At 42.7% G+C, this 122,009-nt stretch overlaps 4 protein-coding genes and 1 long non-coding RNA gene across 7 annotated transcripts; 3 read left to right on the plus strand and 2 right to left on the minus strand.

Moving 5' to 3' along the window:
- The first annotated feature begins 4,980 nt into the window (after window positions 1–4,980).
- LOC116782525 lies at window positions 4,981–12,851 on the plus strand. Its single transcript, XM_032679277.1, has 5 exons — window positions 4,981–5,263; window positions 6,184–6,613; window positions 7,897–8,134; window positions 11,242–11,343; window positions 12,723–12,851. The coding sequence occupies exons 1-5, from the start codon at window positions 4,981–4,983 to the stop codon at window positions 12,849–12,851; spliced, it is 1,182 nt and encodes a 393-aa protein (XP_032535168.1).
- Window positions 12,852–20,178: 7,327 nt separating this feature from the next.
- LOC116782629 lies at window positions 20,179–21,819 on the plus strand. Its single transcript, XR_004355278.1, has 2 exons — window positions 20,179–20,219; window positions 21,597–21,819. It is a non-coding gene; the product is annotated as an uncharacterized LOC116782629 (long non-coding RNA).
- Window positions 21,820–26,710: 4,891 nt separating this feature from the next.
- On the plus strand, window positions 26,711–31,178 carry LOC116783007 (cystatin-A-like). Its single transcript, XM_032680199.1, has 3 exons — window positions 26,711–26,871; window positions 28,609–28,710; window positions 30,977–31,178. The coding sequence occupies exons 1-3, from the start codon at window positions 26,806–26,808 to the stop codon at window positions 31,103–31,105; spliced, it is 297 nt and encodes a 98-aa protein (XP_032536090.1). The 5' UTR covers window positions 26,711–26,805; the 3' UTR covers window positions 31,106–31,178.
- A 225-nt stretch (window positions 31,179–31,403) lies between these two features.
- Window positions 31,404–48,782, minus strand: LOC116783006 (cystatin-B-like). 3 transcript variants are annotated; one of them, XM_032680198.1, is made up of 5 exons: window positions 48,771–48,782; window positions 46,931–46,935; window positions 36,525–36,622; window positions 32,613–32,714; window positions 31,404–32,204 (listed from the first exon to the last, which is right to left on the minus strand). In XM_032680198.1, the coding sequence occupies exons 3-5, from the start codon at window positions 36,588–36,590 to the stop codon at window positions 32,076–32,078; spliced, it is 297 nt and encodes a 98-aa protein (XP_032536089.1). In that variant the 5' UTR covers window positions 36,591–36,622; window positions 46,931–46,935; window positions 48,771–48,782; the 3' UTR covers window positions 31,404–32,075. The 3 variants fall into 3 exon arrangements, with proteins under 3 accessions (XP_032536089.1, XP_032536087.1, XP_032536088.1); XM_032680196.1 differs by lacking the exon at window positions 46,931–46,935 and having other exon boundaries at window positions 36,525–36,634; window positions 48,771–48,776; XM_032680197.1 differs by lacking the exons at window positions 46,931–46,935; window positions 48,771–48,782 and having other exon boundaries at window positions 36,525–36,645.
- CASR (calcium sensing receptor) lies at window positions 38,876–113,527 on the minus strand. Its single transcript, XM_032680195.1, has 7 exons — window positions 113,455–113,527; window positions 80,513–80,958; window positions 71,900–72,206; window positions 68,137–69,018; window positions 48,490–48,720; window positions 44,822–44,945; window positions 38,876–42,137 (listed from the first exon to the last, which is right to left on the minus strand). The coding sequence occupies exons 2-7, from the start codon at window positions 80,695–80,697 to the stop codon at window positions 40,687–40,689; spliced, it is 3,180 nt and encodes a 1,059-aa protein (XP_032536086.1). The 5' UTR covers window positions 80,698–80,958; window positions 113,455–113,527; the 3' UTR covers window positions 38,876–40,686.
- Between the last annotated feature and the right edge of the window lie 8,482 nt (window positions 113,528–122,009).

Below are 122,009 nucleotides of genomic sequence, written 5' to 3' on the forward strand. Positions count from 1 at the left end.
AATAGTCTAGGCTCTATTTTGCAGAAATTCCACAGATTCATTCTGTAATCCGAACCCGTGAGATGAAACACTCCTGTTCGTCTATTCCAACTTGGAGTTTACGTCTGCATTCAACAGCAGGATGCTGACCCCCTGTATGCTGACTGCAAAGAGATTATGATTACCTGCAACCACGGCACAGCATGCAAGTGACCCTGGCTGACCCAGTGAAGCAGGAACAGCTAGAGCCTATTCCGATCTCTTCACTAAAGATGGATATGGTTACGAAGATATTATTGTCTACCCTTTTCCTATTAGTCCTTTGTTGTAGATATTCGATGTTGTTTTCCTTGTTTTTCATCAATATGCTGCTTAACTTGTTCAACAATGGCGTGGTCCAACCACAGACCATGCGGTGGGAATGTATTTGTGCTTAATTGGCTGATGCAAGTGCTGATAGATGGGAACTTTGTCCCTGAAACAACCATCTTGTATGACTTGAGATTAATTGGTATTTTGCTATTAGTTGACAACTCTCCAAAAACATTTGAGAGAAACAGTGAAAAAGAAGATGATGTTAAGACAGACCCCCGAGATACAGCACGCCACGGGCAAATCATATAAAGACCCATCCTTACACGGGACACTAAGCTCAAAGTCAACAAAGCTAAGCTTTTTATTCATGCAACAACTAGCCTAACAGTTTAATTTCAGTACAAAAAAAAAAAAAAAAAAAGGGGGGGGGAGTGAGGAAAGATAAGTTCATGAGGTGGTCTTGCTGACTGTTTCTTGAGGTTGCTTGCCTAAATAGCCAGAATTGTTTTAAAGGTGGTGGAGAAGCGGAGCTTTTGAAGTTTTTGTAGTGACTACTGACAAGTTCTCTTTGAAGTCCAAAAGCCCATTTGCATAGAGAAGTGTGTGTTTTGCTGTAAAAATAGGAGTATATATTTATCTTTCAATTATAAGAATGTTTGTATGTATTTGGGGTTTGAATTGAATGTGAGGCAGAAATATGTTCATGTTTTCCTCTTTTCCAAGTTATACTCTGATAAAAACAAGAAATGCATAATTAGATCTTGCTCATCTGAGGGCAAAACACAAGAATGATAATTTCTCAGTCCACAACCAGAAAACACAGTAAAATACAACTCAAAAGTATGTTTGTGTGAGAGCATGAAGTGATGGCCATCCCACATGAAAGTTGTGTGAATGTATGCATGTGAAGGTATGACTATATGATTATTAATATATTCTGGTTTTGCTCACAAATGCATAAACCATATTACCTCACATATGCATAAGCAGCTTTGGATAAAGAGTGGGAGACACATAACCCTGAGTTAAATAAAGTTTCATTTGCAAAATAAAAGTTTTCAAGAACCACATGGAACAAAGAGTTGAACCAAGCGAAAGACCATCAGACAGGCCTGGATTGTGCAAAAGAAAACGGGGGAATTGTTGAAAGAATCTTAGATGATGCAGGACATACACTGCTTCAGGCCTGCTTGCACAATCCGACCTGCGTGCCGGACGGCAGGGACCTGTGTTGTCCAGCAGCAGATGTGTGTCCTTGAGCAGCAGATATCAGAAAGCTGCATAGAGGAAAACAAGGAAGGAGGTTGTTATCCAGAGTGTGAGAAACCAGAAGATGGGGGGGGCCTGGAAATGTGCCTTGGCTAGTAGAGCCAAGAAAGTTATAGATATAGCGTGTGAAATTAAATGTAACCAATAGAAAGTTAGAATAGAGCGTGTGAACCCTGTAGGACCCTTGATAATGTGTGTATTTTTGGAATAAAGTCAGAGCATTGACTGTACCTCTCTGAGGATGTGTCTCGGACTCTCGAGCTCGTTTTTGCATCTTCTCGTTTTAGATTGCAGCAGAAATGCCCTTTGCCCGTGTGCAGCCCGTAGTCTCATTTCACCTACTCCCACGTACCCACCCCTGGAGACTACAAATTGACTGGTCTCTTGCTGCTTCTCTGCTCCTTGCTCTGGAACAATATTCCTCCTGTTTTCTGGAGAGAGGGATGGCAGGAATATCAAAGGGGAGTAATTTTTTTTGTAGTCTGGAAGTGTTAGTCCTCCCTTACCTAGGAGGGCTGGTAACACTTCTTAGTCGTCCCTCAGTAGGTTTTGAGCTTTTTCCATTCAGATATGGTCATGAATGTGACTGTGCCATGTCTGTAACTGGGAATTAATCCTTCTGACTATCCATTCTGCATGTTGCCTGTTTCAGCAGTGTACCTTGGCATTAGGACAGCAATTGTGCACACACTGCTGCTCCAGCAAGAGGGATGGTACTTTGTCTTCCCAGCAATTGGCACTAGGGTTTGAGTTGAAATGTAAATGTTCCTGGATAGTCAGTTGTTATTATGTATTGCCTGAATGCAGCTCTAGAGCTTGTGATGGGAAAGAAGCAGAAATACCATTCTTGCAGTACTTACGCGAAGCTGGAATTTAATTTTTTCTAGTTCTGGTGCTGGTGTTTACCTTGGCACCTTTCTGGTTAGGCAGAGGGAAGTCAAGTCACTGAAGACAAGATGCAATCTGCTCCTCTTTCGCATTGGGAAGGATACTGAGGTAATAAAATGCGAAGTTAAACAGGACCTGCAGTAGGGAAACTACTGCATGCTTTCTTCTGATCTTGAAAGGTATTGGGACTTATGGGATGTGACTTTGATCCATTTCCTAAGTGCACAGAGCAGTTGTCTGCACGTGGGTGGAGAGGCAAGAGATTCCATTTGCAGCCCAAACCAATTGTCTTGAGATGTAGTTGGCTGGGGTCCAGTGTTTGCTTTTCTTATTAACCCGAAGACTGAACTCAACTTAAAAATCTTAAAGTGCTTTTTACATTTATTTTTAATATTATCAGCATTTTACACTGCTTCCCCCCCCATTTTCTCAGTTAGTTGGTTTCTCCAGTTCAGTAATGGTAGGCTCCATGTGTTGTAGGTCCCATGATTCCATGACACTGTGGGATGATGACCCAGGAGCCAGGCAATGGTTAAGGCTGCCTATTTATGGTCTACAGTGGGTACCCTCTGCGTTATCTTTGCGGATGGAGATGGGCATGGTTGACGTCAAGAAAGGATGTGTTGGCCGAAGGAGGAGGTGCTGTGTGATTCAAAGAAACCTTTGAACAATCTGAAAAGCACTTTTATTACAGCTGGGGAATGCAAAAGGGGCAGGTGTTTTCCCCCGTGCACTCCACTGAGGAAAGGAATACCCTAACTTTTTCTACAGTTTGAAAGTAGCAAGTTTAAAATTATCTATACACACGCTTGTGGTGGTTTCTTGCAGTCTGCCTTATCTAAATAGACACTTAGTTTTACCTCCTATTCTTACCATTATAGAGTAGTTACATAAAGTTTTATCATTTCAAACAGTTTCAGGTTCCTCACCCCTCTCTACGTGCTAAAAAGCATTCCCTGATCCCTAAACTATTTTTATCTTAATTGCCCACAGTTTGGGCAGAAACTTTTAAACAGTTTTACATTTTGCAAAGTCACACTTACAGAGCTAAATTAACATAGCTAAATTTTATTTCACTTTCATTTCTATTTCAGTGGAGCCAGGATGATCATCTTTTGGCTCTGACAAACAGAACAGACCAGAACAAAATCATAAGACCGGAACCTAGAAGCATACCAGGCCCAAAAATTAAGAGTCATTGAACAGGAAACGCAATCCCCCTGCAAGGTTAATGAAGTATGTGCTACCACACATGACTACGTTACTCAGCTCTCCACTTCGATCACGCCATACGTAACAGGAGGAGGAGGAGACCATTGGGCTGTATATAAGGAGGGTAGAAACTTCATCGAAGTACGGGGAAGACCCAAAAAGACCTCAGGGACAGTCAACGGACTACTCTCCTCTCTCTCATCCCAAGCAGGAACGTCTTCGTGGTAAGCCTTTGTGTCTGATTGTTACTATTCCCCGGGTTAGTAAAACATTATTATTGTTGTTAGAGCTTTGTTGCAGCAGGTGCATTTACCAATGGCAATTTCACATCTGAATTTCTGTTGCTTCAATAAACCGAACTGTTTGTGAATCTGTGAGCGCAGAAGTTCTCCTTGATTGCAATCAAAGTGTAAAACACACTATTTGTGAATCTGTGCTGGTGGAAGTTCCTATTGAACATGACTAGAGTTATAGTGATGAATTGCTTCTAATCCTAAATTAAGTGTAGCCATACCCAGCCCCTCTTGCCCCAAGGCCCAGCTGGAATGCAGGGGGGTTTATTTTCCGACAGATTTCTTACTTTTAATTCAACACACTCGTGTCTCTGTGTATCTGTGTGTGTGTGTGTATGTATATATATATATGCGAGATGCCTGGTGACTCTGCTCAGACTGTGCTAAACTTCCCTCTTCAGAACCACCTGTCATGTCAACTGTCGTTGGGGGCTTATCTCCCCCCGAGCCTGCTACTCAAGAAGTGCAGGATATCACCAACGAGGTGAGTTGTGCCTAGTCTCTAGATGAAGTCTCTGTGTGCAAAGAGCTGAGTGCTGAAGGTTGCGTAAAGGCTGAGAGACCAGATGGTGATACTGAAGCAGGGTTTAAACTGGCTAGCTTCAGTGAATGTTCACATGTAGTTCAAAGCCCAGCTCTGCTATGCCAGCACTGAAGTGGCTTGTTTGAAACGAGAGGAGGCGTATTTGAAGGGAGAAGTTTGTACGTGGTAGAACTAATTCCTCCCTGAAGGCCGTGGATGGGACCAACTACATGCCAGTCTGCCCTAAAAAGTGATTTAAACAGGACAAGGCAATGGATAAATGGTATGTTCTCTGCTGGCATTGTTTTCTGGAGTCACAACTATGATGCAAGGGCAAATAGTGAGCCCGTGGGGCAAGGTGAGCTTGGCACAAGGCAGGCAGGTGGTTGGTCACAGGCAGTGGTCCTGTCCTGGAAGCAGCTGCGATAGCAGCAGCCCTGCAGTACAGCAGCTTGTGGCAATGTGATTAATCCAGAGGATCAAATAGCACAGGTCATACCTATGGAGGAAGAAACCCAGAATGAACAGGGAATTTGCATTAATTGGGCTCAAAAGGTTACTCTTGACAGACCTATAATAGAATGTACTCTTCTCTCTCCTAATTCAGGCCAACAGAAAACTGTGTCTGGTTTACTGGACACAGGCGCGGATATTTCCATAATCTCTGCCAAAGATTGGCCCAGCACCTGGGGTACAACAAGGCCAGCTGTCGACATCCAGGGAGTAGGAGGATCCAAAATTCCTCTCCAGAGCATTTTACCACTTCTGGTCCAAGGCCCACAGGGTAAGGTAGCTTCATCTAAGCCTTTTATATTGGACATTCCACTAACCTTGTGGGGCAGAGATGTAATAACACAGTGGGGAGTTATCTTATCCATTCCAAATTTGTAATGAGGGCCACTGGAGAGCCGCAAGCTCCACCTCTCACATGGAAATCAAACACACCAGTGTGGATAAACCAGTGGCCCCTCAGAGGAGAGAAATTGCGGCAAATTCATAATTTGGTAGAAGAACAATTAGACAAAAACAGATTAGTCCCCACAAACACTCCATGGAATTTTCCTGTTTTCACAATCAAAAAATCATCTGGGAGATGGAGGTTGTTACATGATTTACGAGAAGCCAATAATATCATAGAACCGATGGGAGCCCTCCAAACTGGGCTACCCTCCCCTGCCATGCTCCCAGCAGAATGGCCACTTGTTATTTTAGACATTAAGGACTGTTTTTTTAATATCTACCTCCATCCTAATGATACACACAAATTTGCATTTTCTGTTCCAGCTGTTAATGCAGCTGAACCCTCCAAACGTCTAAGTTGGCTCACATTGCCACAAGGGATGAAAAACAGTCCCACTATATGTCAATCTGTGGTGTCCAATATAATTGAACCAGTTCGATCTCAGTTTCCTGAAGCTATCATTTTCCACTACATGGATGACTTATTAATTAGTGCCTCTAATACTGAAAAATTGACATTGGTACATAAATCTGTGAAAAAACCCCTGAGTAATCATGGGTTAGAAATAGCCCCAGAAAAAGAACAAAAAACTTCCCCGTGGAAATATCTTGGTCTGATAATAGAAGAGAGAACATTTAGGCCTCAAGCAGTAACCTTGCTCACCAAAATAAAAACACTAAACGATCTGCAGTCTCTTTTGGGAAATCTCAATTGGATACGATCCTTTTTTGGTTTCTCAACAGATTTCTTAGCTCCTTTGTTTCAGCTCCTTAAGGGAGAAGCAGAACTAACTTCTCCTCGTCAGTTGACACCAGAAGCAGAAAGTATTATTGAAGTGATCAATCAGAAAATTTCAGAACAACAGGTAAACAGGAGAGTAGAAGGATTACCTACTGCATTGCTAATCTTTCGTGGACCAAAACAGCCTTTTGCTGTAATAGGACAATTAGACTCAAAAAACAAAAAATTTCTTTTGTGGGAATGGGTATTTCTCAGTCACCAGTTTTCAAAGACAATTGTTACTTTGCCTGAAATGCTTGCAAAAGTCTGTCACAAAGGCAAGCTTCGAATGTTAGAACTGTCAGGGAAAGACCCAGATTTTCTTTATGTTCCACTGTCCAAATCTCAATTGCGTTATTATGATTTGCATCTGTTTGATTTTCAACAGGTTATGTCAGATTTTACAGGCAAACTGATAACCCATTTACCAGCAATTCCTTTTCTGCAGTTTCTTTCCATCTCTCAACCCAGACTGAGAAATAACTTTTCTACTAGCCCTTTGAAGAAAGCTGTGACAGCCTTCACAGACGGCTCAGGGAAGTCTAGTAATGCAGTAGTCGCTTGGTTTGAAAAAGGTGTATGGAAAACAGATGTTCATCAAGTTGAAGGTTCATCTCAGATTGCTGAACTCTCAGCTGTGGTAAGAGCGTTCCAACTTTTTCCACAGCCTCTGAATTTGGTATCAGATTCTGCCTATGTTGTAGGAGTTGTGAGTCGCATAGAAAGTAGTTACTTAAAAGATTTGAACAATCAAAAGTTGTTTACCCTGTTTAAAACATTGTTACTATTAATCCAACAGAGGAAACATCCTTTTTATATCACTCACATTAGATCACATACATGCCTCCCAGGCCCACTTACAGAAGGGAACGCTGTGGCAGATAAAGCAGCAAATTCAGCTTTCCCAGTTAACACAGTACCTACACCTAACAATTTTGAAAAAGCAAAAATTTCTCATAACTTTTTCCACCAAAATTCTATATCACTGAAAAAGATGTTTCAGTTATCTACCTCTCAAGCCAAAGCCATTGTGTCTGCATGTCCAGACTGTCAGTTGGTAACTCCAGTGAGATCTGAAGGAGTTAATCCAAGAGGCCTTAGCCCCTTAGATCTCTGGCAATCAGATGTTACACATGTACCACGATTTGGCAGGTTGAAATATGTACATGTATCAGTAGACACTTGCTCAGGACTCATTGTTGCCACTGCACACACAGGAGAAAAAGCTAAAGATGTTAAGAGACACTTTTCCTCAGCTTTTGCAATAATGGGCATTCCAAAACAAATAAAGACAGATAATGCCCCGTCATACATTTCTGCTTCCCTTAAAGAATTTTTCAATATGTGGGGAATAGTTCACACCACTGGCATTCCTCACTCTCCACAGGGCCAAGCAATAGTAGAGAGAACTCATAAATCCTTAAAAGATATGCTGAAAAAACAAGAAAAAACAACTGTAGGTCTCTCTCCATCAGAGTGTTTAAACAAGGCATTGTATGTCCTCAATTTTTTAAATAGGCTGCATGAGGATGTTTCACCTGTTGGACATCATTTTGGAGCTGGAAAATTAAAAACGGGGGAAGCTAAGGTAAAATACAAGGATATCCTGACAGGAGAATGGCTCGGTCCTGTCCCCCTAATTGTTTGGGGAAGAGGGCATGCTTGTGTCTCCACAGGAGCAGGTCCGAGATGGATACCGTCCAGGCTAGTAAGGATCCACCAAGAAGTTTCCCTCCCAGCTCAACCAGCAGCAGATCCAGCACCAACGGATTCAGCACCAACTACAGGAAGCGATCCTCCATCAGCATCACCTTCGGGATAATCCTGTTTTTTACGTGCAGCATAACACCAGCAAATCAGAAAGACTTAACATCAGGAGCCCTTGCCACACCTCCTCCAACAATTCCAAATTGGGTAATGCTCTCTGGCCAAAATGTTTGGCTAAACCTGGCACAATCACTAAATACTGACTCTATCTGTCTATCTACTTTAGACCCCTCTCACCCTTTCAAGACCTGTCTGGTAGGAATCCCCTGGACCCCAAGAGAATGGGGTGATTTTAGAAATCAATATATCCCCTGGTGTGATGACCATGATCAGTTTAGAAATCCATTCTTGGATTGTCTCACAAGACCAGCAAAAACTTCACATGACAAACAGACATTTAGCTATCAGTGGCAGAGACCTGAGGAATTAGAAATCTTGGGGAGTATCATATCTCCTCTCTGTTTTTACTTCATTCACAACAAACATGTTGCCCCTCCTGAATTAATTAATGTCACCTCTTATGGACCTTATTCCAACTTCAGTTTCTGGTGCAAGGAAGAAGTTCCTTACCAGATACATGCTACCCCTGATTCGGTTATTCTTCCAAAAGGAGTCTTTTTAATTTGTGGACTTAGAGTCTGGAATATGATTCCTAGATTAGCTGCTGGAGGCCCTTGTACATTTGGAAAATTAGCACTGTACAATCCAGCTACCCTTATGAAATCTTTACCTGTAAGGCCTCCCAAAAATCGTGCAAAAAGAAACAGTAACCTCCAAATAACCTCACCCTTCTCACATCATAGAGTGCGCAGGCAATTCCAAGGTTTACACCCATCTCTTAATTTCTATCCATCACAACCAAAACCACTTTCTCCACCTGAAGCAGCACAGGTCCCTGTGGCTGTAGCACCCCCACCTTCAGCTGAAGAACATCCTTTAGCAAAACTGCAGTCCTTGAGTGAATTCACAGCAGAATGCAATTCCAACATGTATTTTTGGTCAGACACCGCAAACATTGTAAGTGGTATACTTCCAATTGTCAGCTCCACAAAAGCCTTAACTCTCCTTACCAGAATGGGATGTTGGCTAGCAAAAGAAGCTAATGCCACCAGTGCTGCCCTTGATGACCTATTACAAGATACCCAAACCAATAAGAAAGCCTTGTTACAAAATCGTGCTGCAATAGATTTTCTCCTTCTGGTAAATGGCCATGGGTGTCAGGAGTTTGAAGGCCTCTGCTGCCTCAACTTCTCTGATCACTCCCAATCTATCCACTCCCAGATTAATCAGCTTAAGTCCTTAGTTCATGAAATCAAGCAGGTTGATCATCTGACTTTTGATGATTTTTTCGACTGGCTGCCCTTCAAAGGCCTCTCTTCCACTATTAAGAAAATTATTGTAGTTAGCATAGTAGGACTTTTCGTAGTGTTTCTCTTTATGTGTGTCTTTCCATGTTTCCTCAGTTGTGTCAGAACCTGTCAATCATTTAAAGCATATCCAGCTTTGCAAAACTGAAAAGGAGGAGCTGTGGCAATGGATTTGTCATATACAGGATGGAAGAAGTCCTGTCAGAGATGGACTAGTGAAGAAAATGAAAACAGCTCAAATGTTATAGAAACCGAAGTTTTTAAGGTGGTTTAAACAGGTTTCAAAATGGCTTTTACCTTTTTGCAGAGTCACTGTCTCCCTCTTCCCGACACCCCCTGTGAAGCTACTGTCTCCCATACAGAGTGTCCTGGGAAGGTGTCCTGAGATGTTTCTCATTGGTCCCTTGTTAACCCCTTTCTATTGGCTGTTGACCCTTTACCTGATGGTTTTTTCTATGTGACCCTGAACTTGTGATTGGTCCCCTTTTGACCCTCCTGAAAGCCTTATAAACCCCTACCCCACAATAAACTTCCTCTTTCGTCCGTCCCTCCCTGGTGGTCTGTGTGCTCCTTGCGGGGTCGCAGGGCCACGTGCTGGGGGGCAGGGGGAAGAACATTCACCTCGCAGGTAATGGGCTAGCAGCCTAAGGCCTGGAGGTCTCCCCCATCCCACTAATCCGTCGTAGCAGCTCTTTTTCAAATAAGTATAAATTGCATCCTTAGGAGCTGGAGGGGAGCAACGTGGCATGGGAAGACTCCGTCTGTGTGTCCCGTCTTGTCTTCCCACTCACCTGAGCCCCGTATTCTGTGGTTTAGGCCTTGATATGCTGTTCTGTCAACCATCTAGGCCTTGCCTTGACAAAAGACTAAACATTTCTATTAGCTTCAGAAGTAGGATTGATATGGGGAGCATAGAATGGGGTAAGAGGGTTAAGGAATGTATAAACAAGGGTACTGGAGAAAGGGAAAGGAACAAGGGACAAAAAAGGGAGGGGGGAGGTTGCTGCTTTTAAAATGTACTTCCACTACTTATAAAACTTACAGGTCTTACAAATCTTAGAAAAATAAAAAAACCATTAGGGGCTTAAGGCATCACTGTGCTAATGCTCCCAAAGTACAGGGCAAATATGGCATTTGAAATGTGGATGTAGAGATTTTCTGTTTGATTCCAGAAGAGGAATGATCTTAATTTTGGTGTTCTTTCATTCTCAGTAACTTCAGGAGAATGAAAACAGATGATTCTTTGCTCTTTATTTTCTGCCTTGTACTGAGAGCAGGAGAGAGAACTCTTCCTGGTCCCTCCCCATCACAGAGGCTTGGGTATAGTTCTCTAAGGAAAATACCCTTATGTTGGGCAGTCCCTCTGTGCTTCCAGACTGTGCATATTTTAGAAGAAAAGCATCAGAGGACCTGAGTGCAGCTCTGAGGCTGTGAAACAGAGCAGGGATTTTCAGCCTCCCAGGTTGACTGGCGTGGGAACTGGTGTTCCAGGTGAGGGGAGCTGGCTTGCACTTCTGTGTAACAGTGTGGTTGACACAGGGTGTACCCTGATAGGGGGCATGGCTTGGTGCCTCCGTCCTTTGATCCAGAATCAAAAGGGGCAGCAAGTAGCAGTTTGCTGTCTGTAGTGAGCAGGAGACTGTTCATCTGGACAGTTTTGGAGCAGGGGAAATCAATTAGGAAATCTCCTTCTCACAGGATTTTAAATAGTGCTGGAGGCAGTGCTAGGAGGGAGGGCTGGAGGTCCTGGTGTAAATCGATTTAGAGTGGGGGTTCTGGATTTATTTTATCAAGGATGTATGTTTGAAAGGATGGGATTTGAAGTGGTAGATGTGAAAGAAAAGCCCGAGTATGAACGTGCCAACCATTTTTCCTTTTCTTTTACAGGTGAAACAACAGTTTGAAGAGCAGGTAAACAGGAAATATAGCATCTTTAGAGCCATACTCTACAGGACTCAAAAAGTTTCTGGGACGATGTACTTCATTAAGGTTTGTATATGATATAGGAGGGAGTGCTTTGCAGTTAAACAATATAGGTGACGTGCAGAGTAGCTTAGAGCTGGAAAGAGAAGCAGATGTGGTAGAAAAGCATCTGATGTGAGTAATAGAGTTGAGGAGTATCTCAGGATGTTTATAAAATTCCTCTCTTCGGCACTACTGTAGAAGAGGAATAGTTCTTTCTGTATTTTCAAACCCCTCTCTCTGCTGCAGAGGTTAACCCGGTCCTGCTTAGTTTAGATCCCTCTGAGAGCACCATTCATCCTCTACTAGAAAACTTTACCCACGTCTGTGAGCAGCTTCCTGTGAAGTAGCAGGGAAGAACTTGCTGGCTGTGGTTTGCATCTGAAGGCCAGCAAGCACTGCTGAGCAGCAGGCTGGCCTTCTGGAGCAGAGCACACCTGGCATGGGACTGCTGTCTCTCAAACCCCACGTGTGTGGGGACATGTGCCTGGTGGGACACGCTCCCCTGACAAGAGTCAGAATCGTTTTAGGAAAGAAATTGTCTGGTAGCATTTGTGGGAGAGTAATTCTGCAGAGAGATGTGGTGAGCATTTGCTCCACGCTTCTCATATTTAGTTGATGACAGGAAGGACAGACAGTGCCAAACATCTCTCCCAGGTGCTTTTTTAACATAACACCAGTTGTTTGTGCTCTGTGGGCACCAGGGGACTGTACTGACAGACTACCTCTTCTGTGGCTAGTCAGTGTCTTAGCTACATGATTGATATTTATCCTTTCCTTGCTCCTGTGAGATGGGCTTTCACGTTGTGGACAAAGCACTGAGTAATGAAGAGTAACAATTTACTAGAGGGCTGAAGTCCAGCCAGAAGTCATGCCCAGTTGCATCCCAGATTTGTCTCTTCTTTCCCAATCTGCAGACAAGGCTTTCAGGTTGTCATTGCTTCTCAGGACCACATGCTGGTTTTGGAAGGATCTTTCTGTACTTTCAAAGAGCAGATGTTGTCTCTGCATCTTGTCCCAGCCCGGAGTCATTAAGACTCACTGCGTCTTGTCTTCCACCCTGAGTGTGCCAAGAGGCTGAGAGCTGATGTGCTGCCATCTTGGTGACCAAAACAGGACACCATCAAAACCTTCCTCCTCTTCCGCCTTCTGGTGCTTCCACCCTCAAGCAGTCCTGCTCATTTTCCCTTCATCTGAGACTGAAGGTTTTTAATAGAGTTTTCTCCAGGTGTAGACAGCAAGTACTCCCCAGACTTGGGTGAAGAGCTGTGGAAGTAAAAAGTGGAGATAGAACCTCAAATTAAGCTCCACGGCAAAGACAGTCTTTCAAGTATGTAAAGAGCATCCTTTTGTTTGAACCTGCTTCAAGCCCATGCTCCTCACTTTCCCCCTGTTTTGTTTTCTAGGTCCAAGTTAGTGGTACTGACTATGTCCACTTAAAGGTGTTCGTGGGCCCTCCTGCAGAGAACGTATATCCTGCCCTTATCAGTTTTCAGACTGGCAAGACCAGAAATGATCCTCTGGACTACTTCTGAGACATGATGAGGGCAGTACTTCACTTCTACAAGTCACGTGGGGTTCTGACCATGACAGTAAATGCATGAAAATAAAATAAGGCTTGAAAGCTATTTGTTCCTTTGCTGTGTGTCATGCCTTGGGCCGCTGCCCGGCTAAAGCTCAAGTAGGCTCCAAAATACTGTTTCAAGCTGTTTCTGCCACCTGGGGTACTACAGCTGTAAGACAGGGCCCACCCACTTCAGCTCCTCTTTCCAAAACTCTGTTGGGTATCTTGGGCTTTTTGGGTTTGTTTCAGTGCATTAAATGCAAGCTATTGGCGACTTGTCAGAAAGAGTGGGAGATAGACAATTTCTGGCACGGGGGAACTGAGAACCCAAACTATCCTCCCTTAAGTGCAGCTTCACTCACAGGGAGGAGAGGGGTGGTGGGGCGGGGAGCAGGAATGTGTGCCTTGAAGGAATGGGAAGACAGTCTGCTTCCACCGTTGGTCAACAGAACCCTAAATTTAACAGCAGCAGGTATTAGAAACTAAACGGAGCTGGTGGACTAACAGGGAGGACATGGTGAGAAGCATGAACCAGACTGGGCAAGAAGGCATTGTTTCCCCTGCCATCACCTATAAATAAATGCTCTGCTGGGGCTTTGAGCAGGCAGAGCTCTGCCAAGTTTGTGAGGAGACTGGGGATGCAGGATCAGGCTCTTTGTTGAGATGGTTCCCTGCCTTTCAGCCAAATTTGCTGATGGAAATCTCCCTGCAGAGCTGATCCACTCTGTTGTTGCTTCACTAATAAATGGTTCAGGAAACACCACACTGGGGCATACTTTCCAGTGGGATTTTGAGCCATGGTGAGTGGGATGGGGCAGCCATCCATGTCAGCATCTTCTGGAAGGACATGCCAATGGAGGTTCTCAGGCTCCAGCTTTCAACAGAATGATGTTCCTCAACTTGTCTTCATCAGTGCTGTGTTGTGTGACACACAACAGGCTTTAGGGCACCTGCCTGACCAGACCTCCTCTTCCCTTGGACTCAGCTGGACGAGAATATATCCCCTTGTCTGTGCACGGGAAAAGGGTTTGGTTGTAAATCACCTTCCCAAAGAGGGTCCTTGCTCCTGAACTTCCCTTGAGCCCAGAGTGTGTGTCACTGCCATTGGCTGCAGGAGTGGCTCTCAGGCAGCCTGTGGAGCTGGAGGCCTAGAGCTACAATGTGTGTGTACCTAATAACTATAAAGTCTGCATCATAAAGTCCGTTCAATCACTGTACATCCTTTTCCACTTCTGAGATTTTCCCCATTCTGATTCCTAGTCCTTCACGGGGGAGGGGGGGGAGGGGGGGTTTTTCCAGCAAATATATCATGATTTTTCTGTTGCTATAAATCATAGAATTATCGAATTATGAAGGCTGGAAGAATTTGGTTGTCATGAAGCAGACTGAGGGGAGGAGGCTCTTTACTGGTAGCACAGGCTCAGCATAGGCTGGGCTGAGATCTTTGTGCTGCTGAAAGTCAGGTTTCTACTGATCTTTCTTGATGTATGATGTCAGAAATCTTTTGAAATCAGGATGAGGAGCAGAAGGGGAAACCTTTTTTTTCAGACCAGCGTGGTGAAAGTCAAGGCTGATGTTCCTGTGATCATGAAAACAGATCTTCAACTGGTACGTGGAGGGCTGCTTTCCTCTAGTTCTTGAAAACATTCAGACCATGTGTCATACAGTCCAGTCACAATGAGGTGTCTTTACGCTGTGAAACCAGAAGGCTGAACTACTGAGTCGGGCATTCACAGTCGTTCCTCCAGAGCTGCCTTTGTTTCTGGCTTAAAGATGACTTGTAAATACATAAATCTGGGGTTTGGATTTTGGTCAGAGGATTTTTATATTTTTGTTTGCTTTGTTTTGTTACTGTACCAGTGTTTTTATTTACTGTAGCTTGTAGTTCTTCAACTTGCATATACAGGACCAGGGCATAGTGGCCTGCAAGCTGTAAACTTTGTTTCTTCCTTATTGGGGTAGTACATGGTGCAAGATGTTACTCAGCTTCACGACTATAAAGAATGCCAGAGATGTTCTGCCAGCAGAGATTCTCCAATATAACAGCAGTAAATTGAAGGGAAATTCTCATCTGTGTACGTATATGGTACGTAATATCAGATGTCACAAATCCTAAAAGAAGGGACATGCGTTAGCTTGTTGATGTTGTGCAAGAGATGGAATGGGAACCGCCGTTCTTTTCATGCTTTTGTTCCAAATCCTGTTTTGTTACATCTGAAGCTGACTAGAGAGGGGTGTAGGCGAAGGTTGCCTTTGATGACAGGTCTGTGAAACGTCAGCACTTCAAAATGACTTCCTGAAGTGTATGTGCAGGATGAGTATTGCATCCCAGTCGTAAAACTATCCCTGGATTTTGGGGCAGCCATTAGCAGTTTTAGCAGCTCCCATTCCTTTTCTTCCTGAGACCTGGAAGCATTTTTCTCCTGGTTCAGAAAGATGTTGTCTCAAGGCAACTGTTTCTCCTCAAATGTTTTTCATGCCCTCCCATAGCACTGCTGCTCAAGTTTGGGAAATTCTGCAACACCTTTATCAGTAACAGCTCTCATGTATCATCCTGGCTGGGCTTCGTGAAGGAAGATTTGGGGAGGGCTCTACCCACGTTTGTTACAAGTGCGCTGGTGGCTAAAAAGGCCAATACGAGACAGGTACGTCCGGTTGCAAAAGGCACAACAGAAAGACTCCTTAGATGATATATTCTGCAAGACACGATTCTTTCTGCATTGCCTTTTCTCCTCAAGGGTGATCCTGTGTGCATTCTCAAAAGCAGCAGCAGCGTTATAGATGGTGTGTCTCCAGGTCTCCCGATTGGAGGCCAGAGTAGAGCAGTTATGTTGATCAATATGGCCAAGGCTGAGATGTTGTTTCAGGGAGTCCTCGTATCTTTTCTTCGGGGCTCCTCTCTTGCGGCAGCCGGTGGCAAGTTCACCATAAAGCAGGATCTTAGGGAGGCGGTGGTCCTTCATCCTGGAGAAGTGCCCTGCCCAACGCAGCTGTGTTCTCAGCAACATGACCTCAATACTTGTGACTGCTGCTTGTTCTAGAACAGATGTATTGGTCACGTAATCTGACCGGTGGATGTTTAGGATTGAACGGAGACAGCGTTGATGGAAGCGTTCTAGGAGACGCAGGTGGTGGCGGCAACACTGCTCTATATACTGTTGAGTTTAGGGCCCCTAGAGCCCCAGATTCTGAATCTCAGGTCCTTTGTACCAAGAACAGGCCTAGAAGTCAGGTGTGAAGTTTAGAGCCTGTTGCATCACTTGTCACCTGTGAGGAGGAGGGTCAGTAGCCTGGGTAGCACACTGGGAAGTCTGTGCTACACAGCCCCCATTGCTGTGGCCATAAACATGCTTGTTTTGGGCAAACTCCCTCGTGCTGATTGCAGCAGAAATGCCCTTTGCCTGTGTGCAGCATGTAGTCTCATTTCACCTACTCCCACGTACCCACCCCTGGAGACTACAAATTGGCTGGTCTCTTGCTGCTTCTCTGGTCCTTGCTCTGGAACAATATTCCTCCTGTTTTCTGGAGAGAGGGATGGCAGGAATACCAAAGGGGAGTAATTTTTTTTATGGTCTGGAAGTGTTAGTCCTCCCTTACCTAGGAGGGCTGGTAACACTTCTTAGTCGTCCCTAATAGGGGACTAGTAGGTTTTGAGCTTTTTCCATTCAGATACGGTCATGAATGTGACTGTGCCATGTGTCTGTAACTGGGAATTAATCCTTCTGACTCTATATTCTGCATGTTGCCTGTTTCAGCAATGTACCTTGGCATTAGGACAGCAATTGTGCACACACTGCTCCTCTAGCAAGAGGGATCGTACTTTGTCTTCCCAGAACTTGGCACTAGGGTTTGAGTTGAAATGTAAATGTTCCTGTATATTCAGTTGTTATTATGTATTGCCTGAATGCAGCTCTAGAGCTTCTGCTTCTGATGGGAAAGAAGCAGAAATACCATTCTTGCAGTACTTAGCCGAAGCTGGAATTTAATTTTTTCTAGTTCTGGTGCTGGTGTTTACCTTGGCACCTTTCTGGTTAGGCAGAGGGAAGTCAAGTCACTGAAGATATGATGCAGTCTGCTCCTCTTTTGCATTGGGAAGGATACTGAGGTAATAAAATTTCAAGTTGAACGGGACCTGCAGTAGGGAAACTTCTGCATACTTTCTTCTGATCTTGAAAGGTATTGGGACTTGTGGGATGTGACTTTGATCCATTTCCTAAGTGCACAGAGCAGTTGTCTGCACATGGGTGGAGAGGCAAGAGATTCCATTTGCAGCCCAAACCAATTGTCTTGAGATGTAGGTGGCTGGGGTCCAGTGTTTGCTTTTCTTATAACCTGAAGACTGAACTCTCTTAAGAATCTTAAAGTGCTTTTTACATTTATTTTTAATATTATCAACATTTTACATTGCTTCCCCCCCCCTGTTTTCCCAGTTAGTTGGCTTCTCCAGTTCAGTAATGGTAGGCTCCATGTGTTGTAGGTCCCATGATTCCATGACACTGTGGGATGATGACCCAGGAGCCAGGCAATGGTTAAGGCTGCCTATTTATGGCCTACAGTGGGTACCCTCTACGTTATCTTTGCGGATGGAGATAGGCATGGTTGATGTCAAGAAAGGATGTGTTGGTGGAAGGAGGAGGTGCTGTGGAGCCAGGATGATCATCTTTTGGCTCTGACAAACAGAACAGACCAAAACAAAATCGTAAGACCGGAACCTAGAAGCATGCCAGGCCCAAAAATTAAGAGTCATTTGAACAGGAAACGCAACCCCCCCGCATATGTCAATGAGGTTAATGAAGTACTTGCTACCACACATGACTATGTTACTCAGCTCTCCAGTTTGATCACGCCATATGTAACAGGAGGAGGAGGAGACCATTGGGCTGTATATAAGGAGGGTAGAAACTTCATCGAAGTACGGGGAAGACCCAAAAAGACCTCAGGGACAGTCAACGGACTACTCTCCTCTCTCTCATCCCAAGCAGGAACGTCTTCGTGGTAAGCCTTTGTGTCTGATTGTTACTATTCCCCGGGTTAGTAAAACATTATTATTGTTGTTAGAGCTTTGTTGCAGCAGGTGCATTTACCAATGGCAATTTCACATCTGAATTTCTGTTGCTTCAATAAACCGAACTGTTTGTGAATCTGTGAGCGCAGAAGTTCTCCTTGATTGCAATCAAAGTGTAAAACACACTATTTTTGAATCTGTGCTGGTGGAAGTTCCTATTGAACATGACTAGAGTTACAGTGATGAATTGCTTCTAATCCTAAATTAAGTGTAGCCATACCCAGCCCCTCTTGCCCCAAGGCCCAGCTGGAATGCAGGGGGGTTTATTTTCCGACAGATTTCTTACTTTTAATTCAACACACTCGTGTCTCTGTGTGTGTGTGTGTGTGTGTGTGTATGTATATATATATATGCAAGATGCCTGGTGACTCTGCTCAGACTGTGCTAAACTTCCCTCTTCAGAACCACCTGTCATGTCAACTGTCGTTGAGGGCTTATCTCCCCCCGAGCCTGCTACTCAAGAAGTGCAGGATATCACCAACCAGGTGAGTTGTGCCTAGTCTCTAGATGAAGTCTCTGTGTGCAAAGAGCTGAGTGCTGAAGGTTGCGTAAAGGCTGAGAGACCAGATGGTGATACTGAAGCAGGGTTTAAACTGGCTAGCTTCAGTGAATGTTCACATGTAGTTCAAAGCCCAGCTCTGCTATGCCAGCACTGAAGTGGCTTGTTGGAAACGAGAGGAGGCGTATTTGAAGGGAGAAGTTTGTACGTGGTAGAACTAATTCCTCCCTGAAGGCCATGGATGGGACCAACTACATGCCAGTCTGCCCTAAAAAATGATTTAAACAGGACAAGGCAATGGATAAATGGTATGTTCTCTGCTGGCATTGTTTTCTGGAGTCACAAGTATGATGCAAGGGCAAATAGTGAGCCCGTGGGGCAAGGTGAGCTTGGCACAAGGCAGGCAGGTGGTTGGTCACAGGCAGTGGTCCTGTCCTGGAAGCAGCTGCGATAGCAGCAGCCCTGCAGTACAGCAGCTCTTTTTCAAATAAGTATAAATTGCATCCTTAGGAGCTGGAGGGGAGCAACGTGACATGGGAAGACTCCGTCTGTGTGTCCCGTCTTGTCTTCCCACTCACCTGAGCCCCGTATTCTGTGGTTTAGGCCTTGATATGCTCTTCTGTCAACCATCTAGGCCTTGCCTTGACAAAAGACTAAACATTTCTATTAGCTTCAGAAGTAGGATTGATATGGGGAGCATAGAATGGGGTAAGAGGGTTAAGGAATGTATAAACAAGGGTACTGGAGAAAGGGAAAGGAACAAGGGACAAAAAAGGGAGGGGGGAGGTTGCTGCTTTTAAAATGTACTTCCACTACTTATAAAACTTACAGGTCTTACAAATCTTAGAAAAATAAAAAAACCATTAGGGGCTTAAGGCATCACTGTGCTAATGCTCCCAAAGTACAGGGCAAATATGGCATTTGAAATGTGGATGTAGAGATTTTCTGTTTGATTCCAGAAGAGGAATGATCTTAATTTTGGTGTTCTTTCATTCTCAGTAACTTCAGGAGAATGAAAACAGATGATTCTTTGCTCTTTATTTTCTGCCTTGTACTGAGAGCAGGAGAGAGAACTCTTCCTGGTCCCTCCCCATCACAGAGGCCTGGGTATAGTTCTCTAAGGAAAATACCCTTATGTTGGGCAGTCCCTCTGTGCTTCCAGACTGTGCATATTTTAGAAGAAAAGCATCAGAGGACCTGAGTGCAGCTCTGAGGCTGTGAAACAGAGCAGGGATTTTCAGCCTCCCAGGCTGACTGGCGTGGGAACTGGTGTTCCAGGTGAGGGGAGCTGGCTTGCACTTCTGTGTAACAGTGTGGTTGACACAGGGTGTACCCTGATAGGGGGCATGGCTTGGTGCCTCCGTCCTTTGATCCAGAATCAAAAGGGCAGCAAGTAGCAGTTTACTGTCTGTAGTGAGCAGGAGACTGTTCATCTGGACAGTTTTGGAGCAGGGGAAATCAATTAGGAAATCTCCTTCTCACAGGATTTTAAATAGTGCTGGAGGCAGTGCTAGGAGGGAGGGCTGGAGGTCCTGGTGTAAATCGATTTAGAGTGGGGGTTCTGGATTTATTTTATCGAGGATGTATGTTTGAAAGGATAGGATTTGAAGTGGTAGATGTGAAAGAAAAGCCCGAGTATGAACGTGCCAACCATTGTTCCTTTTCTTTTACAGGTGAAACAACAGTTTGAAGAGCAGGTAAACAGGAAATATAGCATCTTTAGAGCCATACTCTACAGGACTCAAAAAGTTTCTGGGATGATGTACTTCATTAAGGTTTGTATATGATATAGGAGGGAGTGCTTTGCAGTTAAACAATATAGGTGACGTGCAGAGTAGCTTAGAGCTGGAAAGAGAAGCAGATGTGGTAGAAAAGCATCTGATGTGAGTAATAGAGATGGGGACTATCTCAGGATGTTTATAAAATTCCTCTCTTCGGCATTACTGTAGAAGAGGATTAGTTCTTTCTGTATTTTCAAACCCCTCTCTCTGCTGCAGAGGTTAACCCGGTCCTGCTTAGTTTAGATCCCTCTGAGAGCACCATTCATCCTCTACTAGAAAACTTTACCCACGTCTGTGAGCAGCTTCCTGTGAAGTAGCAGGGAAGAACTTGCTGGCTGTGGTTTGCATCTGAAGGCCAGCAAGCACTGCTGAGCAGCAGGCTGGCCTTCTGGAGCAGAGCACACCTGGCATGGGACTGCTGTCTCTCAAACCCCATGTGTGTGGGGACATGTGCCTGGTGGGACACGCTCCCCTGACAAGAGTCAGAATCTTTAGGAAAGAAATTGTCTGGTAGCATTTGTGGGAGAGTAATTCTGCAGAGAGATGTGGTGAGCATTTGCTCCACGCTTCTCATATTTAGTTGATGACAGGAAGGACAGACAGTGCCAAACATCTCTCCCAGGTGCTTTTTTAACATAACACCAGTTGTTTGTGCTCTGTGGGCACCAGGGGACTGTACTGACAGACTACCTCTTCTGTGGCTAGTCAGTGTCTTAGCTACATGATTGATATTTATCCTTTCCTTGCTCCTGTGAGATGGGCTTTCACGTTGTGGACAAAGCACTGAGTAATGAAGAGTAACAATTTACTAGAGGGCTGAAGTCCAGCCAGAAGTCATGCCCAGTTGCATCCCAGATTTGTCTCTTCTTTCCCAATCTGCAGACAAGGCTTTCAGGTTGTCATTGCTTCTCAGGACCACATGCTGGTTTTGGAAGGATCTTTCTGTACTTTCAAAGAGCAGATGTTGTCTCTGCATCTTGTCCCAGCCCGGAGTCATTAAGACTCACTGCGTCTTGTCTTCCACCCTGAGTGTGCCAAGAGGCTGAGAGCTGATGTGCTGCCATCTTGGTGACCAAAACAGGACACCATCAAAACCTTCCTCCTCTTCCGCCTTCTGGTGCTTCCACCCTCAAGCAGTCCTGCTCATTTTCCCTTCATCTGAGACTGAAGGTTTTTAATAGAGTTTTCTCCAGGTGTAGACAGCAAGTACTCCCCAGACTTGGGTGAAGAGCTGTGGAAGTAAAAAGTGGAGATAGAACCTCAAATTAAGCTCCACGGCAAAGACAGTCTTTCAAGTATGTAAAGAGCATCGTTTTGTTTGAACCTGCTTCAAGCCCATGCTCCTCACTTTCCCCCTGTTTTGTTTTCTAGGTCCAAGTTAGTGGTACTGACTATGTCCACTTAAAGGTGCTTGTGGGCCCTCGTCCAGAGGATGTATATCCTGCCCTTGTCAGTTTTCAGACTGGCAAGACCAAAGATGATCCTCTGGACTATTTCTGAGACACAATGAGGGCAGTGCCTCACTTCTACAAGTCATGTGGGGGTTCTGACCATGACAGTAAATGCATGAAAATAAAATAAGGCTTGAAAGCTATTTGTTCCTTTGCTGTGTGTCATGCCTTGGGCCGCTGCCCGGCTAAAGCTCAAGTAGGCTCCAAAATACTGTTTCAAGCTGTTTCTGCCACCTGGGGTACTACAGCTGTAAGACAGGGCCCACCCACTTCAGCTCCTCTTTCCAAAACTCTGTTGGGTATCTTGGGCTTTTTGGGTTTGTTTCAGTGCATTAAATGCAAGCTATTGGCGACTTGTCAGAAAGAGTGGGAGATAGACAATTTCTGGCACGGGGGAACTGAGAACCCAAACTATCCTCCCTTAAGTGCAGCTTCACTCACAGGGAGGAGAGGGGTGGTGGGGCGGGGAGCAGGAACGTGTGCCTTGAAGGAATGGGAAGACAGTCTGCTTCCACCGTTGGTCAACAGAACCCTAAATTTAACAGCAGCAGGTATTAGAAACTAAACGGAGCTGGTGGACTAACAGGGAGGACATGGTGAGAAGCATGAACCAGACTGGGCAAGAAGGCATTGTTTCCCCTGCCATCACCTATAAATAAATGCTCTGCTGGGGCTTTGAGCAGGCAGAGCTCTGCCAAGTTTGTGAGGAGACTGGGGATGCAGGATCAAACTCTTTGTTGAGATGGTTCCCAGTCATCAGGCAAATTTGCTGATGGAAATCTCCCTGCAGAGCTGATCCACTCTGTTGTTGCTTCACTAACAAATGGTTCAGGAAACACCACACTGGGGCATGCTTTCCAGTGGGATTTTGAGCCATGGTGGGTGGGATGGGGCAGCCATCCATGTCAGTATCTTCTGGAAGGATATGCCAGTGGAGGTTCTCAGGCTCCAGCTTTCAACAGAATGAGGTTCCTCAACTTGTCTTCATCAGTGCTGTGTTGTGTGACACACAACAGGCTTTAGGGCACCTGCCTGACCAGACCTCCTCTTCCCTTGGACTCAGCCGGACGAGAATATATCCCCTTGTCTGCGCACGGGAAAAGGGTTTGGTTGTAAATCACCTTCCCAAAGAGGGTCCTTGCTCCTGAACTTCCCTTGTGTCCAGAGTGTGTGTCACTGCCATTGGCTGCAGGAGTGGCTCTCAGGCAGCCTGTGGAACTGGAGGCCTAGAGCTCCAGGTAAGAGTACAGTAAGATGGGGGGGGGGTGCCGCGTTGCAAAAAAGGGGGGAGGACCGTGGCACTACACGAGTCCGGGCCAGGAGAGTGGGATGCAGGTAGAATGCTTTATTCCCGTGTGCACCCAGTCTTTATCAGCTCGGGAGGGGAAAGGGCCAGAAGACAGGGCAGAGCATGAGACAGACAAGCGGGGGACAAACCAAGGTAGGGACAGGGGCAAAAAGGGGAGGAGCACAGGAGGAACCAGGGGAGGAAAGGGCGAACGGGGGCTGTCTCCTGTCTGCAGCTTTTCCAGCCAATCGGCAGAGAAACAGAGGAGCAGGGAGGTGAACAGGCCGGGATGTGGCCGAAAGGCACAGATTCTGGGGGAACGTACAATGTGTGTGTACCTAATAACTATAAAGTCTGCATCATAAAGTCGGTTCAATCACTGTACATCCTTTTCCACTTCTGAGATTTTCCCCATTCTGATTCCTAGTCCTTCAAGGGGGGGGGTGGGGGCTTTTCCAGCAAGTATATCATGATTTTTCTGTTGCTACGAAATCATAGAATTATCGAATTATGAAGGTTGGAAGAATTTGGTCGTCATGAAGCAGACTGAGGGGAGGAGGCTCTTTACTGGTAGCACAGGCTCAGCATAGGCTGGGCTGAGATCTTTGTGCTGCTGAAAGTCAGGTTTCTACTGATCTTTCTTGATGTATGATGTCAGAAATCTTTTGAAATCAGGATGAGGAGCAGAAGGGGAAACCTTTTTTTTCAGACCAGCGTGGTGAAAGTCAAGGCTGATGTTCCTGTGATCATGAAAACAGATCTTCAGCTGGTGCGTGGAGGGCTGCTTTCCTCTAGTTCTTGAAAACATTCAGACCATGTGTCATACAACCCAGTCACAATGAGGTGTCTTTACGCTGTGAAACCAGAAGGCTGAACTACTGAGTCGGGCGTTCACAATCGTTCCTCCAGAGCTGCCTTTGTTTCTGGCTTAAAGATGACTTGTAAATACATAAATCTGGGGTTTGGATTTTGGTCAGAGGATTTTTATATTTTTGTTTGCTTTGTTTTGTTACTGTACCAGTGTTTTTATTTACTGTAGCTTGTAGTTCTTCAACTTGCATATACAGGACCAGGGCATAGTGGCCTGCAAGCTGTCAACTTTGTTTCTTCCTTATTGGGGTAGGACATGGTGCAAGATGTTACTCAGCTTCACGACTATAAAGAATGCCAGAGATGTTCTGCCAGCAGAGATTCTCCAATATTACAACAGTAAATTGAAGGGAAATTCTCATCTGTGCAAATGCAGAGTGCAGGCTGGAATGGTACGTAATATCAGATGACACAAATCCTAAAAGAGGACAGGCGTTAGCTTGTTGATGTTGTGCAAGAGATGGAATGGGAACTGCTGTTCTATTCATGCTTTTGTTCCAAAGCCTGTTTTGTTACATCTGAAGCTGACTAGAGAGGGGTGTAGGCGAAGGTTGCCTAGGGTGAGGTTAATCTATTGCCACTGATCATCTTTGATGACAGGTCTGTGAAAGGTCAGCACTTCAAAATGATTACCTGAAGTATGTGTGCAGGATGAGTACTGCATCCCAGTCTTAAAACTATCACTGGATTTTGAGACAGCCATTAGCACTGCCATGGAAAGAAAACAGATTGATCTGCCTGTGTAAACTTCAGCATCATCTTGCTGACAATTAGTGTTCATTTTCCTTCCCTTGTCCACAACTCTGTGCAATCTGGGAGAAAAAAAATTCTTATGGTTTGAAGTAAAAAACCAGCAAATTCAGAAATATGCAGTCCAGTGAATGGTTTGGCACAGTATTAACATCTTTAGTTTCACACCTAGAGTTTTTCCGAGGTTATAAATTAACCTTCCTAGACTTTGTGCTCAGTGTATTTCTTGTTAATTAAAGTAAAGTGTTTTCTGGGGGCTTACTGCTGTCCTGGGGACCATAACATCCCTTCCCAATGAAGTTACTGAGGTTTGTATCCTGGTGAGCAGACAGGTTTATAAAATACTCTGTTTTAGCACTGGTGCTTGTGTGGTTGTTGGACACATTCTGTGACTTCTGGCCTCAGTAAGGTGAGCTGGCTCTTCCAGTCACTTATCTGTCCTGCTGTGTGAATAAGACGCATGGTAGCAACTGTGGTGGAACATGATCAGCATTTGGGTGAATCAGCAGGGTCTTGTGCAAAGGAAGGATTTTGAGCTCATCAGCTTGAATTGTCATTAGCTCCACAAATGAGGCTATGAGCAACTCCGCATCTGGAGAGATGAAGTTGGTGAAATTGGCAGAAATCCAGTTTTAACAGCTCCCATTCTCATTATTCCTGAGACCTGGAAGCATTTTTCTCTTGGTTCAGAAAGATGTTGTCTCAAGACAACGGTTTCTCCTCAGATGATTTTCATGCCCTCCCATAGCACTGCTGCTCAAGTTTGGGAAATTCTGCAACACCTTTATCAGTAACAGCTCTAACACTGCTCTATATACTGTTGAGTTTAGGGCCCCTAGAACCCCAGATTCTGAATCTCAGGTCCTTTGTACCAAGAACAGGCCTAGAAGTCAGGTGTGAAGTCCTTGTTTAGAGCCTGTTGCATCACTTGTCACCTGTGAGGAGGAGGGTCAGTAGCCTGGGTAGCACACTGGGAAGTCTGTGCTACACAGCCCCCATTGCTGTGGCCATAAACACGCTTGTTTTGGGCAAACTCCCTCGTGCTGATTGCAGCAGAAATGCCCTTTGCCCGTGTGCAGCACGTAGTCTCATTTCACCTACTCCCACATACCCACCCCTGGAGACTACAAATTGGCTGGTCTCTTGCTGCTTCTCTGGTCCTTGCTCTGGAACAATATTCCTCCTGTTTTCTGGAGAGAGGGATGGCAGGAATACCAAAGGGGAGTAATTTTTTTTGTGGTCTGGAAGTGTTAGTCCTCCCTTACCTAGGAGGGCTGGTAACACTTCTTAGTCGTCCCTAATAGGGGACTAGTAGGTTTTGAGCTTTTTCCATTCAGATATGAATGTGATTGTGCCATGTGTCTGTAACTGGGAATTAATCCTTCTGACTCTATATTCTGCATGTTGCCTGTTTCAGCAGTGTACCTTGGCATTAGGACAGCAATTGTGCACACACTGCTCCTCTAGCAAGAGGGATGGTACTTTGTCTTCCCAGCAATTGGCACTAGGGTTTGAGTTGAAATGTAAATGTTCCTGGATAGTCAGTTGTTATTACGTATTGCCTGAATGCAGCTCTAGAGCTTCTGATGGGAAAGAAGCAGAAATAACTTACTTGCTGTACTTACCTGAAGTTGAGACCTTTCTGGTTAGGCAGAGGGAAGTCAAGTCACTGAAGATAAGATGCAATCTGCTCCTCTTTCGCATTGGGAAGGATACTGAGGTAATAAAATGCGAAGTTAAACAGGACCTGCAGTAGGGAAGCTGCTGCATGCTTTCTTCTGGTCTTGAATGGTATTGGGAAATACTGGGTGTGACTTTGATCCATTTCCTAAGTGCACAGACCAGTCATCTGCATGTGGGTGGGGAGGTAAGAGGTTCCAGTTGCAGTCCAAACCAACTGTCTTGAGATGTAGGTGGTTGGAGGCTAATGTTTGCTTTTCTCATTGACCTGAAGACTATACACTCTTAAGATTCCTGAAGTGCTTTTTTACATTTACTATTATCAGGGTATTACATTGCTTTTTCTCCATTTTCCCCATTTGTCTCCTTCACCAGTTTAGTAATGGTAGGCTCCGTGTGTTGCAGGTCACATGATCCCATGACACATGTTTATGTATATATATGAGATGCCTGGTGACTCTGCTCAGACTATGCTAAACTTCCCTTTTCAGAATCATCCATTTCAGAACCACCAGTCATTTCAGAGAAGGCATCTGCCACTATGATGACCGGGGGGTTATCTGACACCAAGGCTGCTACTCCAGAAATCCAGCATATTGTTAACCAGGTGAGTTGCACCCTGTCTAAAAATGAAATCTCTATGTGCAAAGAGCTGAGTGCAGAAGGTTGTGTGAAGGCTGGGAGACCAGGTGTTGATATTGAAGCAGGGTTTAAACTGAAAAACCTCGTACAGAAAATGGGAATCCCCTTGATTGCCAGTTTTTTTCCTGTATCTCTTCATTGTCCATAGCCAGGCATAGTACTGGCTACCTTCAGTGAATGCTCACATGTAGTTCAAAGCCCAGCTCTGCTATGCCAGCATTGAAGGGGCTTGTTTGAAAAGAGAGGAGAGGTGGCTATTTGAAGGGAGAAGGTTGTACCTGGTAGAAACAATTCCTCAGTAAAGGATGTGGATAGGACAAACCACATACTAGTATGGACTAAAAAATTATATATTCAGGAGAAAGCTATTTTTAAACAGTGTGTTCTCTGCTGGCATTGTTTTCTAGGCTGACAGCTGTGATGCAGGGCCTGCTGGTGAGCCTGTGGGGCAAGGTGAGCTTGGCAAAAGGCAGGCCAGTGAGCCCAGTTGCCAGGTAGTTGGTTACAGGCAGTGGTCCTGTCCTGGAAGCAGCTATGAGAAGCAGCTCTGCAGAACTTCTAACGTCCTGCAGTGCACCAGCTCTTTTTAAAACAAGTACAAAGTGCATCCTGAGGAATGCAAAGGGAACAACATAGCATGGGAAAACTCCTTTTGCGTCTCCCATCTCATGTTTCCACCCACCTACCTTCACCCTCAAGGCTCTGAAAGCTGAGCTCTTCTCCCTTTGGCAACTGCACAAAGCATAACGTAGGCCCTCCTTGAGGAAACTAGGAAGTGGTGTGGCTGAAGGCATTGGTCGATACTGCTGCACACTCCCTGTGCCTGGTGTGCAAGGCTCACAGCATGTACAGGACAACCAGGGGATCAGGCCCAGCCAGTAAGGGTTTAGGTAAGGCAGGTCCTGCTTGCCCAACCTGATCTCTTACTACCTCAGGGTGACCTGCCTAGTGGATGAGGGAAAGGCTGTGGATGTTGTCTACCTGGAGCCTTTGACACCATTTCCCACAGTATTATCCTGGAGGAGCTGGTAGCCCATGGCTTGGACAGGTGCACTGTTCATTGGGTGAAAATCTTTCAGCATGGCTGGGTCCAGAGAGTGGTGGTGCATGGAGTTACATCCAGTTAGTGGCTGGTCACTAGGGGTGTTCCCCAGGGCTCAGTGTTGGGGCCAGTCCTGTTTAATATCTTTATTGATGATCCGGACAAAGGGATCGAGGGCACCCTCAGTCAGTTTGCAGATGACACCAAGCTGAGTGGGAGTGTTGATCTGCTGGAGGTCAGGAAGGCTCTGCAGAGGGATCTGGACAGGTGGATTGATTGGCTGGGGTCAACTATGTGAGGTTTAACAAGGCAAAGTGCTGGGTCTTGCACTTGGGTCGCAACAACCCCGTGCACCACTACAGGCTATCTCCTTTGACATGGAATTCAAAGGGCAGCAAGTAGCAGTTTCTGCTATACTGAGCAGGGGACAGGCAGTTCAGCTGGACACCTTTGAGTTAGGGGAAATCAGCTAGGAAGTCTAATTCTAACAGGATTTTAAAGAATGCTGGAGGCACTGCTAGGAAAGAGGCTGGAGGTCTTGGTGTAAATTAATTTAGAGTGGGGTTTCTGGATTTATTTCACTAAGGGGGTATGTGTGATATATGTGAATGAAAAGCTGAAATATGAACCTGCCAGTCACTTTCCCCTTTCTTTCTACAGGTGAAGCCACAATTTGAAAGCAAGGAAAACAGGAACTGTGCCATGTTTACAGCCATAGCATATAGGACTCAAGTGGTTGCTGGGACAATCTACTTTATTAAGGTTTGTATATATTATAGGAGGGAGTGCTTTGCTGTTAAACAATATAGGTGACTTGCAGAGTTGCTTAGAGCTGGAAAGAGAAGCAAATGTAGTAGAAAAACATCTATGTGAATATGATATGATTAATAGAGTTGGGGACTATCTCCAGGTGCTGTTTGGCACTACTGTAGAAGAGGAGTAGAAAAACCTCAAAAACATGCACTAGGCTTCTTCAGATGGGACTGGTAAGTTTCTCAGGATAATCTCATTCAAAGACTTACCAACTTAATGATTTAAACAAGTTGTAATTCTGCTCTCCTCTTTCCCTTCAAAGCAAAGTAGCTTTCCTCTTGTGTCTGTGACCTCCTGTTGTGTTTACTATGCTGAATTTGAAGTCAGACTGAAGATCAGATGAAGAGTTAGAGTCTATTTTGTAATGCAGGGCAAGCATCTCATAGTCTGCTGACTAGTTTTGCAAGCAAGCAGGTGCGTTGATGTTTTGGTTCTGCATCACGTGCTGCAGAGGTACTGCCTGCCTGCTGGTTCATTCTGTATTTTCAAACCCTCTCTCTGCTGTGGAGAAAAAACTGGTCCTGCTTAGTTTAGATCCCTCTGAGAGCACCATTCATCCTCTACTAGAAAACTTTACCCACGTCTGTGAGCAGCTTCCTGTGAAGTAGCAGGGAAGAACTTGCTGGCTGTGGTTTGCATCTGAAGGCCAGCAAGCACTGCTGAGCAGCAGGCTGGCCTTCTGGAGCAGAGCACACCTGGCATGGGACTGCTGTCTCTCAAACCCCACGTGTGTGGGGACATGTGCCTGGTGGGACACGCTCCCCTGACAAGGGTCAGAATCGTTTTAGGAAAGAAATTGTCTGGTAGCATTTGTGGGAGAGTAATTCTGCAGAGAGATGTGGTGAGCATTTGCTCCACGCTTCTCATATTTAGTTGATGACAGGAAGGACAGACACTGCCAAACATCGTCTTTCCCAGGTGCTTCTTTAAAATAACTCTTATCAGTTATTTGTGCTCAGGGGACTGTACTGACAGACTATCTCTTCTGTGGCTAGTCTTATCTACATGAACGATGTTTACCATTCCCTTGCTCCTGTGAAATTTGCTTTCATGTTGTGGACAAAACACTGAAGAATACAGATTACAGGTACAGCTAGAAGTCATGCCCAGTTGCATTTCTTCCCTTAGGGCCATCTTATTGCTTACCTGGGCAATGTAAAATACTTGTCTGCTGTCCCTGCTAAGTCTCATGACCAAACTACTCAGAAATGAAGACTGACAAGTAACTGAACTTGGAAGAAATCCACCTGTAACACTGAAAACATGATTTGTCTTTTCTTTCCAACTTTGCCTGTGATGGGAAACAGTTACTCATTTTAGCAGTAACTGGAACAAGCTCTGTCACAAGATTCATTCTTTTGTATTTCTGAATCTTCCACATCACTAATGTGTTACCAGCAGACATGTAGCTGATATGTAATCCAGACCAAGACAAACATAGTGCTACATTACAGCCACCAGAAAGCATGTAAAAACACTGCCTAAGGCATTAAACTTTCCATTGATACTATGTACCTCACAGAGGGAGAGTTTAGTGCCTGGTGTGCTTGGCTCTGTATGAATGAAATGGTACAGCTTCCTATCAAGTGAGGACTTTCTGGAGGGGAAGGTGAATTTCTTTGAAAAAGTATTTATTTCAGGCACGCACATGCACACCCACAAGCACCAAGATGTGTCAGGTTGCCCATTCAGGCACTGAACAGTTTAGAGTAACTCTGCAGACAAAGGCTCCTGGCTTTCAGGTTGTCATTGTTTCTCAGGACCATGTGCTAGTTTTGGATAGATCTTTCTGTACCCTCTAATAGGTGACACTGTCTCTGCATCTTGTCCCACCCCTGATTCATTAAGATTTCTTCATTGTCTCTTGTCTCCCACCCTCTATGTGCCAAGAAGCTGTGTGCTGGTGTGCTGGCATCTTGATGACTGAAACAGGACACAACCAAAACCTTTCTCTTGTTGTGCCTTCTGATGCTTCCACCCCCAAGCAGTCCTGCTCACTTTCCCTTCACCTGAACCTCAAGGTTTAGAGAGGTGTAGATAGTTTCTGACACTGGTTACTATCCAGACTTGGTTAAGAGCTGTTGAAGTAAAAATGAAGATGTATCTAAAATTAAGCTTCCAGGCAAAGATATTCTTTCAAGAACATTAAAGAGCATCCTTTTGTTTGAACCTGCTTTGAACCCATGCTCCTCACTTTCCTGCTCTTGGTTTTTAGGTCCAAGTTTCTGATGCCACATATGCCCACTTAAAGGTGTTTCAGAGTCTTCCTCATGAGAACCAAGGTCCCAGCCTTGTCAGTTTTCAGACTGGTAAAACCAGAGATGATCCCCTGACCTACTTCTGAGAGATGATGAGAAACTGTGCCTCACTTCTGCAAGTTGTGTGGGGGTTCTGCCCGTGACAGTAAATAAAATAAGTTTTGCAAACTATTGTCCTTATTTTCCTTTTCTGCTGATATACCTGCAGAAGTCTTTCTTGTTATCTGGTCTCTCATCAGATTAAAATAAAGTATTTCTAATTAAGGCATAGAATAAGCATAAGGTTATCTGGAATATAAAAAACACGTGGAAAAAAAAACTTGGAGCAAGATAATAACTAATACTGAAAAGCAGTAAAGAGAGCACTGAAGCACCAGTCAAATATGCCATGTCAAATCAAAAGAAATATTTATTGTTATTAATACAGAAATGCTTGTCCAGCATAAGTTCCTTTTCAGGACTTTTCCATAGGACTGAGAACATAAGCAAGCTGGTTTTGTTTTTTATACTTACACACCCTCTATAGGACATTACACGCTACTGCTGCAAGAGGATGAACATGATTACCAAGGGAATGTTTGTTTCTAAGTACTGTGACCCTCTATCCCTTCCCTGCAAAATTGTTTCAGCTCAAGTCTCTCTTCATGTCTTTGCCAATAAAATACATAGTACAGTTTAAAGCTACACATGTATTCGCAATTGCAAAACAGCACAGAAAAGACAGGCTTTCCTCTTGCTTCTTGCTAAAAATACACAAGTACTAGTGTCACTCCCCTTCTGATTTCCAGACCAAGGAAGTCCACAAACAGGACTGAAGTCCAAGTTAAGTTGCAACTAAAGTTGTGTTTGCATCAGTGCAGGTAATAGGACAGCTGTATGACTCTCAAATTCAGAGACTGCACAAGAAAGGAATGACATAAAAGAAATAATTTTTTCCCACCATTACGTTAAAAAAAGACACCTTTTTCCCTCCTTTGTTGGCAGAGGAATCAAGTTTTCTCAGCCTATAGAAAATGCACGTAAGAAACCATTAGGAAAATGGACAAGATAAGCTTGCTAGAAATAAGCCAGTTCATCGTGCTTCGTCTTGCTGCCCTGGTAACTGTGGAGGCTCAGCGGCTTGTTCTCCTGGGGAAGGCTCTTGAACACCCGCAGGTGCATGAACTCATCATTGCCAACATGGACCTGCAAAGCACGAAACCCAGTGAGATCCGTGGACTGAGAACAGCCTTCAGCAGGAGGGATGGTGTAGACTGGTGTGTTTGGAGGATTGGGAAGCAGATAGGCAGTAAGGAAAACCATCGCCTCAGAAGATGTGGTCTTGTTTTAAACCAGACTGGGAGCCATGATTTTTGTGGAAATATCACCTAATCCTCCCATGAAAATGAAAGTAAGAATATTTCTCTATTTCACACAGTCAGGGAAAGGGGCTGAGAGGTGGATTTATTTATTTATTTATTTTTTTAATGCACACTTTCTTTTTCTTATCAAGGCCAAATCGTAAGCATTCTTCTCTAGTCAAGTAATAGGAAAATCCCACCATTCCAAAGATTAAACACATTGATTAAAAAAAAAAGTCCCAGTGCCCTCTACCTTGATGAAGTAGTTTGTTCCAGCAACCATCTGAGTTTTAAACTCCACTGCAGTGAAGACATCAAAGGTTTTCCCTTCTTTTTCTTCTAGCTGAGATTTCACCTTAAGAAAACAATAGGTTATTTAAGACTGATGAAAGGTTCAAGTATTTAGGACTTAAGGCCTACAGGTCACTGCTGCTGAATTCCCAGGAGTTCCTGCTTTCCCACATTACTAAAATATCAAAATGCATCATGTTAAGTTTTGGGTTAGAGCAGGACCAGTAGTCTAGGGAGGTGGCAAAGCTGAGTGTGGTGTGAGTCAGTTGCCACAGACTGACACCAAGTCTGCACAACACTTATTTGACAATTCTTCCAATGTCTGCTGGAGTCTATAACGTTTTCAAAATGCAAATAAGTGCTCAAGAAGTCAGAATGACTTGTTGAATACCCTAGAGGGAGGCATGAACTCCTGTGAGTTGCAGCTCTTCTCTCCCATGCTTAGCTGTCTAGAATATCGTGGCTATATGGTAAATTCTTGGCCAGGAAAGAAATTTCAGCCTTTGCTTACCAGGGCAAGATGAGTTGTCCTGGAGTGCTTGCTGCAAGTGCAGTTCTACCCAAGCCATACCTCCTGCATGGCCTCATTGTGTAGTTTTCCCTCCACTCCCAGCGCAACAGTACCAGCAGCAAGCAGATTTTCTAGCTGTATCCTGTACCTCCCCTTCCTAAATTCAAGGGGAATAAATGCATCTGCTTTCCTGCATGAATCCCACCCACCTGCTTCTCTGGAGAAAAACAAGTGCCAACTTGCCACTGCTCCAATGCTCTAGGTGAAGTAGAAACAGAAACAATTCCTGCAACATGGTATGTTCTCCCACCTCTCCAGCACCCTGAAGGCACAGGACCAAACTCTGGTGCCATTCCAGTGACCATCCTGTCCCTGGGAGCTGTGAACATAATTTTCATCTTATCTCAGAGGCCATATCTCTAAGCTTCTTCCAGGCTATGAACAGGAAGATAGCAAGATGATGATGTTTGGACACTTTTCTAGTTGTTTTTTTGCCATATGGAATTCAAAGCTAAGATGCAATGAGGAGCACAGCCCCAGAAAGTATGGGGCAGTCCTACTTCCTCCCCTTCCCCTGAGTCACAGGGTGGAGCAAGTGGTTTCAGTTTTCATCACTAGAGCTACTTTTATAAATTTTAAGCAGCACGGTGGACATAAGTATCCCACTAACCTTATCCTGTCTCGTGCTCCTTTAACAACCCTAGGTATTGTGCAAGGTCTCAAAATTGCCCCAGCTCAGCACATTTTGTACTTCCACCAGCAAGCTGAACACTGGGCTCCATGAATGCAGGCAGCTCAGAGTCACATGCAGCTGCCAGCTTGTCAGGGTGTTATAGTGGCAGTGACTCACCACAGCATGTGACAAATGAGCACTCTGATTCAGTATGGAGAGGGAGATCCCAGATGCAAATACTCTCCAAAAGGGCTGGTATCAGCTCACCTTGGCAGTTCATGATCTCAGTGTGGATGTGGGGGTCCTGGGGGACACAAGCCAGCACTGTGTCGTGGTGGTAACAAAGGTAAGAGCATACTACTAAGCATCAGCCAGGAGCCCAACCAGAAAAGTGCCCTTTCCTTGGCACTTTTAGAGAACATTTGGAATAATGTGTCCAGTTTTGGGTCTCCAACACAAGAAAGATGTCAATAAACTGTAGTGAGCTCAGCGGAGCATTCCATGAGCTCAGATGGCTGGAGTACTCATGCTGTGAGGAGAGGAAGAAAATGAGCTTGCTCAGCCTGGGGAAGAGAAGGCTTTAAGGTAAACTTTCCAGTACCTGTAAGAAGTCAGGCTCTTTACTGAGGAGAGATGGCAGAAGAATGAGACACAATGGTCATAAAATTGAAACTGGAGGTTCAGACTGGATATAAGGAAAAACTTCTCCCCTGAGGAGAAGCTGTACTGCAGGAGTGACCAGAGAAGCTGTGGCATTTTCATCTTTGGAGGTTTTCAAGACCTGACTGGACAAAGCTCAGAGCAGCCTGGGGCTGCTCACCCTGTGCTCAGGCAGCAGATGCAGTGCCTTCCCACCCAAATAATCTGTGATTCAATCACAGGACTGAAAATTATCAGGCCATGAAGGCTCTTCACTGCTCTGCACAGGCGGTTTGCTTAGCACAGCTACTAAAAAGCAGATGGTTCTAAATCACCCTGAAGAACCTCTGCCACAGTTACCAGTGAGAAGCCAAAGGCTGAACAAGCCTGGGTGGAAATCCTTGATGTGGAGAGGCAGTTCCTATGAGACTCCTAAGCCAGACACTGCTGAAGGAAGCTGTCCTGTTCTGTGCCACACTATACCTGCTCTGGGCGAGCAGCAGTACTTGCCAGGGTCACAAAACTGAACGACATTCAGTCATCACAAGGATTCTTACGAAACAGTGCAATGAAGGCAAGAACTGGAAAAGCAGGAAGAGGAAATATTTTTATGGCAAGCAAACTGGCAGGCTCTAATAAATCTCCACAAAGATTTGACTTTAAACAAACAAAATGATTTAAGAAGTCTACCTAGATTAAACAAAACTAATGTTTTCTCCACAGTCTGTCCAGATGAGGATACGACTGTGTTAGCAAGTTTCAGTTTTCGGTCTTTCCACTTGTATTTCATTAAATAACTTAAACTGGCAGTCAAAACAAGCTGGACAAACTCTGAAGTATTTATATGATTTAAATGAAAATGCCAGATTTTTCGTTAATTCTGTCCACTTCTGAATCCAAGAGGGGTTTATTTTCACACTCTTTATTTCTGGATTATCAAACCACTGCAGTCTGCCAGACAGTCAGGATTTCAAAACTAGTTTTAAGACCACGTGCAACATTAATTGCATATTTGCATAAACTTTAACATGATATGTAGGCCTTTTCAAGTCAAAGCATTAAGTGTGACTCTCTCATCAATTCTCAATAATGTGCTTACTACTGCAAACTGTCTCTTTTTTTATAACACATAATCATTAGATTGTACAAGTTAAATGATAGTTTCAATGACTGCTGTTCCTTTGGATGCTCTGTAGGTGTTTAGGAACTGCTACAGCCTGGGGAACAAACCCGGGACATTGACAAGGAGCATAAGAAGAGGGAGCCTGCCCTTCATCTTTCCTTACTAGATTGCCACATGCCATCCATTACAGAAACTAGACCATGAAACTTAGCTGTACACTGGTATTTTTAAAGTATGTCCTCCATTAACACATGAGCAGTAAATCAAGTTACTGTAAGTAATATAGTATCAGGATTTGGAGCTGGCAGTGCTTGGAGCCGAATTCTGTGTTGGGGAATAGCAGAGGCAGCGAGTAAGTTTTCTTGCTTATTTCCTGATTCTCCCCACGCCCCCCAAAAACCCCCAAACAAACCCAAAACAAAAAACCCCCAACCAAGCAACTCCCTCCCCCCCAAAAAAACCCCGAAACTAAACTAAAAAAAACCCCAAACAAAACACCAAACACAAAACAAAACCCGAACGTAAGCACAAGGTTTAGACTTGGTAAGAACCATGTCAGCTCCTTCCTCGAGCTCAGGACAGGGCACATTTTGGGTTTCCCGGTGGCCGCAGCCCATCTCCCGCACCTCCAGGGCCGGAGCCGGCAGCATCCCGGCCCTCCCTGCGCACTCCGCGCTGCCCACAGTTCCTCTGGAGTCAACCGAGCCACGCCAGGCCAGGAGGGAGCAGGGAGGGTTCCGGGAGCCGGAGATTGCTCCGTGCACTCCCAATTCCCTACGGCTTTTACACTGGGGGGGATTGCCGGCGGTGTCCCCGCGCAGAGCGATGTCCGAGCACACCCCCGGCCCCCCGACAGACCCTGCACCGGGACGGGACTCTCCTCTCCCGGGCCCGCGGGTCCCTCCCGGGGCTCGCCCCGGCCGCTCACCTCCTGCACGATCTGCTGCGTCTCGTCGGTGGCGGGACGGACCGCCGAGACACCCCCGCACAACATGGTGGCACCGCTCCGCTGCTGCCGCCCCGATCCTCCACCGCGGGCTGGGCCGCAGCTGCCGGGGGGGCGGTGCCGGGGGCGGGCCCGGGGGCGGTGCCGGGGCTCGAACCCGCGGCCGGGGCTCCGCGGGGCGAGGCGGTGGCGGGTGGGGGGCCCGGTCCCGGCAGCGCCCAGGCCGGGCCGGTTCAGCGCAGCCCGGCGGGACCGGCGCTCCCCGGGCTCGGCGCGGGGATTGCGGCCCGCCAGCCCATTAAAGAGAAAAACAGCTAAAAGCAGCAACTGCAATAAAAGCTGCCGGCAGAATTTATTCTGCTCCCTTGACGGAAGGGAGGCAGCCTGTCCTCACCGGGCGGCGCCCCTGTGACAGTCCTGCGTGAGGACAGGGCTGCCGTCAGCTGATGCGTTTTCCCTTTCCTGTGTGTCACCTTTTCCAGCAGCGGCATATTCTCGGTAGCCGCGTGAAAAGTTCCATCTTCAGGACTCCCTCGTTCACCATGCTCATTGTTCCCTCTCCCAGGCTGATTTTGCCGTTCCTCAGCCAGCAAACCGAGGCGGTGGTGAACTATCCAGTTCTGAGAAATCCCCTGGGGAGATTTCAGGCTGAATGTTCAGGTCTTAACAGTCTTTACAGTCCCTACAGTTTAAACATCCAGACTCCTTGGGAAAACAACAATAAGCACCTACCTTCCTTCTCCCACTTTGCAGAATCCCTTTGTAAATTTGGTCAATATAACCCTAAATTTAATGGCAACAGATATTAGAAACGGAATGGAGCTCCTGGACTCACAGGGAGTACATGGTGAGAAGCATGAACCAGAATGGGCAAGAAGGTTTCTTTCCCCTGGTATCACCTATAAAAAAGGGCTCTGCTGAGGCTTTAGGCAGGCAGAGCTCTGCCAAGTTTGTGAGGAGACTGGGGATGCAGGATCAGGCTCTTTGCTGGGATGATTCCCCGCCCATCAGCCAAATTTGCTGATGGAAATCCCTCCACAGAGATGATCCACTCTATTGTTGCTTTACTAAAAAATGGTTCAGGAAACACCACACTGGGGCATGCTTTCCAGCAGGTTTTTGAGCCATGGTAGGTGGGATGGGGCAGCCATCCATGTAGCATCTTCTGGCAGGACATGCCAATGGAGATTCTCAGGATTGACCTTTCAACAGAAGGATGTTCCCCACCTTGTCTTCATCAGTGTGTGACACACCAACAGGCTTTTGGGCATCTGTCTGACCAGACCTCCTCCTGAACTTGGCAAGATAAGAACATATCCCCTTCTCCATGCATGGGGAAAGGGTCTGGTTGCAAATTGCCTTCCTGAAGGGGTCCTTTTTTACTGAACTTCCCTGGTGCCCAGAGTGTGTGTCACTGCCATTGGCTGCAGGAGCAGCTCTCAGGCAGCGTGTGGAGATGGAGGCCTAGAGCTCTAGGTAGGACTGCAGTGAGGGTGGATGGGGCTTTCCCAGCAAATATAGCCTGGCTGGTCAGTGCTAAAAAATTATGGCAGCTGTTGGAAACTCATTGTGTGCCAGTGTATAAATTCCTTTTAAGTTAATGTAAAGAATGAAAAACACACAAAGAATGAAAAGTACCCAAATGTCAATATTATCTACTGTGTGTATAGCTAGTGAATAGTGCTCTCCAAACAGGGCAGCCCATGGTGACTTTCTGTTTCTCACATGTGTGTATTCATGCATAATCTTTGGTTTGTATCCTGTGTCATTTTCATTACATTCATTAAGCTCTTATATGTTTCAATGCTGTCAGCTTCACTTGAAGGGCTACTGTGCTGGGTTTGGTCCACTAGCACTAAAACTACTTGGCTACTAGAATTTTTGGAAGTGTGAGCCATAATCAAAGCACTTTTTTTAGCCCTTTCTGCCATCTAGTGCCCATCCACTTTCATGCATTTAGGCTCAGGACATCATGGGTCTCAATTCTGTACCCTAAACTGAGGCTAGAGGCCACAGTCACAAGCCTGGAGAAGGATCCTGGGTTTTAGAAGCAGCTCTCAGCTCTCACTGGGTACAGGGATAGAATGTGGTTTCCAAAACTTTTGGCTACAAGAATTTGTGTTTTCAAACTCACTCTTTTTTTTTTTTTTAACCAGCTCTGCCATAGATTTAATCAAATATTGCAATTTGCAAGCCTTACAATTAAAGTTGGATTGGTTCTTACGTGATGTAATTAAAATGTGAGCCCATTCCAAGGGGGATGTAACAGATCAACAAAAGGGTTAAAATAACTTGTCTGAACAGTGTGCTACTTGGGCTTTCTGGATTTGCACTTTGGTCTTCCTAAGTCAGGAACTCCCCTTCCTTTATCAACAACAAGTGGAGGTGGCAAAACAAAGGTTTTATGCAGTAATGTCACCTGTAAGTTTTATTTGCCTGCCCTGGCAAAAGAACAACCAAGCAAAAACAGTAACAAGAGAATTGTGATGTTTTCCCCAACACATTCACACACAGTCCTTTTGTTTCTGCTCACACTGAGCTGCAGGCCCATCTACCTTTCCATAGTGGTCTAGATTATCTTGATGTTTGATGAGGGAGGGTACTGACAACTTCCAGAAGCTTGTTCTTGCACATGGAATATGGGAAGAGGGAAATAAATTCTGCAGTGTAACCCTAGCCCCTCCTGCCAGGCTGTCCAGGGGTGCTTTTTCTCTCATCAGGCTGCAACAAATGTCTCTTCTAATGACTCTCTTACTTCAGTATGGATCAAGAAAAACCAGGCATGCCTTGCAAAAGCAGAAGCATTTATGTTTGCTTTAAGGGGAGTGGGACAAGAGTAATGAAGTTTTGCTATGCTCTCTGCTGAAGTTCTTACTGTTTTTCTTTAGGTACAGTCCACCCTTCTTGTTCTAGATGCCCTCTCTTCAAGATGGGAAATAACCTAGCAGATGGCCTATAGGTGCCAAAACATATGCAATTTGTCCATTTGTCTTGGTGTATGTCCCAGAGCCCAGGCTTGTACGTCTTCCTCATCCAGTCATCTACCAGCACACACACTTCAGATGTTCACCCATTCTGGCGATCATACTACCCCTTCTGGGGGCTACTTCTCCATCCCTCACTCCTCCATTTCTCCTTGTTTCATTTGCTTTGTATCAGGCCCAGCAGTACTGCCAGGACTAGTGCAATGCTCTGTGTAGGTGTGAGGCAGATTAATACAGCAAAGTACAACACTGACTAAGGTGTGAAAGGGTTAGCCATGTATGCCATGTGGGGTAGTACAGAAGCAACTCTTTGTTAAGCATACAACTACTAGCAACATAATCAATCATGGATACATCTCATTGTGCTCTCACAACGTTGCTGGGGGGGATTTACAAGCTGTTCTCCCCCTCCACCAAAACAGGCAGGCTGGAGGTAAAGGTACCCCAGCTGGAGGAAACCAGTAGGAACCTAAGTAGCTTGGTCTAGTGCAATGGAGTCTATGGAGAGTATTGTCCAATATTTCCTGTTGGGCAGAAAGGAGAGACTGGGACATTACTAAATATAAATAGCATGGCGCTCTGTCACATTAAATACTTTACATGTTCACACCCTTGGCTGTACACAGCATGTAGGATGTTGGGGGCTTTTTTATTCTCCCCATGACTGTGCTTTCCTGAAGTGAAACCGTGTACCTTGCTTTTGTAGAGCTGGGAGTCCTGATGCACATGGTTACAGATCACATATACTGGATAAAGAGGAAATATTATACATAGTGGGAAAGAGGAATATTATACATAAATGTAAAAGCAGGGTATAGTGGAATTGCCTAATGCCTCCCATAGTCAGCTGAGTTGCAGTCTGGCAGGAAAAGCTTATGGAGGCAAGGCAGCATGCAGATTTCTGCTTAAGCCCCACCAGAGGCGATCTTCACTTGTCCTTCTGAGATGTCCTGGTTTCAATAGAGCAAATGCAAATTCAGTCCAAGGCACCCCAGACACAGTCCTTCCTCTGGAGGCATATATGTTACCCTGCTGGTGAAAACAGTAAGGTGTGGTGGGGCTGTGTCACAGGGGTGTGTCTTTGTTGTGTTTCCCATTCAGAAGCAAGAGGTGAGCAAGTTCCTCTTGGGGGCTCGTGTGCTTTTCACAATCTTCTTTTGTTAGGAATGTATCGTGTTCTCTGTCACAGAGCCACCTCCAGTGCCTATAAAATTTCGGGAGTTAGCCGATTGCAGGGAAGGCTCTGCCTCAGGGCTTGGAACCTCTTCTTTGTTGTCTCCCGCCACTGACTCCTGTGAGCTGGTCTCTGGGCTGGAAGCTGCCTGGAAGCTGGACTCAGCGCCGAGGGGCTCATTGATCTGCAGGGGAAGCAGGGCCCGGTGCCGCATCAGGCTGTCGTCGCTGTTCTGAGCCTCCAGCGAGTTCCTGCGCTTGGCATTCCTGTTGGCCATGGCGTTCTTCTGCGGCTCCTCGAAGCTCAGTGACAGGGTGACTGTACCACTCCCGAAGCTGACTTTTTGCTTGCACCCACGCTGCTGCTGGCGCTGCCGCTCGGCAGAGGCTGGTAGAGGAAAAGGATCCTCATGGTTGCTCTTGCTGCTGATGGAGGAGGAAGGGGTGGAGCCGGTGGAGCCCCCCAGGCTGTTGGAGCGCTTGCGGGACACGTTGCTCCGTCTCAGTGTGGCCCTGGCAGCCACTTTGAAAGCGTGGGCAGCTGTGCTGCAGCGCACCTCCTCGATTGTGTTGCGGGAGGGCTTGAAGAGGATGATGTAGACTTTGTTGAAGAAGATGCAGGCCAGGAGCCCAAAGCTGGCAGCCAGTATCGCAATCACCTCCACAGCAGAGACAAACTTGCCGTATGTGCTGGCGTAAGCAGGGATGAAGGAAATCCACACAATGAAGAATATCAGCATGCTGAAGGTGATGAACTTGGCCTCGTTAAAATTCTCAGGTAGCTTTCGAGACTTGAAGGCGAAGAAGAAACAGATGGCTGCCAGTAGGCAGGTGTAGCCAATGAGGAAGCCGAGGGCCATCAGGGAGCCTTCATGGCAGGTGATGAAGATAATCTCATCCTCCAATTCATGGTTTCGGTAACTGGATGGTGGGGCTGTGTAAAGCCAAATCACACAGATGACAATCTGCACAAATGTGCATAAGAAGACCAGGAGGAACTGGAGGTTGAGGCCCCACCACTTTCGGTGGAGGCTCGTGGGAATCTTTGCTTCAAAGACGAGCAGGACACGGTTGGTTTTCACCAGGATGCAAGAGATGCAGAGGACAAAGCTGATGCCAAAAGCTGGCTGTCGCAAACGGCAAGTCCAGTTCTGGGGCTCACCAATGAAGAACAATGAGCTGGAGAAGCAGCAGAGCAAGGAAAAGAGGAGGAGGTAGGACAGCTCCCGGTTTGTCGCTTTGACAATGGGTGTGTTGCGAAATTTGGTGAAGACTCCCAGGACAAAAGAAGTCAGGAAAATTCCCAGGACAGCGAAGAGAGTCAGAGCAATCCCAAAGGGCTCAGTCCAGGCCAGAAACTCTATCTGCTTAGGGATGCAGGACGTATGGTTCTCATTGGACCAGTAATCCTCAGGGCACTTGTCACAGGCACTTGCATCTGGAAAAGAACAAATAAGAAGAGGAAAGATTTGTCAGAATGAGAGGTTGAAATGTGGGATGACATATATGGCAGCTACACACCGGCCTTCATCCTGAATACATGAGGTCTTCCACTCATGGCTGCAGATCCCCAGGATCCTATGTTGGTGTCTAGAGTGTTTAACAGTGAAACAACCAACCTCCCATGGGCTATAGAAGCATGCTTAGTTCCAGCTTAAAAAAAGTCCTGCCCCTGCACTCATGCTTTTGTAATCTATTTCCTGGCAAAACTTTGCAAACTTCGATTGCTATCAGCTGTTACACAGGCTCTGTTCCTCCCTCTTCCTTGTTCCTTCATTTTTATCATCTACTTCTGTCCGTCTTCATACCTCTCACAGTTTTATCATCATTCAAACATCCTGCCTTTCTCTATTACAGAGAAAATTAAAAACGTGCTTGCCTCCTTAAATGCTTTGAGAACCTATTTCATATTTCACAGAGGCAAGTCTTAGCGTTTAAACTGCTCTTCTCTGAAGGCAGGCAATGCCCTTGATTCCCAGCACACTCTCATTTCACGTTGGAATATCAGGGGAAGATGTGTCTTAATCATATCGCTCTCCCCACACCTAGAAAGTGTCCTAGAAAGTGCCAATGGTTGGCATGATCAAAAGGCAAGGACCTGCTGCTTCTGCTCTTCTTTTTTGACCTAAATTGTTCCTGTGCTGCAGCAGGGAGGGTCATGACTACTTTGATGGCGTGGAAGGCGGTTGAAGCAGAGAGCTGGAGGTCTCAACTTACCGCCTCCCTTGCACGATAGCAAGGGGCTGCATTGAGTTCTGGGAACAAACATTCAGAAACTCCTTTTAGCAGCAACCTCTCTCTGAGCTTTCCACCTGAACAGACACAGACTCTGACCACAGCTTCCAGAGCAGAGATTAATGCTAATGAGAAAGTCAAAAATGCCCAGCTAATGAGGGCAGAGGTTTTCAAGCACTCTTATTCTTAAGGCATGGTTGGAGGGAGCATCCATGACCTGATATGATACTGCTTTCCTAAGGACTCTTTGCCTCACCTACGCTGTTCATGTGAAAAGCTGGCACTAGATGCAAAAGCTCAGTCAGAAGCTCTCATCAGCACGTCATTTCATTTACATCCATTCAGCCTGTGCCTTTTATGCTGGAAGCCTATTGCAAACTGCACAAGGCAGAGTGAACTTCACATAATGGGGAATTCAGCTGCCTCTACCCCTCTAATAGGGGCAGCTATCAGCAACACATCCCAAAGATGTGCTTTCACTGCTGTCTTGTGGTCGCTTAGCGACCATGCTGCCACTGAAGGGAGTAAACCAGATCTCTCTCCTCCCCTAAGGCTGCTCATTCCTGCCACCTCCTTTGTGTGAGCTCTAGAGGGCATACAGCTTCTCGTTCTAGCTGGAAACAGCCTGCCAAGAGTTTGTTTTCAGAAAGACCAGAGACCTGATCTAACTCGCTCTATGGTTGCAGGAGTACCAGCACTGCTCCCAGAGAAACGGTGGGACCAAACAGCTGGGAGAGGGCAGATTGCTTCATCCGGTAGCATCGCTGTCTCAGCTGGATGAGACTGGTTGTAAAACTGTTCTCTATGCCTATAAAACTTGCAAGCACAGGAAAGAAAGACCATTACTGTCAGCTGAAATTGCAGCAGGAAACTGTGGAGTCAGAAGGCAGTCACCCTCTCAAGCCTCATAAATTTCACCAGAGCTAGCTCCCAAAATCATGTGGAAAAACACAAAAATATCCCTATTACACATGACCAGTGTGATACTTCCATGAATCCTGTAATACTATATGTTCATGCTAAAAAGTTTTCATTCCTGTCTGATAGGACACAAATTATATTCTCTCAATAAACACTTGTTCAGTTTTCCAGTGTTTGCTGGGACCAGTGTACAGCAGAACATGTGAGGAAATCCTGAGTGCTCTGCAGTGTGGAGGGAGCTGTTCTGAAAGAATTTGTCTTCATTACCCTGGTGATGTCCAACACTGAGGGAGCACTAATGGTGTTGGAAATTCAAAATTTTTTAACCATTTATAAAACTGAGGTTATCTCTTCCCTCCACTTCAGAACCTGAGTGGCTTGATCCAAGCTCCCAGTGAAACCAGCAACAGAGATGTCCACAGGTGTGATCAACAGAAGCTGTGGCTGGTGACTCCATAAAGGGAAATACTCCTCTCTGCTTGTGAAGTCAGAGATGTAATAGATTTTATTTCTTTGTAAAGCATGAAATAAAACCCTGACAACATGAGAAAAAGATGGAGGCAGACAGACAACTACAGAATTTAGGTTTAGGTTTGGGAATGTCTCCTTCCCATAGGTTTTTGGAAGAACAAAAGCTACTGCTACAGTGTAATGGAGTTTACTTGTGGCTGAAGGCTTGTGCCTGAGATGCTTCCTATTTGCAAGTTGTTTTTCAAGTTCTCTGCCTTAATTTTCCCAGTGCAGAGCATTAGGTACAAGCAGGCTTAGCAGAAGACAGCACCTGAGGACCATTGGACTCAACTCCTCTAAGCTGGCCAGAAGTCCCTCCAGACTTTCTGCGAAGCCTTCTGGCAAGGCAACCGCCAGCTCAGCCCTGCAGGGAAGCGATTTCAGCACAACTGTGGGTGATGCCCAGAGGGCTCACACTGTCCTCTGCAACCCCCAAAGCAGCTCTGTGGGTATTACCTGTTTCATCGCTGTACTCCCCGTCTGGGCAGTCCACGCACTCGAAGCAGCAGGTGGGCTCTCCCTCAATAATTCCCTTCCTCGTGCCTGGCAGGCAGTCCCTGCTGCAGTTAGAGAAAGGCACCTGAAAGGAAAAAGAGCCCAAAGAGGGTTAATGGGGGCAATGCCCCACAGGCAGCCTTTCTACTCAAGACCTTAGGCTTCCTCCAAGGATGTTATTGCTTGACTGGTGTGCTGGATGGAGAGCCTCAAATGCTCACCTCTCCCCCTGCCAAACAGACACGTTTCGCACAATAGTCCTTCCCTGACCCACTGCAGTGAGGTTTCTCTGAGAGAACACACCAAGGGATGATAGGGAAGATCAGCAGATCTTTGTAATCTCTATGGTGTTGTGGGCATTGCAAACTGGTATGTGACCATGATAGACACACCAGAAAACAGTCATTAGATTGTTAAAAGAAAAGACAGTCAGACGGAAATTTGAGTTAGATGGAAATGAGGAACTCTGACTACTGATCCCCAATTCCATATATTACATTTTATCTGCTAATAATTTATGGGAATTAAAACAGTTTTTTGAAATCCAGTTCCTCCTGTTCTCCTGGAGACCCCCCCGAACCCAGAAACAAACAAAAATACCTCAGTAAATTAACTAAACAAGAGGAGTTTTCATATGAAAGAAAAGTAAAAAAAAAAGGCCCTGTTTCAAGAACTGAGCATTTAAAGATGCAAATCAGCAGCTATATACAGATCCAAAGACTTCTGCTGCTGCAAATGATGAGCTTGTCACCTACTGGCTGTGCATTTATGCTGTATGTGAACCCCTCTGAGCATGGCCATGTCCTGGCAGCAAGTGGTTGCATGGGCACACCCGCTGCATGCCTAAAGTACATTCACACAAGGAGTTCAGCATAATAAATGGAAACTTGGGCATTTTTCACACAGAAGCATGACCTGAGGTTGAGTTCACCTTTTCCCAACTAAATTAAGGAAAGAGACTTGACATAGGACATGGCTTTCTCAGCTCAGGGGACTAAAAACCCACAATTTCCACTGGTAGCAAAATAACATGATCTGTACATGCCTAAGGGCTGTTCTGTGTGGAAGCCTCCATTCACCTCTTTGGAAGTTTACTGCTGGTTTACCCAAATGCTGTCAACCTGCTGATCTCTAGGAACCTCCTGTGTGGATGCACTTAGGCAGTTTGGAAATTGCTTGTGTACAGGCACTGACCTCAGCCACAGGGTAAGCAAGCCCTCGGTAACAGCCACTCCTAGGTGGAGATGACCATTTCGTGGCTCAGGTGAGAGCAGTCACTGTTGCCTATCTCTCTGAAGTGTAGCTGCAGCACAGTTTGGGAATGCTATTTCTAAGCTGTTGATCAGGATTGCATCATTAATTGGACAGACACAAATCCAGGGCAAATCCCTGCAGCTCCCCCTGTGAAGCACTCTTTGTTGTTAATGCCTATTGCTATTAATACAGTATACACATTCCTTGAGACAGTACTTCAGCAGGTAGTGCATCCATCAAGAGGACTTCATCAGTCTAGACTGTCTTTCTTTAGGCTGCCAGTGGTGATTTTGAACAGACCTGAACCAAAGGCCTGACTGAAGTCATGCACTGCTTCCCCATTATCTACTAAGTTGATTGAGCTTGCAAGGAGGAAAATTAAATTGGTTTGACATGATTTTATCTTGACAAATACATGTTGGCTTGTTCTTATCAGTTTATTATCTTCTAAGTGTTTATAAACTGTTTAATTTTTTTTTTATCAAGTCTTTTAGGTTACTGAAGCTCAGCTCAATTGTGTAATTCCCTCAGCTCTCCTATATCTGCTTTAAAAACAGGTTATTACGATTACTCTCTTCTAATCCTTTGAGACATCACCCATCCTCCACGTTTCTCAAAGATGAATTGCTAGTACTTTTGTGATTGCTTTGGCTGCATTCTTAAGTATTCTGTGGGGAATTTTATCAAGTTCTGCCAAAATGAATCTATCTATCTTACCTACTCTTCAACCTGTTCTTTTGCAAGTCTGCCCAATGGTGAAGTTCCTCTGTTAAAATTACCCACATTTAATCTTTTTTTGAGAATGACAAGAGGCACAGAAGCTTCAGTGAGTAAAGTATTGGCTACTGCCTCTGAGCAGAGCCTTTCATCTGGAAGAAATTAAAACTCTATAAACTGCAAAAAAGGTTGCAGCAAACATAGAAATCACAAACCCCTCTGATGCACAAAATTTACCTGCCCTGGCTTACACTCAGCACCATCCTGTCAAATTTTTAACAGTTCACAACAGATAATGAATATAAATATTACACTTTTGGAGAAATTTAAACCAACAGAACACAATTACTCTAAGTAAAAAACAATAAAATCCTAACTGCTGGGAAAAGTGTAAGTTCCATTTGCAACAATCAGAAGGAGGGGTTAGAATATCAGAGGTTTTAAAATTCCACTTATAGTTTGTGCTCAGAGACTCCAGCTGGACTTAGAAAAGCCTGATCTCAGTATTCTGTGATATTACACTCTGCTCAATCCATGCCTCCTTGAGAATTCATGGATTTGATCCAGGAGTGAAGCTGGGGTACCTGGAGTAAATGTAAGGCTTAACTGGTGGTGTTAAGGGTATTAGGCAAGTGTAGCTAAAATGCAGAAACATTTACCTGATCCGGCAGCCAATGTGAATAATCAACTGGAAGTGAATTGCCTTGATCATTGATCAGGTGCTGATTTAACACATCTAAACATTGCAGCAGGGCCTGTCAGTGACATTTCTGAGCTAATGCTCCACTCTCTGTGTCCCCTCCAACACCACAAACCTGCTCAGTATCCTCTCTGGAAGCCAGGGTTTCTGCCTAGGCTGGAGTGTGCTGCTGCCAGCTGTGACACCAGCTCACCTGGCTCTTGTCTGGAGATCTCTGTACCATGTTTCCATCATGTGGGTAAGACACAGCCTGGCTGCTAATAACAATAGTTATGCTGAAAAGATCTAACATATGCAAGAAAGTGGAGAAGGGTTAAGCCCTGACTAAAATCAATCACCGCATCTTGAGATCTCTACTTCTGAGACTGCAGAAGCACCTTCAGGTAGATTATAAAAAAAGGCAGCAGGTGCTGGTGTCTCCCACTATTTGAGCACCAAGTTAACCCAAGCAGATTGACAGGGCTTGCTCTGTTTGGTTTGCAAGGCAAGGGTGTGAGGAAGGCTCTGTGATTTGGTGGGTGAAGCCAGCAGAAAGAGTTATGAATGTATGAAGGAACAAGAAGAGATACTGGGAGTGAAAGAGATGGCTGTTTTCAGCAATAAAACTACTAAGCTCAGGAAAACTTGGCTTAGTCAACAACTAGACTGGGGTAATAATTTCTGTTGAAACGGTGCTGCAAAATTCCATTCTATCTATTTGGGCCAGGGAAAAAAAGACATTATTTAAATCATTAATACTCAGGCTCTAAAATGTACAGGAGGGGAGGAACAGCTGCCCATTATTTCCAGAAGTATATTAACAAGGATGTAAAAGACTACAGCAGAGCCCATGTATACAATAAGATGAACGTATCTTTTAATGAGACATGGAGCCATAATATGAGGAGTGTGGAGGGTTAGTTCAAATTTCAGCTTGTGGAAACTTAGGAAGCATTGCTGGGAGGATTTAAGCACTTACCTCCTTAGAGAATCCACCCCACAGGATCTTGTTTTCATTGATAAAGAGCCTCTCCCCTTTCTTGGCATAAACGTTGTAGTGCCCAACCTCTTCAAAGACGACTGAGCCATCCTCCGGAGAGAGATGCCAATTGATTATTGAGTAATTTCCTACCAGGTCCCCAAACTCATCAAAATCCACTTGCTCCCCCATGTTATTGGTGAAATTTAAGTGTCGCAGATGCTTGAGAACCTAGAGAGAAACAGAGAGACACTGAACGCCTGTGTGTTTCAACCTACCACAGCACACATCTGCTGGGGGGACAGAAATGGGAAGAATTGCTTTACTACAGTCCTTAATCTCTTAGGAATCATTTAATCACAGCAGTAGGAGGCTTTCCCTCATGGATATCACCTGCACACAGAGAGCCTGTACAAACCTTGTAGACAACACAAGGTATCATGACCCTCAGGGAGGTCATCAACTCATCTGTAACACTTCCTGATGCTACCTCAACATCCATTTATCATTCTTCTTCAGTCCCTTTGAGCCACCTCTGCAAGCCCATAGCTTTTTGTGAGGGTCAGAGAAGCGGCAGCAGCCTCTGATGTGTTTCAGTCACCCATGCATCCCTCTCACTCTGCTCTTGCAAACACTCTGCATAAATACTCCCACTTGACATCTCTCGTCTCTGAATGATCAATCACTCAGAAACGGGAATGCTTGAGAAACAACTCAAACTTGACTTTTGATTGAAAAACCTCAAGCCAAATGCACTTCAGTAAAAAAACAACAAATCAAGCTCATTCTCCACATGACAGGCCTGGAGAATTCGTACCACTTTTTTTTTTTGGCTCCTGTCTCTTGGTTGTGTAATTTCAAGTAATCACACTCTGCCTGTCCCCAGGAGTACACTCCTGTAATTTTAACCTCGTGCCTTAAACTGTCATATAGAATCACAGGATTGTTACGGTTGGAAAATACCACTAAAATCATCAAGTTCAACTGCTAACACAGAACTACTCTGTTCACCACTAAACCATATACGCAAGTGCCACATCCACACAGTTTTGGAACTCTTCCAAGGGATGGCGATTTCCTGTCCACTTCCCTGAACACCTTATTCCAATGCCTGACCACCCTTTCAGTGAAGAAACTTTTCCTAATATTCAGGCTAAACCTCCCCGGCACAGCTTGAGGCCATTTACTCTCATCCTGTTACTTGTTACCTGGGAGAAAAGCCCAACCCCCTTCTCACCACAACATCCTTTCATTCAGTTGTAGAGAGCGTTAAGGTCTCCCTGAGCCTCCTTTTCTTCAGGCTAAACACCCCCAGCTCCCTCAGCTGTGCCTCATAAGACTTGTGTTCCAGACTCTTCCCCAGCTACATTGCCCTTCTCTGGACTTGCTCCAACACCTCAATGTCCTTCTTTTAGTGAGGGGTCCAAAACTGAACACAGGATTCAAGGTGTAGCTTCATTGGGGCTGAGTACAATCATGCCCTGGTCCTGCCAGCCACACTATTGCTGATACAGACTAGGATGCCATTGGCCTTCTTGGCCACATGGGCACACTGCTGGATCACGTTCAGCAGGCTGTCAACCAATATGCTGTGGACAAAATCAGTTAATCCCAGGGACAACTGCAGTTGCAAAATTCAGGATCTAGATAACCTGACAGGTAAACCTAAGAAATTGTAGTGTGAAAGAAAGCCTGTGCTGGCAACTGTTATACACTTCATCCACATCATATTTTTCTTCAAAGTTAGTTGCTGCTTTATGCACTTATCAGATTTCTACCCACAGCCCCCCTCATTTTGTGGATGTTCTCTGCTATTTTCTCTGTAGAGCTGATCTATAGAAAGATGAGGTGATTCTGAGGGCACTTGGCTCTCAGCTGCTTCTAAACCACTGCGGTGTAGTTGCTGCTGTGGTTCTACTGACTGCAACAGCTTATAAGCCCACTCCACTCTCTTTCACCTGCGAATGCCCAAACTTACAATTCTGGAAGGCAACATATAAGAAAAAGCCAAAATTAAATCAATTTGTCTGGGCATGCAGAGCCCTCTTCACTGCACAGACATAGAACAGATAATACCATTTGATGAATCCTTTTCACCTGAAAACACAGGGATGGGGGAACTGAATCACTTCATTAATTCCTGTCAGTTTTGCTAAATTGTCTCATTTTTCTCTGTTTCCTTTTGGGATCCTCCTATCTCAAGCTAAAATCCCCAGAGCTACAGAAATACCCTCCTCTAATTGCCTATATCAATGCCAGCCTGAGAGAGTCTGGAAATATCATGGTAGTATTATACAGGATGTGGCTGGCAATACCTTTTCAGCTTGTGTGATGTTGATGGAGGGATATCAAAATATTGCCACAGCATTCAGTCTTTGAATAACGGGAGACAGCGAAGGTAGTATTTTTTCTGTCTTCTTATTCCCAGTGGCCCTTCTCTGCAGACCAGCTCACCTGTAAGGAGTGCAGCTGGAATGTTCTCACTGAAGAGCCAGGACCTGTCCCTCTGATGGACAACGCAAAAGAATGTGCTCTGCACTGGCACCTTGCTTTGAAGAGCAGGGGCACTGCCTGCTCTGGGGAAGGAAACAGGACACTGCTCCCTTCTCATCCCCCTCATTCCGGAGGGGTACCCAGGAAGATGCTACTTGCCCAGCTCCATCAGGGAACAGTGAGAACAGAGCAGAGGCAGCTCTGAGGTCAGAGTGGGTGACACAGTTTGCAGATCCACAGTGCTGTTTTGTACTGCATCATCTCACTTTGGCCTCACCTGCACTGGGGCTGCAATCTTGGACATGTTATCAGGAACCTTGTCCGTCAGCAGTGTAGATACCAAGCAGGGAAGCTGCATTCCTAGCACCTTCCACAAGGTGACAGCTGTAGCTGTCAGTTGGGTCATTACATTGAGCGGAATGCCGCTCCAAATCCTCACTCCAACTCAGCATTGCACTCTCACGCAGCACTGTAGCACCCTGCTGGGTGCCACCAGGATATCTGGACTGGATATCACTGCTGGGTTGACTGCTACCTGTATAGATAGGAAGGATGTGCAGATCTTTCCCTTCTTTTGTTGCTACATATGAGGAGACCATCTTGCAAAAACCTTACTGAAGATTCTTCTGTTCAAGTCCTGCCTCTCTTGGCCAGCTGCAGCAGCAGGACGCTCGCTGGTCTTAGGGTCAGTAGGATGAATGGTGGAGAAACTTCTGGATTCCCTGGATGCATTTGTTTGTTTATTTAATTGTATAATATTAATCTCAATTAGTCTGTTCCCTTGCCTTACCTCCTGTCATTAGGATTCGTTTATCAGGATGTTTCCCTTGGTCACACACACACACCACACCCCACACCCACACACACACACACACACCCACACCACCATCTGAGGATTCAGGTTATAAACCGTCTCATGGATGACCTGATACATGTATCTGACAGTTAATATTCATTTAAAAGCACTGATCTACAATTAACAATGTTGTCTTTCCCCAGGCACAGTATAGCAGCTTCAGCTCTGCAGCTGTAGCTGGGGAGCAGGAGAGCCCAGGTGTATCAGTTCATGCAGAAAAGACACATGCTCTGATTAAAATCCCAAATGGAGGAGCAACAGGAACAACAGAAGTAACAAAGCCTGCAAATACCAAAGTTTGCTTTCAAGTCAAAATTTCTGAAGGTCAGCTCATGAAATGGTAACAGAACAACTACCAGAATATGTTCCTCTTTTAGACAGCAAGAAAATCTCAGGATAATATCTGTATATTGCACAAGTTCTGCTCTCTACAGGGTGAGAATACGGTTTAAACAGACAAGGAATATATAAGCACTAAACTTTGAAAGAGGAAGCTGTAGACTCTGAATAACTACAGCACTATTTTGTAGTCACCAGTCTATCAAAGATTAGCTGAAGGCTTTACAGTCAAAAATATATCACTGTGTTTTGTAACTAAAGACAGAAACATAAATAACCAGAACTCAATCCACAAAGACTTTAAAGACCCTGCTTCAGCCAGGGCAAGTGAATGTGTCACGGGTACGTGTATCACATCCTGGAACCAAGAGTTTATGAAAGAAGTGTTGACCTTGGTGGCTTGGATGCACTGTCAGCAGCTGGTGGAAGCCTGTGGGGAATGCAAGCTGCTGTCTTCAGATGTCTCCTTCTGTAATTTTTCATTCTTTTTTTCCCCTTTGTCACAGGCTTCATGTTGAATTGCAATGCCTTCTAATTAAAACACCTATTATCAGAAAGGACTTACAAGCTGCCCTCTATCTCACTCTCCCATTATTTCTGCTTAGGCCATTCCCAGCCTTGTAGCATCCCATGCTTTATCCAGGCTACATATTCTGCGTCACATAGTTTCCACTCTTTTAGGATGATCATAAAACCAGAACATAAATATAGTTGTATTAGTCAGGCTGGCAGCATATCTACCTGTTTCTGACTGTAGCCAACAGCAAATGCCTACACAGGAGCAGAAGGGAACTTAATACTGCCCCTGAACACTCTCACACATTTTGCAGCTCAGTGACTTTCTTGGCCAGAGGTCTTTGTACTCAATAACCTTTGGGTGAATTTTTCTTCTACGATGTTGCACATTTTGTGTTCTGTGCGAACTTTTCACATCTACAACCTTCCATAGCATGGAGATCTACATTCTATGAGAAAAGCACCAAAGCACCTCTTCATCCCTGTTGGAACAGAGCAGCTACTAATCTCTTTTGATGACCTTTATGCTTATGTGGGCAAAGACAAAGAACTATCAATTTGCTAGTTGTCTTTTTTATACCTCTGGATTTTACAAACTTTTGTCAGATCTCTCTTCAGCCACTTCTTTCTCAGGCTGATGAGCCCTATCTGATATTGCCGCATCTTGTACAGAAACTGTTCCATTGACCCTTCTCCAAACTTTCCTAGGCTCCTTCATCAATTTTGAGATTTGCACATGATACTGAAGTGAGATGCACAAAAGGGATAATAAAGTGATCCCCAGGACACTCTGTTTACCTCTCTGTCCCTTTTCTAGTGTGACCATTCTTAATAGTACACTTGCTTTTTTTAACTATTATTCAGACAGACTTAAGGAGTCCCCCCAAGGATCTCTTTAACTCCTTTTGTGATAAGTCAGATGTCACCATTTATTTTTATCCTCTGCTGACTATCTTTCAACCAACTGTTCATCCACATAAGGACTGAATTTGGTGACACACTACCAGAAGATGCCTTTAAGAAGTCTGAGCATACTCTGTAAGTTCCTTTATCCCAGTGCTTTCAAAGTGCTTCATGAGGTTTGTGAGGTAGGGCTTCTCTTTACAAAAGTCATGGTGACTCCTCCTCACTATATTCTATTTTTCTTTCCTGATTTTTTTTTTTTTTTAACCACAACTTCTAATAATGGGCTCAATTGGGCTATGCTAGTTCCTTAGATCTCCTCCAGAACCTGTTTAGAAATTTGATGTCACATCTGTCAGCTTTCTAGGCCTCAGTGCCTAAGACTGTTTTAAGTGAGGGATTGGTCACCATAGCCAGTTCTTCAGCTACTTCATCTGTGAGCTCTGGCAGAGCACTTGGTGAACATCATTCACTTGCCCCGAAGTATCAAGGTTCATTTTGCTCTTGTATTCCTTAGTTTCTTTTGTAGTCACTTCAATCAGATCCTCTGCAAGTCTCCCATAAATAAATAAACCTTCTTAAGTTTGTCCATGAGGAGCACACTTTTCTTCTGTCATGGCCTTACTTTGTCTTTTGCGGTGATAATCTATGACTCAACTGACAGTCCTACTGCTGAAGTGTTTAAAAAAGGATTTATGAGCTTGTGCCCCATTTACAGCCTGTTCCTCAATATTTATTTTTTGGTCTGCCTTATTTATTTTTACATTTAACCTGCCAGAGTTTATGAACCTTCCAATTTCACTTACCGGACGTAACTCAGCTATTTGAAGGATGCTGTCTCGCTTTTAACAAACACTACCTAATACCTTTGTTTTGCCTTGCCAGCTTCCTTTCTTCACCTTTTCTTGATCTACAGTAGACACTTTGTGTCACTGAGGTTAAGGCCAGTGGCAGGCAAAAGAACCCATTTAAATTTTGAATGCTGTCAGACAGTAGATAATTGTGCATGTGCACTGCATGTCCAGAGCTGAACTTTTGTCCTCTGGAGCACAACCTAGCTGCCAGCAGTATGGGCTAGTTGTACATTTTGACAGCAGCTGGACTAAACAAAAGTGGCATGTCCTGAATCCTCCAGTTAGTAACAAGACAGAAGACAGATCCACCAGTTAGGAGGCTGATGCAACCAAATCCTAGGGCTCAGGGCTAGAAAGAAGAAGGTGAAGATCATGTATAGATGAAAAACACTGGAAGTAGGAAAAGGTCCTGGAGATGAAGGAGATGTGTGGAGACAAATGCTGGGGGATGCCCAATGATCTTGGCCAGTAATGCTTAAGAATGGTAACTGAGAGGAGCATGAACCGATGACTTTCACCTTGACAGACCTCTATTGCTGTGGAGAAAGCAAGCGAGTGTGTGATACCAAGCAGTTAAAAGTTCTAGTGTTATTGATTCTTAAAGAAATGCAAATAAACGTCAGATCTGCTAAGAGCTGTCATTTACTGTGTCTCAGCTGTGACAGGTCCTTAACTAGTCTCTCTATGTCCAGTTGTCAAGGGCTTAATATCTTTGGCTTCCTTCTGCAGTTTCTTTCTGACGTGTTTCCTCACTAGGTCAAATGGTCTTATAAGGGACGTGAACCTGGACACACAGGTGTCTGTCCCCATAAAAGATGAACTGTTCCCTCTCCAAACACTGTGTCAAGGAATCCTGTCTTGACAGTTAACTTACTTTTTCCCATACTGAGTTTTAGTTTCTGTCTACCTAGCTCTATCCAGGCCTGTAAAACAGTTCTGGACTGATGAGTACCAAATGTTTTTCTCATTGCTTTGCTAGAGAGCCCACACTGAGAGCAGTGAACAATTCCACTTCATGGCTCAATGTGAAGATAAAAAACTGGCAACTGTACTGAAGATGGCAACTCCTCCTTTGAATTGCTGAGGGCTTATTCTCCTCTCTTTTTTTGGATTCCTAATAAAGTACATGAAGAAGATACCTTCATAATGCCCTAATAGGTGTAAGGACTTGAGAGCTTAGCAATCGCATTAGCCCAGTGGTCACAATGCGCAGGATCTGGTGGTCACACTCAGTGGTCAACTATCACACGGAAATACGTCCAGGTCAGTTCTGAAAGAGCCACTTGTAAAATACTTTTAAAAAAAGCATTCCCTGAAGCAATAGCTTTTTGCTGTTTTTTCTATCTTCCTTTCACTTCCGACTACCCATGTGCCAATCTTCATTTACAGCCTAGCAAAACTCTAATTTTTTACTTTCTGTATCAAATCTTTAATTCCTGATGCATTGTCTACTTTGGAATATCTTGTTCTGCCTTGTTTTTATGTAGGGCCAACTCTTAGGCTCTCCCAAAGGCAGTGCTGTCATCACAGCATCAACCAGTTCTGACACAAAGGACCTGAGCAGGCAGGAAGGTGTTGGCCCTAGTCCCTTGGATCAGTAATACCTGTTTCCAGAAGCCTGAGGCAGAGGAAGAGGAATTGCACCCTTCTGCCCAGAGCACTCTTCTTGCCAGCAGGAACTGAAGTTTCCTTCCCCTCTATAATCTCTTCTCCTTCCCTGCTGCCCTTTGTACACCAACAGGTGACAACATGTAGTGCTCATGTTGTTTTTAAAACCAAGAAGCCAAGATATGCCAACACCATTAATCCCACCTTTATCCAAAAGTGGTTCAGAAGATAACAGAGTTCTTCAGTGAGTGAAGAATGCGATTCATTACCTCATACCACCTGTGACATTTAAAGAATCACAGAATATCCTGAGTTGGAAGGGACCCACAAGCATCATCGAAACCCAACTCCTGGCCCTTCGCAGGACATCCCCAGGAATCACACCATGTGCCTGGGAGCATCATCCAAGCGCTTCTTGAACTCTGCCAGGCTTGGTGCTGTGACCACTGCCCTGGGGAGCCTGTTCCAGTGCCCAACCACCCTCTGAGTGAAGGACCTTTTTTCATCTAATATCTAACCTAAACCCCCCTGACACAGCTTCATGCCATTCCCTCGGGTCATATCACTGGTCACCAGATTCCACCTAAGCTGCTTGCTTTCTATTGGTTTTCTGCTCTGAAGTGACCGTTTATCACTATATGGGTAACTCAGGGGAGAAGTTGAAAGGAACCCAGGAACAGAGCTGTGATTTCCACTGTAAACACCCCACAAAAAATTTGGATGTCTTTCTGTTACACATATCCAGCTTCATGCATAAGGAGTGCTTGGTCTGTAGTCGGGATACTGAACAACTCAAGCCAAAACAATGAAGACTAGTCAAGACCCGCTGTACAAGGCCTGATCTGTACTCTGGGATTGAAACTATCAGGTTGGCAATAGTGCAGATGAACAAAGGGAGATAAACTCTGGAAGAAGGCCTGGTGTCAAAGAGTTGAAGAGAGAGAACACTGATAGTCAGCCATAGATACACTGACAATACTGCAAAGAAAATCTGGCAAGATGGGTGAAATGTCTCAGCTCTGAAGGATCTGCCAGTGACTTTAAAAATGGGGTGAAAGCAAGAGTTCAGTTCAAGACTCAAGAATAGCTGTATAAAAGCTGAGAATAATTTAAGAACATTAGAAGTTGTTATGCTTTGATAAGAACTGAAGGACTTCCTTGTGAATCTAGGTAGGTCACTGGATAACATGACTGAAGGCTAAATGTGTTTGACAAAAACAATGTGCCGTATGTTAGAATTTAAGCTATTCATAATCTTTATTGAAGAAAATTAACTAACCACTCAAGACAAAAACCTGCTCACTATTGTAGGCAGCTCAGTGAAAATACTCCGTGCACTATGCAGCTGAAAGAGCAAACAAAATATTAGGATATTAAAGTAAGAAAGAAAATTACGCTGAAAATATGGTGCCAATATGTACATTAATAGTACAGTCTCCCTTGGAAAATGCAGTTAGTTCTGGTCACTTGATCAGAGAAGAAGAATAAAACTAAAGAAAGATTAGAGAGGTCCAGAGGTGATGATGGTAGCTCTTCGACCATCAGTCTGACTTCTATTTCTGACTTCAAGAGAAATGGAAGTGTGGAATTGTTTAATTGTTTATGACACATTCAGTGATTTGTGGGAAAGAGATGATATATTCTCAAAGAAGCAGAGACCCCTGTCCCTGCAAAGGCAAGACTATTCAGGTCTCCAGAGAAGTACAGGACATCAAGCTGACATGACAAGATGTGCTAATTGTCATGTAACTGATAATTGGTTCTGTTCTGCTTCTGCCAAGGATATGAGATCTCTAGGCAGATGAGAGCTGGATCTTCCTCCACCTTTTCCCTTGGCCATTGCCCTCTCCTTGAGGAGTGGCAGCAAAGGTGCTGATGTGTGGAGCCGTGCATACATCTTGTCCTTTGTGAGAAAGAAGCAGATCCTCCAACAGAAACTTGCAGAAATTGGGAGAGGGAGGAACTCAGGTGAACTGTGTTGGAAACACATTACTTGCTACTCAGAGGAGGGTGCTTGGAGCTTCCCTTATCTCATGCTATGCTATGAGTGCTCTGTCTGCTTGGAAAACTGAGGAAGCCTAGTTTCCTATGACAAGGACCAATTTTACTGCCTGTAACTGGGATTAATTTCATGGGATAGCTTATATGGTCTTCTCGCCAGCAGCCAAGGAACACTGCTCTGCTGATTCAAAACTGCAGCAGCTTTGACACTTTCTTGACAGTGAGAGGTGACAGAAGTAAATTAATAGCTGCTACAGCAGTAGGAGCAAGCAACTTAATGTCAAAGGCAAGCATTTGAAAATTACACTTGATATAAAATGGGACTAATCTGATTTAGGGTCAGATTTACTCCAGCACTGTATTTACAAAGATGTTCAGAAAGAAACCAAAAGCAAAAGCCTAGTAGATTTCACAACAGAGGCTGCATAAGTCAGGTCTGACTGAGATACTTCAGAAAAACCCAATAGGTATTTACCGGTGTTTGTAGATGTCTCAGTTACACTACAGATCTGGGTCTAAAATACTTCTTAAAGACCTGTTTGATGAGTCACAGAGGTACCCACAGGAATCAAGAAATGATCTTAAAGTATTCTGGCATTGCATGGCTGCTTTTCCAGACTGATTTAACCATCAGTTAGGAGGTCACAGGACACAGGATGGGACCAGGATATTTTGTTTTCTGAAGGTCCTCCACAACTCATGCTGGCCCTGTGCACAGCTGCAATTTCAAAAGCAATCACCTACAGAACATAAGTCCTGAGCTTGTACTGAATTTTGTCTGTGTTCATTAAAATAAAAGCTCATTAATTAAGGAGCTGCTATCCTCATCATACAAATAAAGCTCAAAGTAGTTATTATGGTGTGCTCTAAAAGCACTAATCCATCACAGATCCTCCAGCCAAGGCTGTGCAACACAAGGGTTATACTAACAGAAAGTAGAACATAAAAATCCTGGAGAACAAAGAACAAAAAATGACCAGGCAACATATTAATAAGTTCCTTGAACATATTGAACATACTGAAAGGTGTCAGGTATGCCTGATCCTCATGACATAAGGCTTTAAGAGACAGATAAAGAGGACAGAAAGCTAAAGAGAGAGCTAAGGAGGAGCAGGGAAGCCAAATGAACTACCCTTGCTATCAGAAAAAAACCATGGACACTCTTATCCCAAGGGCACTTGTTTTGGAGCCATAATGTGACATTAACTCAGGTAGAAGGTCCTTAAAAAGAGATTAGAGAGTAGCTTGAGCAATTGAAATTGGATCTAAAAGGCTGACAGAACCAGACAGTTCATCACAGCACTCCATAACTAATAAAAAGACCACTAATACAGTAGGTTTCTGATATACACATAAAAATGTCACTGGCTTTGAAGGACAAAGTCAGTATGCTATCTACTATTATTCAATATTCCCAAATCTTCGTTCGCGAAGCCTAGCCATGATGATTATTCAATACAGCGATTCCAATCCACCTTTCTGCTACACATGCACATGTAATGCACTCCCAACAGTGTGCCCGAAGTTCCCCTCCATGACAGTCTGTGAAGAGCATGAATCACAGCTAACTCCTCTCATAGAGGCTTGGATTTCTGCCCAGTGGGCTGCTCCAGAGTCAATCTCTGGTGGGCTGCAACAGCTGCCAAGCAAAGACAATACTGTAAAAGGCAGAGGGATGTCCTCTGTTACCGAAGGCTGGTTAGTCTGACATCAATCACAGGAAAACCAGTGGGAAAACAGGAGTTGAGGGTTGAGGATCAATTAATACAATACTATAGGAGAGAAACGTAACTGCTGCAGCCAATTAGCTTTGAGGAAAATAGATCTTCTTAAATCCAAATTTGGTTGGCAAACACACCCCTTCAGAAGTGAAATATCTGAGCTTTACATTTAATGTAAAGCATCCGTTCATGGATCAAGAATTGCCCAACAGATATGAACAGAGACAGATCATTAGTTTGTGGGGAATTCCTCCAGCCTCAGTAAACAGCTCACTGCTTCCCAATGTGTTCATCAATACTCTGGCAGCAGATACAAAACACTGTTGGGAAAAATTTGCAGAAAATTCATGGATTAAGGTAATGGTAAATAATATTCAAGACAAAGCATTTCCCCCATATGACCTTCAAACATCTGTGTTTAATACAGTGAAATTCAGACTTATGCACAAAGTCATAAGAAATTCAAGCCACAGGCACAGAAGGGGTACCACATGCTGCAAAGTATTACTGGCAACTTAATGCAACCTTTCCATTGCATGCTGTGGCAAGGAAAGCTTACGTACTTTGTGCTCCTACAAATGAGGAAGTAATAAGAGTATGCAAATGTGGGATTTTTTTTCACTGGCTGTGTTGACTCTGTTGAAGGAATACTAAATATATGCCAAAAAGAAGGATGAGTAAATGGACAAGATACAGAAGTAAAGCAGAAAATATATCCTAGTTATAAGATAAGCCCACTCTGTTTAAATTATCAAGGTAAGACTGAGGAATAATTTGATCAATGTGCATAAATACTGTATGGAGAAAAATGATGCATACTTCATCTGGACTTTTAAATCTAATAGAGCTAGGCCAAGTAAGGACCAATGAAACGAAAGGTCAGTTAAATCCCATCTGGAAATCAGACATGATCTGTGACAAGAGATGTGACCTGCCACAGATCATTCTAATTAAAAAAAAGGTCTACTAGTCAGCATGTCTTTGGGGAAAATAAATCATGCTAAATACAAGTTTGGCTGTCAAACACAGCCCTTCAGAAGTGAAATACCTAGGTTTTACATGTGAAGTGAGGCACCCCTTAGCTGGATCAAGATTACTTACTTTCCTGAATGTGGCATAAATTTACATACTTTGTTATACAAAGGGTTTCATGATCATTTGGAAAGTGACATTTTTTGGGTGTCTGTTAAGATTTTGTGGAGAGATATGGTCTCTGGACAGACAAAGGTACAATGACAGCTAATTATCAGCACTGTTAGATGATACTTTGTACTGTACTCTGCATGCTGCTGTCTGTACCTGCAGCCACAATATGAAAAAAAATCACAGCCACTTACTCTAATTGCTTTGGTTTCACTTGTAGCAAATATAATATGGAGAAGTCGACTGGGTACAATGGCCCAGGGTGCTGTGTACAAATGGTGAAGGATCTACTGGCAGAAGTCCTGACTGAGTAAATAATGTTTTAATGCTCCTGGGAGGTCATCATACTGCACAATAACCGTTATGGTGAAGTATATAACAGCTTAAGATAGGGCTCTTTTTATTAAGTCTAAATTTAATACTAAATAATACAAAAATACTAGTCCAATTATTAAAGCTATAAATAACAGAGCCAAAGGTCATCCTACGAGCTCAGTGTTTTCAAGTAGCATAATTCACATATATTGTCTCGTGTAATCGAAGTCTGATTGAAATGTCTTTTCTGGGAGGTGTTTACTGTTGTCTCTACCCAGCTGTGCAGAGAAAGAAGCTATATATGTGTCCCTTTGCACCCATTTGCTATTGCTCTCTTCTAACAGCCCTTTATGGATCAGTCTCTTCAAAGTCCCAATGAGGTCTGAAGCTGCATCCTGCACAGAATACTGCTGATACTGCTTTGAAGAACTGTGCTTTTCTCTAGGCCAGGAGGAAGTCATAGCTTTTGACTGTAAATTCTTTCCTATTTGGAACAATACGAGTTACTTCAATGATTGGGTTAGCTGCCTCTGTTAGAATGAGAACCAACTGGTTCTGCACACTGTATCATTTCTTTTAACAAAACCATAGCAATTCATGAAACCTGAGTTTAATGGTTATTTATAATCTAGACAAGAACTACTATCCATGAAAAAAACAAAGAGTGCTGAAGTTTCCTATAGTCACACTGAGTTGACTGAACTCATGTAACTGTTTTGGACATTCACAATGGGCATCTGTTGCAAACGCAGCCATCGTCCCATCAGTGGTCAACTAACATCCCAGCGGATTCACTTTTATTGTGTTTGGGCACAAGTTCCACTTGGCTACTAGCTTAAATCTGTTTTTTCCATTTCCTTTATCAATTTAAGTCTTGGACAACAAATAAAACAAATAAATCAAGACTTTGATTTCATGTAATTCCTTCATGTAATTCCTCCTACAGACACAGGTAGAAGTCCTTTCTGAGGCAAAATATTGCTTCTAGTCCAGTGGGAAGATCACTCATAATTCTACAAGGCAAAAGAGTCACTGTAAAACGTAATTTGTTCTCCTTCCTCCAAAATTCACCCACTGTGTGGAGTAACACCAGTCCTTCATAGTGCATGAAAGTCCAGTTCGGCGATAAAACTCTGTGGCTGGTTAGTAAAGCATCTGTGAAGATGGCTGATTACCCAGAAAGAAAAGAAATAATAAACTATGCTATGATTACCATGCCTTTGAAGTTAGCTTCAACCCTACCTTGGGATAAATGGAAATCAGCCAAGTCAGAGGAATGGTTATAAAATGAAACTAGATGTTTTTATAAGCCGGCTTGTTTGCTCATCTTGCTTTGTGAGTGCCTTTAGGAAGCTCTCAAGGTGCCCTTTGTCACCAGCTCCAGTTGTGAGTAGCATCAGGAAACGTCAGTCCTAGAAGAAACTTTACATCCTTTGGGGTAACAGAGACATGCTGTGTATTTGTAGAAGATACTGGTGTCTGATGTGTTGGTAATTCCCATTATAGGCTGCAAAACTGACTTCTTTTTCCCAAGTGACAGAGGTACTGCATAAATGAGCTTCATAAATACAAGAAAACACTTCTTTTCAAATACAGCTTTTGTTACAATGCAGCATATAAAAGACTATATAAAAATAACTGTTATGAAAAATTCAGCATCCTTGGGAGCAGGCAAAAATACTGTGGGTTTTGCCAGCAGGCAGTGTGTAGTACCCCAATCCAAAAGAATCTCAGCCATTTTCTATCAAGTAATTAATAACCACAACTCCTTTCTTCACAACAGAGAGACTGTGCTGCATGCAATTCATTCATCCTTCTTCTAGCAACCTTGTCAGGGTGATGGCTTCCCAGCACATTTTCTATTAGTTACATTCTGACCCTCTGCTCTAGTAAGGTCCAGTTAAGTCTTTCTCCTTTTAGTCGCAGAGGCATCTAAATCATACTCCATTTATTGTCTGCTTAGATGAAGATCTCACAAGTGATGCTCTCTGCTGCTGGCAAGCTGTTATCTCCAAACTGATGAATAAGCAATCATCTGTTATTGCCCTTGTGGGGAAATAGCTGTGTTTGCTCTATTGACTCACGTTTCTGTGTGTGGCTCAAGTTGTCTGCCCCTCAACTTGGTCTCCTGCAACAAAGGCACACTGCTTGCTTTCTGTTCGTAACAAATATTATCTCCAGTGCATTTGTAATGAAAACTAGATGAAGTTTTGCAATTGCCTGATATTCAGCAGCTTCCTCTGTCTTCCTTGCAATTCTTCCCAAATGACTAATTTTCACACTGGCCACAGTCAATAGCTGTTCTGATACTGTTTAATTCCTAATATCACAAAGCACCTGTTTTTGAACTGTTCAGACAGGCCTCTATAGCTTAACAGAGACAAAAAATTGATTAGATAAGCCATTAGGCTCAAAGGTCTGGAGAGACGTATGTCATCCAAGGTATCATTTACTTCTTTAAAACCTTGCAGAATCAATTTCTAGCCAGGCAGACATACCTAAATGTTAAGCTAGAGAAGGTACCAATCCATTTTTACCTCTTCATAATGCTTATCACCAGCACCAAGGAAGGAACTGTTGGCTGGGAGGTGCACAGGTGTAATAAAGGACTTTAGGTGTTGCTAGGTGAAGCGAATTTGTATTTGTTTTTGTTTTGTGGAACAGCATATGGCAGCTTTTCACTAAGTCTGAGATCAATCAGATTTCTAGGCATAAAATAATTCATACGAACATGTCTTTAACCTGCGAATTATTAGCACAACACATTTTTCAACCAGTGCAGTATGCTTTGCCTTGGTGCATAGAAGAGCTCTCATTTTTCACTCATGCCAAAGTTCGCAGTCCACAGTGTAACCACAACCTGCAAATTGTCTAGGAGTCAACCCAAGGATGCTTTGCTCCATGACCCTGTGACTGTGCACTTTTGCCTTCTCAAATCTCTGGGAGCCTATCTTGCCCATTTAATTGCAATGCTTTTACTGCAAGACAGAAAAAGAGGCCCATCAGCTGCTTGTTGGTAATCATCAAGAACCCAAATGAACGAGCACAAACTGAGTGAACTATGTCTGAAGAAAAGACAGGTCTTTCTTTCCTCTTCTCACACAGAAAAAAGATGAAGTAGTAAATATTTGCTTTGAAGGACAGATTAGGATTCCCTACTAGTTTTCTCCCTATTTTTTTGCAGGACCACACGGTGTTTGAAATGAGACAGAGACACAGAGAGCCTTCTGTAAATGCTCAGAGGAGAACTGAACAAAAGACCAAATAGACTTGCTGTTAGAAGTGACCATGGAAATAGCCATATGGGCAGGGACCAATAAAATGAAGGAACTTGAGGGACTTAGAAAATCTTATCAGGGAACATACTAAGAAAAAAGGAAGCAGATTGATTGAGCTGTTATGGAGAAACAGGCCAAAGATGCAGGGAATTTTGACAAAGAGGTATTATCAGTACAGCAGTTCTGAGCCCATGTCCTACCTCTTGCCATACCTTCCCACCACTATTCTGCAGTTTATGGGAGAGCCTCTGTTTGAGGGAGATAAGTCACAAATGAAAGCAACACACAGAGTTAGCTCGACTCAGTACAGTCTCTTAAAAAGTCACAACCCACCAGGAGAAGAGAATGGGCAGCCAGAGGTATTGGAGAGCTTTAAGAGGATTCTTTCTCTTGTACTATGTGCAGTCATGAACTTTAATTCTTAGTGCTTTTTGTAAAATGTTGCCTTGTCCAAAAGCGACAGAATTTATACATTTTGTTCTAAATTTCCCTGTACCTTTTTGTTATCTAAACAAAACACTGAAAAAAGAAGTATTTGACCTGATTTTGTTCAATATTGTGCAGGACACAACAATGGCACACGCAGAGAGTATTATCTGCTCTTTGCAGGCATCTTGCAAAGGTGTGCACCTGGATTATCTTCTGCCTTGCAGCAGGGTAGATTCTTAAAACAAGACAGCTCAGATTGCTCAGAGTAAGGGCAGCACAGACATCCTAACAAGGTCTGCAATTTTCTGTAGAGTTCCGAAGTGCCAGCCTTCCCATTTTCAGAAAAAGGACTCTGAACCCCCTGGGCAGCTCTGCATGCGAAGTGAGTGGCACAGCTTCTTCCAGACACAGCTGGGAAGCTGTCCTGCCTGCTCATCATCTTGGTTTGTGCCTGTGTCTCTGCACATACTGGGGACACCTGAGAGCTTGGGCTGGCCAGTCCCATCCCTAGTGGGGATGCCCACAGCCAGCTCAGAGGTGCTGGTAAAACAAAAGGAAGCAAGATTGGGTTTATAGACAGGGTCTGTCACAGATCACTGCCTTGAGTGGAGAAAATGACTAAGCAGTTTCTCACACAAGTAGCTACAAATAAGTAGAGACAAAAGTTAGTAGTATTTGATATTTAAGCTCAGGAGACACAGAAAAATCCTGTGCTCTCCATGCTGAGAGCCTTCTTAAACTGTAGATTGTAAATTCTGAATAGGAGAACTGCATCTGATTTAAAAACAGTAATTATGTGCTAGGCTTCCTGCTGTCCAGTTCAAATGAACTGATTACTGAGGTAAAAATGCTGTTTTTATATACAGACCCACAAAAGCATCCTTCACAAATTAGATACAACACATCCTCCAAAAGGTTTGTATTATAATACATAAAATTAGCAATTAGCAGACAACAATAAAACCTCATATATGTTAATAAGATAATATCATTGAAAGGCAACAAAAAGAAGTGGTACATAATTAAATTGTAGAACTCATCGTTTATCCTCCTCAGCCAACACTCCCATTGGCAAGGGCTGCTCTGGACAGGAGCTCAGGCTAATGGAGCCAGCAAGTTCACCAGGTTTGCTTTATCTGTACCACACATCCCCTGGCCAGTAATTGCAGAGGTTATTAGCAGCTGCTGCCTCCAGTCACAGGTATGGAGGCTTCCTATGCTGTCCTTGCTCTCTCAGGTCACTTCCCATCAAGAAAACTTTGAGCTGATTGTGAGAAAGGGAGCGGATGGTGACCACTGGCAGAAGGACCTCTGCAAATGAGATTGACTTTGCTAGAAAGTTTTTTTCTGCCTGCTTGTCAGAAAACATCTCTGTAGAGATGCTGGAGGATGCTCGTTTGTGAGGTGAACTCATTACCCCGGGGCTGAGGAAAGCTTCCTGAGGGTAATGAGCCGCAATGCCTGGTATGAAGTAGGTGCGCACACAGATTTGGCACTAACCTGCTATTCATGTGTTTGATTTTGAAATGAAGTGAAAAAAATGCACAAATATCAAATATGCTTGATAGCCAACACCATTTAATGGCAGTCATTTCAAGTACAGGCTGTTGCTTTGTAGCACTCCCTATTCCTGCCCATTTGTGTTATTCCTTCTTGATGCTGATTCCCTTCTTTTAGACAAGCGTGTACACCCAAAAGCCTAGATCAGCAGGATGCTTTACATTTTGATACATATATCCTTCAGCATCAGACAAGCAACATAGAAATGAGAGGTAATTCTTCCTAACTATGGAATCTTCAACCAACACATTATTTTATTTAGCAATGGCATGAATATCCTGCTTTACTTTCCAAGCTGACAAGGTATAAAGGAATGAATAAAAACTATGTTTATTCTGGATCATTTTTAGTGGCACAGGGAAAGCTAAATCTGTGACTTGCCCACTTCTGCCAGTATTTTCCTGAAAAGAAGAATAGCTTTAGAAGACAGAAAACTCAGAGGGAGCCAGCAATCACAGGATTCCTCTAAACCAGCATCAAAACCCTGCACTCACCAACTCTGAGTAAAGTGGTTTTGGTAAACCCAATCAGGTACCCAGAGAAATAGTTTCCCATAAATGCCAAGACAAAGCCTTTTAGTTTGATCTGATTGGTGTTTTTGAGTTGACTGAGACAAGATAGGAACAAACTGCTGTTCCCACACATGTATGTTGGCTCAATATCTGCAGTCTGTGGCAAAGAGAGCTTTTGTTTTGGGTAGACTATCCCAAAGAGAGGAAATTACCCATGCAAATCCTCCTTTCTTTCACCTGTGTTGTTCTGATTTCAGGCATGTTTGAGCCCAAGATTTTTATGATGACCAGAATGGGGCAAACAGAATTTGTTACATATTTGCCATACTGTCATTTGATAGCCCATGTTAATTGTGTTCTCTAAGAATGCAGTAGGTATTAAAACTATGCACTGAATACCATACTGGATAGCATGATCAAACACATGGTAAGGTACAGAGCATTCACAAAGGATCAGAAGACAAAATGCCAGAATACCATCCATGTGCCAGAGGGCAGAATGCATTGAATGAATGGGTAAATGTGACTAAGTCACTAGTACCATTTTATCAGTTCACAAATATCACTGCCAAATCAAAGCAGCTATCTATTTTCTGCCCAATAGCCACACAATATTTTCCTTCATTGCTCAACCTGCTTTTGTTTGATTCTATATAAGCTTAAAACTGTGGGGAAAAAATACAGCCTGTATGGAAAATTGCTGTGGGATTGCAAAAGACGTAAAGCTTGCCAAAGAAAATGAACTCTAAAAACTGTTTTCCTTGTTTATGTGCTCTCTCCAGGCCCTCTTGTTTATGTAAGGTTCAATATATGATCAAGTTTCCTTGCGTCAGCCAGGCTGTGGTAATTGTCTGTGTGTGCACTTTTGGCCCGCAGCGAATGCAAGAAAAATTAACTTGGTTTAAGCCCCTTTCACTGCAGGCAAACCTAATACAACTTACCTTATGTTTCCTGTGGGGTGGGAGCGTGCACCTAACTCACACACAGATACCCAATGACCCAGGAGCCTTATGCTCTGTCTGAGACCCAGGATTATGAACGACACCCTAAAAGGCATCTGGGAGAGCTTGTCTTTTTTTCTGCAGGTATATGGCACAGGCACACAAAAGAAGAACTTACCTGCCATGCCTCAACCTTCTTAATGTCCGCACAGGACCCGTTAGTGAAGAGTCCTTTCCCAGGGGTACAGGTATATATATCCTGCAAGGCATGGGCAATAGAATATACTGCCAAATACACATTATAGGATATCCGCAAGTGTGTATAGTCCAGGTACGGTGTCTCCACACTAGTGATGTTCTCATTCCCTGTGCACGGAGGTCGGAAGGCAGACGTTCCATTTCCAGCTCCCAGTCCCTCTTCGTGGCCCTTATGGAAGGAAGTTGAAGCTGGAGAATTTTTGGACCCATCAGGGAGATAGCAGTTAAACGTCTCCTCCCAAAACTCCTTGGCAAAGCCGTTGTTGGTGGACTTCTTGGGATGCACTTTCTGCAGGAACTCACGGAAGCCTGGGATCTGTCCTGCCTTCAGTGCAAACCCGATGGTGCTGCCAATGACACGGAAGAACTCCGGCATGGCTATTAGGGAAGAGCTGGCCCAGGCCTCGCTTGCCAGCCAGATCTTGCCAGTGATGTTTCGCCTGACAATCTCTTTGATGAGAGGCTCCAGGTCTGGGCCACTGGAGAAAACAACAATCACCCTTGCTGTGGAGTTCTGGATGACCTCTACCACCTGCTGGATCTCCTCTTCATCCGAGTACTGGGAGATGAGCTCGCTAAAATCAATGCAGATATCTCTCTCCTCTGCCTCTTCTCGAAACTTTTCAATCCCTGGCCGGCCATAGTCATCATCAGCTGCGATTGTCCCCACCCAGTTCCAGCGAAAGTACTCGATGATGTCTGCCATTGCTGTGGCCTGATGCTCATCATTGGGGATTGTGCGGAGGAAGGACTTGAACTGGTTCTTGTTGCTCAGGAGACGACTGGATGAGGCATAGCTGACCTGTGAGAGCGCAGTAAACAAGGAAAACACACCATAAAGTGAAGTGCCTAGAAATAAATTGCCTACATTTACCTGGAGTCACCGCCAACCTGCTGAACCTGGGGCAAAGAGAGAGTTGAGCACCACACTGCAGCTACATATTATTAGTCTGTGGTTGCACACGGTCCACCCTGAGAGTCTGTATGTTCTTGTAGCTGTGCCTGTCTTATGGAGGCACACGTACAGAAGCAGCTGCTTGGACCTGAGAGGCTGAAGCAACCTTGTGTCCACCTGCAAGGTCAAGGATCCGAGGGAGAAAGAAACTGACAGCAGGTCAGAGCAATGGCAAAGAGGTGAACCACAGCTGGCCTACCTTGCTGCACTTCCTGCTGAATCCAGAAATAAAAAGAATATATCTTTTAGATAAATGAGGGCAATGCCCATAATTAAGACAAATTGCAGGCTTTCTCTGTCTTGAACCAGAAAGGAGACAGCAGGGTGGTACTGCTATTCTGAGTCTACTCTGTCTGTCTCTCCTCGGCTCTGACATTTGTCCCATTCTTAAACAGGCTCCATCAGGTGCCATATTTTATATGCAATCCCTTCCAGCTGACGTAAGAAAAATGCAATGTATATCAGTTCCCTTGATCCCGCAGAATGTTGTGGTAATGCTGCTTTAGCAGTTATTTCCTGATTGCTGGCCAGAATCAGCAAAGAAGCAGGCATTCCATGCTTTATAAGCCACTGTTTTATGGTTAAAATTGGATTTTATTTCCTTTTCTAAAGCTATCAAGAACTATTTTATTTTCCTAATCATAACAAGTGCCATATGCTCTTAAGATATAATTTAAATTTTCCACAAGTAGGAAAAAAACCAAAAACCTCAGATAATAATAATTTAAAGATCTGGAGAACTTCTCAAACTCACTGATCTTTGCATTGAAAGATTGGTATCTGAATTCTTTAGGACAGATTCTCATTTGAAAAAATCTTCTATAAACAGTTCATTTTGTACAAAGTGGAAATTTACAGAAAATCTTATCTCCTCCTTAAACTCTGGTATTTAATGTTTCTCCAAGAAGAAAGAAAAGTACGTCTCCTAGTGCGGTTTCAAGGGCCACAGGAGCAAATCCTCCTTTCAGAGAGCTGTACTCTCCCCTGGACAGGCTCTTGCCCAGTGCTACTGTCACCTTCTACAATCTCTTGCCAGGAGGTACAAGGAAGGTATTCCACTCTCACGTGTGCTGTAAGGGTACACTGAGGTGAGATACTGAGAAACAATAGAGTCATAACATTTTCAGTGTCTATGTCAACAGAACGAGTAATGAGCCTTACATTAATTGTAAAATATATCTCTAAATTGTACTGAAATGCAGGGCCTAATAAACATGGATTTGCTAATGGCCTTGCTATAAATGGCTGTGATAATTTTGCCCAGCAACTCCCAGTTTAAAAGCCTGCTTTCAGTTGTCATACTTAACCATCTGGCTGATTTCATTCCAGAACTGAACCTCCTGACACCTATCCATTTCTGCAGCCTCTGGGTAAGGCTACTGCATCATAGTGCAAACGCCATTCCCTCTTCAAAGGGAAAGCTTGAGAATTGCAAACATCTGTCATGTTCAGTTAAACCCACCAACCTTCCTTGGCTGTCCTCGTTCACCTGGTAATGTGATGTGTAAATGAACAATATCGCTTAGAACGTCATCATGGTGTTTATTACATGCTGACTTCCAATGCTACTCTGGGCAATACCTGGAGAGCACATATTGGTCTTAGCTTAAACCATTCCTGCTCTACTCAGAGACCAAATGTTCAGTTCTTTAGACTCCTGCAAGGGAGTCAGACAGATAAGATTAAATAGACAAGATATATTACTGAACACTGGCCAATCAAGAATCCTTCCTTCTTCATTTGTAGTGGAGATGGGAATTGAAGCCCTGGGTGAAGCAAAGATATATCTCTCAGGTGCATTGTCACACACTGTTGTTATAAGGACTCTAGTGAGCTCTGACACCTGTATTCATTTTAGAAGAGGAATTGGAAATGTTGGGTTATTCAAGGTAACACATAAATGGATAAGGCCAAGCACTTTTTCCAAAGTTGTCTTCAGTGCAGAAATCTAAAATCAAGAGCAACAGCATTAAGCTATAATATGCAGGCCTTGTACTTTGCTTAAGCTCTTGGCAGAGCAATAGGCTTGTTAAAAAAAAGGATGGGAACATGGATGCTGGTACTGGCACCAGTAGAGTCAAAATTCAGCTAGAAAGATGCTGCAATATAGGAGTTGGCACAACTACATCTCCACACCTCAGGACAAGGGGGGGCATATCCAGATGCTTTCACAAACCCTGTTTTGGAGGCCCTAGGGCAAAAGAAAAGCAGGTCAGCTCAGAGCAAACCTCCACAGCACTTTACCAGCACAAGAAAGTGCTGGTAAAGAACTTCACAGGTCACCTACTTGAATGATCAGAGATGCTGAGAGAACTAAAGAGTAGCTGGCAATGACTGAGCTCTGCCTTAAGTGGGCTCTGTGGGAGCTGGACATGACTAGAGTCACCACTGTGAAGTAACAACACAACTAATCTGTCAGGTCTGGGAACTGTCAGTGACTGACATATAATAGCTGTATTCGTAGACTAAGCCACTCTAGAGGACTCTAGTCCTCCTAGACTAAGTTGCTGTTGGCCAAATTATTGGCTGCTTGGTAACGTTTGTGTTTGGGGACTGCTAACTGCTAGCAAGACATATTTCTACCATTAAGAAACCCCCCACGCTTTGTACTGTTTCTCTTCTTAAAGTTCTATTGGAAATGGTAAAGATTAAACAATCTTTGTTTAATCTTTGCAGAGCAGAGAAGCAGACCACTTCTGTAACCTAAACAAGCAAGGTGGAAGAGTACCTGAGGTATGTAAAAGAGTCCCAGCAGATTGGCCACAGCAGTAGAGATGCCAGAGCCGGTTGCCCCCACGACTGCAATGGTGGAAGGGATATGTTCCGAGCAGTTGCAGAATTCATCCAGGTTCAAGGAGTCTATCTTGTTCTGGGCCACAAAACTCAGTGTGGCCTCCAGGGCTTTAGAGACTGTATTACAAGTGTCAAATATCCTGTATCCCAAGGTCATGTTGGGAAGGAGAGTTGGGCTACTGTTTATTTCTTCTATGGCAAAGATCATAGCCTGGAGCCACCGGAAGCCTCGAAAATTATACCTGGGGGAGCAAAAATAAAAATAAAAATAAAATAGAGTGAGAAAGAAGGAAACAGTAGAGAGGAATCTAGGACTGAGGCAAAGACAGATACAAAATTCCAGATACAAAAGGTAAAAGCGACTTAACGCCATTTCTTGCATCCTACTAAATTTAGAAAATTTTGCTTTTGTCTTCAGTGGTTACAGAAGAGGCACATTTGTGCTATGGTTAGATCTGGCTTATAACTTTTCAGTTTGAGAGTTCACTTCAGAGACCGTGAGGATGAGATGAACTTTTCTAAGTCCCCTAAAATCTGTGAAACTTGAAAGACAGCATGTCTGGAGTGTTGACTCTGGCCTGTCCCTTCTGCTCAGGACCCTAAACCTGGATCTTGTGATGCCTGAGCAAATGCTCTGACACAAAGCTACACCTGCGAGGTTTCCTTCCAGGCTCCTCTGACATGTTTCTGAATGCAGATGGCAGTGTCTGCTAAGCCTGTGCTGAGTGTGATGCTGCCAGGGATTTGGGCTCAGGGATACTCTGTGTGTCAGCTCCTCATGGCTTTAGGCAGGCAGAGCAGGCTGAGCCACAGCACTAGCCTACTGCCGGATGCACAGGTGCCTGGGAGCTCTGCTTGGGGAAATTTGCCCTCATCACACACTTCACTTTGTGAGAGAGAGCACAGTCAGCCTATTTACATCAGAGAACAGAGATATGCTATAAATGTAAATCCAATCCTAGTGTAAATTGCTAATTTGTTAATTACATATTTCAGTGCCTTCACTGAAGGAGCAACTTTTCTCATTATTATGGTACTCTCATATATTTGCTTTAGACATGAACTCAGAAGATGCCCTCAGAGCTGGCCTGTGAAATTGGAACTGTTTCTTGAGCCTCCTCTCTACTCTAAAATGGAGAAGCTGAGTTTTCTGACTATCTTGCACCTGTGCACGGAGCTAACCCAAAGCAGGGGATTGGTGCAAATGTGCTGCAGGACCTGGGAGTCCTCGTTTCAGGCACTCAATGGGCTGGCAGGGAAAGAAGCTGATGCAGGATGATTGCTTAGCAAAAAAAGAGACAAACTTCTTTGTGAAAAGTAGAAGGAAGAAAGTATCTTTAATACAAGTTATTCTCAAATTTTACTGTGTTTTCTCTTGTAAAGTTGCACAGGCAATCAGTTGTGTGTCTGTGAGGGTGCCACGTTTTAGGGTAAGTCGGCTGGAATGGCAGAATATTTCATGAACTGAAACCTGCCCTTCCTTGGAATGCACTATGGGTCAGGATAGCAGTTAGCTTGCAGTTTTGTGTTGAATTACAGCTGAAAACAGGAAAGTGTCAATGCTCTTATGCTTGAGATCCATTGGGAAAAATAACAGGCCCCAAAACTGGAAAAGCCTGGAAAAATAGCCTGCCCAAGAATAGATTCTACATGAAATGCTAAATTTTAGGTTTCACTTAAGTTCCATTTTGAAATGCTTTGAGAAATTTTTCCATTACCAAGGTGAAGATTTCTAAAGATAAGCTTCATGAAATCAAAAACTTTCAGTCTCTGAGATGTATGATCTGAACATTTGTAATTGCTGGATTAAATTAATTGCTTTCAAAATTGATGTTAGCTATGGCTGACGTTTTCAAAGCTGAATGAACAAAGCCACATTACTTCCATTCCAAGAGTTTTATCTGATTCACCTGGGATCAGAACTTCTGAAGATATCACAGCTAAGGTTTAAGTCTTAAAAGCTTCATTTATTCAACTTGACTTCGCCTCCTCCAGACATCTTTGGCCAACTTCCAAGTGAAGTTCAGCTCTGAGGCTGAGTTCAAAGACCAGACAGCACAGTTTCAGTACAGCTCTCTTAGGTCAAAAACTTTGAGTCCAATGAAAATGGTTAGTTATAACTTGTGACCAAAGGGACAACTAGCTTTATTAACATTACTCTTTAGAAACATGAGAGTGTGGATTACTGTTAGAATTTGGCCATTTAGAATATTTTGCTTTAGTTCCAAACCATTAAAGAGCGAGATGTCATGAGAGCGCTCTGAAATAAAAGGGCAAGTCTCAGAGGGATCGAGTCAGTGAGTGCTGTGTACAGAAAGATGTGTTGGTCACACCACTGGTCACTAATTCACACTGGGATAAATGGAAGCAAGGAGGGGTTTTGTGACACTTCTTTTTAAAAAGCTATGTGTGTTTACAGATACTTTTAATTAAAATATGACTAGGATTTGAAGCAAGGACCATATTCAGGTACCTCATCTAAGAGCAAAATCTGAATGCATTTTCTATATTTAAAGGGAAGACTGCTGAGAAGCTGGGAAGTTCAAAGGTACCACTACACTACTGTGAAAAGATTCACACATTTGAGTATATGTAAAAGTAAATTTAAGCGTCTTTACACTAAATTATACAGTTAAAGTATGACACAAAGTTATTTTGCCTGCTTGACTGGAATTTTTTTTTTTTTAAATGTAACAAGGTGGTATCTTCAGATGGTATCTTCAAAAGCAGTGAAGTAACTGGAACTGTCTTACCCTTGACTTCAAATAAATATTTGATATTTAATTCAGGAAATGCAGACGAAGGTCCATGATACACAGTTGCTTTTATTTTCCTTTATGACATATGCTCCTGATTAGTGTATATTTACATCATAAGGCCTCTACTTCAGGTACTTGAATTTGGATGTTTTTATTTTAGAGGAGAAAGGAGAGTAGGGGCAGTTTTCCAGAAGCTAGACTCCAAAATATCTTTGAAATGCTTTCAGTAATTTATCTCAAACTAACCTAGGCAGGAGACCTGCAGTTCTCTTCAGTTGCACCTCTGTTGGTAGCAGCATCAGCAGATCAGAAGAAGAGGATCAGATGGGATGGGAAGAGGATCAGATGGGATGGAGACACCACTCCTCACTTTGTCTTCTCTAATACCTGATAGATCTTCAGACAAGCTCTCATCTTGTTAACTGATACAGTGTTGTATCAGTACTGTAATACAGATATGATCAGATGAAGGTAGTGCTGTCAAACTGATCTAAATGAAGCGAGATTTTTTCAATCTCTATGAATGGAAATTTAGTGAATAAATTCTCTCCTATTGTACTGTAAGATCCCAGAAAGGGGCTGCAGATAGGATCCTCTTGGCTTGGCGTGTACATGAGTGATTGGTAAGAGCAGCCTTTGAACCTGGCAGTAGGTCACACTGATGCAGCTGACCTCCTGTGCTATGCTGCTGCTGCTGTGATTAATTTGACTAGTCACTGGAATGCTCTGTCATCCGTGCAGAAATTTGTCTGGTAATTTCCATAAAGAAACTGAACAGGATTTACTAACAGAAGCAAACTTTCATTAGATTTCCAGGATCTTTAAATAGTCACTGGTATTTTCCTGGTGGAAAACAAGCACCCTCCAAAATTCATTTTCTGGCAAATTACTTTACAAGTATGTTTGCATAGTCTTGTATTTTAACATTTCTGAGATGTGCTGTTATAAAAAGTGGCCATTAAGCTCTAAATGAGAGTTTAATGTAAATAATTCAGAGCCCACAGGTGTAGATGGGAATTTTTATTTACACCAATTCTGTAAATGTTTCCCCTCTGATGCCTATTCTGCGACCTGCCAGTGTACTCAACCCACTGATCTTTCTTTTCTCAGAGAGGAGCACAAACAGAGAGAGAGAAATCAGAAACAATACCTCCACTAATCCTCACTGTAACTGCCACATCTGCAGAGGACAGATGTGCAGCAGACCAGTTTTCTACATAATAAATGTGTCTGTCAAATGGTGCTCAGAATGGCTTTAATGTCTCAGTCAGTGTTTCAAAGCAAGGGTACATAAATTAAGAGACACAAGCTCACTTCATGGTTTAAGCTCCCCATAGTTCCATCCCCTGTTTGTTTGTCTGGTTTGGTTTTAACAGATCTTACTGTCTGCATCCAGCAGCGAAATTGGTCCTGATCCTGGTTGGTTCTCCATAACGAAAGAATTCACAACCTCATGTGTATTCATGACCTTCATTTATCACACTTACAAGGCACTAGGCAATAGAATATGAAGGAAAAGAAGGAAAAAGTGAAAGCTCTGAATACAGCTTTCACTTACCTTCCAATATCTGACAGGTACTTATATTCAAAAATGATGGCAAAGCCTGCATATGCCTTTTGTCTCACACCAGCACCCCTCCTTCTCTAATGGTTGCGTGCACATACTAATTTCTCTGTCCTCTCTAGATTTCCAGTAAATTAATTACATGTTATTGCTGCTACTACCACTGTTATTTCTAATCTATGCAAAGGGAAGACCTGCAGTCAGTAGGCATAATGAGTTGCTTACCCCTCTTACAGTCTAGGACTATGGGTGAAGGGTATTGTGTAGACAAAAAAAAAAAAAAAAAAAGAAAAAAATTACAGTTTAGAAGGTGAATGGAAGAAAAAGTGAAAAAGGATATAATTTCATCTTAGGAAAAAAATCCTAAATAGCTTGTTATACATTCAGGTCTGCAGTGGGATTGGCAAATACATCTTCAAGGGCGAAAATTTAAATTCTGTTTTCTCAGATGGACAGACAGACTCAGTGGGCTAAAGAGTCCTGGAGCTATACTCTGTGACATCCTGCACTATGACATGGGGAGAACGTCTCACCACAGTTTCACATCCTAAAAACTATGTGTCACATCGTGGGAACTTGGCTAGACTGCTGATCAGAATATAGGAAATATCATTAAAAATTATGACCTAGCAACACCATATTGACAACACTGTATCTCAGCTCAGGAGAGATATATCCTTACTGCAAGCAGTTCATTATGGTAAGAGGAATACATGGGTATGGTCCATCTGTGCAATAATGCCAAGAATAAGACTAACGATACCACCATGACCACTACTGCTAATCTACCTGAAATCGAGAAAGGGCAGAGAAATCTGGCTGTGAATAGGCCTCTGTGGGTGCTGACAGGGAATGGAATGGGGGTCAGGGCTTGCTTGTGCTGTGCTCAGCCTCTGCCTCCACTGCACACATCAGATATGCATCAGCAAATGTTATAAGGAAAGTTGCTGCAACAGCACCTGAGGCACACAAAGACAGAGGGTGTATTTCTATCAAATGCGGGGTCCTTGATTGCTGAAACAATAAACAGGAAACGAAACTGCTCTCACTTTTTGTATTCGTATCTGACATTTAGTGTGGCAAAATCACAAGTAGGTTTTCACTTTGGATTCTACAACTCCCTGCTTAAAGCACAAAGATTCCTTTTCAGGAGCAACATCACAAAAAGACAGATTGTTACTCTTCCCTTTTCCTTTCACTGCTGAGTTATGTATATAATTTTCTGAATAATTATGTGCAAAGTATGCACAGTATGTTCAGGCCATTATATATGCAAAATTGCAGAGAAAGATGCTGTGCCACAAGAGCACGAAGAAGGTGAAAACTGAAAAAGTGGAAAGAAAACTGTCCTATCCATTTTGAGAAGCCCTGTTTGAGAGCATAAACATGGCACTGAACAGAGCTAAATGTGGGGGAAAATGTCCAAACAGCACAGATTAGGCTGAACAGTCCTCAAAAGAAAGGAAAACCACATTATTTTAAGCTGCTTGATACTGAACTCCAAAATAGACCACGCACAAGGTTTCAGTGGGACCCTTAGGTCTTAAGTTTCAAAGCAAGGAGCTTTTCACATGGTCTGATGACTTGCTGCTGCTGCAGCCTGGTGTGGGAGAGTATGAGGAGACGATGCTCATACTCCCAGAGTGACCTGAGTCTAATTTTCTTATGTGATATGAGACACATCTTCCTGTGTAGTTCAGAGATTAAGCTGCACACAGCCATCTGAAAAGAGGGCAGGTATAACACTGATTAGCCTCTGCTTTGAAAACATAAAGCAGTGCTGAAGAAGGCTCAGAGAAGGGTGACAAGGGCAGTTAAAGGTATGGGGCAGATTTAGCACCTTTGGTTTGACTGACCAGGTACAGTCACATTTATTTCCTGGTCTACTGAAGTTCTTGAGGCTGCAAGACTGGACAGGTTTACTTTGTGAAGAAACTAGAACATATATATTTTTTTTCTCCCCCCAAAAATATGGGTTTCATAATACCAGGCTAGTCTATTGCCCAGAACTGAGGAAACTCACATGTGATATGTAAGATTCTGACTCTTGACTTGAAGAATGTATTGGACTCAAGAGTCAGCATGCACAACCCTGCCACAGCCTAATACCTAATCAGAGAGTCCAAACCCAAAAAGAACCACCATGTCTGTGTTGAGAGATCTTTGTACAACTCCAGCGAGAGGAATTTTCTGTCTTCAATACTTCTAAAAATAAAAAATCTTTCAGGAAAAATATCTGCTCTCAATTTGACATGTACCAATAACAAGGAATACGCATAAATGTTCCCATTGATTAATTGTCTCCATCATTAAAATCTGATGACTGGTCTCAAAAAGTCTTCTCAGTCCAACCTCTTTTGAATTAAACAGGTCCTGCAAATGGACATTAGCTGGTAAAGATGTGTGCAATCATGTGTGCAATGAAGAATTTCCAGTCATCTCTAGTTCCTTTTGTAGTTTCCACTGCCTTGCAGCTAGATCTCTGACCTTCATTCCTTCTCCTTTTGCATTATGCTGTTAACTCCCAAGTTATCCAGTTCCTTGAAGGACAGCAGCAAATGCCACAAATGCCTACCTCTGCAGTCACCTTTTTTCTCTTTTGCACCTGCAGCTTCTTGGTGCAGGGGTAAGAGGAACACAGATTTTATCCAGGCAAATTTCAGCTGGAGGATGCCTTTTAGCAGATCAAATGCCACCCAGAAGATCTCCCACTGTGTCCTTAAAACACCTAGTCTGGCTTTTCATGATTTGCCTGTTGTTGGCAGTGCTACCTCATTACCATGCCTTTTGGCAACCACACACTTGTAGTACTTGTGGCAGAACATTTTCCAGTGATTCGTTTCAATAATGTGACCATTTCAAGACAGTCACTGAGGCTGAATCAGCATTGACAGAATTGAAAACTACATTCAGTTTGCAAATATCTACACTGTCCTGCCTTCCGCCTGGAGCAGGTAAAGAAGACAATGGAGCTGAAAACATCTACTGCTTTCCTGCATTCCACTTTTAAAATGCTGCATTTGGGAGAGAAAAAAAAATGCTGGAATGCTGGCAGTTTCTTGCTCCATGAAGTAGAAATTCCACATACATTTAGTTCATGACTTTCCTGTGCTGGCACTGAAGAAGCCAAAATAATCTCTGCTTAATTACATTTCTGTGTGTTTCCTATGAGAGCATCTGGGGATGATCTCATAATATAGTAGGACGTGTCTTGCTCAGTGTCTCACACACTGGGAAATCACACCTGAAATCTGTAAGCATAACAGGAGTGCTGTCAGCCATTCTTCATTGCCATCTGCAACACAACTATACTAGATCCCCAGTGTAGGATGAGAGGTCCAAATAATTCCAGGTGCATAATTTTTCACATATGATTACAGAAGAAGCCCCATAACACTGAAGTGTTTTCCTGTGCATGGTCATGAGAGAGGTCCACATGAATTTCTTTTATTTTGTTCATATGACATTCCAGTTGTAATCACTTTCTGTCTCACTTTCCACTTTTTCTGTGTATTATGTGCAGGGTTGTAAGGTTAAAAATTCCTCATGTTTCATCACAAAAATGGCTACATTTCAGCAATAAGAGAAATTGTTTTCATGTGCATTTGTCCCTCCAGGGTTAACTGCCAAACACTAAAGACAAAACCTATATACACTGTTTACACAAAAGGAAAGGACTCTGGGTGAGGAAAGTCTGACCTTTGTAAAGGTCCTAAAGAGACATTTATGTGTTCAGTAGGATTTTTCAAAAGCAGTGACCTATCTCACTTTCACCTATCTACTTGTTTAGGCGACTAAACTGTTTGTAAAAACGTAGAAGATGACAGGCAGACGTGGAAAAAAACCCCAATAAAATCTGATTTCCAAGATATTCTGCTATGCATTACTTTAATCAAATGAACTAAATGGCATTATGGGTTCTTTTACATCCTTCTGCTAGGAAAGCTAATTTTCAGATACTAATCAAATGTCCACTGTGAATGGCTAGATAGATCAGTATATTCCTATTTTGGCAGCTCCAACTAGTACAAAGACTGCCTTCTTTTACTGTGCAAATATTATTTATGTTACTGTTTAACTTGTTTTTTTCTATTATTTACACCAATTGCCTCTAAAAGCATCAGATTACAATGCATATTTACACAATGTATAGAATGTCACTTCAAGTCAAGAAAGGTGAAGACTTTCCCAACAACACTTTTTATCTTCCCTTTTACTAGCTTACCTTATACACTCCACTGATTCTGGTCTTGATTTTAGATCCTGGTCTTTAGCAGCCACTCCAAAGTGAATGGGGAACAATCCTCCGAGAATAATGTCTCCCTTCTTCTGTGCCCGTTGGTTTGGCCCATAGGCAGCAGTGTTCCAGGTAAATAGCAAAAGAATCAAGCAGCAGCTATATAAAGTCATTGTTCCTCTTTTCACCACGGAGTTATAGGATGCAAAATTGGTAAAGATGATGTAAGCAAGCAGATGTCGTAATGTCTAAGCTTTTTCTTTCCTTAATACAGCACAGAGAGGATTTGGGGCACATGTTTGCAGGGAGATAAGCAACAAGGTGGGAACCACAGTGCTGGTGTTTCTCCCTCTGTCTTCTCCATTGCAAAACAACTATTCAGCAGTCCTTCTTTCTTCATAATCAAAGCATTATGGAGAGCCCATCTCTGAGAACTGCAAAAGAAAGACTTGAAAAGTGATCCCAACTACACACAAGTGCTCCACATCGCCATGATGGTCCTGCTTTGTCAAATCACCCCCTCAGTATGTCCCCGAAGCTGGCCCCACTCAACAACCCACCTGGGACACCTTACAACCTACACAAAGCCAGGCACTCCCGTGACACCAGCCACACCTCCTCAAACAATGTCAGCTGCCTGATTTTCTGTCACATATGTAAGGCGGCCTAAATCTTCTGGTGTGACTGGTCACAGGAGATGCTGTAAAACCTATGATGAGGCATCCATGAGCAGAGCAGACTGTGAGACGTGGATGGGCAAGTGGGAAATAAGGAAGCATCAAATGCAGTAAGAATCAAACCTTTCTCTGAAACAAATAACTGATAATCTTTTGGTGTTCGTTCATCCCCTCCTTTCCATACATCGTTCTTAACTCTCTGGTTTGAACTTATCTGTGCTAAAAATGAAACCAAGTCACAAGAAAGAGTTCTTTCACATTGAAAGGGAGAATGACTTTCAGGGAATCATTTGAAATCAAGATATTTCTCCATAATGAATCATGAAGGTTTGAAAGGTTCGGTAATCATATCATTGAAAGCTTAGCTACAGAAGCCTTTCAGCCCTGCTTCCTGGGGATGAGAAATATTGCAGCTTTTCCATGCTCAAGCACGTCTACAGGCTTCTCAAATGAAGAACTAACTTAATTATGGTATATGAAAATGACTACAGCTCTGGGGGAGGAGGTAGAACAAAAAATTCACAAATAGCTCTTCAGCCTATTTGGAATAGGTCCAAAAGCTAGTAATAAAAATCTGAAGTTAGTCAAATTCAAAGTAGAAGCTAGGCATACATTGTTAATCCTGAGGGTAGTTAATTGCTGAAAGAAGTCATGAAGCACTTCTCAAGTGCTGAGAACCTTTTTATAAGAATGCCTTATTATGCACTAAATGCATATTTGATCTTCACCTAGGTAAAAAAAAGAGCTACTGCAGGGAAAAACTGTGATCATGGGACTTCTTCTAGTAGCCAGTCTTAATGATGGTGCATGCTGTATGACCACCAAGCACTTGGAACTATTTCATATATTTTTGTTATAATGAAGGTCAGATGCAGCAGTCAATGAGAGAAGAGAGACAAAGTTCACATCGTTCTCACACCTCTGTGGTCAACGCACCTAGACAACTGGGCAGACACTGCAATTCTCTGTGATGGGTCCACTCACAACTATTCTTTGGCCCTGGCTTGAATAAGTGCATTTTTATTGGCAAGAGCGATCAAATCTTTGTCTAGATATCAAAATAGCTCTAGGTATTGGCATGTGGCCCTTTGACAGCTGGATGACAGAACTTTAACCAGAACCAGGATTAGGATGTGACAGAGCAATGCAACAAGTGAGTGTCCCCAAGCATTTGGGGACAGAATATTCTAAGTTGGAAGGGACTCAAAAGGATCATCTAGTACAGTTCTTAAGTGAATGGCTTGCACAGGGATCAAACCCTCAGCTTTGGTATCATTAGCACCATGCTCTACCTGCTCTAACCAGTTGAGCTAATCTCATTTTTCCTGGCAGATAAACAGTGGTTTTGGCTTCTTCAATGCCAAACAGACTGAAGAACAAAACACTTTTCCATGTTTCAGTCAGGGAAAGGTCATCTTTATCCCACCACTTATGGCTTCAGAAAAGATATAAACAGTAGTAAAGTGCTGATACAGTGTACCGAGGTGAGGACCAGCACAGGCAGGGCCAGCATTTAGAGGTGAGATGTTTGAAACAGGGAGAATAATTTCTGAAGAGGCACTGCAAAGTGATGGGATGGTCTGACTAATGCTGTTTAGCCCAGCTCATCCCCTCCCCTGACTCCCTTCCAGATGGCAAAGAGACCTGGGGGACTGCATGCTCCTTCAGGCGCAGAGATGGAGACAGCCAGCAACGAGGGCCCCTGAGCCTGGGCAAGGAACGTGCATAGGACTTAACCAAGGTGGGATGGGGTCAGTGACTTCCCCATCTACTGTGGGAAGACAGTGAGCCTGAGACCACAGCCTGCTGATTTACTACTCTATTTTTCTGCTTTTCCTTTAATAAGCCTTTTTTTTACCTTTGGAGTTATGTGCTTATGGAAAAGGAAACAAGAGAGACAATGTAATTTAGTTTGCTGGGATGCTATGGAGGGGTTTGGGCTGATGCTACTGAATATTTAGGAACAACTCTTCCACACCAGAGAGTACATAGCTGAAGTATTAAATGTAGAAAAAATAAATTCACATTCTTATTCCCCTTTTCTCACAGTAGACAAAGTCAAAAGACCTAAGGTGGTAAAATACAGTTAATTTTAAAACAGCATTTACAGCACTTAGTAGTCCAAGATGTCATTCAAGAGCATGACAATGGAATAGACAATGAAAACAAAGTTATTCATTCATGGTATAGGGTAATACTTGGTATTCCCCTGGATAACTTGCAACTAGTTGTTCTCAGGGACAGGGTATAGAACTGAAATAACACCAGAAGTGCTGTCTGGGAACAAGATGGGCTGTGTATATATAAAGAATATCCCTGAGGCAGTAAATTAAGGGATAAATGTCCAAATATGCACTGGCACAGAATGATACCCAGAAAAAGCAAAACTAAGTATATGCTTCCCTCCTCATAAATCTCAGTGTCAAAATTTACAACTCTCCATACCTAAATACCAGCTATAGCTGGAAAACCAAACTCATTTACTGGGAGACACGGGTCTCCCAGCTGCTTTCAAGTGCTCTCCATGCCTGAGGATGACTATATTTGAAAATACTTATTTCCCAATGAACAGTAGCAAGCTTGCTGCTAGATAATATCCTCTAGTATCAACTTCTGTTGTGGTAAATTTTCCTTCGGTTCTCTTTTCTTTAATTAGATTAAGATCATGAGCCTCTTCATTACTAAAGGAAAGCATTACACGGCCAATGATTGAATTACCTGCTAGTGCATGACTCCAGACATAAAACTTAGCAAACTATAGGTGGAAATGGTACTACTAATAGAAAAAATTACTGTGGTCCTGCAGTTTTCAGCTAATAAATAAAAGAAGATTAAATTAACAAGCAACTGAATTAAGATGGAAGGTTGGGATCCATTGCTATTTTTTCCTTTGCAAATGTTCTTACGTGCAAAACATTATTTAGTATTAGCACTTAAGTTCTTTGCTTATAAGCTCTTCAGTGCAGAACACCTTTTCCCTGTACGTATATTCAGCAAATGCAATTCCATAATCATACTTATGGAAGAAAAATATTAAAAATGAGTGGTCATTTTCATATTTTTTGTCACAGTCATATTTTTAATCCCCCTTCCCTTTTAAAAATAATCTTCAATAGTTTTTCCACTCTTGTTTGTTAACTACCAGACATCTTGATTCTGAACTCTCTTGGAAGTGGAAGTAGCAGCTATCTCACCTAAGCTTCAGTGGAGGAACTGAAAGTGGTTCCAGGAACAGGTGAGACATCAGGTGACTGTTGTCATGGCAGAAACAGCTGAGGTGGAGAGAGATGGTACCCAGGGTACAGTTGTGGGTATTTGAAAAGGTTACAGCAATTGGTACCATTTTGCTAGTTGAATGAATGTTTTAGTTGTCAGACTAAATCATGCAGAAAAAACAGAAATGTTCAATAAATCTTTTTTCTTTGGGTGAAAAGAACTGAATGGCACACTCATAGCATATATTACATATGAACTGCTTATCAATCAAACAGTAACTAACCACAATCTACAAACAGCGGCTGCTCAAGAATCTACAGTAGCTGAGTTGGAAAGGATCTCAGGGGATCATGCAGCTGCCCCTTAGCCCAAGAAGGGCTCAGTAATAGTAGTGCAATTCCTGGCATATTTTCTCTAAAACCTTTTGAGGAAGAAGACCTGTCAGACATCCAGGGCAGCCTACTCCAATGCTTCTCTACTCTTACCAAAGCAAATGTTTTCTCAAGTCTAACTTGAACGTTTCTTTTGTTAAAGCTTAAGCCTGTCTTCTCTCATTTATTGCATGCAGGCCAGTGCCTCCCTGCTCATAATCACCTTATCTGGGATTTGAATTCACCTCCTCCTTTTCTCTTCTTTTTTCAGACCAAGTAAATTAAATTAATTTTTTTTCCATAAAGATTCTTTCCTGAGCTCAGATTATTCCTGTTACAGTCCTGGGGCCTCTATCCAGCATGTCTCCACATTTAGTGCAGGCTGGTGCCCAGAAATGGACACAGTGTCCTTGTTTGGCCCTTACAAATGCTGAGCAAAGCAGCAGAATTACTTTGCGTGTCTTGCATGCTACGGCCCTGTTTATACATCTCAGCATGGCATTTGTCTTTTTTGGAACAGCATGATATTGTTAACTTATGGTAGATCATTAGCTGAACACAAAGCAAAGTTTGGCATGTTTATATCCATAAAGCCATGAAACCTCAGAAGAAATTGTCATTTTCCAAAAGCTTTTCCCTCACATTCAGTTCAAAGGTAGAATCTGCTAAACTTCATGTGATCATCCTGGTTACCAACAAGGAACCAGCATGCACAAGCTCAGCTGAGACTCTCAGGCTTTCAGGACCTTTTTACAGCAGAAAACTGGGGAACATTCCTGATCGTGCCCATGGCAAAAGGATTGTCCCAGATCCAAAAAGAGCAGGTTTGTCCCACCTCTGGGAGGCCTAGATGTCCCATGGTCAGAACAGTCTGCTTGTGAGGTTGCACCCAGAGCTGGGTGGTTTGGAGGAGCCAAGCTGCTCACCCACCCCTTGGGGCCTGCTGGGCACAAAGAAAAAGCTTATGAGAACTCCAGCTGCACGTCCACAAAGCACTGCTCCACCAGGAGACTTGCATAGAGCTTCTTTGTTTTGATAAACCAGTTTTCTGATGAAATGCTGCTTTGTCAGAAAATGCTCAAGCACTCTCTTCAGCTTTTGATTGTTGAAGTTTCAAAGTTTCTATAACTTTCCAGCAAAGTTCAGTCGGGAGTTGTGGAATCTGATAAAATAATTAATTACTGGCTGGAGAGTTATACCTTATATAATGCAGGTGCCAGAGCAATTCATTAGCTTTTTTGTGGCTTTTAAATCTTAGGATCATTAAGCCTCACTTTAATGAAGAGTTGTAGTTTGCTACAGTGACAGAAACTCTTCAGCAGATATCCTGCTGTACCTTGAAATTCTTTCATTAATTCAAGGTGTTAGATCACAGTAAGGTTGGAGCCATGAGCAACATACCTCTCCTCAACAGACAAGGAAGAGGTTCAAGTAGAACAGAAAACAGAGAGGATATACGTCATTAACTTTGTGTCCAATCATCTCATTGCTCAAGATGGGTAGAGAAGGGCACTTCTCTGGACAACGGACGCAGGATACAAGCCTTCATAGTTCCAAGAGCAGACCAGACTTCTAGTGCTGAGGTACCATGACAATGTGAGAAAACATAAATTGTTCACAGTTGTCAACAGAGCAGGCATTACCTCAGCACCTCTTTGGTCAAAATGAGGGACAAGCACATCAAAGATGTAATGAAAACCAGACTGCTGGTGTGCTCAGATGGAAAAGCTGTGCTTGAGCTTTGTGGAATTAAACTGCTCAGTCTTTAAAGGCAGCAACTATAAACTGAAAATTTACTATGAAGAACTTATTGCCAATGCAGAAAAGCACAATTCTTGCACAACACACTGCCCAGAAGAAGGAGATTTTTATCTGGACAAATAGCATGATTTGGAAATGGAATCTCAGCCTTGGAAAAGTTGGGAGAGTTCTGAGGGGTGTAGAGCAAAATTTAGATGTAGAACAGAGACTCTTCTGAAAACATTACTGATACGCTTGGTTTGAACTAAATAAAAAATGTGAATGCTAGAGCTTTTACTGAGAATAAGATTTTACAATATCATCAAAACCACAAGATCATCAGCATCACCAGACCAGTATTTCCATGCCCTGCTATTAGTGTGAGGGCCTGTTATCTGTTGTGGATGGAATTTTTCTGGCAGGAATTAAGATGCTAATTCACTATTAGACTATAGAAAACATATGTTAAAAAATGATACATTACAGTCACACCTTGCATTGCAAAAACTAAGAGGAGGCCAAAACCACAGCATGCACATTGGCCATAGTACTAAAGAAGCTGCTGAAGCTCATAAATAATAAGACCTGGCCAGTTCAAATGAAGAAAGCCATATACTTAACACTGGGAGGAATAGCCTGTGGAAGGAAAGGTAGGCCTAAGAACATGTTTAGTTTGGTCATGAAAAACCTGAGCACTTGTGATAGAGTAACATTCTCAATTCTCCAAGATAAACTACATATTAAAAACAATATAGTAAACCAGGCAATTGTAACATTTAATTCTGCTACACCTCATATGCCCCACATTGTTAAGTTTGTCCATGAGTTACCATTTAAATTTCCAGAATTTTTGTATATTTAACATTATTTTTATGCAGCAGCCACATCTTTAGCTTTTCTTTACTCCTAAGATCATATATTGGTGTCCAAATAATACTGAACCTACTGTGAAAGAGTGTGGAGTCACACCCTGATCTATGTTTAGCACTACAAAATACCACAGTGACAGAAATATGCCTACGATATCACTGCTGATACTCTGCTCAACACAGAAACTTGAGAACAAGGAAGCCCAAACTGTCAGAGGCTGATGTCTGAGATATAACAATATGGAAAATGGAACCAGGAGTAAAAAAAAAAAGAAGAACGTTATGTTTCAATGAGTTTCAACAAATCTGGCTGTAGCAAAAGTAGTCAAAAGAGCATCAGCTCCTGGCTCTTGCACAACCAGGTATAAATCCAAACCTTCCCACAGGCAGCATTCACCATGCATGGATTTAATGTGGGGTTACAAGGCCTCTGATCTCCCTTCCACTTCAGTCCTGGCTCATAAAGTGCGGACAATCCCATGCCAAGCAATATAGCTATGACTGCATGGTTTTTTAGCAACTGTCTTTCCATCAGGCTTTGGGATTCACATAACACTTTTCAGGTAACTTGCATCAGTGTCATGTTCAACATCCCTATTCAGTGTGATTTGGGTCCTGCAATGTGATATCCCTTTGTGGAAAGAATTCTGTGTTTACTGATGGTGGGAAGGAAAAAACCAGAAGTGGTAATAGAAAATACCTTAGAGACTCATCGAAGGCACTCAGCAAACACCATCAGCAAACGCAGAGCTGTAAGTGGTTTTTAAGTGCTTGGTGGAAATCTATGTGGAGGGTGACCTGTGTCTTTGGAGTAATTTCTACACAGATGTGGCTGTAAGGTAGCCTGAGAAGCAGCTCCAGGGACCTTATAGGCAAGACTGGTTTTGTTCTTCTGAAGGGTGTTTTCTGCAATAAGAGTTAAGGATCATTGCTATAAGACATATCACAAACCTCTGAAACAAATACTGGAAGGGAATAAGACAATTCTGCAACTTCTCATCTTTCCACTCCTGTGTCTTCAGTACAAGTGCAGTAAAAGTACACACAGGTACACGTAAGAGGGAGTACTGAAATGCATTTGAGGCACCCTACCAAGCAAAGCACTCTGCTCCGTCCCCAGTGCTCACAAGGAAATGATTTGATAAGAAACAACATGTGACAAATGCATTAGATTGTTTAATGACCTGCTAAGAAATGCTGAGGAGCTTCAGCACCAAGCAGGAGCCATGCAGAACAGCAGGGCTTGGCCGGATTTCCAAGTCCTAGGAAGTTCCAGAGCCACAGCAGCCCATTTGCAGCCTTTGGGGAAGCTGCTCTAAACCCACTAGTTATTGATTATGCTAATTTATGCTGGGAGCTGCATCAGACCCTTGAGCAATCTCAGATTTAGAGACTACAGGTACCAGGGAATCCATCTTGTCTACATCTTAGAGCTGTCCTGTTTTGCCTCTCTGCATTCCAGATTCTGACCTGCTCTTGTTGTGCCATGGTTTACCAACTTGGTTGTTTCCTACACCTCCTGTTAAAAGCATATCATCTTATTTGTTTCTTAAAGGGGACGAAAAGATGCCTTGGACATAATACCAGCCTAAGGCTTCTTGGTAGTTTCAATGATTTTGTCTTCATGTACAGGGAAGCTTAAGGGAGACCCTTAAAATCTGCAATAAAATAGGAGGCGAAATACTTTGCTAAGGTCACATTTTTTATTAAATCAGTTTCTCTAACTTCCCTTGTTTCTAAAGAAAGCCTTACCCACCACATTAATAAGTATACATTCCAGTGACAGCTGTTTTACCCCACTCCGTATTTTTGGGATGTGGCTAGATGTTCCTGGACAGATGGAGAAAGAAAGCCTGGGGGATGCTCTGATGCTCTGCAGAATGAAGACACTTTATACCCTTGTGGTATGGTGCATATGGCACTGGGATGTGGTTTGCAAAATTTGAGTTGTTCAGACTTTTGCCTGCAGGTGAAACAGCCGTGCATTCAACCTGTGTGCCTCTCAGGGTACCTTACATTCCTGCATATTATATATACATTCCTGCATCTCAAGCAAGCCTTTCCTGTACATTAAACACAGAAGCTTTGCCAGCAAGTGTCACTCGACTAAGAATTGCTCTTAATTCCTAATTTGCAGAATTAATATCTTTTCTGGGTCTGCCCTTAGGAGGTACAGAAGTGCTAATGGGTGCTGTGTTCACAACCCACAGAAGGGAAGTCCACCACTGCTCTACAGAATGAACCTGCACAGGTAACCGGGAAGTTTCTTCATCCTTCCCAGCTCCTAATCTATCTTATTCCTCTCTTACAAGAAACATCTCTGGAACGACAAGAGGACTCAATCCCCCAAGCAAAGTCCTTCTTCCTTGCTCAGCATGCCCATAGAACAATATGACTGTGTTACACTCTTTGCATCAGGCCGCTTCTTTTAAGATGAGCTTTTCTAAAAGCAAGTGAGAAGAGGCTTCAGCTCAATTCTGTAATATCAATAAATGCCAATCAAAGAACACAATTTATGAAACTGTGTTGCTCTAGTCTGTCTTGGAAAGAATATGGAGCAACTATCCTAGTTATCAATTCCTGGATGCTTTATATCATACACTTCCCTTTAATTTTTGTCTCTCATTCTTCTGTTTAGAAAATAACAGGTTAGAAGGTCTGGACACTGGGGGAGGCCATTTTGAGCTGGTTTTTTCTGTGTTACATCGTGAGACAGAAAAGAATAGAGAAGTGGTGGGAGAAATGCCAAAGCAATCAGTCATTTGTAAGTAGCTAAAATTACACAATTTAGTGCAGTGTTATTCAAAAGAGATGTCACACTTTTTGATTGGCCAGTGTTAGATCTGCTGGTTAGCAAACTGAAAGTTCAGGGGACATGAAATAACAGAATAAGAACACTAGAATAAGGCAAAGCATAATTATCTTTTTGTATTTTTCTGAACTAATTGACCAACTTTTGATCATTCCTTTACAAATTAGCAGGAGCAAATAAGTTCAGATCATGTAAATAAACATGAGAAGAAGAATCTGCTTTGTATCAGCAAAATTCTTCTTTCCAAAACCTTCTACAATGCATCAATATTAGGTGCAAGCCACTAAATCTGTCTGTTAAGGGCAGCTTTTAAATAAAGTAGGATAATATATTTCTGATTACCACTGGATATGGCTTTTTGAAAGTGATGTTCTCCCACATCCGTGTCAACAGATGTCAAACTGAGTATCAGCTGAATCAAAGCTCATTCAGGTTCTTCTCTAGGATAAAAATAAATACAGATCTTAGAGCTGTACATTTTTTTCAAATCAGACTTTATCAGGTTGCTTACAAGGGAAAAACATATTTTGCTTAGTAATTTCTTTTAATTTTATTTGATTTCTTTTTAAAAATCTCTGCATCTGAAGCAAAATGCTTTATTTGGTCCTTTTTTTTCCCCCCTGCAGAATCCTCAGTGAACCAAACAATAAGGACAACTGTAATTCCAAGCCAGTTTCAACATAAATCCAATTCAGAAAAAACACTTACGTACGTGCTCAACTTTAGTGAGACTTGACTTTAATGAAATTTAGTAGATTCTAAAAGCTTAGCATGTTCTTTAGTGGTGTGCCATATCAGAGACTAAAGTAGCCCCTGGCTGGCTGCTCCATTCTCATTTATACTATTATTAAAAACAAATAAACACTGTCTTTATGTTGGATGGTTTCTTTTTACATTGAGTCCAGCAGGATTTATTAGTAAATTCTTATGGAATTTTTGTCATTTTTTTTTCTATCTTTTCTCTTATGTTTCTAGTTCTCTGCTGGCCCAGGATGACTTTCTTTTTTTTTTTCTTCCCATTTTTCCCACTGCTTATTTTCTCATCTATATGATTTTCTGAACAGAATAATTATTGTTCCTTTTCCAGTTTTCTTCTCTCTCTTCCTTTCATTCTAATACCAAAACACTCTTTTCTATTTTTATATTTATTTTGCCTGTATACTGTGTGCAACCTCTTCTGTTAAAGAAGGCAGGAGGGAAGAGGATCCCCAGGAAAGGAATAAACAGAGTCAGTGTAAAGGGGGTCTCAGAAAGCTCATTATAAATGTTAAATTCTAGCAAGGATAAAAGTTCTGCTGAACACATAAAATCATTAAACATAAATCAGAAGAAGCAGAGGAGAAACTCAAGAGTAGAACTGCAGGCGTGAGGGCAGGTGAGTAACTGGCACAGACAGGCACATGCCCCACTCTAGTCCTACAGTGAGAGAAGGCAGGTTTTGCTGACTTTTCCTTGCAGAGCTGGCTTGTGCTAGCTTGTCCCACGGGGGCTGGAGCACAGGGAGGAATATAATACTGTATGCTACACACTGACCCCTGAATGGGAACAGTGACCCTTATCTGCCTATGCAATGTGCTGGAAGATCAATGTGATATGCAAGGACATGTTTATCAGTTATGATTATTTATATTAGTCACCTAAGAAATGCTGTCTGGACCTGTGGGCTGCACTTTCCTGCTGAAGATGTCAGTAAGACGATACCACAGACCCATGACATACAGCCAGAACTGGCAAGTAGCAATACCAAAGAAGCAGCACGCAAGCAGCCAGCATCCCTCACCCCTATTGCTCCATCTGCCCTCTTCAGAATGCATCATATTATTTACAAGTTTGTATGAAGCAGAATTGCCATGACAATTTGTAAAAGATGGAGACGACAAGTGTAAACATTTTTTCAATAATCACACTTAGATTCTTTACAGAATTCATCTTGAATCCTACAGGTGTATGCTTTCTACCCTGTAATGTAGGAGGAGGATGGAAATCGCCATTCAGATGCCAGTCAGGAGTTCATTTGGTATAAGAGCCTGCCTCTAGCAGCAGCCAATGATACCTGCTTAAAAAATGTTGTGCTAGACAATTATAGGGCTAATGTCTTACAAGACACTAGCTAGCACTTGGTTAAAGCCCTAAGGAAAAAGTTTTGTGAAAAACAGCCTTAATTTTATAAAAGTCAGCCCTAGAATAAAATAATTAACCTCTTAACTTTTTTCAAATTCATTTCTCTCCACAGCTGAAACTCCAACATTCTCCTTAACAAAATATATATATATCCCTGAGTGATATTCCCCTACTGAAAATTCCCCGTCACTCTCCTCAGCTGATACAATCACCTAAGATATCACAATCTCACCTGTGATTTTTTATTGCATCACCATTGGAGGTCATCAGGAGCTTCAAGGAATCATCAAAATAGATCTCGAACCCTCACCTTAGCTTTTTCCTGCCAACTTTAGGAGTTTAGCTTGAACTGCTGAGACAATGCAATGAACCAAATCAGCTAGACTGGGCATTGAAGAAGACCAGGAGCATGGCTCTTTCTGGGGAGACTGCCCAGCTAAAGAGCATGCTGTTTTAAGAATAACATCTCAAACCACTACAACTAGATCCAGAAGAACATGCCTAATAATGCTCCAGTGTGGGCTTCTATTGAATACATTTATCTCAATAGATCTATTGTGCTTTTAAACAGGAGAAGGCTAGGAATTGTATCTTTCTCACTTCTAGGTTCATTTAGCTGGTGAATTCAGTATTGCTGCTGATTCTACTAACATATTCTTCAAGAAGTTTCATATGATTTAGCTGGTAATTACTGCTTAGTGAGAGTAAAGACAACAGAATTGAAGTGCAGGTAGGGACAAGCAAAGCTATTCAGCTTCTAAAATAATCTGTATTCAGAGCAAAGGACTTCATTCATTCTTTTCATTGTACAAAAATAGAATTCATAAAGTGCACGTGCTAATTTTCTTTCAGCACACAACATCTTATGTTCTTAAAACAGCTGTTCTTAAAACAGCTCCTCTCTGAAGTAAAGCAGGAGGTCCCCAGGCTTTCCTTTGAGAAGTCTAATTGCTAAGCTTTGTGTTCTCCAGTTTTCTAAATAGAGCCTTTTCCCCTTGTGTTAGACATTACAACATAATTTTTTCTAGTTCATAATTTAAAAATGATTGCTGAGGGATACCAGAGCTTCAGGGCAGGACAGATGACATCCTTCTCTGCATCATTTCTATATCCAGCACAGAGAGTTCCCAGCAGCTTGGGAGTAGAAGCAAATACAGGGTTTGTGTCATGGAAAGAGTTGAAGAGCACCCTGTATTATTGCACAGACTGGAATGGTACTAATGACTTGAAGGCCGGCAGCTGGGAAGGGTGCCTGCATGCTGGAGTACCAGCTGTCTGCAGGAGAGCAGGACTGCCCACTACAGACATAGGGGCAGGGAGGGAGCTTTCGACCAGTGAGTTAAAAACTAATATCAGAACCACTGGAAGATACATGAGAGTTTTTATGGTCTTCACAGTCCTTTTTGTCACATTGTCCATGAATCAGAAGAGACTGTGGCCACCGACTTCATCCATGCAACCCTAAGAAACACAGCCATGGTAACTGACCACTACGTGGCAACCTCTCATTAACACAGTGCTTTTTAATATACTATTTTTTAATTGACTTCCCCCTCACTCCTTTTTGAAGGCGATCCTTCCGGAACAGAAAAACACTCAGGGTCACACTCCAGTGAGCCTCAGCCAACTTGCCTGCCTGCCAGTTCTGCAGCTACACATGCTTCATCTCTGGGACAACAGTGTGACTTTTGGAGGCTCTATGCCTCATTTAGCCCTGGTAATGGCCTAATTGAGATGGAAAAATGCAGGAGCAGGAGTGTGATAAAGAAACAGCTCTGCTGTGCTTATTTAAGTAAGGAGAAGAGAAGAGAAAAGAGAAGAGAAGAGAAGAGAAGAGAAGAGAAGAGAAGAGAAGAGAAGAGAAGAGAAGAGAAGAGAAGAGAAGAGAAGAGAAGAGAAGAGAAGAGAAGAGAAGAGAAGAGAAGAGAAGAGAAGAGAAGAGAAGAGAAGAGAAGAGAAGAGAAGAGAAGAGAAGAGAAGAGAAGAGAAGAAGAAAAAGGAAAAAAGAAAAAAAAAACCCAAAAAGAAAACCCACCAAACCCACATTTTCTACCTTGACTAGATATTTATGTGTGTAGCCTTGTTTATAATGGGGCATTATGCTGCCTGCTTGTGCTGCTATGAGGATTCAAATGTCAAATGAAGGAGTACCAGGAGAGGGCCAGACTTGGATGAGTGTGTCCAGTTCCAGTAATCTTTTCCACAGGAGATAGCCCCTCACCCCCTGGGCTTCACTCCATCCCCGCATGGTTCCTAATAAGGGCTGAGATAGTTGCTGCTTTTGTTATCTGTATGGGAGGAGAAAGTGAGTGGGAGAAAAGGTGAGTGAGAGGAAAGGCAGGTGACAAGAGTGACCCTTTCAGGAGCAGTGATGGAAGGAGCTTATGCCATTAACCCAATGTTCATTCACCATTTCTCAGCCATACTTTACTCTTTCCTGGGAGGAATCTTGCTACCTATCGCAAGAAAACCATTCTGCTGTCTCTTGAGCTACTCCCAGAATATTTCCTGGCACCCTATAAACTGCCCAAAGAATGAAATGCTACCCTTGCCCTTGGGAAATCTCAGAAAAAGAACTGGAGGGAGGAAATACAAACCATTTATAAGTTTCAAAAGGTGAGGAACCTCTTCATTTAGGGATCTGTTCTCCAGCAACAACAAGAGTGCAATACCAGGGAATGAACCAGACTCCTCTTTATCTAAAGTGATAAAGATAAACCAAAAGTATACTTCACACTGGAAAGGACAGCCTTCCCTTCTGATGGTCCTTTTTTAATGTGCTTTCACCATTCCCAAAAAGATCCCAGCTATTTAACTGACTTTTTTCCCTCCCTTTTCTATCTGAGGGGAAGTCCTATGTTATCTCAGAATGAAGCATCCTTAACCTGGAGCAAAAATTGCTCATAACAGCACTGAAGTGACAGAAGTGCTCTATACTTGCCACTGTGTAAAGGACAACCTATATCCATTTTAGCTCTCCACCTTGAGGACTGGTACAAAATATCCTGTGTTTTGTTCACTCTAGTGTTAAAACTTCCAAGAACAGATATTTGGCTGATAAAATTTCCAGGGGACCCACCTGTAAATCAGAGCACATTCTCACTGGTGACATCTTAAAAATCTGATTGGGTTTTCGTGCTCTTATTTACATCACAGCCCTATAAACATTCCCACTAGCGCAACAGCAGGGGTGGCAAACAGCATGGAGCAAGCACGAGCAGCCAGTGGGAGGGAAAAAAAATCAGGGATTTTCAGGCAACCCCTCATGCTTCCTTTGGGAAACTCACTGGAATTGTTTCTAATAACTCTTTACTCACATTTCCTGCCTGCTTCTTATTATAATTTCCTTGATAACTTGAAAGTTAAACTGTGTCATGGGGGCCGTGCTGTACCTGTCAAGTGGCTAGTAAAAAAATGATGGTTAAGTTTCCCAGGGCTCTAGGGGTAACATAAAAATTTCCCTGTGGAAGCTCAATAAAATTCAGCCACAGAATTGTTTCTGATGAACTACAAGTTTTAAGTGCTTGTCTCAATCTGGCAATTGCCTAGGTACTCATACTGGTGATGTGCTTACAATTAGGATATGCAAGCAGAATGTGGTATCAACCAATACAAGAGGACTGGTTCTACAGGTTAGGCTTGGAGCTTTAAACAGGACAAACTTTGAAAGTTTAGAACAATCATCATTCCCATTGACTGGTAGTGTAAAATCAAATGGGAAATGTAAATTCAAGTGTTAAGCCAATCCAGTCATGGACCAAAAATGCACTTCTAGCACAAAAATATTTACACTAAACCAGAAGCTATCTGGAATAAAAGATGGCAATATAAAATATTAAAATTCAATGATTTGTAACATGGAAGAAAGGAGAAATTAAAGTTAAAAACAAATTCCAAGATACAGTGTGCAGGGAAATTATGAGGGAAATTTATAAAATCAAGGAAATGCTAAATAGTTAACAGAGGTAAAGAGGCAAAAAAGACATTTTTACAAATATAAAATGTGCTTGAGACTGGCCATGAGCCCACTGCTAGATGCGGGTGATAAAACTGTAAACGACAATCAAAAAAGGCGGAAATATCCAATAAACATTTTGTCCTTCGCACACTGTTTTGTCCTTGGAATGAAGCTGTAGAATGTATCATCCCATATTACGTCAGCCCAACAAAATTCACTGTAGGTAATAAAAGGAGATGTGAGACGAGATCTGCTAAAATTAAATGTTTTCAAATCAACAGGCCTGGAGTCTTACATAAACTAAATGAGGAGTTCTCTGAATCACTAGTGTTGATACTGAACAACTCATGGAAAAACGGGAAAATTTCAAAGGGTCAGAGAATTGCAAGTGTATCTAGTTACTAAATAACTACCAAAAAAGGAAGGCCCAGGAAATTATAGGCACCAATATATTATTATAAATATATATCAATCTGGATACAATGATGAAATTCAGTTAGTATTCTTTCTAAAAATCAATGAGAAATAAATATGATTAATCTGAACCATATTTAAAAAAACCCCCACTGTTCTTTTTATGAGGTAATGAATAAAGACAACTATGTAGTGTACAATATGGACATGTTCAAGGCATATTACTGACCAGTTTAAAACTTGCAATTAATGGATTCAAAACTAGTTTATGGATAGATCTCAAAGGTTTTGTTAAAGGGATGGTATCCATGAGGGGAGTAATTTCTAAAGATCACTCAATCTCATTCTCAACCCATTCCATATTTTCAAATCAGTCCCCTGGATTGTAAAACAAAACCATATTTGTTAAAAGTTGAGACAAACACAAAAGCTAGCACTGAAGAAGATGGTTTTAATCACTAATTTGGAATGTACAAAATTACAACTCTCCCCTAGGCACCAGTGGTTTTCTGTGCTGTGCTCAACATACTCATCTTTCTGGTGGCTCTGCATTGAAATGAACTCTATAACTAAATCTCATGTTTCAAGGCTTCTGTGGACAGCCTGCAGGAGGGAGAGGACAGTTCTTTTTTCTGATGCCCAATTAACCCACACACTCTAGGACGCTTGAAGGAAGACAAAGCTTCACTGATTGGCAGCAGTTAAACTGGGACCCTGAAAAAGTTGCACCAGTGTCCTGTTAGGACACAAAGGATCTATTTTTTCTTAAGTGCGTATGTTGGTCTATCTTGCTCACACGCTGAGGGTCAAATTTAAAGTCAGATATGGAATTAGGAAGGAATTTTCCATCCCACAAAGATTGGCGAGAATCCCAAGTGCAGCTAACTCACTGTTTTCTCTTCTTATCTCCCTAGACTTGCACAGGGAGATGCAAATAACAAACTTAAACCCAGAGACTTAATAGATTTACAAGATTGTAAAGCAAAAAAAAAAAGGACATATTTCTTCAGGGGATGCAATCACTGCATGACTCAAAGAGGCTTGTTTCTCCAGAGTCTATGTGGAGCAAAAGACGTGCATGGCATTTCGGTAAAGGGAGGGTATATGTGATGTATGTCTCACAATAGTTTTACTAAAAGCTCCACGGGACATAACTCAAACCTCAGGACTTAATGAAAGTCAGTGTTGTATAGAGGGTTCTATAGATGTGTCATTGTCATAAAATGAGAACAATGTGGCACTGAATTCTACTGCAGATCATCTAAACTTCGGTTGTTGAGGATTAATTTACTTAGCAGAGTTGTGATGTTTCAGCTCTTAAAGTCCATCTGAAAAAAACGCCCAGAAACCAAGCTAAAAAGTAGCCACTAGTTATAACTCTTAAAACTACTTTTGGTGTTGACATATCAATTTACTGACAAGGAAAGTGTTTCCTATAGTGTCAGCACAGTAAAAGTTGAAGTCTAGGTCACATGTATACTTGTCTCAAGCATAAACAAAAAACCCTGATAAGTTCCAGATCCAGAGCCCTTTTCCTATGGGTGCTACTGTAGTGAAGCAGAACAAGCCTGGATTGATGTTGAGATAGCAGGCTAAACCTGCAGTGTTAGCAAGGGTGCAATGCTTTGTTTTGACTTACACACTGAATAGAGTAAAGACAAAGCCTCAAGAGGAGAATAAATACAGATGAGCAAGAGGTTATTTCATTGACAGCTCACTTGTATGAGAGCTGCCCACACTTACAAGGGGAAGTGGAAACACTGAACCTGGAACCCTCCGGAGGCTTCTCACCAAAGTGATATCCTACTTTGCCTCTGACTGTACAGATTCAATACTCAAAATGGGCCCTTGCTAAGTCCAAATCTACCAGATCTGTAGCCATCTAAAAGAGCAATTATGATACAAAGTGAAAGGAAATACTCTTAAAATTAATTTATCAATAGATCTCCCTTCCCAATATTGAAAAGACAGACCAAAGGTGTACCACAGAAATGCACCTGAGCAAATCTGGATTTCTATAAACTAGAAAACTCTTTTAAGATATCACACCGGCATTAAAAAAGTAGGACTACAACAGTCAAGGCAACAAACATTTACGAAGTGACTGGGAGCAGCAAATCTTTGTCAAATCATTCAACCCTTTTATTGTTGATCTTGATTATGTCAGACAACATTGTTAAAGACCTTTGCTAAAGACTCAGCAAAATCACCTTTCCAAATTATAAAATGTCAAGGCAGACTGTTCCTAAAACTTCAGAAGACAGTATAATCACCTCTCTTGCTATTTGCAAAGATGAAGGAAACAATTTCAAACAAAACAAGGAGGAATCAAGGAGAACACAAAACGACATTAGCATTTGTAACCTCTTTCTGAGCTCAGCCCATTAGCAATAGAAACATCGCTAAGAAAACAATAGATGGAGGCACTTCAGTAAACAACTGTATCAGTGAGATTTCGAGTGCTCACTGTATATGCCTAATTTCTTGCCAGCTTCATTTCTTGCTCAGTCATTTACTTGTGCAATGTCTGGTTCCCTAGCCCGTAAATAGACAATAATTAGCTTTGACCTCTTCTGTGGAGGATGGAGGATGTTGAGACTGAATAACTGTTCCTCAGTAAAATAAAAGAACAGAATATTATTATAAATAAAATTATGATAATGATACTGCATACTCCTCACATAGCTTCTCTCCAAGGATCTAAGACTTCCTAATAAACATTAAATTAATCCTTGCCACCACACTCTTGGAAGACAAATTATTCTTTGCTACAATTTATTTGCAAGTGGAAGAACTAATGAACAGCTAATGCTTACACATCTAATTTAAAAAAAAATGCTTTCACGATTTTATTTATAAATGTTTATTTAATTTCCCAAAAGTGAAACTGGGAGAAGTATACTATTTCATGCCAGTCTCTCTCCACGCCTTCGGCTCTTTGAAGCCTTACAACATTGAGCCTGAAAATTCAATTTCTCTGTCTGGAGGCTCAGCACTAATAGCTCTGTCTGGAACATCAGTATCAAGGGACTGTGTCTTCAGAGTTTAGAGGAAGCCAGCAAAGAGCTTTCTGGAGAGATGGGAAAAAAATTCTATCATTCATTTTAGAGAGAGATTATTAAGAAGTGACAATTATAAGAGCATATTATTTTTGTTATCAGCATCCCAGTATTACAGTATAAACCAAAATTTATGTATGGATACAGAAAAAAAATTGATTCATACCTCTATACTAACTTGCCCAAGTTCTCTCTCCAAAAGAAATCATCACTGCTCATTTCAGAACAAGATAGACTGAGCTGGGATAATTAGCCTCCCACCTGAGGTCCCATCACCATCTCCAACAGTTATAAGCTATTTAAGTACTGAGGCAAAAGGACTTCATATTTCTAACAGTAAGTCTCACCATTAGCAATGAATATTCTTACTGCTATGACTATGCATCATTACTTTAAAAAAAAAAAATTTGCAAGCCTGCTATATTCTTGGGCCAGTAAATTTTCACTGGTGTTTAAATTTTCCACTGAATGACATACACATTCAGAGTGTTTTTAAAACCCCACACTAACTTTCTGTCTATTCTGACTGTAGCATGCAGTTGGGTAAGTTCCCCAAACATATTATTGTGCACACATTAAGACCATCAGGAAGAATCAATGCTCAAACTGTACTTAGGAGATAAAAAATGAGGATTGCTCTGCTGAAATCCAGAAACCCAAGTTCAACTTCTCCTTTTCCTTTGTCAAAGGTGAGGCATTTTTCACTCAATTGTCCTTACCATGTGTGCTTGTCATCATATCTTCTATCAAGAACTATGAATCAGACAGCACTATTGTTCATGTTTTTATATTTGTGTGATTAGTATTTCTGAATTTATAAACATATGTTTATATTCAGGTATTTAATGCATTTATGTATTTAAAAACACATAAACCATCAGTGTGGCTTTGTCTGTGTGTCTGTCAGCCTCCTGTTTCTGGTTTTGGCCTTCCTAGTAAGACACACAGCTTTGCTGCATCTTCTGGGATCTACCATGTTGATTAAAGCTTGCATTATGTCAGCCCAGTGAAAATAAGCAAAATAGTCTTTACTTGCAGCTTTAAAACAACACAGTTTTTAGGGAAAAAACCTTGATGTCTCAGGTTCCAAGCCAGTATGGTTACACAGGCCCATCATCTTAAAAAGTTCAGGCTTTGTGACAGGCATCTGTTTAAGCACCATTTACTGTTAATGCATTTGACACATGTTGAAATGGATCACCCATTGCAGTTGGATCAGCTTTCCCTAAGCCAGAGTATTTTATTTAGACCTGTCTGTAAATATGTAGGCGTATAAATATAGACCTGTTTCTGGTATAACTCCATCAGAACAAATTGCTGAATAAAGACAGCTAATAGGAACTTAAGAAATTACCTGAAAGGAAGAACTTTCCTGATACAACTTTTATATGCTTCCACACTTTGATTTACATAACTTCATTTTCTTTGTCAAATCCCACCCTCACTTCTCCTTCAGAGCAGTATAATCCAAAACATTCTCAGCCTCCCTCTTCCCTATTCACACAGAACCACAAGAATCTGCTGGGGTTTTTGTGAACACAGTGGCAGTCTGCTCAGATGCCCAGCTCAAGTCTTGAAAACTGGACTTTTAATTTGGGCTGAAGAACACATCTCTCACCTGCAGAACATGAACCTCCAAACATGCTTTGCAAACCACACAGTAAGAGGAATTGAATCAGACTTACCAATGTGGGAAAGATGTGACAAAAGGAAATGTAGGGGCAGTGTGAGAAAAATGCAGAGCACCAGAAACCAGGAGGTGGATTAAAAGGGTAGAGCTTTGAACAAAGGTTCAAACTCTGTTCTAATTTATGAGTACAGAAGTGTTGTCCAGACAAACAACATTTGAGAAACTTTCTTTGTCTTGATATTGTGTGACCATAAAAGGATCCAATAGTTGTGTACGTGCTTTCTAATTTCTAAACTAATAATAATTTAAGACTATGGAATAGTAAACATTGCATGAAAAACTGTGAAGTAAATTAGTTCCTGATACAAATTTCTAAACAAATATTAAAATCTGTGTAAAGCTAATTAAAATTTCAGAACCTGCTTTGAATATTACCTATATTCAATTTGTAATTATCTGATTACTCATGCATTATTAAATCACCCTGTAGCCAGGGAGCAGAGCTTTTCCTCAATCACAGCTGAACATGAATGATTATTTTGCTATTTTGTTAAAATAAGCTGAAATAACTTCAGTCATGGCAGCACTGAACTAGGACTGAGCTGAAGAAATAATTAACTCAGCTCCACAACATGAGCTCAAATCTGTGCTGCTCTATTCATCCATTTTTTAATTTTTCATCTGAGTATAGAATGAACAAGAATGACCTTTTCATTTTTCAACTAGCTGAGGTTCGCTTTATCATGCAATCTGTATTTACAAAGTCATAGAGTATTCCTAGAATAATATCACATCAGGCAGCTCTTATTGTAGTTTTATATGTATCAGTGTAGAGTCTTGGAACATGCAGAATATTTCTGAAGAAATGGTCCCAGAAAATAGTGTGAGAAGGACAGTTCAGTTAGCAATCTGCAGAGGAACCACAAGATACTTTCTGTTTCTTCAGGCATTTAGGAAAAACAGAGGTATAGTGAGTAAGGTTTGCAAGTTTATATAGTTATGAATTTTGTTCAGAGTAAGGGCATCTGTATATTTTTTATATAATTATTACTCATAACCATTTAAGTTGCACTGTAAACACACAGTGTTAAACAGATGTCAGGACTACAGTGAGCTTTACAAACTAATAAACTGTAAAGAGGGGTTTATTTTTTGCCTCTAAGATCTACACAATCCATGCAGATAAGGATTTTATTGCTTTATTAATAAGAATTAAAGACAGCAGAAAGCATGTTACCACCCATAGATTAAATAGTTGACTGAGAAGAGACTATGTGCTGCAATGAATAATTACACATTAGTAAATGTTGCTGTACAAGTCATGCCCAGGTTCTCCAAGCTGTTCTTGGCATAAGACCAGCAGAGGTGAAACAAAAATAGCTTTTTGGCATCTTTGCAGCTGCCCAAATCCAGTAACAAAGGAAGGCCAGCCCCAGCCCTGCATGACACAATGTAGCTACAGGACTATTCCATGTATCACGCACCTGCCTGTGGTTCCAACAGGGTATTTCATAGCTGAGGACCACTGGGAGAAGATGGATTTTAATTCTCAGAGGTATTTTTCCCAAGAACAGAAAACATTCAGGGGAGCTGGCTGGTACTGAGGAAATAGGTCTCTGGATTTTAGAAACATCTCAACTTAAAAACTGTTCTCCCTAAACTTTACGGATGGAACAATGCCGTAACATTAACTTAAAGTACTTAAATTTAAACTGGACAAGGTATACAGGCAAAGCAGAGAGGCTATACAGGCAAGGCAGGTAGAGTGTACAGGCAAGGCCATTGAGAGCAGCTCAAGGACGACTTGGAGGTGTTGGCGAATGAGAAGACTGACATGACCCAGCAATGTGCACTTCCAGCCTGGAAAGCCGATCACATCCTGACTGGCCAGCAGGTCAAGGGAGGTGATCCTCCCCCTCTACTCCACTTTCATGAGACCCCACCTGGAGTACCACATCCAGCCCCAGGGCCCCCAACATAAGAAGCCCGGAGAAGTCTGAGGCGAGACCATATAGCGATCTCCCAGTAAAAAAAGGGCTACAAGAAAGCTGGAGAGGGATTTTTACGGGGGATGTAGTGACAGGACAAGGGGAAATGGCTTTAAACAGAAAGAGGTTTCGATTAAATATTAGGAAGACATTCTTTATTGTGAGGGCGGTGAGATTCTGGAACACGTTGCCCAAAGAAGTTGTGGATGTCCCACCCTTGGAGGTGTTCAAGACCAGGCTAGATGGGCTTTGAGCAACCTGGACTAGTGGAAGGTGTCTCTGTCCACGGCAGGGAGATTGGAACTAGATGATCTTTAAGGTCCTTTCCACCCCAAACCATTCTATGATCCCACTGTGTTCATCTTCAATTTCTATCAGCCCACAGCATCGTGGAAAGATGAGAGCCACAAGTTATCTAACCCCACTGTCAGCTACTTTAGTGAAATCATGTTCTCTTAATTAAGAGGTATGGATCTCATAATCCCTTTCCCCAACAGGATGTGAACTCTTGCTCACCTAAAATACTTCACTTAGGAGGAAATGTGCATTGTTAGGTACACATCAGCACTGCTGTGTTACATGCTTAACTAAGAATTATGAATTCTCTTTCCTTCCTAGTTATAAGGTTATTATATACTTGAATAATTTTTATTTTTGCTTTGCTTCTGAAGATGGTGGCCTAATATTAGTGTAACCATCACAGAGATATGTTAGCTGGCAATTACTGGCTAAAGCCAGAGACAAATTAGCAAAAGAAATGAAGGAACTTAAAATAACAAATCCCAATGAGAAACAAAATATTTAGGCTTTTACATGTTTCATATGCTCATCAAAAACTCCTCCTTTTAATCTCTGGGCCTGGAAATCATATCATTTTTCGAACTTGAATGTAAGTTGCCATCTAAACCTATATTTGGATCAATGACATGAATATTAATGTAAGTACCCAACAACAGAAATCTGAACGTGAAAATTACAGTTGTGTATTTTTTCTACTTTGACAATCCTTGATACAAAATGAGAACATGTTATGCTGTAATTAGACATTTTTAAAAACTCTTTCAGATCTTTGGATGAAAGACAGTATCTGGATGCCAAGGTGTTGTCAACTTTTCTTACTGTCTGGAATTGTATGTTCAAATCCTGGCTCTATCAAGCCAACCTTTCTTATTTCTGAGACTTCTATTTCAATGTGTTCTGATTTACTGCAAGCAGAGCTTTCAAACAAAGCCATATAATGTAGAGCTGTTTCAAACCCTGCCTATAAAAACAAAATCTTAATACTCCACATGTGTTGCGTGCAAGCATATTCTTTATAATTTACAAGATGTTATTGTTTTTAATGGATATCCCTCCAAACTTACCTGCCAGTTTGCAAACTGCTAACAGCAACAGCAGACTGTTAGAACAAACTGCACTCTCCCTCAGAGTCTCCTACACTCTTCTGTGTCGCCCAGGTTGTTGGCACAACTGTCAACAATTCTCAGTTCTCAGTTACATGTCATTAATTCTTTGGGCAAGGTATGTGAAGAGAGAGGATACAAATTGTTGTGTCAGCTCTGCTGGCTTTGCAATGTTAATTAAAAATACAGCACCAAGATTTGATTTAGTCTTTAGTAACTGCAGCTATCACCTTGATAAATATCACAACAGACATACTGAATAAGAAAATGAGACTACTAAAAATCCCCTCCCAGAACAAGACTTTACTTTAAAAACTGTGAACACTATCATGGTATTGCTTATAGGAAAGATATTTTGGCAAAACTATAAAACTTTTAGGAAAAATATGTAATTTCAGAGTAAGTAATTTACATTATTTTGATACAGTGGTATTAAAATAATCTATTCCTGAGTAATAATCTTTGTCAATAGTATCTTCTTGCAGGATGTCATTGGGATTTTTAGCGTCATTTGTCAGGCACTGTCATCAACCTAGAGGTTCTTAAAAATATCATATGCAATATAGCTAACAATAGTCACTACCTAGAGTAATGGAAATTAAGTGCTATGCTGCAATGTCATTTACAGACAATAAGTCTGTTTCTACAAATAACATACTGATGTACAATGCAAGGAATAAATTATTAGGGGAGAAAGAAACCAGACATTATATAGGAAAAGTGTCTCATCCTCACACAAATAACAAATGCGGAGCACTCAGATTCACAGCCCCTTGTTTCACCTCATTGACCCTGTTCACTCCAGCAGCTGTGCAAGGGAGGATGTTCTTCCCCCATTTCCCTTAGGCGGGTCTGTGAGAACACAGACAGTGCCAGCTCTGTGCCTGTCTCAACTCCCACCCCACTACTGCTTCTTGTCAGTTCCCCACATCTGCTCCAGGCCCTCTCACTACTGCTGGTTTCAGTGCTAGCACTGCAGCATCTCTCATCACACTGTGCTGCCAGCTACGGTGCTGATGATATAATGTCAGACATGTCCTACTTCAGCCAGAGTAATTCCAGTTTGACAAGTAGCGACAAATGGCTAGATCAGGCCCCTACCTGAATACCTTCAACTCTGTCACTGCACAGAGGAAGTCCAACAACATGGAGAAACACTGCACTTCTCTCCATATTGTTCACCTCTGACAGTGACCAGAATATAGATATTTCTAGTTGTGTTCAGCTTCTTCCCATTAAGATTGCCTTGTGTCCAATTTTTGTTGTCCTTCACAAAATACTTCAGTGCCCCAACTGAAAACTGAAATAGACTCTATGAAAGAAGTGAAAATAACTACAGCAAAACAGCTACCAAAAACTTAATCTGCTTCATTCTGGCTATTTCCAATATATGGTGACGGATCCTGCTTGTGTCAGATTCCAGCAACAGAACTACTGATGCATCCATGGTCAGAGCAAGAATGTACCTATGACCTTGGTGATTGGGTACAGTGTAGTTTCATGTGAACCCCAGTTTTCAATTTAAACTAAACACTTCTGCCTTTAACGGACGGCTGTGAACCAAAACATGAGTGCTTAAGTAGAGTAAAACAAATACTTGTGTTGCAAATGTTGTAGAAGTTCCAGAAGAGGAAGGGATTGCAGTTATTAACACTGAGGAACTAAAGCTCAGGTCCTCAAAAGTTCTCGGGATATTCATCATCCTCTTTAGGCACAGAGATTTTTCCACCCCTAGAAGTGTCATCCAGCTGCTACTTAAGCCTGGAGGGTTGAGATCTCATCTCGGCAAGTCAGCACACTGACACTGTCTCCTGCACCACTTCATAGAGACACACTGCTCAAATCTCTTTACTGACAGCTCCCAGGTAGAGCATTGAAAGTAAGTGATCTGATCTAGCTGTGGAGGAAGGAGGGTGAAGGCCTCTTTTTAAGATTAAGCAGAGCTTTCTGGTTAACTGATGCTTTCAAAGGCTTAGGTATGAAAATGACCATGCAAATGGACATGATATCAGAGACCATGAACTATGCAAACCCTGCTTAGAGAAATAGAAACAGCAGTAATTGTACTCTAACTAGCTGCCGAAATTACTCAACCCAAGATTGTCTTAGGAAGTAAAAGAAGCATAATATGTTACCAATATGTTTGTTAAAGAGTCAAGTCTAAATCATATGAAGAATTCAGGCTTACACATTCATATATACATTCACACACCACTGATTATATTAATGTTTGTAAACAATGCTTTAGACAAGGGAGTAATATGGAGTAATGTACTTAAAAGATATTTTGACACAACAAGTGGAACCTATTTTTAGAAACCTGTTGTTTAGAAACCAGACTTTTATACTCAGTTTGTCATTCACTAACTGTATCCAGCCCCTTCAATCTCCAATACATAAACCAGGAGAATTACAGTTGCCTCCCTAAGGTAAGATAAGGAGTGTAGGTAGGTTCCCTGAAATAATAAAAATAGGCAGCAGAAGATTTAGTATCACAGCTTGGTTTATAAATCTGTGCATTTTCCCTAGACTAAAGGCCACTGAATGGAGGAAATTCATCAGCAGGGTATGACATTTTATAATTTGTGCAAGAATATTACAGTCTTGCAAAATATATGGCCATGTAGAAGGCGTAAAATATCAGTGGGACTTATATGTGGCATAGATTAATTGTCCTTTGAGCAGATTGTTGTCTTTCCAACACAAAGTTCCTGTAAAGAACTACCTCCACAATTCAAAACACAAAATTCTCATGTAGGAAGAATGGCATGTGAACAGCTGCAACACTGGTATATAGTGGGTACAGCTTAGTTAAATTTCTCCTCAAAGGCTAAATGTAAAACATGTTCTAAAATATAAACAAAGAGAGAAATATGAAAACTGGATTAGTCTTGCAGGTCTTGGACTGCTGGCTTGCTCAGGTTAGTCAGAAGGCCCTAATGAGTACAAATTAGGATATGTTCAAAGCATTTAAAAACACGTACGACTAAATTGGTCATCTTGAAAACAGCTACCATGGCAGACTGACAGTAGTACACATGGATACACATGGAACCATTCAGTCATGGCTTTCCACAACAGGGTTTCAAGCAGTGCCAAAGAACCGAGCAGAAATGCTCATTGTGTGTGGCAAAGACAGCAATGAGGTGAAAGGTGGAAGAAGATGAGAACAAAGAGGCAATCCCTGCTACAAGCACCAACTACTGAGGCACTAGTCTAGAAATTTAAACTGCCTACACAGTGACTCTCTAGAATATCACAGGTAAGTGCATCAGTCTGGCAGATGTGACACAGGACCTGCGAAAGATCCTTGCCTTTCTGGGGTGAAGCAGCTGCAAGGTTAGGTGTTGTACTCTGTCTACCTGAGATGGTACTCACTGAGAACTTTAAAGGTTCTTTCTGGGAAGAAGCAATGGTGCAAACAATATTGCCTGATTCCTCAGTCCCTAATCTGTAAAATCACTGATGAAACCCCATCACCACCAGATCTCAGCTTCCCTTTTTCCTTGCCTCTGTGGAGTTTTGTGCAATGGACCATGTGAACACAGCCATGAGTGGACACTTCCATGGAGCTCCTGAGTTTGGTGAACACTTTGACACTAACAGCCAGCATAAGAGACAGAGATCTGTTGCACCTTCACTGAAACAGTTAGTCTGCTCCCATTCCTGATGCTTCCAGCTGGTACTAGAGGAGACAGGAGTAATGGGGCTAGAGGAAATTCCCCCACAGAATTACATTCATCCAACAGTTTGTCTTCAGTGATGTTGCTTTACACAGGCAGTTCTCAAACAAATAAACTTCACAAGCAAATGCTCAATTACTGATGCCTGGCAATGGGTGAGCCAGAGGGTAGAAAAACAGGAATGGGGAATGAGTGTTCCCCTTTTCAAGAAGATTAAGGTTACAAGGTAAAAAGAAAGCACAGAGGACAGAAAGCAGAAAATACAGGTTAGATAGTACTTCTCTGAGGAAAGGACTGTTAAACTCTGCCTTGAGACGATGACGTGAAATTGAAAGATGAACAGTCTTTCATCTCCTTAACCTCATCTGCCTGAGACAACTTCAGCACTCTGTGGCAGGAACCAGCTCTCTTTTCTGTTTGCAGAGCATACTGTAGACCACTATATTGGTTTATGACACGGCCTCCTAAGTGGAGACAAGTAACAAGTCAGCAGCCAGTAGCCCCATTGCTTGTAAAACCCAGAAGACTGCTCTGCTCTGTGTTGTGGTGCTAGAAGGACTTGCTGACTGAAGGTAGAAAGCCAGCAAAGCTGCTTACAGCAGGAATGATTCATAGTGACACTTCAATATTAGATTTTACTTTAGGTTGCTCCTAAATGTTCTTCTTTTCGTAAGGTGTATGTAAAGAAACTCCAAACCCCTAGCTTCCCAATTTTTTTAATTCAAGGTATTAAGAGTCCAAGTATAGCAGCAGCACAATAGGCAAAAAGAGGCACCAAAGTCAAACTCTTTCCAATAAAAGTGAGCTTTCTGTAGATGAATAGACCTATATGTTGATTACTCATGTTAAACATCTGGAAAAAAATCCTGAAATCAACTGTCTTAAGTTTAATGACTTCTTGTATATTTGGTTTGCTCAGACAGGTTGGTGCATCTGTTATCTATCTTTTAAAGCTCCCATATTTCTATTTAATTAGGAAAATTTACTGAACTGATCCCATAATTTAAGTTGTAGAGAATTTATTGTTACTCATTAGAGGTGACTTAATGTGCTCCTAATTTATTAAGCTGAAATAACTGGTTTTAGATCCTGAATGCTGTTAAAAGTCTCAAAAATAGTGTATTCATGCAAACTATTACAGAAAGAAAAAAGTCCATCAAGGAATTCTTGTAGACAGCAGCATGGTCACCAAGTTAATTTTTTTAAAATAGATACCAACAGTTTAGCTATGAGCAGAGTATTCAGATAACTTACCCACTCTTTTGATTGTGAGATGTCTTTATGTTGACTGCTTTTATAATTTATTTCAGGACCATGAGTGTACCTTCTGCTTGGCTCACGCTGTGTAATCATTTTTTGAGAGGACTGAATTCCATTTCATGACTGTCTACATGCTGCATCATAAATTCAAGACTACATACTCCCCTCTGTCCACTGATCTCCCACAGATGCCAAAAGGAAGCTTGTACAGAGATCAAAGGAAGAATTTGGGCTCTGGGTAGTAAGATAAAACTTTCAGTTGTTATTTTTTACATCACATTCAGAACTGCTTACTGAAAACCGTTCCCTTTGCTAGCATTATTACCACCCTTGCCTCCTGTCTTTTTTTTTCTTCCCCATTCTTCTTTCTTTCCTCTGTCTTCTTTTTCTTCTCTTTGTATGTATCATTGCAGATTCCAGCTCCCTGTGCATTGTGCTGGAACTGTTAGCATGCACAGTGCCACCACTAACCACGAGTACTTGCACTCTGACAAGTCCAGAGGAGCAGAGGATCAAATCTATCTCCAAAATGAGGACACAACACAACAGCCCTCACTTTCTGCTCAAGAGAACATTGCATTATCTACATCTACAAATGTCACAGGTCTCTATAATACGGTCCCCCCTCCTCACATTTTTTTTCCAAGATGCAAAAATCAGAATCTGCCTTACCCCTATCAAACGCTCAACCAGGTGTTCAGTGTCTTGTCTGCCAAAGTATTCAGCACCAAACAGACTCTGTCCCAGTGCCAGGCACTGGAGGCAGAGGCAGGTTAATATGCCAGACTCAAGTGCCCCAAACTAACTATTAATAAATAAAAATTATCAAGTACAGTAGCATAAAGTTTTCTCTCCACCTCCAGAATGGATTTAGATCAGTAGAGCTGGTTTCAGACACAGGGGACCTAGTTATAAGGGCCATCTGAAGGCTGCAGAGCAGAGAAGTGGCCAACTGACCCTGTGCACAACAATTCGTTGAACCTTCCTGAAAGTGGTGGAAAAAAGGATCAGATACTTTTGAACCCCTGCTTTGCCTGTTCCCATATGGCAAACATATCACAAGACAATACAAAGCTTTTTGCATGGAAATTCCAGTGTGCTTTAGAAACCCCTGTTTCTAACCAAGATATTTCTAACAAGACCCCATGAGGTATGGTTATTTTCCTCACTTTTGAAACTGGAAAACTGAAAGAAAATGGTTTGCTTGAGGTCAGTATCCAAGCCCAGAACAGGTTCTGGAATCGTCTTTACAGTTAAGTCACTGCATCCTGTTGCCTTTACTATCATTTCATGTAAACATGAAGAGATTAAAGTCTCTCATATTTTGTGATCTGAGCAGCTTATCTGTCCTAACTTTCACAGATGAACAAAAAAATATGCTTATACGGAATTAGCCTTGAAACATCAGCAGAGAAGATTTTGGTACTAAAGTTACCACCTCTCTGTCAATGCCCTCCCACAGTCTACTTGCGTGTCAACAATATTCTTAAAATCAGTGGCACAAATTAATGCAGGTAAAGCATTCCGCACTCTTGCAGTTAATAAGTGACTGAGAAAGCCTATCAACTTATGCAGAAGAGGTTGTTTGCAACCAACAATAGATGCAACAGTTTGCAACCAACATGCAGATGGAATGAGAGTGAACTGAAAAGGTCCCTCTGTCTCACTTGACATTTTTGCTCATATTTCAGAAGATAATTCTACCAAGATTATCAAATATCAAGAAAATATTGAGGTTTGAGAATGGTGGAAAGGGTGTCAGACCGACAAATCTGGGATCTGAATTTTTTCATTGAGCCATTAAATTTAGCACAGGAGGTAACTGTACGACTGTGAATATCACTCTATTGCTACTTTGAGAATTATGTCAGAATTTTACCTGCATGCAACCCGGTCCATCATTAGCCTTTCTGAGAGTCTACAGGTAGGACAGTCTGGTGTCAAATACTGTGATGAGTTTCGACACATACTTGAATACAGAGCTGGGATAACCATGTTAATTTTATAGTTGACTCCAAACATCATCCTTATCCTGTCCTAGAATGAAAGAAATTGCTTTGGGGTGCTCTCTATACTTTCTCATCACCAAACTGCCATAATCAATCTACTTTAAAACTAAATACTTTTCAACAGCTTCAATTACATCATTTAAATGTAAACTAGATTTTCAGATAGTATTTCATCTGACCAGCCATCAGATCCCTTCACCACTGTTCAGTAAACATATTCCTAATAATAATCCTACTAATTTTTCCACTCTCACAACTAGAAGAGATTTATAGATTCGGAGTTCACAACACAGGGATCAATGGCCACGCCCCAGATAATGCACAGGAAACAGAAATGGATTATGTTCCTGGGGCTGGAACTTGCATTGAAAAGAGAGCTTAGTCCTGCAGCGTGGTAAAGTGAGAAGCATAGGACGGTAAATGAAAAGAGTCCATAGCTGTCCAGCCCCAGACTAAATCAAGATCAGGAGTTAAGGGCCCTAATTTCCACAATTAGCATAAATACTTTCAGGGGCATTACACTGCCTGGGAAATAGCCTAAGCAACGCCTCACTAATACTCCCCTGACCTTGCCCCTCCCAGAACATCCTATCTGCACTTACACCAGCTGGTGAAACTTGAGTAGGAGGCAAAAAAGTCCCGACAGTGATAGAGACACTACTCAAAGGGGAAATCAGGAAAAGCTGCAAAGCTCTCTTTCTCATGATACATGATCAAACAGAAGCACTGCACTAGTCACGGCTGGGAGATGGAGAGCTACTAGCCTTTACTAGCTTCCTCTCCTGCTCCTCTGAATCCAGCCCAAGGTGTCCAACAACGTTAATTCTAGTTTGCACCAGGGCTGCACAGAAAGGTACACAGAAATGGTATTTGGACAGAGCCTGACAGGGAGCAGGAGGGCTGTGCAAAATGGACCACCTGTTTCAAGTAGGAAAAAAACAGCAGTAAAAAGGAGACACTTCGAACAAACATACGAAAATAATTCTAAGTATCATATCCTGTATCCACGTAAGTAAAAATGAAGATTTTAAGGACAGCTTCATTAGTTTTTAGAAACTCTCCTAAGACATATGGTGAGATTTGTTTTGAGTAGTGCTAGGACCTTCCAAAACTCCTAATAGTGTAATAAATTGGTTTGCAAGATAGTGCTACTAGTCGTTTTTTATCAGGATCACTGAGATGATTTTTTTTCCCAGCGCGTGTGATTTCAGTTAAACAACCTGTTGCTCTTTAAAGTTTTGTTATGAATTACTGTTCTTCCCCTCAATATTATTTCTAGGTAACTTCAGCCAGAGAAAACACCTCAGACCTCTACGGAAACTTCTCCTTTTGCCTGATCCTACATGTATCAGAAAGCACCCTGCCCCAGATTTGGGGAGGGGAGGCGGAGGGGTCCCTCCGTGGAATTACGTCTGCGTCTGGCACGGCCGGCCGGGCTCAGCCTGATATGCCCCCGGCCCCCCGTCGCCCTCGACTCGCTCCCCGCCCCGCCGGGGGCTCTGCTTCTCCAGGCTTTTGTACCCCCAAAGCCAGACCCCTGCGCTGCGCAGCGCTTCCCGCCTCGCCGCCCGTCCAAACCCCGCAGGCTGCGCCCCGTCCCTTCCCCGCGCGCCCCCAGCCCCCAGCGCGGGCGGGCTGGTCCCGGCGGGAGCACTGCCCGCCCCGGCCCCGCTCCCACTCCCGGGCGAGCGCACCCACCTCGCGTCCGCGCCCCGCTCACCTCGTCCCGCCGCCGGGGCTGCTCCTGCCGCCACCAGCTCCTGCCCTTACTCCAGCGCTGGGCAGGGCGGCGGCAGCAGCATCCCCCGCCGGCCCCCCAGCTGCCGCGGCGGCACTTGCAGCCTCACGGGAACCGGCGGCGAGGGGAGGAGGGGGTGGGGGAGAGAGAAACCCCTGGCCAGGGCCCCGTCCCAGCCCTCCCCGCCGCCTCCGGCACCCGGGCCCGCTCCCACGGGCCACGCAAGGCGGGGCGGGCGGGCGGCGGCGGCGACCGCGGTGACCCGCCCGGGCGCTTCTCGCTCCGCGCCGCCCCGCGCCGCGCCCGCAGGTAGCGGCGGCCCCGGGCAGGGCATCGCGCGTACCGCCCAGGAGGCGCAGGGAAGTCCCATACCTCTCCATGAGCCTTCCCGCAGCCAGGCTTCGGGCGCTGACCCGCATGCGAGTTCCCTGCGGGCGTCGGTGCCTGGTCCTGTTGTTCCTCATGCAGTAGCACTCGACAGGTTGGCATCCCCGGTACATAACCCTCCAGCAGGACGCTACCGAGGGAAAACCAAATCAAACCACAACAAAAAAAGCATTGATCGCTCAGTTTTCTTTTCAAAACTGGGTCTTCTTCCAGCTCGCAGCGAGAAACTCTGGCCACCTGTTATATGCTGTTCCTTGGTACCTGAAGTCCACGCAGTGAAGACACCGGAGACCTGTATCTCTTGAAGATGAAAATCCTCATCTTGCTCTGTACAGTTAAACTGTTGTGTGGTTGTATGGATATGTACAGCTCCAGATCTGCTGTACCCACCAGTTTATCTGGATCATAAGAATTGAAATGCAGAGGATGAAATGTTTTCATTATTATTTGCTAGGACTTACATTACTTCACTGCTTTCCAAAAATAAAGGTCTGTCAGTGTCGGTTGAGAGCAATACTGTCTTTTGGGATCATTATACAGTTTATATCTGAAAACAATCTCATAACATGCTTTTTAAACGAAAAGTAGCATGTAGCCCTATACTCAGACACTGGTGCCATTCTATAGCCCAGTCAAACAGGTCTGGATCTGTCCTGAGCATACAGTTTTCATTTACCAAATAATAACCAAAAAAATGTTGTTAGAATTGTAATGTACTGGTGAGAGTGACACTTAGAATATATTAAAAGTGTATTGTATTTTCACCTTGAAGAGGTGACAGAGACCTTTGTTTCTGAAGGAGATCCATGAGACTTAACTTTAGTAAATGTCTAGTCCATGTATTATTGCAGAATTACCCACGGACTTGAAGTCACCTAGGTCCTCAAATAGCATTTCATGTATTAGGGTGCGGCTAATTTAAAAAAATAATTGGGTTTTTTTTTCCTGCTTCTCCTACAGTACACTAATTATTTAAGAAACAGATAATCATCCTTACATTACTTATTACAGTATAATTGCACAATCATAATGAAATGACCGCAAATACTTTTCAGATTTTAAAAAAAATTAATTACTGATTGCAAAGGTGAAAGAATAGCTTCCTTAATTCTTAATCATGCTTAATTGGAGGTGGTTCCAGATATAAGGTCTACAAATTCAGAGAATATCCTACTAAGATTAAATTAAAGTTTGATTTACAAACCCAAGAAAACCTAACACTTCCCTGCAGCAGTCAAAAGTGTTAATGTTTCAAATCTGAAATCAAAATAAAATTTTGTTTGAAGAAACAGTAGAGATTTCTTTGTACACCGAGTATTTGGAGTCAGGTTCTTCAGGACTATGCTGTAGCATGGCAATGAAACAAAACTTTTTTTTTAAGGCTGTTCTCTGGTTGTGCTGAAACTTGAGGAGAACAGGAAGTCGATTATTTTAAGTAATCATATAATTATGGGGCAAAGACAGAAGACATGAAAGAAAACAAAACCTTCAAAATGGCAAATGATCCAGGTCAGATGTCAGATTGTGGTACCATCCAAAACTTCTTTCACAAAATCTGTAAGTCAGATACTGCTGTATTCATTGCTGTACTACCCTCACATAGCCAGCCATTCAATTTATGCTGTAGAGGTTTTTGTGGCCCAGTACTTGAGGCATGGTTGTATCAAATAGAAAACAATGTGACAGAAGGTTTTATTTTTTAATTTCAAAATTAATTGTAGCTCCACGTTATCTGTGATTCCATCACATTATGATGGCTTCTTTCTCCCTGATAGTAGCAACAGAGCAAAAACTGTTTCCAGCAATAAAAATAGGACAATGGAGAGGAAGCAGGACAGGCTCATAGGGACAGTCTGTGATCTTGCTGGACAGCTCTGCTTTCTAGAGCTTAGTGACACAAGCCAAGGTAGTACAGTCACATGCATTCAGGGCCCTTCTGTTCAAGCCTGAGCAATGTCACAGGCCTTCTTCCTTTTTCTCACCTACAGAGTTCAAGCAGACCATACTATAATGCACTTTGTTAGATCCCAGTGTTTTGGGGAGCCCAGCCAGGATGCAGAAGGCTCAGTTCCTCCTGTGTCTAAGCAGATTTGAACTCACATCTCTCACTTAGCAAGGAAATAGCCTAAACAGCTGGTCACAGAGCATTCCAGAGGGAGAATTACCTATGCTGTCCTTTTGAAACCCATATTGTCCTTCATTTTGTTTCAAATGGCCTAATTTTACTTTGAATTAGGTGGGAGGAAAAAGAAAGCTACTTACTCCATGGAAATACTAACATTACAAGTCCTGTGCTAATGACAGTTGAATGCAGTTTTGACTTTATTGCTCTTTGCAGATGAAGCTGACAGTTTTAGTAGAGACCCTGGATCCAAGCCTGTTTCAGTAGTGACTTGATTTGGAAACCAGTCCTTATATCCAGCTTCTCTCTGCCTTTGTGTATACACTAAACACTTAAAATACAGCATAAAAATAACAACTAAAATCCAAATATCTTATTTTTATTACTTAATTCCCTCTTTATTGCAATACTAAATGGCATTAGTAGCTCAGTGATACAATGCCTGACAAAGAAGGAAACCAACAAATACTGAGGATCGCTTCTACTTCAAAGGCACATGTGAGAGCAAAAAGAAAAGGAATATACAGAACTGCAGAAAACATGCAGCCCTTAGTTCCTTTAAAACTACAAGTCAAAATCATTTTTGAATATTTCCAGGAAATACTAGGACAGTCTGGACCAATAAGGCCTAAACCAGCTCTCAAATTGAGCAGTTAAAGAAGAAAAAGCTGGAAAGGCTGAGATGAAATACCAGGCCTAAGGATAAAGGAGAGAAAAGCTGAGGTGGCAAGAGACTTCTCTGGTTTCCATGATACTGTTGTCACCTCTACTGCACTGTGGCCTTCAGGGTTTGACCTCAAAGGATCAAAGGCTGTACTGTCAAGCCAGTCTGTTAAGTTGCAGCAGGTCCCTTGTGACTGAAAAACACCTGTGGCATCAGTGGGGAGATTCCAGGTTCGGTATTTGCACTTCCCCTTGTAAGTGTGGGCAGCTCTTGTGAAAGTGAGCTATCAATGAAATAATCTCCTCCTCTCGAGGCTTTGTCTTTGCTCTATTCAGTGTGTAAGTCAAAACAAAGTCTCACAGACAAGGAGAGAGTTCAGAAAAACAGAATGATGCTCAAAACCAGCTACTTTCTTCTTGCAAGGGTTTTGTTTGATTGCAGGGCTGATATGGTTTTCAGTTGCATACCACCAGCTGCCCAGGCATGTTAGCAACTCAGTCAAAAACAGATTGGGAGAGAGGTGGGCAACTGCTGGGAAGGACTCCTGGAGGAGATCACTGATTGGAGTGGCATATGTAATCAGTTGGACCTACTGAGGATTTATGTATATAACACATCTTATTGAGGAGAACTAAGGCAAGTAGGGTCTCATGGACTGTCTTTTAGGGCACAGTTGGACAAGTTATGTTGCTGCTGATTCTTTTGATTATGTCTCTGGTGATTCCTGGTCAGGAATAACGGCTCTGGTGGATGGCATTGCACACCCACCTTACACCAGCTCTCTCTCTGGATGACTTTCTCTATTCCAAGTTAATTTCTTAGTGAGTAGGCAGGGTAGGGAATGTGCAGGTGCCATGAGGTGACGGAGTTTCACAAAAGAATGTGTTGATGTGAGCAAAGCAGGTGACAGCTTGTAAGGCAGAGTATTGAAGGCTGCTCATCACATAAACATTTTGTTCACCAACTGCAGTCCTCTCTAGGCGTGAAGGACAAATTAATCCCACAGAGGCATTTTCCTGCAGAAACTCTGCAGAGGGACAGCTCTTCCCATCATCTGGACAAAGACATAGGTCACCTCCCAAGTAGAACTCTTGCAGCTCTCAAGTCAAGTCTCTCAAGTTGGGCAGATCTGCAGAAAGGAAAGCTGCTTGATTCGCCTGGTCCCGGTCAGGAGGATGGACTGGTGCTAGGACAGACTTGATGTTCTTGTAAGTTAGCCACTTCCAGTTTGTCTGTGTTCCTTATTCAGGTGTGCATGTAGTTGGGGAAGAAGAAAAGGTCATAGAAGAAGCTATATAGGTTAGATGTCAAGGTGCAAAGTCAGATGGGATAACTGGAAAGTTTGATATTCATTCTGACAAAGCTTTCTGAGGATGCAGCTGGTGTTTGCCAAGGTATGATTAATACCATGAGTGTGGATATAAGTGCCCTGAGCCAGTTGCCTGGGAAGCTGAAGTTCAAATTTGGGCCAGGTTACTGGTGACTGAATCTTTTTCCCAAGGCCTGGCATGCTGAAGAGAAGGCCTAAATCAGGCTTTTCATTGTTTTGTTCTGGTACATAAGTTCAGAGAAGTATGTGACAGCAAGAATGACTATGTCTTCATCGACTTCCTAAACTACTTTTATTGCTAACAAAAGAAGCTGGACTGATAGTTTGAAGACTGACAACCCAGAAGGCTGAGTTCTTCTTTCTGTTGTACAAACTGAGCATCACAGGCAAGGCATATCCTTGGCTCCCTCTACCCTAGAATGTTCCATATCTTCAGCTTGGAGAAAAGACTTTATTAAAGCCTTCCTCTCTGCTGCAATTGAATGATGAGTACTCAGAAGGAACATATGCAAGCTGGGTTTTTACAGGGGTTCAGAGAAAATTTGAACTGTTAGGCTGTGAAGGAAATGCTAGAAAGAGACTGGGGCTATTAGAGGGGTGTGAAGCTGATGTACTTTTGCTGTGTAGATGTGGCTATATCACTGTCTAGTGGCTGTCCCATGGAACACAAGTCCCCTCTCTGCAGCTAGACTTTATGGATACACCACGTGCTCAAATAATGAGTTCTATGTTTATTGAGCCAAAAATTCTTTTCCCCCTACTGAGGACCATGAAGTTTGTGTATCTGCAACACATGGATCCCTTACGGAGGAGCACATTTGTTCTTGGAGGGCAGTTCATGTTGTTTTGGTCAGTGCAGGAATGAAGAATGGAATCAACTTTTGGTAACTAAATGCTTAAGGATTAGACTGATATTACACTACCCAAAACCAAATCTACTAGTCCAGCTAGGAGTGAAACATAAACAAGGCAAAATCTGAATTAAAAGCTTCTAGAGAGAGACAGCACCCAGAGTGCATTGGATAAAACCAGCAGCCCTGTGGACTGAGGACAATCCAACAACAACTCCAGCCCAGCTCCACAAATGTTATTGAACAAGTCTCATGAAGGTGTGTCTTATGTGAATTAGCGTTAAACAAAGAGGACTAAAAATCTCGAGCCTGTTCCTTCTTCCTCCCTGCTGTCTTGGTTTAAAAAGTTGAAAAGTCATGATTAAATTGGCTGAACTTGTTATTTAATATGTTTTATTTAGTTTGTATCTATGATTTTTTTAAATATTTGTCATATTGCTAAAGAATGGTGACTGTTTTCATAGAAACTGGAGATGGAAGAGACCCAGTAAGTTCACATCCAGTCCATCCCCCCTGCTGCCATCGCAGAATTGTTCTGCGTGTACATTTTCCAGGACCACCTCCAAACTCATTTTGAAATGTTCTACTTTCTTGGCGAGGGTCTCTGCTCCTCCTGTGCAGATCTGGAAGTAGCTGATGATGTCCATTCTTACATTTTCTTTACTCGTTTGCCTCTGCATCTTCTTTGTTCTTGTATTCCTTTTTCAGGCATAGGCATTTCTTCTTTGGTTATCCTTAAATGTTTCTTCTCCTTCCTTAGATTTTTTAAAAGGATCTGCGCAGTTGGGCGGGATTACTCTGGCAGATTCAAGCAGCCTAAGGAATATCATTTGAGCAGTTATTTGTTGAGCAACCCTGGAATATCCTGTCCTGGGGAGCATGAAAAACCAAAACAAAATCTCCAAGGTATTTGCTGAATATCAAAGCAGAAGCACACAGAGAACATTGTCCCTCTATTAAACACAGCCAAGAACACTCTTCTTAAAATCCTATTCTGCTATAATTTTTCAGCAAGGAATTTTCTGTTAAAGACTTATTTATAACTATTGTAGTTCCTTTGTTTATTATTCAGTTCCTGCATTAGTTTGATCTGTAGGTCACATTTGGCCTACTTGGGGCAGCTTAGTGAGCTGGCTGTTTTCCCTCATGACAGAGTCATCTGGTGCTTCAGGAGCTAGCTATGGACAAAATAACAGTTTCATATCCACATTTTATGATTGCAAAGAAAACTTTCCAGATGTGAGCCAGTCAAAATGGATGTAGGGATATTTGAACCAGAAAGCTGCCAGCTTCAAAAAATAATCTAAGAGGTAGGACTTGCTTTCCTCATTTCAGCTCCAGAGTCTGTTAACAACTATTTAAAGGCAGTGTGGTGAACAGTATCTGTTGGCTCATAAACGAAAAGAGACTAGTGTGAAAAAACAGTCCACTGAGGATGAAGCTTTCCAGCATTAACACAATAACTGAACTGAAGGCAAAATCTACTAGTGTCTGGCTGTCCACTTTTTTCAGTCAGACTCCTCCTGTATTCGCTGATCCTTCCTCAGTCAGTTTTGTTTTGGTTGTTCTGGTTTTTTTTTTTTCTGATATTAGGTCTCTTACTGTCTGCCCTTATTTTCACATCTATATTTCTTCTCTATATTTCCAAAGTTTGGTTCAGGTGGGCTACAGAAAAACCTTGCACACATTGCCCTGGTTTTTTCCCTCAGGTTGAAGCACAAAAGCAGCACATCTGTCTGAGCCAATAGTGATTGTTAAGTCTGCAGGTTTGTGAATGTCATTCCCTTTGTGTTAGTCTGAGGTTAGTGCAAGTGAAGTGTTGGGATGGAAAACCATAAAATCTGACCTTAAAAGAGGCTTCCAAACATCCCTTTAGCACAGACAACCCAAGAAAAAGTTATACCATAGGATTAAAAGCAAACACAGAATTCAGAAATGCATTGAAATCAGAAGACTTTGAAGTCACAGAAGTGCTTCCCCTCCTGTATTTAGAAGGGCTTTTGGAGCTCTTGTTTGTAGGTATTAAAAATTTTCAAGGTTAAAACTGAACCGTAAGTGCTCGTTTACTCTTGAGAAGCCTCTTGATCTTCTCTCATGTTTCCCACAGCTCCTTAGCTCCCATTCTTCCTGATCTGCTCCACTTCTATTAAGAGAGCATGTCACAGAAGTGCTACATTTCAGCCAGATTTCTAGCCATATGTACATAAGTTTGCTTTTTTGGATTCATCTCCCAGCTCCTTTCTCTTGTAATTTCTGTTCCACTTTTGAGTTGCACATATGATCTGTCCCGAAATTGTAGCATTCCTAGAGAATTTACACTTTGAATAATAAACGGCCTTCTAAGAACAGAATAATATTAATTAGCTCACACACCAAATATAATTTTAAAATGTGATTTATTTAAAGAGTCAATTCTGTTTCATGTGATTGCAGATGCGAGCAGATTTTGACAGATTGACTGGGTGTGGGTTTTGTGTTTGGTTTTGGTCAGTTCAGGTATTATCTGCCTTGACAAACATTAACTGAGATGAATCTTAAGTTCAGCTGCTGTTGTGGTTAATTATTCATGATGATGAAGGTTAATAGCTATTTTTCTACAATCTTTTTAAGGTAAAGACTAAATGCTAATGCACTAAGGCTCTGCCTTTCTACAACTTAGTTGCTGTGTCCTGTTGTTAGATCTAATAACAATAGACAGTGAAGAACAGGTGGAATGAGCAGTGATGTAATGCAGATCCTTTAGGATACTTACTGTATAACACATAAGAAGGTGATTGAAAGTATAAGGGCCCGTTGAAAGATCTGAACAGCCCCATAAAAGTTGTCTGTCTCTATGAAGTAACGAGTCAGCATGCAGCAATTTTTCCTCCTAAACAAGATGGTTTAGTCAGGACCTTAAAATTTGGATGAAAAAAAATCTTAAAACCAGGACAAATGTAGTTCTCCCCGTCTTTTTAGATTCACAGAGAATGCCATCAGTCTTTTCTCTGCACTTCTACTTATTCACAACAATCTCATCACTTCAGATAATGTTGAGTGAGAAATGAAATAATGACAAATTCACACACATTGACATTTGTGGGTGTATTCACTATGGCTTAAGCCTCAACTTCTATGAAAGCATTTGGACATCTCAATGGACACATAGACGAACATCAGGTTCACCCAGACAATGCTGCACAG

Source organism: Chiroxiphia lanceolata, chromosome 2 (genome assembly GCF_009829145.1).
Source record: "Chiroxiphia lanceolata isolate bChiLan1 chromosome 2, bChiLan1.pri, whole genome shotgun sequence".
Taxonomy (NCBI): Eukaryota; Metazoa; Chordata; class Aves; order Passeriformes; family Pipridae; genus Chiroxiphia; species Chiroxiphia lanceolata.

Coding starts and splice junctions, on each gene's coding strand:
- LOC116783007 (XM_032680199.1), top strand. CDS start 26,806: ATGATGACCGGGGGGTTATCTGACACCAAGGCTGCTACTCCAGAAATC. Junction 26,872..28,608: donor TCCAGCATATTGTTAACCAG/GTGAGTTGCACC, acceptor TTCTTTCTACAG/GTGAAGCCACAATTTGAAAG. Junction 28,711..30,976: donor GGACAATCTACTTTATTAAG/GTTTGTATATAT, acceptor CTTGGTTTTTAG/GTCCAAGTTTCTGATGCCAC.
- CASR (XM_032680195.1), bottom strand. CDS start 80,697: ATGACTTTATATAGCTGCTGCTTGATTCTTTTGCTATTTACCTGGAAC. Junction 44,946..48,489: donor GGGGTGGATTCTCTAAGGAG/GTAAGTGCTTAA, acceptor TTTTCCTTTCAG/GTGCCTTTCTCTAACTGCAG. Junction 42,138..44,821: donor GGAGTACAGCGATGAAACAG/GTAATACCCACA, acceptor GTTCTTTTCCAG/ATGCAAGTGCCTGTGACAAG.
- LOC116783006 (XM_032680198.1), bottom strand. CDS start 36,590: ATGTTGTGCGGGGGTGTCTCGGCGGTCCGTCCCGCCACCGACGAGACG. Junction 32,715..36,524: donor CGCAGCAGATCGTGCAGGAG/GTGAGCGGCCGG, acceptor TGTTTTCTTAAG/GTGAAATCTCAGCTAGAAGA. Junction 32,205..32,612: donor GAACAAACTACTTCATCAAG/GTAGAGGGCACT, acceptor CGTGCTTTGCAG/GTCCATGTTGGCAATGATGA.
- LOC116782525 (XM_032679277.1), top strand. CDS start 4,981: ATGGAGGAAGAAACCCAGAATGAACAGGGAATTTGCATTAATTGGGCT. Junction 5,264..6,183: donor TCTGGTCCAAGGCCCACAGG/GTAAGGTAGCTT, acceptor GTTTCTCAACAG/ATTTCTTAGCTCCTTTGTTT. Junction 8,135..11,241: donor CTCCAACAATTCCAAATTGG/GTAATGCTCTCT, acceptor TTTCTTTTACAG/GTGAAACAACAGTTTGAAGA.